The sequence below is a fragment of the Calypte anna genome, chromosome 4B, assembly GCF_003957555.1.
Source record: "Calypte anna isolate BGI_N300 chromosome 4B, bCalAnn1_v1.p, whole genome shotgun sequence".
Lineage (NCBI taxonomy): Eukaryota > Metazoa > Chordata > Aves > Apodiformes > Trochilidae > Calypte > Calypte anna.
Genome location: NC_044249.1, coordinates 66649 through 188544, shown reverse-complemented (window position 1 = coordinate 188544; position 121896 = coordinate 66649). Strand labels below are relative to the sequence as shown.

The following is a 121896-nucleotide window of genomic DNA, read 5'->3' as shown; positions in this document are numbered from 1 at the left end:
AGTTGTTTCTATGAACACAAACATTCCTGGGTTGATTGTAACCCTCTTCTCAACTGCACATTTTTTTAAGTGGAAGTGCCAAGGAAGCAACACTTTAAAACAGAGCAAGGATAATTACCTGGGCAGGTTTTTCTGTTGCTTAGGAGAAAGAGACTTGATGAAAGCAAACCAGTAAGCATGATGATTTAACTGTACAGGATAGCTGCTGAAATATTTAGTACAATAATGCCTTTTGTTTGGCCATGACCTTCTGAAAAGAAATTTGATGGGTCAAAGTGGATCACGATGCAGTGACTAAAAACCTGTTGCTAAGAGTGCTTTTGGAAGGTGCACACCAAGGCCTACTTCTCAGTCTGGAAAAATGGGCTGAAAATGGTTTGCAGTACTTTGTTCAACCACTACTGATAAAGAAGAAAGCTGTTCACCTGTTCTTTGCTATCTGGTGGCTGCTTGTGTGTGCTGAGGGAGCCCTGAGTTCTGTCAGTGTAGCTGAGCCATGCTTCTGTGTTGACTTCTACAGGCTCCCAGTTCCTGCCAGCAAATGCCGGTGTATTTGCAGCAAATGTAACAGAAATGCACATTCGCTGTTTCTTTTGGTCACTTTAGAGATGACAGAAATGTCAGCAAGAAGATTCCTTTCACTGGCATGTGCTCCATCTTCAGCTGAAGGAGATGCTGGCATAGGTGTGTTCTGCAATCACCTGCTCACCTCTTTCCTCTTCCACCTGCCCTTAGGTCACGCTGCTGCAAAAACCTGAGGGAAAAGCCAACCCACTGATGAAGACTGATGGTCACAATGGTGCCGGACCACAAGGCTGTGTGTGGGAGATGACATTTACTCTCGGAATCGAAAGCCATCCACCGGGTAAGCAGCATGCTCTTATGCCTCACGGTGGCACATCAGGACCCTGCCAGCACGGTGTCCTGCGCCGGAGCGTGTCGTTGGGGCGAGGCCTAAGCAGCCGGGGATGGTGGAAACCCGCAGGTCCTGTATTTCCTGTCACGACACTCAGACGACGCGATCTGACGCAGCGGCGCAGCTCCCGTCGAGGGCGCGAAGCCCCCGCGCGCGGCCGAACGGGCACTGCCTCTGCCCCGCCCCGTCCCGCCGCTGCCCGACTACGGCGAGGGCCTCGCCGGCGGCCTGGCTCCTCCCCTCTTCCTCTGGAGTCAGGAAAGTCCTGTAACCAGCCCCTCTTCCTGCCCCCTCCCCCGGTCTCTTTCTCTTTCCCGGTGCGATGGAAGTCTCCGGTAACCGTCCTCCCCGGTAGCAGGCAGCGACCCGAGTCGGTGCGAAATGCTGGGCATGTACGTGCCAGATAGGTTTGCCCTGAAGTCTTCAAAAGTTCAGGACGGGATGGGGCTATACACGGCCCGCAGAGTCAAAAAGGTGGGTGATGGGCGGGCGAAGGGCCTGTCCCGGCCCAGCAGGGAGCGGCTGCCACGTATGGCAGGAGAACAGGACGGCTCCTCTACCCCTCGCAGCCGACCGGGTTGCAGCGGTCAAACTTCACCTCAGCCTCGCTGGGCCAGCGCTGCCTCCGCTTCAGTCCGTCCCGGTTCCTCGGTTCCTGCTCCTCAGTGGTGGCACCGCCCGCCCCCCAGCCCCGATAGAAGGAGCCTCTTCGGGGCGCTGCCGCTGAGCGTGGTGGCGGGGGCTTCCTGGGCCGGGTCGCTGATTGCCCGGCGGGGGTCGATGGAGGGTTTTCTTTGTGGGGTTTGTTTGGTGTTTTTTTTGTTTTGTTTAAAAAAAGAAAAAAAAGAAAAAACAATCAAAACTTCACTTGTGTTTCTGGGACTTCTCTGGGGGCAGAGCTCCCCGGGACGGAACTGCCTCCTTCCTTACTGCCTGGCTGCAGAGCGAGGTGAGGCTCTGAGGTACGAGGTTCCTGCCTTGGAGGCAGAGGTTCCCTCCCGCCGGGCGCAGGCTCCTGTCGCTGCCGCACTCAGATTTCTGTGGGATGGAGGATTTATTTCATCTCTTCGGGGTGATAAAGCCTAGTCTGTGAAAGGGGTGATTAGTCTGAACTTCAGGTGTCTCATAACCCCAACAGCATCCCATGACACCTCGTAATTGTCTCTTGATGAAAGTCTCTTGATGATCTGAAATCCCAATTATAACTATCTGGGTGGCTAGTTTGAACAGATAAAAGCATCCCTAAAGTTGCTAACCGTGCATTGGTATTCACTTATACGTATTTTGTATGTTTTACTCTTACTTTCCACCTTCATCCTGGTTTTGGCTGAGTGTGTTCGAAGGGCTGCCTCGCTTTTTCAGTGGTTTAGACACCATGAGATAGAGGGTCTTTCTGTTTTACGGTGTCCCTGAGTGTTAATGAGGGATGGAAGGGGAACAGTTTTGTATCACTTGGCTTAAATCTTTTCCACCATGGTTCTGAACATTTGTTTGAAAACTCTGTGAGTTCACATAGCAGGGAAGGGTGTACACTGCTAGCATATATTAATCCCTGGACTCCAAAACAGAGTGAGCTCTGGAGTCAGCCTCATGGACATTGTCTTCCACGTGTCAATATGAATTCTAAATGTCAGTTTAGAGTTCTGGGTCTGAGCCTTCTTTCTTTGAGCTGTTGTCCGCTGAACCATTTGTGCTGCATTATTGGGAAAATGGAGCGTTTTCTTACCCAAGTTACTTCTGGTTACTCTTGGTCTCTACACTGTCAAAATGGATGCTGTTGGAGCTCTGCCTGCACATCTCTGCCAGTATGAGTGTGTCACGTGGGACACTCTAGTCCAACTGAAATGTTGAAAGTATGACATATATTGTGTGTGAAATGCAGAGGGTAAAGTTAAATGTGGTTGTATTAAGATCTATTTGTATAAGGAGCATCTGGTGATGGTGTTTGTTGCCCTTTGGCAGTGAATCCTCTGTGCTGCTAGTACAGACAATTGTGGTATGCAAAGCCCTGATGAGGAGTATGTGCTTCACAGGCAGACTTCACTCTGCCTGTGTAGGATGAGGAGCTCTTGAGTTCCTCTGTTGGCAGTGGTTGAAACGCTCACTCCTCAAAGTGATTGGAGACCTGAGCATTTTGTGTCACCCAAGCTGCTCAGCTGTGTAAGTAACACATAGCCAGACTGTGTATTATTCTTTTCCTTGTAAGGAAAAATCACAAGTGCTCTCAACATATTCTGTCCAGGAAGCACTGGTATACTTCATAGCTATGTTAAATGAATTAATTGGAGCTTTGGTATTGGGAGGAGTTGTTGAATATGACACTTGTGAAGTAGAATCATAGGTTCCTGCATAGCAAGTAACTGCATCATTTTCTCTCTGCTGCTATCACACAACTGCAGTTATCTCATCTGAAAGTAAAATATGTCTCAGATGCTCTTGTAATCAGAAATTTCAACACTAGCTTTTCAAGTGTGAAGTAATAATGAAGTAGCCTATGAAAATTCTGCCGTTAGCAAGGTTCTGGTGGTAGTACACTGTGCCTACTGTTGTCTGCCATCTGCTTCTGTGACTTCAGGCTGTACTTTTAAGTTTTTGTCTGTAATCCTAAAAGGTGTAAACTTGTTGCTTTGTTACCTTAAGAAAAGCTACAATTTTCTTGTATTTTCTTTCCTTCAACAGCTACAAGATCTTCCTACAAGACCAATATCATAAGGGACTTGGCATAATCATCAGCATAAGCTGAGAATGTTGATGATCTCACACCTATAAGCATATTGGTTTATTTTCACCTTCATTGCTAATGAAGGTAAAAGAAGGAAATTTTTCTTTGAGTGTTAAATCCCAGTATATGTAAAGCCAGTAGGAGAGGAACTTTGACCTTTGATTAACGAAGCTGTGAAACAGTGTTGCTATAGCACTGCCTGTATTTGTGAGTTAGTTACTGCTCAGGACTCCAGTTATCTGCTGTTGTCTTTTTCTTTTCTGCTTTGTTTTTTTCAAATGAAATCTTTGTTGTGCACATTTAAAGATAGTGGCACTTCATTCTGTTGCCTTGTTATGCAATGACAATTTTCTTTACCTTTGTTTATTATCTCCTCAGGTTTGATTTTAATAATCAGGACTTTCTTATTTGTTTGGTTGTTTTGAAGAGGAATGTTTTCTATTCCAGTTCTTCCTCTCTGCTCTACATGTAGACAATCTGTAAAATCTAAACAAGAGGGAAAACATGTAGCAGGGTATTTCTGGGATCATGATGCTTTTACTAACCAAAACAGGTTATTTTTAAAGAAACACAGTTGTTGCTTTTTGTTATATAGTTATAATTTGCAATGCTTAAAAGTGTATAGTGCTTTTTGGTCTGAATCCTGCCTAAAGGAACATAGCAGTCTGCATTCCAGTTTGTAGGGCTTGTCAGTGCAAATAAGGTTGGGAGGGGGATGTTAGGCCTCTGAAAACCAACACTGATACGCAAAACTTATAGGAGACCGGATCAATGGGTGCTTTCACAGCATGTGTTATGACTAGCAGGTGGCATATTTTGATTTTGTTTATGAAGTCTTGAATTAATTCATAGGCACATGCATACTCCCTGTGTTTTTAAAGGAATCATTCTGTATGATCAAAACCTCAGTTATTCAGTATTTTGATTTGTGACACTTCAGAAAGTAATGTTGCAAACAATCTTGCAAATAAATCTAATGTAAACTTTGTGCTTGCCAAATACTTGACATTTTGCTTGGATACCTGTTGCAAGATGCTTCCTGAAAATCTTGTAAGAAATAAGAAATGTAAAATTCAGCCTTATTTAAATGAAAGAAAAATGGTGTTTCCCAAAGAGGAAATAGGCATGCAGAGGAAAGGCATACAAGCTGTGAAAAGAATAGGAATGAGCATGAAGTTAAACTTTCAAGAATGTGCACCTTCTTGGCATATAGTAGGATGACAAAGGACCACTTTTCCATTTGAAACTAAAAAAAGATACCTCTGCTGGGGTTTAGTACTTAACTTGCTTTTTTTTCCCCTTCACTGATTCTTTTTCCTTTTATGATTATTCCTTAGGGTGAAAAATTCGGCCCCTTTGCAGGGGAGAAGCGAATGCCACAGGAACTGGATGAGGACACAGACTGCAGGCTTATGTGGGAAGTGAGTATCCTAGTATGACATAATCACACCTAGTAAAGCTGTTCTCATAATTAACTTTTTACTGTAACAAAAAAATTCTGCTTGTTTTGCTTTTTTAATTTTTTTTTTGGTCTTCCCTAGCTTAAAGATTATATAGGGAGATTTTGTAGTTATTCATGCTTTGGAAAACATGCTTTTTGGGCAGAGGGCGATTGACTTCAGGTCAAGGGAAACAAAATATAACATAATTGTGAAAAATTACTGAAAAATGTGAAAATAATAAAAGATATAAGTAATTTGAATATGGGAAGATGATTGTAAGTTACGGAGATACGGATTTTGGCTGATCAGCAGCTCCAAGCTTCTTCCACCTGTGACATAAAACATTTCCTGAGGTGTGATACTTGTGCTAGTGTTTGGCAATTGTATAAGTGAAGCTTTTAAACTTTAGAAATTTTGAAATGCAGTTTGTAATTGTGAGATATTTTTAGCAGAAGAAAAACCAGGTGCTGTGGGCAGAGGAAAGCATAATGAGTTTCAGGGCTCTTCTAAACTCTTCTATATGTATTAGGCAGCAGCAGTAGTTTAAAAGCTAGATTTTGTAGTTAGGTTCTTAACCCATCCTAGTTCCTGTTGTAGCTGTGTTTGCCTGTAGCAGAAATCTGAGTTCACTAGTTGAGAAGAATGCACTAACTGAAAAATACTTGAAGCAAGCAGTTTCATCATCTTTGTTCTCATCTGAAAAGAAACAACACAATATGCTTTATTACAAATTTTTGCTGTATATATAGTACGTGTTAATATGCCCTCTCTCACTTGCCTGTTCATGATGCTTCTGCAGGTTATTTTAAATAAAATATTTGAGCTATAACAATGTTATCAGAAAGGATGGTGGGTGTATTACAGCAATGAGACGCCTTCAAATTTGTTGGAAAGATGTAATTTTCCAGATGCCTCATTGCTGGTTGTTAAATAAGGTTTATCGGTTAAATTAATTTGGAGACTACTGGATGGAGACATGCAATCTGAAGGCAGATTGTAAAAAAAAAAAAGCTTTTTCAGAGAGGACAATAAGGCCAAGTAGTAGAGACTTTTTATAGGTCAAGTAAAAATGAACATGGATGGAATGTTTCTTTTCTTGGTATGTGAAGCCTGGGATCTGAGCTATAATTTTGTGCAATAGTTTTCTGTGAGGAAGGTTACCACATGCATTTCTAGCTGTCTGGAGTCATGGTCTGTGATGTGGTCTGTTTTGATCAAGCTATTCCTTTTTCTCTGAGACCAGTATTGTGAGCTGGCATCTCTGAGATATCCTATTGAAACAGAATTATACATGTTATGTTTTCTTTTGGTCTTTGGGAAAACATGGGAGAAAGAATTTATTTGGTCCAGTGATTTTGTTAAATAAAGTTCTGAGGGTTTGTGTTTAAATTAAATATAGCAACAAGCTACTAGTCAGCCTCTATCTTGCATGGTTTTATAGAAATCAAAGTTTTACATTTAATCAAGGAGCATCATTGATCTCGCTGTTATCTTTGTGAAAGCATTACATGCTGAAATGTTTTACAAATTATGTGAAAGGGAAAAAAAAATCCAGATCTGTAGTAATCATGTAGTTAGGAGTAATAATAGTAAGCCAAGAAAAAGTTGAAATGACACTGTGCTTTCTTTTTCTTCTTCCAACATAAGCCACCTCCCTGTTATCCTCCAACCCTCAAATAGTTATCTCTCAGACTGACTTGCATGTTCTGCTAGTTAAGTATGTAGCTAGTTGCTGTTGATGAATTGGGAGTTTTTTTCTGATTCCTAGTATCCCACTAACACATTGATTAAATATTGCTTCATTGGTCTGTACTTGGTACCGACTTGTACTTCATTGGTATACTTGGCACAGAAATTTTAAATTATATGTATTTGCTGGAAGAGCAAGTGCCTTAAGGCAAGATTGGAATAATCTTTAGGTATTAAAATTTGCAGCAGTTTTTGTTTCTGGAGGCTCAGATGTCCCTTTGCGAAGGCAGTATTTCTGTTAAGTTTGTTTTATCACCCCTAATTGAGAAAGTATTATTCATTTCACTCGTATTGGATTGTGGCTAGCATGTATTTTTGATGATGTATCTGGCATATTGTTAAAACTGGGTGGGCTTGGAAGACTTAGTTTTTCAAATACTCTTGATACATGAAGAAATGTCAGGGTTGGATGACAGATAACACACTGTGTAATGCTGAATGTTACATATTTCGGGTTTGGTTTCTGTCTCTCAAGGTTAAGTTTTCTTCAGTGCTATATTAAAACAGAAAAGAACAGAAACATGCTAGAAGCCAGTCTTCCAGTGGAAGCTGATGTTCGTGTTTATTTATATGGGGAAATGAAATGAACTCAGTTTATACCATTGAACACTCACTTTTGCAGAGACAATTGCTTTCAGTTAAATAACCCTGCCTGAAAATTATTGAAGGCAGCAGAAATCTGCCATTGGCTGCAGTCAGCTTCAGACCAGAGCTTGAATGTTAGGACTGAGAAATCAAGCACTTTAAGCTAGTGGTGGTGGTGGGGTTTGTTTTGTGGGGTTTGTTTTGGGTTTTTTTGCTTTGTTTTTTTTTTTTTTTTTTTTTTTTTTTTACCTTTTTCTGTCATATATTAGCTGTGGTTCTGGCATAGGAAGACTTTTCACATACAACTCATTACGTAGAATTATGTCTTGAGTTTCAAGATGAAATAATTTGATTTGAAGAATTTTATTTGTTCTCAAGATGAATGTATTATTAGAAATCTAGTCCTTAGCAACGTAGACTATTTTTTTCTGTATGAAATCTACCTTTCCAGTCATTACTTCTCAGACAGTATTTGTACTTAATTATTTTGCTTTGAATGTTCTTATATTAATCTTCGTTTGACTTTAAAAAAATGTTTGTTTTTCCCATTTCTTAGACAAATGGATCTGGATGCATTCTTACAGAAGTTGCATTTAAAATAACTTTTGCTGATCATAACAGTCAAACACTGATGCCCTCAGGTGCAAGTTTGTCATAGATTTTAAATTTCATTAAATTAATGCCCACTGCATTACATAGGTGTCCAAAGTTGTTTATTCATTTTCTAACCAGTTTGTTTATCTAGATAACTGTAATTAACTAACTCTTTTAAAGGTTTGGTAATCTTTATTCATGTGAAGTGTATGATTTTGTTTTATTTTCAATGATTTTTGGAATAGGCACCTTAATTATCTTCTCATCTTTGGTGATGAGAAGAATCTAATCCTGAATCTACTCCTCACCTATTCAGCTATGTGATTTATTTACCGTGTTAGAAAGTACTTCTTGATAGGCTGAAGTGCTACTATTGTCATCTGAGCTTTTTATAGAAGATGACACGTAATTTTCTTAAGGAGATGTGGGTATCTTTCCAGTGAAAATAAAGTTCATCCCTGGTTGTGAAAGGCCCAGAAAATGTTAGCAGATGTTGAGGAATGAGCTTTTTGAACCATTTGGTCTCTGACAAAGTCAAGTAACATCATGCAGTAGCAGGAGTTTTGGTTGAAAAGAAGTGCAACATGGCTGTCTGACTTTCAGTTCTCCTTAGTGAGTAAGCAAATCAACAGTTGTTACTGCAGGTTTCCTTTATAAATATTATTTTAATACTTTCTACAGCGGTGTTGAAATGTGAGTTTTGTACTCAGCAGTGAGCTCTGTGATGAAGGTCTGAAACTGAGGATGCAGAAGCATCTAGCTATTTTACACTAATAACAATAAAAATCATGTTTTCAGCTAATAAAAAAAAAATGCTATGCAGAAAAGAGTACTTTTCATGATTTTTTGACTGAACATGGATTCTTAGATTTATGAAGGTTTAGAAAATGGTTTCCGGAAAGCAGATGGTGTGTTTACAGCCTTCAGCAAAGGTAACCATCTGCTTATTTTCAGTGAAATTTTTTTTTCTACTTCTTTTCTTGCCAGGTGTGCATGGTAGACACTTGCAATTGTGCTCGTGAGCATTTTTAAGTAGCATACATGACAACTTTAGATGTATTTTGAAAATCTGGAAATCATTTCATTGCCACATAAAAGACTAGCAGATGGAGTAGTGCCTTTTGTGATGGGCATTACAAACAGCTTAAACCTTGTTTAGACCTGTGTAGGGTTTCATATGGTTATTCAGTGAATAAGGACACTTTTTTTTCCAAATACTTGTCTAGTGTCACGGCATTGGTTTATGTGGAATAATTCAATGATGTCCTGTAAAGCCTCCTGTGTTAAAACAGTAAAGGTCAGGGTTTTCATCTTACTGTGACGACATTTGACTGCATTAACTCAGTGACACCTTTTTGGTTATTCACAAGAACATAATTCTTAGATGACTCAATTTGAGGTGCTGGTGTCTGATGCATGGTTTGGCTATGCGTATACATTTTAGGTGTTTGATTGTAGTGAGTGACCAAATATTGAGGGTGTTGTAGTAAAATGGAAATAGATACCTTGCCATGCATGAATTCGAATCAGCCTTTGGCTCATGGCAGAGCCTGCTTATACAGAAGCATGAAACAAATTGTTACTTATTTTTTTTGCCTGGGAAATCAAAGGTGGCTGCAATCCTGGTCACAGCACTTACTTGTAGAAGAAATTCCAAGTTATCTCCATTGATTACAGAAACTATAAGAACATCTTGGTCTCAGTGGCTGAAAGGGCCTCAGTAGTAAATGGGTCCTAGACCAGAGTGGTCTACTGAACTACAGGAGACAGACTCAATTTTTGTGGATTTACTACTATATTTAGAAGAAATAGTGATAAGGTCCTGCTTTTAAACAAAAAAATGTAGTATGATATTATCTACTGGTGGCTAGGCTTTTGAAGTATCTTTCTAGCTCTTTCATTGATTCTTCATGTAGACCTATCATTTAGCCCTTCTAGATCTCTGTTAATCTATGAAGATGACTGATTCTTTATTATTTAGCAGTGATCTCATGACTTAGAAGCATTTTTAGTTTGTTTGTTATTAAAAAAATAATAAGAATTAATTTTGTACCTGAGTTCTGGTCCTCTTAAAATAATTTTAAATTTCTTTCTGCATTAACCAATGCAGCCTGAAGATCTAAAGGAACATGCCTCAAGATAACTGGATGATTTTGCTAAATGCATGTAATACCAACTGGATAGAAATTGGGAAAATAACAGTAAAACATGGAATTACTCATGTAGACAGATGAGAGGTTGAAAGGTCACAACTGCAAAATACAAATATGTTCACTAGCTTTATGGAATTGATACTACTTCATAAAATTATGTGGGAAACTCAGACCCATAACAATCTTTTGAGTGACCTGTAGTTATAAAATATTCTAACATTTCAGATGTGTTGGGGAAATGCAGTAATTTGCTTGCACATACATTAAGAAAATCTTCCTTAAACAATTTTCTACTTCAGTTTGTGATATACAAAAGTATTTTTCATTTCCTCTTCCCAAAAGACATCCTCATTTTCCCAATGATTTCCTGCCAGCGTAACTGTGGTAGACAGGTTATCCTGAAGCTCCCTGGAGTGGTTGGGTGAGTGGAAAGGAGTTTCTTGGGAGCAGACTGGTAGCTTTGTTGCAGAATGAATCCATTTAAGTTTTCTGAGACTTATATGGAGTAAGTGGTAAGGATATGTGTGGGGATATTTGTAAAAGAGGTTTCTTGGAGATAATGAAAGCCAAGAAACCTTATTCAGTATGGGGAGGCTTTTTTTTCATCATGTTTGAGAAATGTACATGCAGAGTTCTATTCTGTGGTCTAGAGATGGAAATTGCAGAATCTTTAATAAAATTTCTTGAGGAACAAATAAATAGCTTGACATCACATGCTGTGATAGCTTGAGCAGCTGCCAGTTTTGAGGGGAAATTACTGAGGCTACACAGTACATGTCTCAAGTCTAGTCCATGTTAAATACAATGTTTTGACTGTTCTTCATGAATTTCCTTTCTCACATCTGTGTATTTGATACAGCATTATTTCTTCATGAGGTGAGAAAAGCAGTAGAAAATATAATATCGCTTTAAGGGATTTAAGGTGTTCTTTTATCAAGAGCTTCCTTCTGTGTTACTTTTATTTGATATCTCTTTATGGATTGGCAGAGACTAAGAAAACACAACTGAGATGATTGTGTATCACTGAAGTGAATATAAATGCTTCTTACGTCATTTAAGGATCAAGCAAATGAAGAATGGACAGCTAGTGTAACATACGGTTTTTATAATAGAATCTTGATGGCTTCTCATTCCAACTCAAGATCTGATGGAAACCTGTATAGCCTACATGGTAGGCGTCTGTGACCTGTGCTTTGGTAGCTTGTCACAAAGTCACAAAGTATTAGCTTGTCTGTAATTGCTCAAAGATGCTAATCTGCAATATTAGCCATTTTCACTCAAAGAAAGGTTCTGATGAGTGGATTACCCATTTAGAATTTGGTATTTATTACAGTATAATCACTGAAGCACTTCTGATTGGTAGGTGGCTTTTCAGGAGGTGACCACACTATTACCATTTATTTCTTTGTACATTTGGAGCTTGCTTTTATGGTTTGATTGCTCTCCTTCTGCCCATGTTCCAAATTTGAGCAACAATTCCATCAAGAAGCAGGCATTACTTCCTGAGGTGATAGTCAAAAGAGTGACACAATGACTGAGGTTGGCAGAAATGTCTGCAGTGAGGTCCAACCTCCCTGCTCAAGTAGGGAAGAACCAGGACAGCTGTTGAGTATCTGCATCTTTGAGAACTGGTGATTGTGCAACCCCTTTTTTTGCCAGCAATGTTTTCATTTTTTTCAATGTAAGCTGGAATTTTGTCACAGTCATAGAAATTCTATGGATCTGTAATGATAGCCAGAAGTTCCTGATATAGAGATAACATATCTGGAGTGTGGAATTCTTTCTTTCAAGTGGCTTCATTTACTTGACAAAATCTGAATGTGTTTCCTCTCCTAAATAATTTACAGCCATAAGTAATATACTGACTATTTCAGAGGATACTCGTTGAATGCAAGATGTATTTACTGTGCACAAGCATACCTTGGTGTTTTACATGTTTGTTTGTGTTTGATAAAAAATTTTAATTATGACTTCTTTTTATATGTTTCAGGTTCGTGGGAGTAAAGGTGAAGTCCTTTATATCCTGGATGCAAGCAATCCACGCCATTCTAATTGGCTGCGTTTTGTCCATGAGGCTCCATCACAGGAACAGAAGAACCTGGCTGCTATCCAGGTAGATTTGGTGGATTCCTACAATTTGCTTCCAGTTACTGATTTATGAGTTCATTCTCCTCTTTGGTCTTTATCTCATGAAGAAAAATTGCAAGTTCTCAGAAAAGTAGCAAACTACTTTTCTTTTCCTACTTTTCTTCTTAGAAGGTAACTCTTCTGCTTATTATACCATAAATAAGATTGACAGGATGAAAGACAAAGTGGTTCTTCGTCAGCATCTGATACTCTTTGAAAGGTTTATATTAATCCACTGCAATGGGAACTGCACTTAGTTGCTCACATGAACTATTTCTCCTGGCTTAAAGTGAATAGTTTGCGTAATAAGTAAATTATCAATTCCAGAGTAGTTAACTTGCTATGTAACAGCCTTTTCATTGTGGAAATTAAAAACATAATTGGGCTTAATCAGGAGTCAGAATTTAGAGCTCAGGTATGGGCTTAGGTGTGTGGAAAGCAGAATCATGCATTCCTGTAATAGTTTGAAATGAAATACAAAAATGTGAGAGGTCATGAAAGCGAGCACAGTGCTTAAAATATTCTGGTAGAAATCAGCAAATTGATACATCTAATTATTTGAGAGGTTGATCAGGCAGTGCTTGAGGGAGGGTAAGTTAATGAAAACAGATCTTTTTCTAGTCTTGTCTGTGGATCTGAATTTATCCAACTTATTTTTATACTTTTATATTTGTCATTTCCAGCATTCTGTGGGAATGATTTCCACTCTTTTAACAACATGTGATGTTGAGACATGATTCTAATTTTTTTTACTTCTAGAAACTTCTTAATTCTACTTGTTTCCCTTGTCCTTCTGTAACAGTGAATAGTTACTTTATGCAAATTATCCTATGACGCCCTTCATTTTATAGAACCATATATTATATCATTTCCCTCTTATTTGACAGCTGTTTTCTCAAGATGAAGAGTCTTAGTCTATTTAATCTCATTTTTTTAATTCTTTAGCTTTGCAGAAGGCAACAAAGACGGTGATACTTTTCTAGTTACAGCTGTTGTCCTCTTGGAGATAATGATTTTTTATTATTTCAATATCTGAGTTTTTTTACAGTCAAATAATTTCCAATCCAACATTGCATTGGATGAATTAGCTGTTGAATTAATGGAGAATGACATTCGCTGCATTCAGCTTTTGCATTCAAAAGTATACTTTACAAAGTATTGTTTCAGGCTAAACGAGGCTATTTGTTGATGTAATCCAACCTTACAAAAAAACAGGAAAAGGCGTATCATTTACCATCAATTTTAAAAATTATTATTATGTATTTTCATCATACAATCACACTCATTAAGGTCGGAAAAGACCTCTAAGATCATCAAATCCAACTGTCAGCCCAACACCACCACTGAATTCAACTGTGTCCTCAAGTACAATGTCTAAATGTTTTTTTTTTTAAAGACCTCCAGGGATGCTGACTCCACCCCTTCCCTGGGCAGCCTGTTCCAGTGCCTGACTACTCTTTCAATAAGTAAACTTTTCTTAATATCCAATCTGAAACTCCCTTGGTGCAATATGAGTCCATTTCCTCTCATCCTATCACCAGTTACATTGGAGAAGAGACCAACTCCCACCCCACCACAGCCTCCTTCCAGGTAGCTGTAGAGAGCAATAAGGTCTCCCCCTCAGCCTTATCAGGCTGATAAGATGACTTTTTCCTAGGATTTGCCTGCAGATCCTTGAGAAAATAATTAAAAACCAGTGCATTTTAAAGCCAAACAGAAAAAAAAGTATTTTTCCTTACTGAGAAAACAAAGTTCATTCCTGATGAAATTAAACAGGAACAAACATTCTAAAACTACTAAGTAGAAAAAGGATACTAGTAAAGCCCTGGCATGTAGTTACGTGACAGATGCATTACTGCTGTTTTCCCTGCCCTTTCCCCTCTATTCTTACTCAGTGCGACTCAACACAAATAATTTCCATTTCTCTGTTGATAACCTGTCCTTAATGGCCTACTCGTCAGAGGGACTATTTTATTATTTGGATCTTGAGCAAATGCTGCCCAGTGAGATTGCTGCTTCTACTTTCTCTGCAGAGCTGGGATCAGCCTCCCTCCTCCTGCCCCAGTTGTGAGACTTTGTTTTCTGTTCTGCTGTTTATCTGCTCCTTCCACCTTCTGCCATCATCACAGTAGTTGAAGGCTGCTGTTAACAGTGTACTGTGTTAGGAAATCCAGCTGGTTATCTGCTAGCCTTCACTTGACTTGCATCTCCCACTCCCCAGAGCTCTAGTTCTACTGAGTGCCAGCCTGTGAGGTTCCATCACGTACTGCTGACTAAACAGGGCTTCAGTTTTGCTGCTGCTGTTGTTTCCTTGGACCTTGTTGCTGTTTCTGTTTTAGGTCTCTATGGACAGCTTCATGCTCTACCTTTCCTCAAGGACTGACCTCCAGGTTGTTATCCGTGATTCAGACCTCTAGCTCTCAGCATTGTGTCTACAATTGAATTTTGAGTAATGGATAAGAGAGCATTCACAGTTCATCTGTTTGGCAAAAACTCTTGTCAGTGCTGCCCGGATGACTGCTTTGTTATGTTTTTCCTGATGGCTTTGACAAGTCAGTGGTTAATTTACTATGACCACCCACCATGCAATTATTTCTATATGTTTTACATATGTCCTTGTCTCTCATTTATACCAAAATCTATCAAAAGGTTCATTGTCCTGCTTATAGTAGGAAAAAAATGCATCAAGAATGTTAGTCCTAGAAAAGCTTCTACAGAAAAACATTTGGAATATTTACAGGGAAAATCAGAATAAACGTGATCAGCATGTACAAAATTATGAAGAATATAGGGAAGGCAAAGTTATAAAAATAAACAAAAATGTACTAATTTTTCTCAGTTTTTTTTTTTTTTTTTTTTTTTTTAAAAACTACCATAAAGTATCAGCTGCCAAAGTAGCTTGTGCATTGTATGTGAGCAACCCTGAAGCTGTGTAGGTATTTATAAGTGCCTATTTGCAAATAACATGAACAAGTACTAGTGTTGAAAAAAGCTGAATATGTGCCTATTTCTTTGCAGGGTTTGATCTCACTTTAGCAGATTGAGATGCAAATCCCAAAACTCTGCTATTCCTTTAAGAAAAACAACAATACAGCACACAAATCCTCTAGTATTTTAGTCACACAATCTTTGTCTTTAATGTAAGTAAGTTTAGGGCCATTTGGTGCAGTAGAACTTTATTTTATGAAATCAGCAGGCAAAACATTAGTGGAATATGTCCACTAACAATACCCTTTAATTTTAATTGAGAGTTGTCTGTTTGCCACCAAGATGATAAAATGATGTTATGGATTATGGAGTTATGAATTACATCAATAAAGTTGTTTTAGCTTCTTTATCATTACTTGAAAGTTAATATGGCTATGAAAAAAGAAAGGTTTCATTGCTGGACAAGTAGCTAAATTAATTTAAAAATCCAGAAGAATTGGTAATACAGGATATGACAAAAAAAAAAAACAAAACCTAATCTTAAGGCAGCTGAATGATTACATGCTATATATATAACAAAGTAGAATATAAAAAAGAGGCAGGAGAGGAGAATTATAACACCTTGTTCTAAGCAATGATGCATATTGGAAAAGCCTCAAAGGTGAGTCAGCAGAATATTTCCAGAATACCACAGTACAGAGGTGTTTTATCTGTGGAGCCACAGTGGGAAAGAAGTGTTAGGCTCCCCAAGGGATGGAGCCAGCCCTTCCATAGTTGGGAGCTAATATTTTTTCAGAGCCCTTTATTTGTCTCTAGATTTTACTTTTTTTTTTTTTTTTTTTTTTTTCCCCCACATAATTACTCATTGCTTTGACTTACTGTTTGCAACAGGAAGGGGAAAATATTTTCTATCTAGCTGTGGAAGATATTGAAACAGACACAGAACTTTTGATTGGGTACTTAGACAGTGACATGGAAGAAGAAGAGGAGGAGGAGGAGGAAGTAACTGCTATCCAGGAAGATGAAGGGAGTGGCAACAAAAAAGAAGTACATCCAGTAGGTGAAAAAACTGCAGGTGAGCAATACGTAAGATAACTTGAGAGGATGTATGTAGGATAATTTGAGTGCTTAAATTAGTAATAAAGAAGACAGAGAGCACTGTGTAAGCTTGTGGAACCAAAAGGCTCCCCAGGTTTAGTCTGAGCTCTTGTATTATTTTTACATTTTTTAATTTTGATTTGAGTTGAGGTACTTTGCCTAGTAAGAAGCAGCCACTCCTGTGAATTACTGACTGAGTGGATGGACATGGATTTCATGAGAGGTTGCCATTAATTTTTCAGCTATAGATAGAGTTATTTCATCTGACACAGTCTTATGAAAGCAAAATATTTGCTAACAGGGCTAGGTTATACCTTAGTTAGACAGGAGGGAAATAAAGCCTTCCATAGAACAGTTCAGCCAATCCTAAGGAAAGATGGCTAAGAGAAGTTATGTGACCTGAGCTGTCTGGTGAATTCTCAGCATCTTTACCGAAGTAAGGACAATGTTGATGAGTAATTTCATCTAACAGCTGAAGTCATACCCAACTTCAGACTTCGCATCCATTTTCAATAATGCTGATGGTCATCCACTCAAGATAGGCTGTCCATAATACATTAAGAGACAATGTCTTCTGTGAATTTCATTAGGCCATTTTGCATCATGTATTTCTGGCAAAGGGTTTCTCTTATTGCAACCAAAATATTCCTTGGAAACCATTCCTTTGTTTTTTTTTTTTTTATTTGTTTCCGATCATGTAGATCTCCTCACCTGTAAACAGGACCATGTGTGCCCATACTGTGAATCCAGTTTTGCCAGCCAGGAGATTCTAGCAGAACATCTTCAGACTTTGCACCAAAAACCCAGTGAGGAGAAGGAATTTAAGTGTCGAAACTGTGGGAAGAAATTCCCTGTTAAGCAAGCTTTACAAAGACAGTGAGTAGAAACAAGACTGTTTTTTTCAGAGATCATTTAAATCAATTTAATTCAATCATTTACTTCTTTTGGCTTAGTTATTTGTACTCGTACCCTTTACTTTATTCTGTTATTATTTTTATTTCTTGTATTTCTTGGAGATTTCAATTTGAATTGGAAGTATGTTGCTACTTTTTGTGTTTTAAAATAATACACTGTAGACCAGATCAGAGCTGTTGTTTGGTGCTAAACTGTTGGTCTTCATCAGTGGACTATTAATAGTTAAGGAGATATAATTTTTAAGGTGTGGGTGCTGTTATACTACTAAAGTAAGATTTAGAAGAAAATAGTTGGTGTTCTAGATGGACCAAAAAGTGAAGAACAATGCTTCACATTTGCTTAATTAAATATTTGGATGACGGCAAAAAAAAACCCAAATAGATTAAAGAAGTGATTTAAGACCACATTTTTACTGTCCTTGCTAGTGTAATTTTTTTTGTCATGAAAGTCATATACCTTTCAATTATACTTTTGTACAAAAACATACAAAAACATGGTTTTGTCATGGTTTATAAACCTTCTTGCTTGCAATAAAAATTTACTTTTTAATGCATCTAATTAAAGATACTGCATTGGATGCTTATGCGATTATGGACAGTACATTTGATCTAACTGTCCTATGGGAAAGAAACAGACATATTTCATAGAATGCACTGATGACTAATTTTGTAATAAACTGAGTTTTCATCAAGTTATGTGAATCATGTGAACTTTCCTAGAATTGAAAACTCTACCTGAGGTCTGTGCTCTTTTTTGGAAAGAAGTAAAATTACATAGCAAATATTTTGTGGAGGCACTTAAATATTTTTCTTCAACTTAGAGTTGTTCCTTCTAAGCGGAAGCTGGATTTGTGCTATATATAACCAGTTAAGTAAATTTTTACATCATGCAAAGTAAGATTAATCTGTGATTGAGGATACAGGGGTATGATCCTGACTCTTGCTCTTCATGCATTTGAGTAGTCCCACTAAATTCCTAAAAATTTCACATATTAAATAGATTACTCACCTACCTAAAGATTTGTAGAGCTGAATACATGTTTTAGCTACTGCAAGCCTGTGTAAGGTGTAGTATGTTCCCTGCGTTTATTATTTATTTATTTACTCTTTTCTTTTACTTTTCCTTATTTCTTTAGTGTACTTCAGTGTACAGAGAATATCAGCCCAGGAGACTCTACAAGAAGTTTTCAGTGCTCTGTTTGCAATACTTCGTTCAGCTCAGAATTGAGGTTTTGTGTCTGAGTTACTGGACTGCTGTCATATCATTGCTGGCTTCCCTTTGCATGCTAGCTTTCAAGCTTGTTAGTTTATGTGAATCCTAAAAGTGAAAGGAGCCAAATGCTTTCATTCCTACTTGCTGTAAGTAATGCATGTGGTGGCCTTGGAGCTCTGCAGTACAGCATGTGTTAAGCTCAGAGTACTTTATGTGTGTCTGGTTTCTGTAGATACTGCTTTATGTCTTTGGTTTGTTTTTTTTGTTTGTTTGTTTGTTTGTTTCACTGGTCATTCCATGTAGTTATGAACAGCACAAAGAGGCATGCAGAAGGGATGCCAGATTCATATGCAAAGCAGATAGCTGCGGGAAGAGGTTCAAGAGTAAGGATGCCCTGAAAAAACATAAAGAAAATGTTCACAGTGGTAAGACAGAGTTTAATGTTTCTTTGGGGAAAAAAACCCTCTAACATGTTCCTAGCCTTAAATTTGCAAATCAGAGTAAATGTTGTCTTTAGTTTTCTTTTTAATGGATTCATTTGTGTAAAAAAAACAAATGAAGAAGTAGCTAATTGCAAGAGTAACTGTTTCTCCTCCCTCCGACAGAAATTACTGTATACCAGATGAATCATTAGTCTACTGCAGAAAATGTAATAGAGGATTCTGGGGAAATTTAAACTGGGTGAATAGTAGGTAAGGCAAAATATTTAAGTGCTGAGGAAAGTCAGCCACTGGCACAAACTGCTACAGGAAGTGGTGAGTTCCTGATCTTTTGATAATTTTAGAACACAATGGGATGTCTTTCTGGAAGACATGCTTCACAAATGATTAGGCTTGATGAAAGTATTGCATAAAACTTGTACTGCCTCTGTTATGCAGGAAGCCAAACAGGCAATCCACTAGTCCTGTTAGGACTAGAGTTTTTGTATCTGTACATTGTGAATCAATAGTTTTAAGTCAAACTTCACTCTGTTTTCATGAAAGTGCAAAATACTATGCCTGGGTCCAGAATGCAGATCTCTGTTCTGGCATTCTGCTCCCTCTGTATATCCCCTCTCAGTGTCAGTGGAAGTTTAGTGTATGTGGAGACAGAAGAATACCAGAGTGGAAAGAAAACATGCTTTAATTGGTGATGGCAGCACTGAGATGCTTTGTAAGATTTTCATTACAATAAAATTTTCTCTTCTGCCAAATTCATACCGTGTACAGAAACCCTTCAGTATTAATTCTTATAAAAATTATCTCCTTTTTTTTTCAGTAGCAGTAACCATTCTTTTAATTCATGACTATTGTCATGTTTAGGCTTAGCTTTGGTCATTTATGCAGTGGTGTACAAATTCCAGCGTTCTTTTGAATGATCACTCCAGTTATGATTGAGAGCAGATGCCTGGAGAATATTTTTGCTCTGTCTGCACAAGGAGCAGAGCTTTTATTTTACCACTAGGGACTCAGAATCAGAGACAGTGTTAGTGCAGGAAGGAAAATGGCCTATGACTAGAATTCCTTCTTGCCTTGTGTTACCTTGAGGCAAGGGAAAGTAGAAATGATTGTTATGGCTGTTGCCTGTTATGCAAATCTATTAACAAGTGTATTCTTGTATTTATGTATATATCAGTGTATATATAAATATTTGTCAGAAGTTTTATAACAGCAAATGCACATGGGAGGTTAAGTACCTTTTTATACTACAAATGTAAGTACTGAAGCAATCAATTGACACGGTATATTGTAAGAAGAATCAACATAATGGGAATCTTTTTAAAAACAGAAAGAATAGGAAATCTAGGATGCTGAGAGTCTGAAAATTTGATCTGGAAGGCATCTTATGATTAGATTTATGACCCGTATTTCCTCAATGCTTGACTAAGCAGTATTGCAGTCCTCTTTCATTCTGTGTCCATTCTTTTTACTGTTCAATGTGATATGAACATTTTTTTACATGCACTAGGAAATACCTAATACATGGGCATGCAATTATAAAGAATTAGGTTTGTGGAGGCTCTGTCGTATAATAAAGGAGCATTGTGGATTACTAAAATGAATTTCAAAAAGGTAAATAAAAGATAAACCAAATTAAATGCTCCTGTCATTTTTAAAAACAACTGTTAGATGGGAAGGAAGATGTATCTGGTAGCTGACCTACAGCTTGTTTTGTAATTTACATTTTAGATATTTGAATTAAGAATATTATGCTAATACATTTTCTTTCTTGTTCAGTTAAAGATCATTAATGATATCTTGCTTTTATGTAGAGGAATGCTTAATGCTTTCTGAAAAAAGGACATTGGGAAATGGTGCTTTTAACTTCACTTAGGGTTTGTTTTTTTTTGTCATTGCTGCACTAACTCCTGTGTTGACTTCTGTAAGGAATCAACTGTTCAGTTAGAAGGTTTTTTGTTGTGAATTGTTCTTTGTTGTGAATTATGCTCTTCATATTGGTTTGGTGATGTATGATAACATTTGTTTGAAGGTTATATTTCTTTACTATTCTAGTTTTCTTGATGTACATTCCAGCAGTAGGTGGTTTGTTGGACACCCACAGAGATCTCCTGATATGGAATACTTTGAAGAATATTTTTACAAATGTAAAAATCTTAGTCAAATGACCCGTGCAGTCACATACTCTTTCTTAGCCCTTCCTTTTTAAGATGGTGGTGATGTTTTGTTTCTATTTCAGGAAATTCTAGGAAGAAGCTGTTGTGTTCAGTGTGCAATAAGAAATGTTCCTCAACAGCAAATCTCCAAGAGCATCGAAAGGTCAGTAAGGTGAAGGGTAACCCACAGGAGGCTCTGACTTCACTAAGACATGAGACTGGTGCTTAGGTAACTTGAAAGCTGCTGTACTATAAACCTTTAGGTAGTCTCTTACATGGTTACAAAACCAATTTATTTTATTGCAGGCCTTAAGCTTTGTAATCCCAATTTGTTAAACTAAAAATTTTCCTGAAGTTTTAATGCATCTTTTCTCAAATACAAAGATGTTTCTGCTTGTATTGTATATGCATTCCAACTAAGTCAAAGTTGTCTGCTGTTCTTCAGCATTCTTAAACATTAAGCTAAATGTAAAGGTGTGTTATGTAGAGGTAGAATATATCCAGACTATAAAAGAGGCTCATGAGCCTTCAGTTTTTTGCACAAAATGCAATCAATTCTTAGTACTTCTTGACATACTGGTAAGGGTGTTACTTGTTATTTAGTTATGCCGTAGTAAAAAAATTTTCTTCCTCAAAAGCAGATTTTTAAGGTCTTTTTGTTTATGCATGTAATCTTTTATAACCAGAACAAGACAGGTTAACAGTTTGAAAAGCGTCTTTTGGAAATAAGGGGGTTCATACAGAAATAGAGATGGACTATGAATATGATATTCAGAATTCATTTTATCCAAAGGAAGTCCCTGCAAGATTAATTTGATAAATCACTAACCCAGGAGGTTCTTTTTTGACAAGAAGCTACATTGTACTGTTTATCAGATTAACTGTAAGTCTTAATAATGCCCTGGTTATCACATGTGCCCATTGAGGATGTAGATTATATCAATTAAAATATGTTGTTGCAAAGGGAATGGTGGGGCCTCTCCTTTTTAGTTTGTTTTTCTTCTTGCTTGTGTTACTATGCCCTGCGTTTCTTGTCTTATAGAGCTATAATTAATTATACCTCAGACCAAATGATGGTCTTCATTACTGCATGTAATTACTGTTTTACATATCAATGCACCTTATGGTGGCTCTGAATATGCAAAATATCATGTTAATATGTCCATTTTAAAAAAAAATGGTTGGTTTGTTTCAGTAGTTGTAATTGTGCAGATGCTATGACACATGCTAGCAAGCTTTCAAGCTGCATTGATGGTTGGCCAGTTGAGCACTCATTCATCTTAAGAATCACCATGAAGATTTTGTGCATAAAACTTCCTTATTTCCTCTTCTCAATTGGCTCCTCTTTTAAGACATCCAGAAAACAGGTATTTAGATTCACATACCTACGTCAGACAGTGAAGGAAATGGCAAGCAGGACACATGCCTTCTGTTTACCTGAATTATTCTGTTTTTGTAGAAGGTAGGGGGAAATCCATTACCAACATTGCCAAAAATATATATAAAAACAGTAAGAGAAGAATAGGTGAAACAGGGAGAAGAGATCCTTTCTTTTTCACCCATACTCTGTCAATGTCAAGAAATAAAAGTAAAGGTAAAATGTAACCCAAACAACAGATAGAGAAAATCTGACACAGAGAAAGAAGGTGCAGAGGGTGGATATATAAGGGAGATAAAGAGATCTGTTCATTCTCTGAAGACAGAGTAATTAAGATCTTTAGCTTTTGTGAGGTCTTTGATTTAAAATAATTTTTAGCTTTGTGTGTCTTATAGATTGTTTGTTTCTTCAATGTGTAAAATAATCCCCATCTTTTCTGAAATCATCTTCTGTCCCTTAGTCCTCCCTTTTTGTCTTCCAGAATGTTGCTTATACTATGCTAATTTTTGGTGGCACTGCTCATCTCATTCAATTCAATGAAATACAGGGCTGGAATAGACCTCAGGAGGTTTTCTAAGCCACTGTATTTTGTAGAGAGGAGTAAGCATGTATCTCAGTCATCTTAGATATATGCTGTCTCATCTCCTGAAAAGTTCCACTAAAGAAAATTCTGCTATCTCCATAGATACCTTTTGTATTTTGATTTTCAGCTTCAGTGCCATCAACTTTTTGTAATATGTTCTTCAGTCACTGTTGGTTTTTGTGTTGTTTTGTTTTTCTGATGTCCTACTTATATCTTCTTCACTGCAAATTGTGTTAATTGCTCTTTTCCCTATCTGAGAGAAGGCTAAGAAAAATTCACTACTGTCATCTTTATAACAAGTAGCAATTGCAAAGTTGTTATGAACTCCATTTGCAATTCCTAGGCTGTACAAGCACAGCTATCTCAACCTTGCTTCACCCATCTGTTTTTAAAAAAAATTTTTCTTTTAGTAAGCTCTTTTTCTTGTCGATTCTCTTTTTCACCTATGTGCTTCTTAAAGTCTGCTGTCTAAACAAAAAGAGCAGCATGTCTATTAATACATATCAGAGTGACAGAGCTTTCTGACAGCAGTATCAATTCCTATTTTGTATGGAAATAATGTTTTCTGTAGTGGTGCAATGTAAACTGTTGGTTATCATGTAGCATTTGTGCATTTAATTTCCCATGGCTAAATACTGAGTGTTTTCAAGCTTCATTCAGTGTATGGAAATAATTTTGGATTCTGATCTTGTCTTAGTGATTATAGGTCTATCTAGAATAGTCTCATCTACAATTTTGATTTTATTTTCAAAACTACTTACTATAATCCAGCTCGCCTTCTGCATGATTCCTACAAACCTTAAACAAGTTCTGATATTGATCCACTAATACTACTACCTTTTTAGTGGTGATCAGTGTGTTTTTATTTTACATTCTTTCTATTACCACCTGCTTTCTTTTGCCCTATCCTTCAGTTGTTAAATGACATCATTCTATCTGATATTTATAGTAGTCCATAATTTGGGCTGCTAAGTGATATGGTAGTATAAAAGTTATCTCTGAGCAAACACAATTCAGGAAATGCTGTCCAGGAGCTCCCAGAAGACTGGGTAATAAAATTAAGAAATTTATTGTAAAATCACCTTTTGGCAGATCTGTGATCTCTACTGCCACAGCAAATGAAACACCATCTGAACTATATTCTGATACCAAGTTTTGAGGTTTAAGTAAATGCAAAATTCAGTCATTCAGCAGCGATAATAGTGAGCAAGCAAGCGAATTGACTTCATTGATGCATGTTCTTGGTAAAGGGTTCCTTTTGTACCTTTGAATGTAGGTCTCATGTTTTTGATTTTAATTTCTCACAGGAACTTAAACTTGAAAGTAAGCATATGAATGTGAATAGCACAGGTTGCCAGGCCCCTCCACTGAGGCTGTTCTGTTCTTCAAGTGGAAAGAATGATTCAAACAAAATACCATTGTTGCTTATTTATTTTCCTAGATGATGCAGGGAGAATTGATTGTACTATACTTTCAGTATTTAGAGGAAGAGTGGGACAGAGTATGTATCTTCCTGGCTCTACAGCTATGGAATGAGTTTCTGACTCATGTTGTAGGCAGGTGTTTTCAATGGCAAAGCAGCTAATTCTCCTGTTAAGAAAGAAGATTAAGGGCACTTTTGAATGCAAGGGAGTAAAACTTGTTTTGACTTTGGAAAAGGTCATAAAACAAGTGCCTGAATGAATATAGGTTTGTGCTTCGCTGGTAAGAGTACTTTGTGTCATTGCCCTTCTGTATGTCTTAGTGGATTTCTTACATGAGTCTGTAATATTCCAAGAGGCATGGTATAGCTCAGTCTGCTGGAGAGAAAATGACAGAACCAAGAAGTATCCTACTAATCATTCGATATAAGAATGTTTTATTTTTTATGATAAAACCTTTATTCTTTCTTAACTTTTAGTGTAGAGCTGCACTCCCTGAAAAATTGTGATGAGGAGGGTCACCCTTAAACATAATCTGTGACTTCCTCTCTGCCTTTTTTTTCACCTGCCAGTTTCAGTCATCTGTGTTGCTTTTTATTCTGCCCCTTTTTGTTTGAGTGGGAGAAATCTTTATCTTTCGCAGTCTCTACAAAAGCCATAGAAAGGCAGAGAGAACCAAATTTTGAACACCACTTTAAAACTGACAGTAACATTTAACAATTTTATTTGGATGCAATATTGTCATCTCATTGTTCTCTCAAAGCTCTGCTTTCCATCAGACAGTTTCATTCAATTCTTAGAGTGATAGATAGAAATTCCAAATAGTTTTTGGAAAATCTGGTCATGAATTACTTGTATCTTCAAAGTTTTAGCTCAGTTTCACCCCCACAAAATCTGTTTTGAATCACCTTTTTAAAATTTTAAGGTAGACCTGTAAGTGAAGGAATGTATTCATCGGAGCAGATATCAATTCTTCCCCTGTACTCAGCGCTGGTTAGGCCACACCTCGAGTACTGTGTCCAGTTCTGGGCCCCTCAGTTTAAGAAGGATGTAGAGGTCCTGGAACAGGTCCAAAGGAGGGCAACCAGGCTGGTGAAGAGACTCGAGCACAGGCCCTATGAGATGAGGCTGAGAGAGCTGGGGCTGTTCAGCCTGAAGAAGAGGAGGCTCAGGGGAGACCTCATTGCTGTCTACAACTACCTGAAAGGAGGCTGTAGCGAGGTGGGAAGTGGACTCTTTTCACAGACGACCTTCAACAAGACAAGAGGACACAGTCTTAAGTTGTGCCAGGGGAGGTTTAGGTTAGATATTAGAAAGAATTTCTTCACGGAGAGGGTGATTAGGCTATGGAATGGACTGCCTGGTGAGGTGGTAGATTCTCCATCCCTGGAGACATTTAAAAAAAGACTGGATGTGGCACTCAGTGCCATGGTCTAGCAACTGCTCCGGTGGGTCAAGGGTTGGACTAGATGATCTCTGAGGTCCCTTCCAACCCGGCTAATTCTATGATTCTATGATTCAATGTTGCTCAGATGGTTGGTGTTTAATATAACACATAGGAAGTTGTTATCTGAAGGTGTAGTTTTTGAAATACCTATGAAATAATTTTATGTTCTCAATTTAATTTAACAGATGTCTATGGTGATAGTTGTTACTGCCCCCGACTGAGACTAGTTTTGTTATACAAATAAATCATTGCATGAACTATTGTCTGTGGTATTACAGCTTGTATACTCCTAGAGCATGTTACTTGACATGTATTCTTAAAATTAAAATCTGTTTGAATATCATTATTCATTTAAAAAATGCTATATTTTATTAATGCTATTGCCATGTAATTGCTCACTTTTCTAAAGAACTGATTAAAGCTATAGAATATATGCTTGATAGCTACCAATATTTAATGCATGTACACATAAATCCAACTGATTCTAAAGAATTGATTGAAGGATATCAGCTGTAGAATATAGGTTTGATAGCTGTAGCTTTTTAATGCACATGCACAGAAGTATCTGCTTTGACACAAATGTATTCAATGAGACTGTTTATTAAACAACACTCCTAAGTTGAAATCAGACATTTGTAAGCATTAAAGTCTAGGTTCTAGTATATTAAATGTTATGTTTAAAAATACCTTACAAGTTATTCCAAATAATTATGATGGAGGGGGAATTCAGATAGTTTGCAAAATTATGTAAACTTTAGTCTACAACCTAAGTAAAATTTTTAATCTTTTGGGAAGGGATGGAGTACTAGCTCATGTGTGCATGCCACAGAAATTAGTCTGAAATGTGTCTGAATAACAGAATATTTAGAAGGAATGATCTTGGCTTGAGTTTACTACCTGATTTTGTCTGAGGTTTTCATTAAGCATCACTTTGCAAAGTGTGCAAGTTTGCAGAGATTGTAGGAAATGGAACAGCCACTTTTTAGATTATTAGAACATTGTAATTTCTTCTAAAGTTCCTTTATGAGTTGCAGCATAAAAATATGGTGAGGCAGAATACTTAAACAGGAACTCTGGCTTTGTTTGTTTGAAGTGGAAGTCTTAGTTGATCTTCTTTACTATGCTGTCCTCAAATATTTTTCATTGAGTGTTGTATCAGAGTTTCACTATTTGTAATTTTTAGCTGCTAGATTCTCCTACAGAAGGTCTATAGAGTTCCCCAAAAAAACTTTATGAAAAGTGATCTCTGCCCTGAAGTTTTGCTGTCTGGGGCTGTGGTTCCAAAAAGATGAAATGCACTGTAACTAGGTTGAGGGTATGCTGCTGGTAATAAATGCAATACAGAGCTGAAGGTGAATGGTAATCTTGATAGGCAAAGAAATATGTATGTTTCATGGTTTATATGTACGATTTTGGGATACAATAAATAATACAGGGTTTTGTTTTGTTTTTTTCTTGAGTTTCACAAGTTGCAGCTCTCAACTGGCTCTTCAGTTCTTCTAGTATTTAATCCTTGATAATGCTATGTGCTGTGACAACAATCCTGCTGATGCTTTCTGCATTTGCAGTTTGAGACACTGCAGCCCCTCCACTATCTTGCCTCTGAAAGCTTTTAAGACAAACAATCCTGAAGAAGTTTGAAAGTACTTGTTTTTTAAAATTCTTACAGAAGCTATTAAGTAGTTCCTGTGTAATTTGTATTTACATCTTATTAACTAGACAGAAATGTTCTGCAAAGGTATTCTGCATCTGTATTTTTAAAGCTTTAGTAATATTGTGTCCTGGTTTCCCTGGGACATAATAACAGGCCAGCCATGAAGGCAATTTCCAGTCAGCTGGGAGCTTAAGTGAGGGCAGCTGCCCCAAGCTGACTACCAGGTGTATCCCAGACCATAAACCTCACCCTCATCATAAAGGAGAAAGGTATGCTGGGGATAGGGAGCTACTCTTGCTGGGGCTCCTTCCCCTCCTGCTCCCAGGGGCTGGCCCGAGTATAACCCTTTATACTTATGTTGGTGTTAGTATTAATTTTGCTATGTCATGAAATCTGTTTTCATTTCAACCCATGGATCTCCTCTCCTTTTCCTCATTCCCCTTCTTGGCTGGGGTCATCAGGAGAAGAGAGCACCTGATATAGTTTAGCTGTGAATAGAGGATTAATGTAGGTATAATGATATCTTAAATGGATCTGATAGTTTAAATTTCCATAACCTGTGTTTCTGGTGATAGTTTTTTGTCTGCAATTATGAATACTTATTTTTTTGAGAGATATTGTTCATAAAGGGACTAGCAAGGGGCAAATTACATAATATTTGTGAATATTAGTATAGCTACTGGCTAAGAAATAGTTACAATCTGTTAGAGAATTCCTACATATTTAAGATTTGTGATCTTGTTTGAGATGCATTTAATTATTAAATGCTCATTTTGCAGGTCCACGAGATATTTGAGTGTCAGGAATGTGACAAGAAATTTATTTCAGCTAACCAGCTAAAACGCCATATGATCACTCATTCAGGTAGTGTATAAAAATAATAAAAGCCTACATATATGTGTGTATATATTTGATGTGTATTGAATTTTCCCTGTGTCTGTTTCTTATAGAAAGCTTGATGAATTCTGTGCCGTCCTGAGCTGTTCAAACGCTTTTCACGTTCCAAAGAAACTGTCTAACTTATCCTTTCTAAGCCTTTCAAAAATCAAAGTGTAATGCTATAGTCACCTTCCTGTTGCTGCCTTGTAAAGCTATTTTTTCTTGCAGTCTGCAGTAGATGCTGTCTGGAATGAGGCAAAAGATTGCTACCTGGTTGATAGAGGAGGTGAAAAACTGGTGGTTGAAATTTCATGTTGAATAGGATGGGAGATGGGGTATGCTGTCAGACAGATCTGTGATAAAAAGACAAAGTCATTCATGTATGCATGTAAATAGTAGTTGACTGGTGTCCGTAGTTTCCCGTCAGAGCTACACAGCTCATGCTCCACACATTTCATAGACCACACTTTCATTGTGCCTGTCCTCGGCCAGAACAGGTTACTGTGAGCAAGGAGGAGCCTGTCCATAGGTCTGGCAGTGTGACACGAATTGGCTCTGCTAGGATTTCTGATCGCTGCAGTCCAGTGTTTGTCTTTCACCAGTGATTAGAAACATCACATCACAATGGAAACACAAATGTTCTATCAAATACGTTAGCATTTTAAAAATGCAGGTTTTTACAGTTGCCCAGGCTTATAACTGAACTATTTTCTCGGTATCAGTCTACACCAAAAGTTCATTTCTTGTAAAATAATCTGTATCTCAGAGGCTCCTGGCTTTCTTTTGACACTTTTGTATGAGTGTTACTGTAGTTAGGTTGCAGTCATCAGTTGAAGCATAAAGGCTTTTTGGATAGGACCTTTTGGTTTTGGAAGCTAATATGTATATTGTTAATTACGCTTTTAAAACATTTAAACTGTCATGCCCTCTTTCCCATTTGTAATCTGGAAACAGACTTTTCCTCTTTGAAGTAAGTCTCTTTTGATTTAAGCTAATTAATCACAATTTAGTTTTAGCAATGATTATTGCAAAGAATGTGCCAATTTCTTGAGATGCACCATGGCTCATCTTTTGTGAAGTGACTTAACTGTCTAACATAAAGGGCATTAGATGTCTTTCTAATTGGTTTAATCTTAATTGGGTTGACTTAATTGCAAAAATCTCTCTGAGGAGATGACTGTCTCTGCCTTTCATCTTCTCCCCCTGTATAAATAGGAGATTAAATGTCCCCCACTCATTTTCTGCAGAAAAACGCCCCTACACCTGCGAGGTTTGCAATAAGTCCTTCAAACGACTTGATCAAGTGACTGCACACAAAATAATACACAGTGAAGATAAACCTTATAAATGCAAGCTTTGTGGAAAGGGATTTGCTCACAGAAATGTTTACAAGAATCACAAGAAGGTAAAGCACTCTGCTGTTGTTGTTTACAGGTCTGCCAGCCTCACTTTTGCAGATTTTTTTTTTCTTTTAAGTGGTTCGTCATTAAGCTCTGGCATGCTTATAAACATGGGATTAAAGTATTGGAGAATGTATTTTTTTAGTGTTCTTTGTTATATCCAAAGTATCGAACTGCTAAATGAATTTGGGTAAAAAACAAAACCAAAAAAAAAATTAAACAAGCAAAAAGAACTCGGAGTTGCTTGGTTAAAAGAATCAAATAACCCCCCAAGCTGACTTTTCTGTTTGGTTTTTTTTTTTCTTTTTTTTTTTTTAGTGTTTTTTTAAGTATTAGGTTATCAAGTTAAAAATGTGACCAAAATGTCTCCAATTTTTAGGTTTTTTTAATGCCATATTTGAATAAAAGTACGTGTAATCTTTTTGCAGTCATTGTCTTATCAGCAGATGCTTTCAAGCTAAATTGGCTTTGCACTGAGGAGCATTCACACATAACAATATCAGAAGAAATTTTCCCTGAAAACTAGGCTCATGAAAGGATGCTCTGCTTCAGTTGGTTGAAGCTCAAGTCTACTACGCTTAAATTTGGTGATGCCTGCCATTATTCAACCTCTTCTCACTTGTGTCCTGTGATAGGGTGAAAGACAATGAATTCATGATAAAGCACAGGAAGTTCCACCTTAACATGAGGAAGAATTTCTTTAATGTAAGGGCTACAGTGCCCTGGAACAAGCTCCCCAAAAAGGTTGTGGAATCTCCTTCTCAGGAGAATTTCAAGACATGTCTAGGTGCATTTCTGAGTTACCTGCCCTGGATTTGGTCCTGCTATGGCAAGGGGCTTGGACTCAATCTTCAGAAGTCTCTTCCCAACCCTTGATGTTCTATGGTTCCATGATTTTTAACCTGGAGTTGCATTTTTAATTGCAAGGCTATATCCATGACAGCTATTTCAGTATTAAAAGACTGTAGAAAAAGGGAAAACAAATTATCTCTCTCTTTCTTTGCCCAGGTTTTGAACTCTCTTTCTTTAAATTTTCTTTTTTTTGGAGCTCTTTTTTCTTTACTGTTTAAAAAAACCCCTGTCCCTCTCTCTCCCCTTTCAATGAAACTGATATACCCATGCTTACAAGTCTTCTGCAGTTTGGCTCATCTAATATGCCATCTGGGAATTTGGCACAGGATCTTTGCATTATCTCCTGCTCTTTCTGCCATAAATCATATTAGAGTAATAATAATGACTCTCTCCAGATGAAATGGTGATGACTGTCTAAAACAGCATGCAGAAGCCTGCTGAAGGACAAGATTAGCTCTCATATATGCTGTGATTATATCTTATGTTTCAGACTTGATTAAGAAAATGGGGCAGAATCTCACATACTGGATTTATTTTAAGAAAACATGTATAAAATGCTACCTGAAAAGATACTTGGGTATCATAAATGAATACTTTTTACATGTGTTGTTTTGTTAATTTGTAGATGATGATTGGTAGGAAGTTTGGGCTGAAAATGGACTTGAAGATTAAGTAAGAGTGAGAAAACACTTTGACCCAATTCTGCATTTAAAGCAGGAGCACCATAAGCATAGGCAAGGATAAGAGGCTCTACGTAATAGGGAAATATTTAGACAAATTTAGTGAGTATTTAATTCTCCCATAATTTCTAAAACACGTTGGAAAACTTATTACCTGCACCTGTTTGCACATACTACTGGCTGTAAGTCAACCCTGTCCTCTGTAAGAAGCTGAGAGAAGCTTATTCCAGTGTTTACGTGAAGTTTACCCCAATGGTGTGAATATTCACGCATCCACATTTAGGGCTCTTAATTTCACTTACTAACTGAAGAGATGAGCATGAGAGGTAGGAGGCTGACACAGGTATCCTGAATTGATTTTTTTAGACATGTCTCCATTGAGACAACAGTGTAAAGAAGGAGGAGTAACAGATAAGGGAGAGGAGAATATGGGTGTGTACACACAAAACTAAGTGTAAGGTGTGAGTCAAGCGTGTCAAGGGAGTTTGGGATGCCAAAATACCCATGATTTTGGGAGAGCTGCAGTACAACTAGGGGAAGAAGATGATAGTTCTGCTTGTTCACAGGAATGTCAATCCAGTAACTAGCAATTTAAGCTTTCACTGTATATCATGCTTCTGTGTATTTCTTGAGTTCAGGTTTTTACTTATTCTTTAGGCATATATTGCTGTAAGACCTCCTGAGTTTCATTTTCTTTTGGAGGAAGAAATGTTTGTCTCTGATTAATTTCACAGTGCTTTTTTTTTTGAGTTCCAGGGTGCAGTTCCTGTGCTAATAGCAGGGACCTTAGAAACCTGCAGTAAGAATGATGGTAGTTAAAAACACTTAAATCCACAGCATTTAACAGAAAACATGCTTACATGTTTGATAACAACATGCTTGAAAAAGCTCTTTGGGTTTTACAGCAGAGGTAAACACTTTATAAGAAACAGGATACATATGCATTTTGTACCTTTGGATTTGTGTTTTGTGTTACACACTGAAACTTACTGCTGTTTCTGTGATTCCTTTGTGGGGATCATTTGATTTTGTGTTGGAAGTATTAGAATAAAAATGGCTCCCACAACACATGCTTTTAAACATCTTTCAGATGTGGGTGGATGTTGGGTCATTGAGTTCCTCACATTTCATGGGATTTCTCTGGGAGAGACAGCGGAGCTGCTAATTTGCTCTGTTCAGTGGTGCACTGTGATGTGAACATTTATTTAGCACTTGTTACACCCTTATCTACAGATTTGAGAGGGAGGAACTCTTGATCTTCTTCTGCTACCTTTCTGATAGGCTACTTACGTGTACAAGTACTACAGTGGTCTGTGTGGGTACATGTGCAAGCTTGCTTTGTCACTTTCTTGGAAATGTCAGTACTGGGAACTGTTATGCAACATGGAACTGGCTCATGTTATTTTGAAAAAGCTCACACTTTTCGACTAAGTCTGAGCTTAAGATCATCTGATGAATATGGTTCATTTTTTGGGGAGGGAAGGGAATGGTGTCTGAAGGTAAGAGGCAAAGGTAGTATTGGCCTATACTACAGATAAATGTAGTCACCTTTAATCCAGGTTAGATTGGATGAAGATGCATCTTCTGTGCCGTATAATGCAGATTCTTTCCATACAGGAGAAAGTGAAGTTTTTGTTTGTTCTTCTCTGTTGCTATGTACAAGAGGATGAGTTCAGAGAATAAAATATGAAGATATGACAGTGAGCAGAAATAGGTCAACAGACGTAGGATTTTAGAGGGTTTATGATTAATCCAGGGTTATTTGGTTCTGTGAAGCATAATAAATTGAAACAACTGTATTTCCCCAGTTTCTCTGTTGGAAATAAGTAGTTGGCTGGGTTTAAGCCTCCACAAATGGAAAACGTGCCATGAAATGTTCTGTGAGAGCCCATTCTCAGTTGCTTTGATTGTATCACTGTCCCCTGCTCTGACTGAATGAAAGCCATCTCTGATCTGGAACCTATTAGTAGGAGAAAAAAGGACAGTATTATGTGCCTGTTTAGGGGATACCTCTCCTCTTTAAGATTTGCATGGCTTTTTATAATAGATCTGGCTTGTTTCTGGACCATTCACAAAAGAGGCACATGATCTGTGTACCCTCACATGTGGGTATGCCTAGTTAGGTGTTTTTCTTTGTAGTGAAGTTAAGATGTGCAGATGAATAGTTGTATCTTGATAAAAAAATGAGAACTGTCAAGGAGATACTAAGAAGTAATTCTATACAAATCACTGTGCTTTTCAGAGCTATCACTCAAATGGTGAGTGTTCTAAAATGGCATTTTTTGTATAAACAACATGAATTTTGCGCTCGTGAAAGGTGCCAGATTGACAGCCCTAGAGACTGAACCCTTCTATTTATCCACAGAACAGGTACAGCACAGACAGCAGCACTGCGAGCTTCCCCACAGTGTCTCATCAATATGTCTCAACCCTGTTCTGGAGGAACCACCTATTGAGGTGAGAAGGTAGTTCAGTCTCTTCATGTCCTGTCAATCCTTGGCCTGATGGCTGAGCCTGCCAAGCGGGGTTTCAGCTAATGCAGACTGTGATGTAAAACTGTAGAAGCTGGACTGAAACATTCAGCCTGTTTTATGTAATCTGTGTGATATATTCCACACATCTGATCGTGTTCCAATTGCCTTTTTACCTTAAATGACAAAGGCTGAGGTCAAGGAATTGACTCTGAATCCAAAGCCTCTGTACACTGTTGCACATACTCTAATGTTTTGGTACTCTTGTGTAGGTATAGGTATGTAAGAGGACACTTATGTTAAAATCAACCCTCAGTCTACATCTAAATTGTTATGCTGGTTTGCTCCCCACAGTCACTTTTTTTTTCTCTATAGTTTAAGGGATAGCTATAAATATTGTGTGGTATTAGGAGGAGCAGGGAGAGATACTATAAATATGTGCTATTCTAGTATTTACCCTTAGTCTACAAAATATGCTCATTTACGCAATTCTGTGGATATTCTAAAACGCTGTCCATCCCCTTTTCCTTTTGGCACTGCAGCTTCTACTTAAGGTCCTTTGAGCTAATGGAATGTTTAGACACTGATGCTTTAAAAACTTGCTTTGCCTTTGCAAAAATACTAGGAAATTTGGAAGATAATAAATGGTATTAGATCATAAACTGTCTACAGTGGGACAGTACTTAATAACATTAGGAAATAGGGAAAGTGCTTTGAAATAGATAAAAGAAGAATGAAGCTGGATGTTTCCCAAGCTTCAGAAATCTGCTTCAGCAACTGGCAGTTTGAGAGTTTTATCCAAGCTTAGTCTTTTGTTTTGTTTATGACTTGAAGGCTGTTTCTCTGCCATGACAAATTTTTCAACAGTGAATAAAAATGGTAGTTTTGTTTATTTTTAAATTTAGTTTATTTTTAATACAACAAGTTGAAACAATTATATGTAAGGCTAGTCTCATGATTTGAGAAATATTATTTGTCAAATTTTAGATACTATCTTAAGATAATCAGAGCAGTTTTATATTCAGATGTAACTGAGATAAATGGATTTGTGTACATGTTTTTATTTTTAAAGCATTTATTTGTATTAATAAGTATTTAAGGCCAGTGTTACTACTAATGAAATAATGCAACTGAGCTTATCGATTTTTCCTGGTTTTTCTATATTTTTGTTTCTCTTTACATGCACACCTTGTGTAATGCTTCTGAGGATGGGCAAGGTACATTTTTTCAGTACCTGCTATGCTGACTTTCAGGATTCTGGATAATGACTGAATGATTGTTTTAAGTCTCCAACCCCTGATGATTCAAATTGCTATGGTATTCCCTCCTGAATCCAGTCTAGAAAATTAGCTATAATTACTGTAATGACAGCTAATTGATTTCCCTGAACCTTTCTTCTGACATGTTCTTTCATCTCCAGACCCATTCTGAAGAGAGACCGTTCCAGTGTGAGGAATGCAAAGCGTTGTTCCGAACCCCGTTCTCTCTACAAAGACATCTGTTAATCCATAACAGTAAGTGCTAAGTCAGAGAGGAAAATTAACATCCTCGGTTCCTGCATTTGACTGAGAAAACCACTGGCACCTTGCTCCAGTATGCAGCTTGCTACATTAAATACATATAAAGATTCCGCTCTAAGCCCAGAGAGTTAGTTTATCTTTTCAAATCACAGTAGAAGTGCAGCACTGGAAATTTTAGGAGTTATTGCGAACAAAACTTTCAGATAAAAAGGATAAATCCTTCTGAAAGTCAATAGATGTTGAGTCTTGTCTTTTACCACGATGAGATAATGTAAATTTATGGAAATGATACAAATATTTCTTGCTTCAAAAGACATGGCAATATGTTAAAATTTTCTCTGTTCTTGCATTTTTCCCTCAGTTTTTTTTCAGACATGGAGTTATTAAAAGACACAGAAAGAAGCAAATGACTACCTAAAAATAAATCCATGAAGCCTATAAGTTCCTAGAAGAAGAAACTTTTAAAAGAAATAGAATATTTTTTGTTTGAACCAGTAGAACATTGCATGTTACTTTAGTAAAAATAGTAATGACTTCACTTTTTCAGTAGTTTAGTCTCATGTTCCCAGCATGAAGACTAAAGTGATTTAACAGTTAGAAGCAGTATCAGTGTTAAACAACCATGTAACAGCATATTAAAGGCTGGGATGATTTTATTCTTTAATGAGCCATAGCAAAGTAAGTGCACCTCTACACATTAATCATTGCTACATTAGCAAAAGTAGTTTGTGTTTATATGAATCTATCATATCCATATGGATGAGAAGGCAGTGGATCAGACCTGTTCTGAAGAATAAGAAGTGGAGAATGGTCCTTAGATTATGGTGATATTTCTTGTGATGTAACAGGGAAGTTTTTTGACAAATGGGCACCTTCTCTCCACTTCAGACTGTGGATTTCTGAATGAACGCCATGTTGCAGAGGTTTAACTTGTAATTTTAATTGAGATGTTAACAAATAGAAGAGGGTAGTCTCTTCTGCATTCACAGTAGAGATAAAATGAAGGTTGATTACAGTGATTTCTCTGAAGAATCATGTGGGTTTTTTTGTTTTTCTCTTGGAAGATGTATGCAGATTTTCAGAATACAATGTCTCCTTCCCTCTCCCAGCTAAATTATTGAATTGTAAAACCATTAGCAACATTACTCTGGACTCTACCATAACTTTCAGCCACCATTACCAGAGTTCGAGTAGTAATATTGTTGTAACAGTTCATCTTTATCACGAGTTTGCCTCTATTGATGCAAATGAGATAGGTTACTCAAAGCAAGTATTTCTTATTTTGACATTGTGTTAAATTCAGGAAGCTGTCTCTTACCATTTAAGTTTTAAAAGATGAAGCCTATTTCATCTTTTGTTTGTTACTATAAAGAGAGTCTGTTACTGGAGATGCTGATAATATCTGTGCTTTGTTTCACTGGAAGCCATTTTCACTCGTTACCATTTCCCCTTTGGCTAGAGAGTTTCATCACATATTTCTCACTACATTGTTGTGATGATTACTTTCTACTTTCTTAGTTTTCCAATTACATTTTTACCTGATGTAATATTTCTTTTATTTCTGTTATCAGGACCCAGCTTAGCATTTGTCATTGTGGCTTTCATCTTTCTGAAACAATAAGCATTAGTGTATTTTCACAATAAATCTGGTATCTTTAAACTGTGTTTTTCTCTTTATAAGGTGAGAGAACCTTCAAGTGTGATCACTGTGATGCTACTTTCAAAAGAAAGGACACATTAAATGTCCATATTCAAGTTGTACATGATGGACATAAGAAATACAAGTGTGATCTCTGTGATAAAGCTTTTGTGACACCTTCAGTCCTGAAGAGTCATAAAAAAGTGAGTAGAATCTGTTCTATCCTTATTATTCCTTCTGTGTCCTTAGGTTTGTGACTAAACAAAGTCCGCAGATGCTTCTGCATTTCTGGTTTTTCAGTAGAAAGCTGTCATGGTGCTTAACATACTAAAATGCTTATTGCAATAGTGAGGCTGTTAGAGGCATGCAGATTTTGCAGAGGGTGTTTATGAATAAATCCAGTATAAGTACCCCACACATCAGGCATGTGGCAGCATGGGACTGTTTGCATTGCTCTAACGATGCTCCTTTCCACTGATCTCTGCTATGGAATTAGCACTAGTTTGGCCTGAGATAAGGTTTATATTAAGGAAAGAAATGTGAGGAAAATAATTGACTCAAAAACAAGTCACCTGAGGAAAATACACTCAGGTGTTGCCAGCAAATGCCCATTAGGAGAGTTTGTTCAAAAACATCATATATTATTTTATCATATAGTATGAGTGTAAAGTTTCAATAATAAAAATGACTGTAACTGAGTAACCTGGTACAATATTTTAAGCACACTACTATGGTGAGTACTGTGCATTACAACCCAAAATTATGTTTAAAACTGAGGAAAAATATGTAAAGGTCTTGCCAACCCTACTGTGTTGCAAGGACAAAGGTCAATTGGGCATTTTTAATAGTAAATATTTAGGAAATAGTAAGCTTAAGAATTAAAAAGCCAGTTTATTTTGCTATTAATAATGGGATTTGTTTAGAAATTCTAGAGGAAAATCGAAAGAACATCTATATCTAAGTCCTTGGAATAACTTCCTGATATTGAATAAACTATAATTGAGACAATAATGGTCAGTGTCAATAAAGTTAAAAAGCTATGCTGAAGCTCTCATTCTTGTCTTTCTCTGTAACCCATGGAGACTCACACAGGAGAAAAAGAGAAAATTTGCCCATATTGCGGACAGAAGTTTGCAAGCAATGGAACACTGAGAGTTCATATTCGAAGCCATACAGGTACATTGTTGTTTATTGTGATGAACAAAGAAGTCTTACTTTCACATTTCACTTTATACATAATTACAGAAAAGATTCTGGTATTACGGATTAAGAAGAAGATAAAATATCTGAAAAAGATGCTGTGTTGGGCCTACCTGTAAAATGTATTTCTATTTGTAGATAAACTACTTGTGGACCTATTTATAGTTACTTATATATTTAGTAAGACTATCAAGGTTGGTTTCTTTATGTCATCCCATTATGATTCCTGACCATTTCTTTGTGAAGTGAAACGTGAAAGAAGAAAAATAAAAGGAGAGAGGGGAGTTGCGACTAAGTTTGACTTGTGGTTTTAAAAAAATATCTATGTCAAAATGCCTTTTGTGAGATTTAGTGAGGAAGTGCCATAGTTAGGTTCTGGAGAGGTGGTTTTGGCAATAAAGTTCACCGCGTTGTGAAAATCCTTGACAACTTTTCAGGGATTTTTTTGAGTACTACGAAATTTTCAGTTTGTTAGACAAAGGAGACATAAGTGTATCTTATTTAGGGATGAATGTTTTTTTTCTGAACATTGCAGTGTTGAATACTTCGTGCTTTTAGTATCTCTTAAATTCTGTAATTTCAAATTAATTCAGAACTGTGCCCTTCAAAGCCCTCAGAGAATCACTTCATTCTGAGTTAGAAGTGAAACAATCGGACGCTGTCCATCTTTAAGAGTTGATTCATCTTTTTGAATAAGCCTTCGGCTGCGGTGAAGCTTTTGGTGCAAGTAAGCGGTATACCCTAAGTGTAAATATTGCTAAGACCTTTGTGTCGTAGTGATTACAGCTGACTAGGTTTGAGGTCTTTGTGCAGATGCTTGCCTTATCACATTTTCTATGCACATGTTCAGCTAGGTTTAGTTTTATTAGTTACTTTGTATTAAGAAGTTTTGCTTGGTGTTTACAAAATAAAGCCAGGCAGAGTTCTTTTGAAGAGAATTTCTCCCCTCTTTTATCTTAGAGTAAAACTTTGTAAATGAACCCTAACAGTACTTGGCCTTTTGCAGAAGGTTTTGGGTGAGTGAAGATGTCTGTATGTGCATGTATAGAGGGAAGGAGTTGATATTTGCATCTGAACCCAGCATATTGCTCTGTAATTCATCATCTGGATTTCCAGCCTTGGTATGACAGAGATAGCACTCTGTGGGTCAGCTGAAACACTATAGCACATTCTCCCTCTGCTTGGTTTATGACTTCTTAGGGTCAGAGGGAGCTAGGAATTCAGCAAAAGAATCCTCTGACTGTGATATAAATTCCTTGGCTTGTTCATAAATTGCAGAAGAAATTCTATGGTTTGCTTCTGGGCTTGAAAACTGGAGGACAGGAGGTTAATTACATCCCAAAAGTTTCAAGAAACTTTGCATTAACAGTGACTGGCTGTGGTTTGTGCAGGTTTGCAGTTGTCTTACAGATATTTAAATGTTCTAATTGCTGAATGTGTGTGTCTGTATTTGTATGAGCCTATGTATTATATATAAATATATACACAAATACATTTTATCGGTGATATTTTTACTGTTGCTTTCCTAATTACTTGTACCCTAATGCCCTCCACACTTGAGATGTAGAACATCAAGTTGTGAAACAATGAAAGTTGTTGTTCTGGTTGTTTATATTTGCTGATAAATTTTTTTTTTTTTAGTTAAGTGAATTGAGTGTCTTAAATGTACTTCTGGCCTCTGTGCACTTTGTTATATAGGGACTGGTGAAGGTCTGCTTGTGACCCTACAAGTCTTCCAGAAAATGCTTACACATGCAAATGTATGTTAAAGCATAGCATTGTTTTGCTTTTTACATCACATTTAGTCAAAGTCCTGATAAAAAGCCAAGTGTGATATCTATGAGTTTACATCTGTCCTAAATGTTTCCCGAAAAGATTATTGAATCATAGAATCATAAAATCAGCCAGGTTAGAAAGGATCTCTGAGATCCTCAAGTCCAGCCCTTCATCCACTACCACTGTGGTTCCCAGCCAATGGCACTGAGTGCCACATTCAGTCTCTTCTTAAAAACCTCCAGGGATGGAGAATCCACCACCTCCCTGGGCAGCCCATTCCAATGTTTGATTGCCCTCTCTGTAAAGGATTTCTTCCTAATATCTAACCTAAACCTCCCCTCACAGAACTTTCTATTCTACACTTCTTAGAAGCTGTGACTTAATGAGGAATTTTCATGTTATGTTGTCTGGTATGTGGAAAACATGGCTTTGTTTCATAAGTGTGAGTTGAGAAAGCTCTTTGTAAATTTACTTCCATATAAATGAATGAAAGGTGTTATCTAGAGACTACTTTAAAACACCAAAACTCATTCAAACTGTGGATTTCTATATACTTTGTGTCAACACAGGTAAGCTTACCATTTAAATTCCCATTTCCATAATTAAAGACTGTTTTTTTAAGATCATGAATACATTTCATCATAGTTAACCCCTGTACCTCCAGGTACTGATTGGCTTCCTGAGATGTCTTTCATCCTCTGCATTGAGCACCTGATGTTACAGTCCTAACTTGGCCGTTGTAGTCACATTTCTACAATTTGATTAACTAGGCATTTGAGTGTATTTAAAATCATAATTAAGGGTCAACTGTATAAAAATCTACATCCAAGTTTTGTGCTTTTGTATAAGAATTCCTGAGTAAACAAACAAAACTCAAGATTTAGAGTTACAAAAAAAATCTTTGGTTATTAACCAAATTCAATCATCTATGAACATAAGACTTGAAACCTAAGTTTTAAGTATTTGAAGCCGTAAAGTAGTTGAAGTACAGTATAACTTTTGTGTATTACCGTGTAAAGTGTGTCTCCAACATTTTAATACCTTGACAGGCAGATATTTATTCAGGAACTTAAGAAAGAACATACAGGCAGGATTCTTATTCTATCATATGTTCTGGTAAATTACTTTATAAGACATTTGTATTTTGTTACATAAAAAAAAAAAAGGGGGGGGGGAAGCTTGAAAAACAACTTGTCACATCACAATGAAGTAAGTGAAAAAATGTATCTTTATCTAGCCAATGAACATCTTGCAAATGTATCCAGATAGTTTGCTTCTATTAAATAACTTACAAATGATCTTTCTTTTATCTACCAAACCTAAAAAGGAGCTTGCAGAAGGCCTGAGGTAAGGATTCTGCATTTCTAAACCTTTCAGTTTATACATCATTGTCCTGTTTATCTCCAGACAACTGTTAAATCTTTAGAAGTACCTGTAAAGTTTCATGCTGCAGTCTTGTCTGCTTCCATGAATGAAAATGTGTTTTCATAAGGGATAGATTATTTGAATGCTAGTGACATCTTTAGATCAAGTGAACTACTGATTGATTAATACATATACTTTAACATACTGATTGACCACTGGGCTCGCTGAAGTCATAGATGTTAATGTTCCATTCATAGAGAAGCCTTATTGCTTAATTCCGCTGATAGATACAAAGAATGAAACTGTTTCATTCTTTAAAGTAAGTGCATCAGAGGGTTTTTGTGACTAAAATCTTCATAGTGCTGTAAAACTGATGAGAGTCTTTAAGTAATAATGGTAGTTATTTCATGCTTTGCTATACAGATTCAGATAGCTTCCTTATTATCTAGGGTCCAGTTACTAGTCTTTATAATGAGTTTAGTTACATCTAAAACTTCAATTGTTTTGTGATAATTTTTATGGACTAGACAGGACAAACGTTTTTATGATAGGAAATCTGAATTCTCTGAATTAACACAAAACTTTGTAGAAAACAAATCTTACCAGCTGTGAAAATACCGCTTCCATGACTCAAAAAATAAGACTTGGCTAAGTGCTTATAAGAAAGAGTATTAATACAAAAAACATCGTTTAAGAAATCCTTTACTTGCCTATTTTGAAAAGAATAGTATTCGAGTTTCTTATTAAATATGTGACCATTTTCAGTGGATGGGAAATAGATCTGGTTGATGTATATAAAACCATTTCCAATTCTCCCTCTGTCTGGAAAATATACAAGTATTGGAGCTTGGTTAGGAAGCATTCACAAATACAGTCTTAGTGTTGTTAATCATTGGTCAAAGAAAAGAAACCAGCGGAAATGTTAAATCTCTTGTCTTCAGAGTTTGCCAAGTTTGAATGTTGGTTTAAATAAAGAATACATAAGAAATGTCTCTTGGTGGCCCATACCTAAGTAGAGCTATCCCGCCCTTTATCTGGCAGGCTATGAGCATGGAATTACATGTACATTTGGTCTTTCTGAGCCATGAATATTTTATCTTTCAAAGAAGCTGTACCCTTTGAATGAAGCATGAGAAAGGTACCCCTGCGTGAGTACTTCTGAACTTTCTAAAGTATAAAATGTTGGGTGTTTAAGGGTTGAAAATTGGGTAGGCCAGATCAGATCACTGTTTTTTATTGTCTAGTCTGCATTAAAGCTAGGCCAGGTGTTTTAAAGAGAGCAGCTAGCTATTGCAGTTGGCCAGGCTTCGTGATTACTCTCCTGTTATTTTCCCTTCATAGAATCCTGGATTAAAATTATAATAATGCTTAAGAGACCTAGGATATTAAATGCTTTTGAAAAAGCTACTTGGTATCTAGAAAACTGCTACCTGAGAAGAGGTTTATTATTTTGAAGAAATGTTTCTCTTCTAAAGAGCCATTTGACATTCAGTAAAACAGCAAGGGGGTGACATTAACTTAATATTTTCTTAAAGTGTGAATATTTATCTTCAATCAGTAATTGGTTTTCTGGAATTTTCCTGAGTTCCTATTTACCTTAATTTTTAATTCCTAATGAAATTCCTTTCATGTGGAAGAAATGTAGTTTTTTTAATCTTGGGTTTCTTTGCCAGTGTGTGCATATTTGTGTAATGGAATAGCTGAGTTCTACATTTTACACAAACTTTTATTTCATGGGAGCACCATTTCATAGAGAGCAACAGCAGCTGAGGATAAATGTGTAAAGTTGTCAGGTACTATATATGAACAGATAATATTCTGAAGCATATGTCACAAATTAGAATTTTAACCTTTTGCTCATCATTACTTGCTGCTGAACTCTGTCATCACTTCAGATTATCTCTGACCGAAAAAGCCACTTTGCAATTCCCATCCTGGGCTGCCCTGTTTATCACCTGGTGTGGAGTGTTGCATGTGTGATCCAGATGGCCCTTGGACTTGAAATTCCTTCCCAGGTGGACTGCCTTCTTTCCACCGCAGTTGGGTAATGGTGGAGTCTCACTTCTTCCCCTCTTCTCTACTCCAGCCTTAAGTTTGGCCTTTAAAAAGGATACTTCACCATAACGCTTCTAAAAATTGACACTTTAAAATAATACACTCTTTGACACTTCAAAATAATACACTCTTTTTTTTTTGAAGAAATAATTTTCTAATCCTTATAATAAGTAGTTCACCATCTGAGAAGGAGCTATATTTAGAAGATGGTAAATGTTCTGTAGAAGATTCCAAAGGTCAACATTGTCATATTTATTAGTTATTTTTTTTAAAGAAAATAGAAGAAAACAATTCCTTTTCATTTACATACACATACACTGTACGTGATCTGATGTTCAGTGCAGTCTGTCTTCAGTCTTTTTCTAGTGGCTGTGTTGACCTAGACCAGTCGTGCTGAGTACTCCCAACTGATCAAGCAAAGACATACTAAAAAGTATAGAAACCCCATCTTGCTCTTGCTAATTTAGCTGCATAATTCAAATTCTTTTTTTTTAGTACAGCAATTTAGCTCCATAAAGAGCATATACAAATATACTCCATTTGTATATGGAGGCTGACATACATACCCGAGAACTGTATGCAACCGACTAAGCAAGCTGCATGGGACAGTAAATATGGCTCTAAATTTACAGTATGAAATAGAAGTAATGCCTGAATATGGTCTGAAAGAGCTCTGTGAGGCTGCTTCAAAAACTGAATGTAGTAATTTGTCATATCAATGCATACTTCTAGAATGTGTTTGGCTGTTTTCTCTGTACTCCTGTTTCTTTTTTTGGTTTTCTGGTCTCTTTTACAGTCTCTTTAGATTAGGACTGTTTCTGCATTGCATGTTTCATTTGTGTCATTTGATGGGAATGTGTTTGTCACTGATAAAGTACATATTTAGTTGATCTTACTTGAGGTCATTGCTTCAAAGTAATGACTAATGCTGGTGTTTATATCTGGTTGCTTCCTGATTTTGTGAATAACTTTTTTTTTTTTGTGGCTCAACTTACATCAGGGAATGCAAAATACCATTTGAAAAGAGCAACACATTATTAATTTTAATGATTGTGTCTCGAAGTCTGTATTAAATGCGTAGCTTTAGCCACTTCAAGAACTAATGTGTATTGGTTTTGTTTCTTAATTGGCTTGTTCCCAAGGGTGTCTGAGTTTTTGAAATCTGGGTGCGAAAAGCTCACAGTAAATACTGCGTTTTACTGTCTCACAGGGAACTGCCCATCCCGAGTTGAATGGGAATAGAAGAACCTGATGTTTAACTTTTTATGCTACACAAAGGTCCAGTAGATGTAATTTAGAGCTAGAGATGTCCACACTTTAGGAAAAGAAGATATCAGTTCTATCCTGACATGGTTTTGGATCAAAATCCCATATGGTTTTCAATCATGGAATTGGTTTTTGTAATCCTTGTATTAGGGTTAAATTTATTTTTATTATGTTAAAAGCTTTGGTTTTGTTCATAGAAAATCTGGAAGTAGAATGTCTAGACTATGAATTATAGTAAATCCACTGCACTTTATCCAAGGATTATTTATTTGAGGTTATTTGTACAGAAATGCCAATAATGTTTTGAGCAGTTTGTTCTTTGACAGCAGGGACATGACAGTCAGCTGTAACTTAAATGTAAACATCGCCTTTATTATGTCCCTCTTACTTGATTGTTTTGCTGTTTTAATGGTAGCAATTGTTCTTAGTCACTGTTGCATTCACAGCATTACTTCTGGGCATGTTGGCTGAACAGGCTGTCAAATTAAGATATGTTTAATAACACCTACTGGATTTTGATACAGTATTTAAAAAGAAAGCCTGGTGTCTTCATTGAAAGTGGGGATCATTGTGTCATTTGTGGCTTAGTGGCAGAGTTATGAACAATAACATAGAAGGTCGAGACTTTTTTCAGATATTTTCCAAATATGAAGTGTTAGGATTAAGGCTTAGAAGTATGCTTAGAAATTAAAATATTTTTCCCATCCAAGATTTTTCTTATAAATAAAATTTTTAAAATAACCAACAAACTCATTAATCATCCAACCTCAATTTGTGGAAGAATACCTTTGGAAATTTACTGTTGACAGAGATGAAAAGTAATTATTACAGTAATAAAACAGTGCACTGATTTACTTCAGTATGATACTTCTAGTATGGCTTTATCATTGCCTCCAAATAGAAAGGTATTTCTAGATTTTATATATTTGTAAATAAAAATATATTTCTATAAAAACTCAACTTGTAAATTATGTAATAATCTCCATCAACAGCCTTGCATAAGGTGCACCTTCTCTTAACACCATATCTCACTGGCATGCTGCTAGCAGTTAAACCAAGAATCTGTAGTTTGTCATAGAGGAAATAGCTTTCTTTCATTTTGATGCTTGCTAACTCCTTTTTTTGAGGGCGAGAGAAATAGCAATACTAGACTTGCAACACTGTTTCTTTCGCTTCTCTTAGTCATTTTAATCTGTAACAGATCCATATTCTTTGCTTGATTGCAAATGACTGTGAAAGCTCTAATAAACAATGTCACCTTCCCAGGAGCTTTTAACAGATTGAACTAGCTCTCCAGTTTTTCTTGGTAACAATTCTAAATTTTGTTGAATCACAAAACCCACTCATTTGTGTACACTAACAATACTTCTGTATCAAACATTGCACTTCAGCAAACCCTCATGTGTGGGAGGAATATACTTGGCATTCATGATTTCATTTTATTTCTTCTTTGTTGTCATTTTATGCTGTTTGTGTTTCACAGTATTAGAGAAAGGATCCACTGCTCCTGTTTGTCTTAAAGGATTTAAAGTGGGAGAGGCTGTGTAAAACTTCTCTTGGAGAACTCGTGCTTCCCCAGTAGTCTCATTAATGAATATCTTATTGGTATCTTTCTTGTGAGCAACTGACTGGTAGCATGAATCATGTTTGAATCCCGTTCTGAAGCAAGGAGGGAAGTTAATTTTGAGCAGAATAAGTAGGATTGTAATAATTTTGCCAAAATCTGTTCTCCATAAATTCAGACACCTATTCTGAATTAGTTTCCTAAATTCCTGATACAGAACAGATTCACTGATGGCAGGAAGTTTATGCCGTTCTTAAGTTAGGCCCTTTCCAGAGGGTGGTTCATGCTAACTTTCTTTTATCTATATCACTGGGATTCAGAACATTTGGTTAAAAATAGACATTATATTTTCCCATGGCTGATGTCAAATGAGGGGAATCTTACTCCTGTTCATAAATGAAATAATTTAAAAATACAAGTTATTTTTTATTTAAACCAGTTGTAAATACACATCTATTTCCTGCACAGTGGCACATACTAATCCTTGGACTGGTTACACAGAGACTGGGAAATTTATTGTGAGGAACTTGGCTGTTGCAAGTACAGATTTGTTTTAAGTGGCCCACATTTAATTTTGTAAAATCCTAAAACTCTTTGAGGTAGAAGTTACACATTTAAAAGACGTATGTGCACAGGAGAAAAAGTTGCTTATGTAAGTGTTAGGGCATTTATATATTTTGGGCATACGGATTACAAAGATTAGGCAAAAGAAAATAACAAAAAATAAGAGCGACAGTAAAATTACTTGAGGTCATCTTTAAAGTTGTTTTGCTGAGCATTATTAATAACATAAGTGCATGAGAAGTCATTTATATAATTTAGAAAAATAGGGTGTCACCAAGCACTAATGTTAAGGCAGAGCTCGCAATCTGTGTTATATAATGAACTCGATTTTTGGAACAATGAAGATTTTTGAAAATTTAAAGTAGGTAACAGCTGCTTGAAGCTGGTCTTTTTTTTCACGTGCCTCGTGTTGTTACAAAGTCATACTGTTGCCCTCTACTGGCATCTGCTGAAGGCTCTTTAGGTCTTCCCCATGTACCATGGTCTCCGTAGTCAATTTCTGAAGAATACTTGACCTATTTCAGGCAAACTCAAAACCATCCTTTAAAAACAAAAGCCTTTCTCATAAAAGACTCAGGAATGGGGGAGACAGGGAGGAGGTGTGCAATTCCTTCATGTCAATGCTCGTCTGCTTACAAACTGCTGAAAGCTTTAACTCCTACATTCAAAAGCAATAACATTTTAAAATGTCAGCTGAATTAATTATATATTTGAGTAGTGACAGCTGTTGAAGTGTTTGAATTTTAGAGGCATGGATTATAAAGACACTGAGGGTCATGAGAGAAAGTATATTTCAGACTGCTCAATGAAAACACAGATACAGCACAGTGATGGCTGTCATCATCGTAAAAAAAAAAAATAAAAAAAGCAAAATCACACAGTTGTGCTTTCTGAGAAATAGCAAAACATGAGAGGAAAATATTTTTATTTTAGAAATACTTTGGAACACACTGTTTTGCTGCTGTCAGTCACACAATTACCTAAACAGTAATTAAAGACAGAAAGTGACAGAATAGTCTATCTCCTAAATAGCGGATTTTTTTATCCCCTGAAATCGTATAATCTCAGTTGCCCTCAAACCTCTGCACAACCTGTGACTATGTGGAGATTTTATGTACAACAGTGGCTGTCAGCTGTGCTATATTAACAGTCTGTCCTTCTGAAGCTGTTTCCATTACATACTTTTTGTCATCCTTTGACATCTAGTTCCAAGAAAGCAAGCATCCATTATCTTCCCTCTGAGCAATCATGGGTAAACACTTCATCTGGAGAAAAGCTGAGAAGAGAGATGAGGCTTGCTTCCTCCAAATCAAGATGAATATCCCTGTTATTAGGGACACTGGAGCTTTATATGCTTGTCTCTCTGATCTCTGGCATATCATTAAAATATGTCTCTTTTTTAAAAAAACTGAGAAATGTAATTAATCTTACATATTTTCCAATATGATGGTTAATAAATGTTTGATGTTGGGACAATGTTAAATCTGTATGTATGAAAAAAGTTGTTCATGAGCAAGAACCCATGCATTGACTTAGTAGAATAGGCTTTGCTTTGCTTCTGTTTTCAAATAAAGGGTTGTTGCACCTTCAGCATTATGATTGTGTTGAAAAAATTCCATTTTGTTAATAGGGAAGTAGGGTCTGAATTTTTCAAACTGTTGTTTCTACACTAGAAAAAAAATGTGTATTTGTTTCTAAAGTGTTGTATGCAGAAGGAGGAGGCAAGAGACCCAGACTCCTGTGCATTGCCCAAAGAGTTAAATATTGAAATGCCCTTAGGGAATTATAAAGCTTTATCACTTCTTTCAAATTATGGAGGTACCTTAGAAACCCTTCACTCTTTGAATAGTTCAGTATCCCCGTTACACTAATGTGAGTTTGGGAAAATTAATGCTATATTACACCGGTTTAACGGAGCATTAAAATAAATACCTTTAAGATACGGGATGTTGCAAAGGGGATGCTTAGATCCACTTCAGTCATAAATTGCAGCACAAAAATTTCACAAGCTTTTGATTAACTAGCTTGTAACACAGTTCAGATACAGCATTGAAAGAGTAGATTTTGTATTTCATTGGTATTCTGACATCCAGAGGGCTCTAGTAATGACCAGATGTGAAACAGTAGAAATGTTTGGGAGCAGTTAATACGTAACCGTAAAAGTGACCATGCGTATGTCTCTAGAATGTGGCGGTTGATCTTTTTTTCTCGCCTTCCTTCCTAAGGCTCTCTATGTGTATTCATATATTGCTAGAACAAAATCAAGCAGCAAAGAGGAATATTTTGATTGAGTCTTGCATCCTGCTCCGTTGGACCTTTGTTTGTAATTTTCCTAATGCTTAGATCACTTTTTGTTTGAACTAAGTGTGAAGACAAGGTCAAAAAAAAAAACAAACCCAAACTAAAAGTACTTCAGTTTTAAAATAATGGTGCTGTAGGGCATTCCTGTACTGGTCATTCTAATGCTTTCCCTGTTTTCAGGTGAGCGTCCATACCAGTGTCCTTACTGTGACAAAGCTTTCAGCAAGAATGATGGATTGAAGATGCATATTCGCACCCACACAAGGGTAAGACCTACACAAGGTTTAAGTGCAGCTTAGTTTTTATGGTTCCTTGAGGATTGTCCATGAATCATGTGACAAAAAGCAAATAGTTACTGTTTTTGTAGAGATTAGGCTATACCAACCAAGATATTTTATGCTTACTGAAATAAGGGGAAAAGATTTAAGTAATTATCTGTTAAATTCTAATTATGACTCTCTCTCTGTGTTCCAATTTTTTCTGTGCAAAATGACTTTAACTTCTATTTAACTAAAGGCAAAATAAAAGGCAATTGCAGATGTCTCCAAGATTACTTCTGAACCTTGAGTCTCAGCACAAAGGTTCCCACTTTTCCTTAAAAAGCCTAGTTGTGTGTGTATATTTACTAGAGGACAAATGCTAGATTTTGGCCTCACTCAGCCTTTAAGGCCTTTGACACTGTCTCCCATAGTGTTCTCCCAGAGAAGCTAGCAGCTCATGGCATAGACAGGTGTATTCTGCTAGATTAAAACCTGGCTGGATGGCCAGGACCAGAGGGTTGGGGTGAATGAAGTTAAGTCCAGTTGGTGGCTGGTTACAACTGGTGTTCCCAAGGGCTCAGTTTTGGGATCAGTCTTGTTTGTTCTATATTCATGATCTGGATGAGGTGATTGAGTGCACCCTCAGTAAGTTTGTAGATGATACTAAGTTGGTTGGGAGAGTTCATCTGCCTGAGGATAGGAAGTCTCTGCAGTGGCACCTGCACAGACTGGATCAATGGGCCAAGGTCAAAAGTATGAGGCTCAGCCAGGCCAAGTGTTGGGTCCTACATTTCAGTCAAAACAACCTCAGGCAATGTTACAGATTTGGGGAAGAGGGGAGCCCCTGATGAGACTGCACTTCAAATACTGGGTTCAGTTTGGGGCCCTTAACTACAAGATGGACATTGAATTTCTGAAGCATGTCCAAAGAGCAACAAAGGTGTTGAAGGGTCTGGAACACAAGTTTTATGAGGAACAGCTGAGGGAACTGGAGTTGTTTAGTCTAAAGAGGAGGCTGAGGGGAAACCTTATTGTTCTCTATAGCTCCCTGAAAGGATGTTGTACTGAGGTGGGGGTTGGTCTCTTCTCCCATGCAACTGGTGATAGAATGAGAGGAAATAGACTCAAATGCACCAGGGAAAGTTCATATTGGGTATTAAAATAAATTTCTTTACTGAAAGAGTGGTCAGGCTCTGGAAAAGGCTGCCCAGGGAAGTGGTGGAGGTGGTCGAACAATGTGTGGATGTAGCACTTGAGGACCTGTTTTATTTGACTGGTGATGTTGGTCTTGATGATCTTGGAGGTCTTTTCCAGCCTTAATAATTCTATGATTCAGCCAGCAAAGCAATGAAAAGGTGTTTTCAAACAGACTGATGTGTATTCCCTTAGTAAAAGGAGGTCTCCAGGTGAAGTTAAGCTGGTCTAGTATTCCACATACTAAAGTACCTCTGCCTCCTCATCCACTGTGAGAAAAAAAAAGTTTGAAGTAAACTGTAGTTTTTACTAGTAACCCCATGGCAGCTCTTAGTGCTTACAGCCTTGAAGCTAAACCAAGGAAGTTCCTTATCTATTAGGAAAGAGAGGACGATTGTTAAGTTAGTAGTCTCTTTATGCAAATCTCTGCACAGAATAGCTTTCTAAATAAGTAAGGACAAGATCGAAGCTGTTTAGTTTTCTATCATTGTATGCAAGTCTTGAAGGCATTAACTGGAGGTCATAGATAGTTTTAGCTCATGTACCCCAAACTTCAGTTGTTTGTGCAGTGCTTCACGGTGGTTCACTGGTAGCAGGCTAGTCCCATATGCTTAGTTGTTTCTCCTTCTTTCCAGCTGTTTAATTACTGTAAGAAGTGCTATAAAATCTTTTCTTTTGTTACTGTACCCCACTGCTGTTTTTCATACAAGGGGAGAAATTTTGTTACCTTATGTTTGACATGCCTGTGAGTGGGAGGAGTGGTAAGCAAGATCAGCTCTGAAACAGTGCCAAGTTTAATTTTTTTCTGATTGTCTTACAATTTGAGTAAAAACAACCACCCCCTCAGCCTCTATCAAAATAAAAAAATCCCCCCCAAATAAGCTTTTAGATCCCATAGTGATGTATCTCTGTTGACTGTAGTGATTTGCACTTAATGATGATTTCTTCCCAAATATTTGCTTGTGAGTGAGGTTAGAGAACTTTACTTTTTTCTAAGCAATAAAGATTAAATTAACTGGTAACAGTTATTTAGCAGTGTTGCACATCCTGCAGTCTTAGAAAATGTAGTACCTGTGGAGGAAAGCTCTATATTTTTTTCTTGATAGTTGTATGTTTTTTTGATAATTGCATCAGTTCTGACTACTACACAGTTCAGATGAGAAATACTATGTTAACTATTAAAAAAAAAAGGTCATTTAAAATTAGAGATTTTTAGTTGCACCAAATGGAGAACTTAGTTGCTCTTCTGCTGAGTCTGCTTTGTAGTGATGTTTCTTCTTCTTAGCTATGCTCCAAAATATAATTATCACATTAGTAGAAAATTTGCTAAATTGTTTGGCTGCTTGATACTGCCTCTTCTGTGTCACTTCTTGCTTACATATATTCCCATACATCATCATATTTTGCTGCTTATGTGTAAGAAAAAAAAAGAAATATGAAATTTATAGGCTGGTATCAAAACAAATTGAGGTCATCAGGAGAGAGAGCTCCTGATATGTAGTTCAGCCCCAGGTACAGGCTAAACATAGGCAGGCTAATAGTCTAACTTAATCGCATATAGTAATAGTTGAATTTCCAGCTTTAAGCATTTCAGATCTTTAACCAAGAGCAATGTAAGCGGAACAGAAAATTCTGAGCTATTTAAGTCTTTTTTTTTTTTTTTTTTTTTTTTTTAAGTGAATGCACAGAGTCTCATGTGTGTGCACACACAGACCATGTGTGTGCTAAGGAGTAGTACAGTGCAGTAGTATGTCATGGTATATAAGGTGAGAGAGTTGGTGCTGAGGACTTGAATTTATCTTGTATATGTTTCAAGGATTTTACTGCAGGCTGTGTATAGTCTGGCCCTATGGAATGAATGCATAATAGCACTCCCTGAAATGCATTAAACTTCCTGCTTTAATTTTGTCCTAAAGCAATCTAGGTCATGCAGTCCAAAACATTTTGGAAGTGTGCACCAAAGCACAGCAGCAGGGGACATTTGGGAAGTGTGCTTCAAGAGCACACACCTGATATGAATGATACAAAATACACACCTGATAATTAAAGGAGGTGTATTCAAACTGCACTAGGTAGGAACTTTTCTAGTGAAGAGAGATTATACCTGCAAAGAAATAGCTTGAAACCTCTCAGCATGATACTAATTTACTTGTTCTGTGATCCTGGGCCATTTAAACAAGGACAAATGTAGAGATTAGGAAAAAAAATGTAATGTATTTGCCAATTTTTGTCACTTTTAAGAAAAAAAAAATCCAGGAAATTGTACTTCAGTAATTTGATGTGTTGACTTTTAAAAGATTGTAAGATTGTTACATAGTTCTTTTCTTACCCTGCCCTATATATAAATTTAATTTTGAAATTTATTCTTGCATGGAAAGTAATTATTCAAAGAATAAACAAAAAAGTCCAACTCCAGAAGTGTTTTTCCGTGTGTGTGTCAGCTTATGCCTGGTGATGTGGAAATAAACATAATCATAGCACCCTTGTAAATAAAGGGATAAAGGATCTATTCTGGTAAAATACCTTGGGGAAAAAAAAAAAAAAAGCCTGGTCTTTTTGCCAGAAAAATTGTGAAGTAGTTTAAAAGTTACAGTATGACACTCTCAAGGAAAATGTCATTTTAGTGATTAAATCTAGGTATATTTTACCAGTGGGATTAAATGCCAAACTTGATCCTGTGGATCAGGGAAGGCTGCTGGAAAAATCATTGTGGAAAGTTGATTAAGGTCTGGCAGCTGCAAAACTGAGTACAGCCTGGGTGGCCACAGGTGTCAGCTCGAACTCTGAAGTAAACAGAGAAGGTAAGCCAAAACCCCTACTGACAATGTCAAGAGAAGAAAATACCAACCACCTAAAATAAAATGTCTCTGGAGTACTGATTTGTTTCTGTGGAAGTAGATGTGTTTGGTTTATGGTTTGTTTTTTGGATAGTGTGTTTTTGTTTTGTCTTGTTTTTCCTTAAAAAGAAGAAATACAGCAGCCTAAGAAATATAAATGAAGAACTCACTGAAGTTCTTGATGAAATGAATTTACAAACCATATCAGCTTTGAGGAAATACATGCATACTTCTAGTCTTTACAGTGCAGTAAACTTGAGCTCTTTCCTAGGGCTTTATTCTCTACATAACATGTAGAGAAATTAATATATGTTACTGCAATGTAATTGCTAATGTTTGGAAATAACATCATTGATAGGTGCCCAGAGTTATGATCATGTCAAATTGATTATTTCACTACTTCTGAAAATGGTAGTTTTATTACAATTTGTTTCAGTTAAATACATGGCACTGATGGAAAACAGACTAGATGCCACTGCAAATTTTTTTCATCACTTGGCTTGAATATTTCTCATTTATACTTTGAAGGTATAACAGATGGAGGTAATTTTATAGCTTTTTAAAAAATGTGATTTCTGGTGATTGGAAGGCTGCTGGCTGTAATGCTCAACTTGTACATTTCTGAGGTAATATTTTAAAATTGGAGGAATTACAATGTGCTTTGCATGTGTAAGTGATATTTTAAGTGTGTCCAACTTTCCTATAATGTCATTGTTGGTACCTATTGAACTCTCGCAACTTTTAGACTTATTGCTGCTGTTTGTTGTGTGGGGTTTTTTTTGTTGTTGTTTTTTGGTTTTTGTTGTTGTTGTTGTTGTTGTTTTTTTGTTTTGTTCCATGTTTTAGAGCAGAAATGGTGATGCCAACCTAACAGTCTTTTCCATGTTACAAATGTTCCCTTTTCCAAATATTGTGCAAGAGAAATTTCATATAAGGGGGAAAAGGGGGAAGGAGAAAAGGAAAGAACAGAATATTTTGTTTTGAAGAACTTAGTCTTCAAGAGTGGTGTCTTACAACCAAAAAATTTGTCTTTTTCTCTGGAGGGAAACTTAGGCCCAAGTTTTGTTCTGGACAACACAACCAATTTCATTGAGAGTGACATTAATGTTAATGAAGGGCAGGTTAGCTTAATGGGGAGAGTGGGCTAGTGTGAATTAGAATTGTGTCTGCTGAAGTCACTGGAACACACATATCTAAGGTACCTAAAATTAGATCAAAGGCAGCTTTGGATGTGCTTCATGTACTACATATGTGAATTTGAATGCACATGCCAAGGAGATGGTTAGATACACCATTCTTAACATAGAGAATAATACAAATAGCCAAACATAACCTTGGGGAAAGTATTACAGCCCAGGTTTGTGACTTCATCTTCTCAGAGATCATAGTGACTCTCTCCAAAATGGAAAGCTGGAGTCCATTGATATGAAATCAATAAGATAATCATGAAGTTAACCCTTCAGTTACCTAAAGAACCTGATGATAAAAAGAGAGCAAGTACACCTGGTACAGTTTGCAGTAGTGAATGTTTTCATAAGGTTTTAAGATGTACACATCATACACTTTGCACTTTCTGTGGCTCAAGCTACACAGGGATGCTGTTTTCAGAGGACTCCTAGAAAATGTGGTTTAAGTTAACTGCAATGCAAAATCAATTAAGAGGGTGTTACAGAAACCTGCTTTTCATATGGCTTGCTTGTACCTTTCCTTAAAAATTACAGACCCTGTTCTGTGAACTCTTTAATTGGTCTTACAAGATTCCCTGTGACATGAAGTTTTTGGTCTAGATGATTTTATTTTAATATCAGCTCAGATCTTTTTTAGGTAATTTGTTATATTTTACTCTATATTGAAGATTTGTGGAAATTACAAGGTTCAAATAATGATTAAGAAACACAAAGATGGTAAATGTATAAGAAGAATCTTGAAAAAGAATCTTGAAAGCTCATTAGTGGCTTCCTTTTGGGCCAGTCAGTTTATAGGCAGCTGGGCACTGTGTACTCACCCTGTGTCTGTCGAATGTTTTTTCTTGCATCATACTGAAATGTACTTAGCTCAAGTTTTACTCATACCTGAAACTGAAATTGCTGGAGAGATGCTTTTTCCTGTGTACACTGTTTATGGTCTGGTTTTGGTGAGCTAGAGGATTCCTACCAGTAAAATTTGAGGTGTTTCTGTGTACGACACTGCCTTTTCTAGGAAATGTTATGAGAGGGTAGTACATCGCAGCTAAAGCAAAATGTATAACCAAGTCTTCATCCTAGCTGAAATCTCTGTACTTGCAAAGAGCTGCCCTAAAGACAGGGCAACACTGATAGAGTCCATTGTGTTACTTGTGTGACTAATGCCGAGTACCTGGCAGGATTTAGCAATATATGGAGACCTGATTTTCCACTACATAGTCTGAATAGGAATTAAATAACCAGATAAATTCTTCACTTTTTAGCTTCCACACCTAACCTTAGTTGTTCCTTCTCACTTATCCTTGGATCCCACATCATTTCTCAAGAGACCATGAATATCGCTGCATGTTATTTATTAATTCATGGAGTTAGCATTTTTATTGACTATTGATTTTCAGTCTTTGTTGTGAATTTAATGTTGTAAAAATTGTTTACATTGTTGCTTAAAATACCTATCTTTAGCACCTAAGCAATACAGAATTAGGAATCACAGAAAAAAGTAGCACGAGAGTGAAATCAACTGAATTGATTCAAAATAAACATGCCTCTAGAGCATAGAAATTTAAGTCAAGCAATGTGCAGATTAACTTTTACATTTCGTGAGTTTATTTAAATGTTGTTTTGCATAAAGTTCATTTGTAACTTCAGTGGAATAAAGCAGGAGTTATATGAAAGTTCCTATATACTAAGGAAAAACTTCGAAGAAGAAAATCTTTAAGTGGTTTTCCATACCTACCTGTAACTATTTATTTATTTGATGTCAGTGAGCTTGCAACTTTTAATATCGTGTGTTACAGTAGCTGCTAACCAATAGTTCTAATGAAAATACAGAAGGCTTGGTTGCCATCTGCACTTCTTTCGAGATTCTGCGATGAATATATGATTAACCTTCTGTCACCACTTTTCAAAATAAATTTTTTCTTTATCACAAGCTTTGTGCAAACTCACTTCCTCCCCTCACCTCATCCTTTGCTTGGAAATGTGCTAACAAAGTGGAGTTTTTTATGGGTGTCTTACTTGTCTTTATGCTTTGTGCTTTTGTGGAGGATAAAGGAAAGCGCGTTGGAATTTTATGTTCCTGTACCTTTCACGTTACAAAAACCAGACTCCCAAAATGGCTGGGTTTGAAAGGCTGGAACAGATAATTAATTCATAAGTGGGTGTTGAAGTGGAAACTGTCAGGCCACAGCTTTCCCAGCTTTCACTTAGTCATTTGAAAGTCATTTTGTGTTGTTTTCACTGACTGTAATCCCTTGGAGAGAATATAAAACTTGCACTATCCAGCATGGAATTCCACTTCTTTAATGACTCAGACTCTGTGTTGACTCACTTTCACTCACTATTGTCATTTCATACAGGAAAAACCGTACCAATGTTCTGAGTGTAACAAGGCCTTCAGTCAAAAGCGAGGCCTGGATGAGCACATGAGAACCCACACCGGAGAGAAGCCATTCCAGTGTGATGTGAGTGATCTCTTTGTCATCTTGACTTCAGTGCAGCAGCAGGACTTAATTGCAGTGATACTGTGCTGTGTCTGTTGGCTGCGTCCTAAAGTTACACTTCACATGGACTTTCATAACCTAGCTAATTAAAGACCATTCGGGGAATTGTATGTACTGTCTTCAGTTGCCAAGAGTTGAACACCTTTTATTTTATGGTTTTGGATCCCTTAGGAGTTATTTTCACCATACTAATGCCATTTGGATGTTACAAATTATAAATCCATCCTGCTTGGTTTCCTATTTAAATTGTATGGCACGTTAATAGTTGGACATAAGTTTATGCAAGAAAAGGTATTGAATTCAGTGCATGCAATCTGAATGCTTCTGATGATACTGAATGACACAGAAATTCAGAAATTTCTGTTGCTGTTTTGTAAATCTGGTCTGGTATTTTTAACATCTGCTAATAAGTTGAGGGTTTTTCTTTTGTTCAATGAAGAAACTGCAGATGCTGTGTATGCCTGTAGCACTGAAATGCAGTGTATCATATTGCAGTTCATAGATCATTGTCAAGTACCTTTCATTCAGCATACCCCATCCTGTACACAGCATATCTCCCAGCTTTTGGAAGGTAAGTGGGGAGGCAGACTGTGCAGCAAATGTTGGAAAAGATAATCTTTCAAAATAATCAAATGCCAGAATTCATGTTGTTACTCGAGAATTTAGGAGAAAGACATCAAAATAGGTGATGAAATTAGTATAGGTAGTTTGTGCTGTGATACTAATTCTTAATGAACTAGTCACAAGGGAACTGCCAGCTTTCAATTATATGGCTAGGTGGCTTAGTCTTAGCAGTTGTAAATTTGTTACTAAAATTAGATGCAAAATTAGAATAGCTAGTGGGCATGTGTCTTGTTAATTGATCTAACTTTTAGTAAACAATCTGGTGACATTTCATTCAGAATGCAATTTATTAATTTAAAAAAATCAGCTACAGTATTTTGCTGATGTCTGCGAGTCAGGAAATTTCTAGTCTTTTGAGACAAACTCATCCAGGCTCTAGACAGGATTTCTTTAATTACTTTAATTTCTTTAATTCCAAATCATTGTCAAAAACTTTTTCAGTTTTCAGATCCCTGCACTGTCTATAAGCTGCACATTTTATTATGTTTTCAAATTACTTTAATTGAAAATAGAAGCTGTGTGGGAACAAGATATGCTGCTTCAACTATTCCTTCTCTTTTCCTCATTAATTAGGTAGAACTTTATATTCCCAAATCATAATATTTCTAGAAACAACTATTATCTGAGTCTAGTCCTAGTTATTCTCTGAGAATTTTTAATGTACCTTCATTTACTTGAGATTTTTTTTTCCTATACTTTAAATTACTGTCACATTTCACCAAACTTATTCTTCAGCACTATTCTTTTACCAGCTGCACACTGCAGAGATTGCTGACTTTTCAGGGTTTGTACTTAAATAGCTTTTGCCTCTACTATTCATTCATACATTCTTCAGTTGCCCAAGTGCCTACCATGGTGTCTGCTGCTTAATGCACACCTGGTGAGTGTTGAAAATTTTGTTACTTTTTATATTCTAGTAGTTACTTCTTACTTCATCTAGACTCTCCTTCTACAGATATAGTGAATGTGAGAGCAGACCATTCCTTCACAGCTGTCTCACACATTGCATGTTACCAGATGTTTCAGGAAAAGCTACAGGAAAACTGGTAGTGGACAGTTGCAGAAAAATTTACCCATGGGAGACATTATTGTTGGCTCCTCAATACTAAAGATTGCTTTTTACTCATTAATTGGCAAAGTCTGCAAACCTAATGGCCAGACCTACTAAGAATCCTTCAAAGGCGAAAAACAAACTGTTTTTTCAATTATTAGCACTTTCATAAATGTAATCATACATGAAGCCATCCTGAAACAAAAAGTCTTCAGAGGAATTGAGGGGTTTGTTGTTTCCTACATGGAATTAGAAACAATAATAGAAAGTCCTCAGCTTCTTCTAAATAACCTATTAACTTTTGCTGTCTAGATATTCTTCATTTCTTATTACCATTATCACTTACTAACAGGGATAGAACTGTGCCATAGAGCTGAAAAAAGAAAACTGTTGGCTATTAAAACAAAAAAGTACTACTTTATGGGCTCAAGAACAGGCTTCGCTTCACTATGCACCCCTCCCCATCCAATATAAAATTACACGCAAATTTTTTTTAGGCTGTATTTTTGCTTTAAGTAGAATTTTCTTCAGAATCAGAAATAAAAGCCATGTCTTACCTTCCTCTCTCACTCTCCTCTCTCTCAGTTGTTTGCAACAGCCATTACAGTACAGGATTGGGCTACATGTAAAAGTGATCCTTGTACCCTGTTTGGTGAGGGTGCTATATTTTATTTGTGCAACTGTTCCTGTGTCTTACCATTCAGCAAAAGCATTTGCAAAACTTACTTGCAATGACTCAAAGCTCTTATGTGGGAAAGTGAAAATAACTGAAATATGGAAATAGAAAGTGTGGTTTTATCCTAGTATATTAGGTTTCTGTCCTCTCTAAGATCAACAGTCTTTTAGTGGAGGCTAACTAAAATTCAGTTGCCTCAGAGACAACATATTGTCCTGGTTTCTTTCCAGTACAGTATTTCTGTCCTGGTTTCTTTCCAGTGCAGTATTTCCCTCAATTCTCCCTTTAGTTGACCCTACACTTACTTTCAAATGTCAGTCTTTTCTATCCTCCTTACTCAATCAAAACTTTGATAATTTTGAAGAGATTGATTAGAGTTTCAAGTGCACATTATGAAGCATGGCTGTAAATCTAGAAAATGTCACTCTTTCTTAAAAAATTAAAATATGAAGCAAACTCTTAAACCTCCCCCCCCATTAACTTCTATGCATAAGCAGAGCATGAGATGTATGATCTTTTTAGTAATGATCCTCTGAATTCTGTGTTCTTTTGGAAGAAATTAGCAGAACATTCCAGAGACGAGCACATCATACTAGCTACATGAGCGTTGTAAATGATAAAATGTACTATAAGGCTGTGTTATAAACTGTTTACTTTCAAAATGAGGAGGCATGTTTGAGATACACAACATATAACTATCTTGTACGTGTGTATATCCTTGGCTGGTTTCTTGGCTTCCCAGAAATGTGTTGTGTTTACAAGTGTGTGATACTTTTAACAGATTGAGACTTGTGAGCACACATGACGGTAATGGTTAAATAAATGTTATGAGTTCACTTTGTATGCTCTGTGGAAGAGGAATGGCAAACAGTATCAAAACCTGACCAGTGGATGGTGTAAGTGACATTCACTGTTGCATAACAAAAGGGTGACTGTTGCTTCGATCTGAAACACATAATTGATTATACATTGAGAGGAAAAAGTTGGAGGGTTACAGTTGCTGCATAAAAGTCTTTGGTATTGCATCATGTCATAAATTCAAAAATGTTCCATTGCAACAGCACATGCGGTGGTCTTGTCTGGGGAAAAATTATTGTGGGGACAAAAATTGCCTCTGATTAGTGCCGATTTCATGATCATAGCATGATTTTGCCTTAATTGGCGTAAAATGCATACACTGCAGGTTAAGATTATCTACTTGGATAATCAGCATTTTCATTACTAGTTTGATACCAGTATGAATTTAAAACTTAATTATCCTAAAGAGGGATTGTGTTAGTTTCTGTTTCCTCTGTGTAGAAAACATTTATGAAACGAACCTGGGATGCTAAGATTGCAAGTTCATTCTTTTTCAGTTTTATGACTCTTGCCTGTTTTATTTGTCAGACAAGGAACATGCTTTCTATATTTTTTTTCCTGGAAAATTCATGCATACAGTGTGTACCTGGATGGAAGGTGAATGTGACAAAATAACTGCGTGATTTCAATTTACTTGTTGTCTTGCCTACAGATCTATCACTTTTCGTTCTAACTTCTCTTGACTGTACTTGTTCACAACCTTTCATTCTGACTTCAGTACCGAATTTTTTATAAGAAGTGATGGGTTTAGCATGGTGGAGTCTCTCATTCCTCTATCCATTTACTCAAATGGCAGAATGAACTGGACTGAGTGAAGGAAGGGAAGCAGCACACCAGATGATACAACAAAGGAACTGTGCATTCATTTGAGAGATGTCCTCTGTTTCTTAGCCAGGCAGAGGAATACTGGAACAATGAGGTCTATAATAATTATTAACCTTTCTTGCAGTCTTCCAGTCTTTGTATGCTCGTTCTTTTTTTTTTTTTTCTTGCTTCTTCCTCATTGTAACTAAGGAATTTGAACTCATTTTTAGGAAACCACAGATGTATTTTGGAGGTCAGGGAAGAGATACTTCATCTGAGGTCAAATTGACAGAGGCATGTGATGTTTTGTCGTTATGACAAAACAGCACAAGCTATTTGTGCTGCATCCTAGATAGAATAAAAGGTTTAAAAAAACCCAAACAACTCACAATGTAACTGGGGCACCTCAATGTATTGATACTTTGAAGACTCGTTCTCTCCCAATCCACTTCCCCAGTGCTTGCAGTTCCACTGTTAAAGTAAAACATGGAAAGATACCAGACAGTAATAGTAGTTACGATGCTCTGTGAAGGAGTTACTAATTCAAAGATCAGCTCATTCTTTAAGTGTTGCAGGTATGTGTGGCTGTGGCCTCAGCGATGTCACATAAAGAGCATTGTAACATATGTGCTTGAAAGCTGAAGACTTCTTTTGTTCTTGTCTTGTCTTCACTGCCTTAGGTTTGTGATCTGTCCTTCAGCCTGAAGAAAATGCTGATCCGACACAAGCTAACTCACAACCCCAATCGACCGATGGCAGAATGCCAGCTGTGCCACAAGAAGTTTACAAGAAATGACTACCTCAAAGTGCACATGGAAAACGTTCATGGGGAAACTGACAGCTAATTACGTCCTGTGTGAGAAGACAGAATCTTGTGTTCCAAAGTGCTCTATTTGTACACATACAAACTACAGACTTCTCACCTGACTAGTAAGCATAGTCAGGAGAAACAGTATTACTGTAGTGAAGTGTTGTTTTTTCCACTTTTTAAAATATGGTATTAGGATGAGAACCAAAGACAGACATTCACCTAAAGTAAAATGTAGCTTGAAAATAAAAAGTTGAAGATAAAAGAACTTTGGGAAAATCTTATCCTCATTAAAAACAAAATAAAACACAATCAAAAAACCAACCAAACCAAACAGACCCCCCACAAATACAAAACCCAAATAGCTTTAAGTTCACCTTCTTAATTAAATACTTAGAAACTTAGATATTGGTAGGATTACGTGGAAAACATTGCCATCTGGAACTGAACCCTTTGCTGTCTGCAACTGTATTTCTGTATCCATGCTACAAGACTCCATTAAAGTTCTTTAATTCTTAATCAATGCAGAATTTCTCATTCTGGTGATTGGCTGGTGATTACATCCAGGCATATTTTAGTCAGATTTCAATTCTGGATTTTTGTTGTAACATGGTGGTTTCTGGTTTAATTTTTGGCTTTCTCATTACTAGATGAAACTCATTAACTTGCAACAGGTTCTTGGGATGCCGAAACTGATGGGTACAGAAATGGTGGAAATCTGTTGCATTATGCACTTCTGTATGACCACTGAGGAGGAAGTATTGCTTCTGGCTACATGAATGAAGGTTGAAGTAAAAAACATTTAACAATTTGAGTACCTTAATTCATAGTTACCATTGCTATTGGCAAGGCAAGTGGAAATAATGACAGAGTGGCTTGAGCAGTTAATGTTGCCTAGTTAACATATATTTGATTTCCTGGTAAACAGCTGGTTTCCAGAATATTTCTTGTTGCTGAATCTGGTGCTCTGGATTTCTTCATTTCACATGAGTATCTATTTTACTTCTATTAAAGAGCACTGAGAAAATATTGCTTTACAACTAAGGTAACTATGAAATTGTTCAAGTTCTCAGACCGAGTTTTTTACTGCAGCAAAACTTTTTGAAAGGAGTTCCCAGAGGCCCTCTTGAACAACGGCTAGATAGCCAAGAAATTTTTATCTACACGGACAGTAAAACTAACTTCAAAGGGTGGTTGCATGTGAAATTCCTGAGTTATCAGCAGTTAATATTAAGACTGAACTGTAGTCAACTGTTTATATTAGTTTTGGACCTGTCAGTGTTTTTTTAAATTTAACCTGGATTGGGATGTCTTGCATCTAGTTTTCATGGGAAAAGAATCCAGCTTTTGTAAATGCAGCGGGGACTGCTATGCTGAAATGAACAGCATAATTCTTTATCTTACAGTAGACTCCTTACTCAAATCTGTTTATCATACGTTAGATTTTCTACTTGGAAGAGCAAAAAAGAAATAGCAATAGCAGTATTGCTAGTGATGGAAATAGCTAGAAATAGATGTTGATGTATTTAGTGGTTAACACTTCCATTTGGATCCCATTCTTCTGGCTGAATATCTGTATGTTATGTGTTGATTTTTTGAGACCTTACACTGGATCGCAATACTGATGTTTTCTGTAGCCATTACTTTTTTACAGAAAATAATCAGAAGACAGTTTGTGTTTACCTCAGAAGCTGAAGAAGGCCTGGTGCTAACAGGGGTAATTACAATTACAGGGTCTATATCAGATGGTCTTGTTTTTTTCTAGGAAACTTCCTATTTTGTTACGAGACTGTTTGTATTCAGGCCCTCTTCTTTTGGAAGCCTATAAGGCCTCCATTACAACAAACTCAGAAATTTGCAGGTGTCCTCATTTACAGGAAGTTGTACACTCAAGTTTACAGAGTCCCTTTCTTAACAAAACCAGGTCACTTGCTGCTAGCAATTCTAACATTTGTCAGGGACAAGCAGGAACTGTCACTGTTTTCAACATTACAGAAAACTTCTAAGTGATGCCCTCCCATTTATTTTGAAGGTCCTCAGCTCAAGTTACATATGACTTGCTCGTCTTGAATGATCAAAGTTTCTGCAGGCAAAAGGGTGATCTTCAGCTGTATCTGCAGAGTTGAAATTGGAATGCAGTGTCCCCTAACCTGATACGAATTGAAGAATAAACCATAGTAAAGAAACAGATATGTGGTCCAAACTGCAATGCAATTGTATGAACTACAGCAGTTACCCTGTTATAGATTCGTATGAAGAGGATCCTGGAGAAGACCTGTGTATGGAGAACCCAGTTTCATATCATGTTCTGTAATAGTGTGGAACCGGTGTCTTTGATGTTACACTGGTGTGTGACAGACAAGTGCAGTAGTACATATATGTGTTCTGTACTTTTTTCTTGTGTCATAGTCTGTATGGTGTTATTTTATACCCTCTATGGTCTTTTCATTAAATACAGAACTTATTTTCTTTTATTTTTAGTAGTTTTTCATATTATTTGTTTTGAGAGCAAAGTACATGGTTGATGTTTCATGAATTATAATTACTTGATAACACTTGACTGTTTTATTGCATTTGGTTTTCTTGTTGAGATGCATATGCTTAATTATTTCCATATTGTTTAGTTTCCCTGCAGATTTTGAAGTACTGCAATTATGAATACTTGTTTGTGACAGCCACCTATGTGTAAAAGCATATTAAGTCTTCATGCCCCTTTTGTTTCTTGAGACCTATGTAAAACCTGGAATTTTTGCAAGTTCCATGCAAATACTTTATTTATTTAAATCAAATATACTATATTTTTGACATGAAAAATATGGTAGAAATACGAATTATAAAGTAATTATAAATTATAAAGTAATTAAAAATTATAAATTATAAAGTCATTAAAATTATAAAGTAAAAACCACTTCCTTTTGCCTAACATTTTTGCTGCAAAGTTGTGTAACATGTTTTGAGAAATCTAGCTAGTTGTGGAAAGTCAGTACTTGAAAAAGAGAACATGTTTTTTCTGGTTTTAATTATTGCTGGATAAATTACAGTAATACATACTAGGATTAATCCTATGCATGTAACCAGTAAAGCAGATAACTAACTGAAGCTTTGATTTTGTTGTAGCTTCAACAAGACAGGATCAGTGTATGAATGAAAGACCTTCATGGCAAAGACAAGAGGCAGGTGCAGGAGGTTGAAGTCCAGCTCCAGGTGATGACTCTTTCCTGCAGGAATCTTCCCTGTGGGCTAAAGCAGCTGCAGATTTGCCTGAGCTCCTACAGAGCCAGCACCTGCCTTGGCAGCTGCAGGTGTTTCCACGGCAAGAACTGATCTGCTCTTTCCATCAGGTGCTTGAATTTCTCACAGTTGGAAGTAATGTGATTCAGATTACTGAATTCATGGTGCTGAGCTGTGTAATTGAGTTTTTGTGCAATGCAGATTTACAATTATGAGATTTCTATTTGGCCATAGCTTTCTTAAAAAAACCCCATAAGTCTTAATCATAAAACCAAAGAAACTAAGTCAACAAACCCTTCTCCTCTGAGTAAAAATTTCAGTTGGCAATCTCCCACTTCGTATTACTTTTGGAAAAGACAGATAACATTATTTTCAGGTGATACAATGAGAAATTGTAATCTTTTGGTTTAAAAGTAATTTTAAATTTATGTAGTGTATGTGTACATTGTGCTTTACTGTCTACTATGACAAATTGACAAGATTAATCACTAGTTAAAATGCTGTCTTTTTCCATAGTAAGTTATGCTGTGCAGAATAATGTAAAAAGATAGAGATAGTGCTAAAATAACATGTCACTGAAATTTTAGAAGGCTGTGATTTCTTTTTTTTCCCTACACTGGATAATTTTCCATGGATCATAGCATTCAATTTATTCTCTATATTTTTCCATTACAGTTAACCCCTTTTGGAGAGAATGTTGTCTTTGGTGTCAGGAACAGCTGCAAACTTGTTCCTTTCGATTTTCATAATGATAAAATGTGCAGCCAAAAGCAGATACAAATCATGAATATAACCTTCATTAGTTCAGGAATATTTATAGTTTTTTATTGTCTACATTTGTCAAGGATCTGATGCATCCTTTAGTTTACATTAATAAGTTCTAACTGGAAATGAGACAAAGCAGGAAGCAGGATAAGTTACCATGTGTGCTGGGGATTTTATATTGCTATATCTGAATGCAGAAACCTAGGGTACTCCAAGCAGCTTGTACATTCTGTGAGTTAATTTGTTTTATATATGTTTCTGGTCTGTGTTTTAAATTGCAACCTTTAATGCTTTGTTTTTGTGTCAATATCCAACAATACTATTATTATTCACATACCACTGACATGGTGTTTGAAGAATAAAGATTTACCATAGTCATCTAAAGCAGCAGTTTTAGAGATGGGGGAGTTCAGAGTGCTGTTGTCAGTTTCTGTTCATGTTATAATAGAATGTTTTCAGTTCGGCTACATCGATACTTGTTGCACAAAAGTACAGGGATTCCCTTTACAGTGAGATTTGAAGTCTGCCTATTTGGGTTTTTTAGGCCAATGTTAGTTAAGAGTATGCTAGCAGTTACAGCTGTAAAACTAGTTTTGAATGTTTGAATTCTGACAGCTTATTTTTGTCTTTAGTACATGCTGTGGCACATCAAGAAGATGAAGTAATTTACAGATGCCAAGTAACAGCCAAAAAATTATTTGATAAACAGTTTTCTTGACCTGGAGAAGTATCCATTGAACATTTCAACCTGGAACTGCCAGGTTACAATAATTTTATTTGTTAGCTATTGTTTGTTCGGCTGGTATTTTAAAATGTATTTTATTTTCTAAAGTGTATTTTATTTTCTGTCCCCATTCCCTTTTAAAGCATTTGCTGCTATGCTGTGTCACTTTCACTGCCCAGTTTGCCATGTTCAAATAGCATGTGTCTTTGAGTTTGCTAATCTCAGCTACCTCTCATGTTACAACCGGAGTGTGATCAACAGGAGTGTGGTTGCTCATGACATACAGATTGTCATCACCCCCTAGTGACGAAAGAAACCAGGGGAAATAATCACCTATGTCACAAGTGGAGGAGAGACAGTTGGTCCATTTTTCTCTGGGGATTCCAGCTGAGGTAGGCAAGAAGATACTCTTGGATATCCATCCCTGTATGTGTCCCAGGCCTGATCATCTCAGAACAATTGGGAGAGTAGGATGAAGGAACAAAAGTGTAAAGCTAGGTAGTGTTTCAGTTGTTGACAGAAATGTATGTGGTGTGGTGTGTTTTGATGCCTGCCTTGAAAGTGGTGGTAAGTGCTTTTTACCTTAAACAAGAACAAAACCCGTTTAATTTCAGTGTTTTTCAGAATAAGTGTCTGGGCAAGAAGTGTGTTATTGGGAAGTATGTTTTTTTTAAAGTATAACTTTTACTAAGTTACCTCTGATCTCTTAAAGTATCTCTCTTCTGCTTATGTAGTCACTTACACTTTTAGCCACATACTCTGACAGTGTAGTGAGTTCTGATGGGAAACCAGAATTTGAAGACTGTGATTTTAACGTGGCTACAAATAACCAGAAAATGCCCAGGGGGAAAAAAATATTAAAAAAAAATCAACAGTACTGTAGCTTTTTACTAATATGTCATGTTGATCATATGTATGATTAATTTCACAGTTATCTTAAACTACTATACTGTATCATTGATCATGTGTTCATGCTCTTTACCTATAAAATCCCTGAAATCATGAAAGCATCTCTCTGTTTAGACAGCAACTAATGTCAGGTAGATCTAGCAAATAGTAAAGTGAATAACTGGTTTACAGTTTTCTTGTTCCGTTTCTTGCATGATGAAGCAACCATTTTCTTTCCTGGACAAAAATTGAAGAGGGATAGTTTTAATTTCTCTTTTTCTTTGAGAAGGTCATTCAGTGAAAAGGAACCATTTGAGGTTTGTGGGTTGATAGGAGGTTTTGTTTGTTATTCTTTTACAGGGAAAAGACTGTACAACCTTAAATCCTCAAGTTCACTTCCAGTTTAACAGCTGTTCAAACAAAACTGGGAAGAAGTGGTACAACAGGTAGTGTTGCTGCTGGATTAGAGACCTTCACTCCATATTAAGACCTTGGTACTAATACTGTGGGAATTTTCTGTGTTATGCCTCAGGCTTTAAGGTATTTTTTAACAAATTTTTATATGCCAAAATCAAGATAGATCATAAATTCACTTTGATACTGAAGGAAATGTCATCTTCTTGTCTAAATGTTTTAAAGCATGGAGGTCTGTTTGTCTGGAGGATTCTGACCTTTTTAACATAGGTCATTTTTACTGTGATAAAATGCATAAGGAGTCTTCTATACATTATCTTCTGCATCTGTATGCAGTTTGTTCAGTTTCATAATAGATAGACTGGGGATTGAATCCGCTGAGATTGAATAATAAAAACCCTTTGGACATGGAGGAAAAAAAATGATGGTTACAGATCTCTTTTGCTTTGTTTTCTTTTTTTCTGTCAGTTTGAACTAAACTATTAAAAGTCATGAATAATAAAATAAGATTTAAAATACCTATTTAATCAAATTCAATCTAGAAAAATCAAGAGGAAAAAGAATTTTTAAATTGAAACAAGGCTAATCTTTATGGAAACACAAGATGCACATTTTTGTGTTTATTTCTTGGAGCTTGCAGTGTCTAAGCAGAGCTACTTAGTGCCTTCTGGTTTTAAGCACAGAGTTTAGTTCATGATGGTTAGATGTCATGGATGGCTTATGTAGAGGACGTTTCCTACTGTTTTGCTTTTACAGAAAGAAAAGGTTGTTGAGTTACTCCATTATTCTTGGCAAATTGTGCCAAGGCCTGAGCTTTCATATCTTTTCTTATTATTTGAGAAGCCTTGAGTCACTTTCTGTTAAATCTCTTAGAACAGTTCAGTTTTCTAAATTAACTCTGTGTGTCTAGAAATAAAATCCTGCAGCTGTTTTTGGTGACCTGGCCTAAGAATCTTTCTAAAATAAGTGCAGTGGAAAGTTTCTTACGCCTTGAAGGGTAGTTATCGGTAAGCCAAGCAGGTGAGATTATCCCTTCCTAAACTACCTCCTCACCTAGGTCCAAAATATTTGTTTGGGATGACAGGGCTAGGCTTAGCTCTTCAGTACAGGAAAAAGATTCAAGATCAGCAAGCCTTCTGTTGGAGCTATGAATGAGGCAAGCTTTAGTGACCTGTAAAACAAAGCTGCTGTAAATTCTTCTGACCACTCCTTTTACCCTGCAGGACGCAATGATTTCTTTCCCTTACTTTGATACTTTTCATCAGCTTAGTAAGATAAGTAGGGTTTGAATATGGCCTCGGACTTCAAATGAGGATTGTAGTGGGCAGAAAAGCTGTGAAATTAATGATTTTGAACTTCATTCTGAAAATCAATCTGTAGAAAGCATGCCTTCTGTGTTCACAAAACCAAACATTATTCATCTAGTCTCTGGAGAGATGATGAAGGGGCTGCCTGTTGAATATTACCTGTTCTCAGAGAGAAAAACTAGTATGATTAGTATGCAAGTTTGATGCTTCGTTTTTAAACTTAATTTAATTATTGGACAAGCAGAAGAAAAATTGAAAAAACAAATGGTTTTGCTTGATATAAATTACTGCATAGTAATTAGAATGGTTAATAACCATCAGACTGGTACCTTTCTGTGTTATATTTCGGTGATCTACTCTCGCACCTGAGCTTGCCTAACAAATTTTTTAAAAAATCACCTAGTATTACAGAGAGTCATCGTACTTAAATTTCAGTCCAATAACTACTGGTCAGATGATTGCTCACTAGGTATGGTGAGCAGAGTTCTATTTTTTGAGTCATATTAGTGTAAGGACTTTATTATATATTCATCTTTTAGGATTAGCTCATGATTCCATTTTTTTATAGAGGGCTTAGAGTAGAAAAGGGCTTTTTCCCATTCAACCATGTCCCATTAATTAATATTAAAGTGCCCTTACTAAGCAGAAATACAACTCTCAGCTAGTAAAACAACTAGTTTCCAGTTAAATGTTACAAGGCAAGATTTTTCCAGAAATGGAAAATTAATAGTTCTTGGAGTCATGAATAGTAAATTGTTGCTTCTGAGCATAGTACTGATCATTGTATTTATATTATTAGTAAGGAGAATATGTTTATTAAGCCTATGAAAGCTTATGTGTTTCTTAGCAGACTTCTTTGATAATTCCTGGTAACCTCCCTTGTGAATATAAAAGCCCAGTCAGTAGTCGATTCTGTAATTGCATGTCTCTTGTAATTTCTCTGTCTCCTAAATTAGAGTCAAGATGTGGGCTGCTGTTGTGTCTACAACGATGCTGTTCGGAGTTGTGGGGAAAGTAAAGAAGGATATACAAGTATTTTAATGTTTGGCCTGGACTGTCAATCAATTCTGCTAACTAAAGCGTAATCAAAGAAAGTGCTTTGCAATGTAGCTTTCATGATTCTGAGCTTAGAAGCCAACGCAACCAAAAAGCCAGGAGATGATCATATGTAAATATTTGCTGAGTGATCAGTGTGGAAGGGCAAGCATATTTGCCATGGCAATGCAATAGTTGCTCTTCACAGCATCTTCTGAAATAGATCTCGAGGCTCTAAGGAGAAGGATTCAAAAAACTGATGGGTTCTGGAGGCTAAACATGAAGATTTCAGATATTTAGTCTTTCCTTCTCTTCTTCCCAAGAGAGAAAAGTATATTTTAAAAGAACAAAAGTTGGATTCTCAACAGTCCAGTTTCTGTGTAGAAGCTCAGATGGCTATCAAGGCTAGAAAGGTAGCAACACTTGTTTAATTACTCTTTTTTAAAAGCACATCTATCTATACACATTAAGATGATCACATAGATGTTGAATGGTATTGTGATGATAAAGCCTTCACTGTAGTTAAAACCATAAGCTGTCCTGCTTTGTTGCTCTTCAGTATATGTATGGTTTTGTTCACTACCTACCTAGCACATCCGTGTGTGTGCAGTCAGTAAGACTCCAAGGAAACATTTAAATGCATATTGGACTTCCATGGAAGTCTACGGGGCTCATGTTTTTTGGAAAAAAAGAGGCATTTGAACACCATTCTCCATAGCAATAGTGAGGGTTTGAAGAACTGAAACTAAAGGCTGTTTGTCACATACTTTTTCTCACTAAGTGCCAATAAGCTTCATAAATGTCATGGGCATTTTTATAAAGCACTACTTATTCTGAATTAGTGATAAACACTTTTCCACATATTTTAGGTACTGACAACAAATTCCTTTATTCTGCCAGCATAACATTCTCGTTTTGATGAAGAAAGCTTAAAGTCTCTTGCTCTTTTTTGCATCTCAACTTTCACTTCTACTAAATCTTCCAGTCACTTCTCTTTACATCTATATTTTCAGCACATTTAGGTAATCTGTAGGGGTCTAAGTTGTTTTAGCTTGAGTCCATTGTGAGACATTAATATCTCTTTGACAACGTACATGGTGTGGAACGTTTCGGTCTATAGCACCAATAAAAACAGATGGAAAAGCAAAGCTGTGTATGACGTAAGGCACAGAAAAATGTGGATCTTGCCAATTAATCATGGCATACTGCTGACAAGTAAGTGACAGTAATGGATGCAGCCCTTTGAGAGACAATCTGGAACTACTGCAACCTGGGAAAGCTCATTCATTTATATTCCTTTGTGAAGTTAATGGTGAAAAACAGCCCTACTTAACTGCTGCCCAGTGTTGCTTTATACATTAACAGTGTCAGTGGCAAGCCAGGAAGTAAAAAGTTGAGAAGCTAGAGTACTATCATACTATGTCTTGTCTCTGCTCTTTTCTGCCAACTGCTGATGTGTTCTTTTCAGCATATTGGCTACCAAAGGGTGGATGCACATGCATCTAAAGTGCATCTGAAGGATTTGAATAACTAAATGTGTTCTGTTAGGTTTTATGTTTGACAGTCCAATTAACAACATGTTTTCATTATTTAGTTTCATACTCTTGAGCTGTAGTGTCAGGATTTGTAAGATGCCTAGCAAAAAAATAAGTGCATGCTGACTACATCAAACTTGTGCTCTCTACTCTCTTTTAGGTGAACTTGTCTGACTCAGAGTAAAGCCAGAAGGTCTTACGACTTTAAGAAAATGTCTGTTTCAACAGGCAGTATGCCAGACCAAGGCAGCATATATTCAAACCACTGTCTGCCGCTAAGGTCCTGTTTGCAGAGTATTCTTTTTTTTTGACAGTAGGGTGAATAAGCAAGGCTCAGTCAAGGGATACTAGAACAAAGATAGATTTCTGCTGAATATTCTCTCCAGTAGGCAGCGTTTGATTCAATCACATTAAGCAAAATTTCCTTCCGGTGCGACAATAGCCTGCCTTGGTTGTTACTGGAGTGAGGCCAAAATATTTCACTTCAGTGCAATAATATTTTTACAGCAAAAAACCTGCTGAATGGAGGCTGCTAGGACTATCGTATCTGCTGGCAGGGCCATCTCCTACCAAATAATGATATAGATCTGCTTCTATTTCCTGGTAATTTTTAGGCTGGGTAAGATAGTATTCAAATCCCTGTTACTCCTGAATAAACTTTTTCACTTCCTTTCCTACTTTCTGAGAAAGGGAAGAGGTAGCCAGACAGAGGTATTTTATACCTCAGGTACCACTGCATAATAGCACTGTGGTAAAGTGGGCAAGAAAGAAAAAGAGTGTTGAAGACCTCCAGTTCCTTGCTCTAGTTGCGTCATTGAACAGAAGGGCAGCTAGTCAGTTGGTAATGCCTGATAAAGGAACTGGCGTAATGTCAGGTCCCTTTTGGTCTACAGAAAAGAGGAAGCTTTCAGCAGTTTTCGTGTAAGATTCTGATGGCACTTTCTAAAGAAGTAATAATTTCTCCTGTTTTGTGGATGTGGGAACTGAAGCATGAGGTAGTTAATTGCCTTATTTGCTGATCATCTATAAACATGTATATCTTCCATTGACTAGAACAAGACCTGCAACAACTTATCACCAGCTAGGTGCATCTGATTTGTCTCAACTTCTGTAGTGATGTACCAACAAACAGAATGGAGGATGTGAGAAGGGGAAATGAGGAAATCTGCTAATGAATCAGGTATTTCCTTCACTAAAATATCTTACAATGATACTTCACTAAAATCTTTTGAATTTTCCTAGCTAAGCACTGCAGTTCTTCTGTGGCCAGAAAAGGATGGTATGAAGAGCCAGAGAGAACTGGAAATGCTGCACAGGGCTTAGAAATGTGGATGTAGTCGTCTGAGTGCAAAGTGCCTTGGAAGAAAGGCTGCTCCCACACTTTCAGAGGGTCTGCACCAATCTCCAGTCTCATTCTCCAGAGTCCCCCAAGACATCTGTGGATAAAACATATTTCATGCAGGTATAAATGAGCATGCATGAAAAGTTGCCTTTGCCAACCTGACTGTTTGCGTCCTTGTAACCAGGCTTGTGGCTATGCCTGAGAGCTACTCAAAACACACACAGCAGTATTTCTGGACACTTGACAAGACAGGAGATTTAACCCCTCCTGCTTTTCAAAGTGTCATAGTCTGAATGTGAGGAGAGCACTGGGTGGATTTTTATGCATGATTTTCTGTAAGGTAAAGTTAATATTAACACCATAAACATTTGTTCTCAAAACTTTGTTTTCAGTTTGCAATAGTGTTTGGGTATTTCATGAACGGTCAGCATTTTCCTGCCAGTTTGTAGCTGAAACTAAGTGTGACTCTATATAGTAGAGTGTGATTTTGGTTTTTTTTTTTTTCACCTTACCATGGTGATTCATTACTATGCTAGAAGATTTTTATTTGGGAAAATATATTCGCTGAGCGATTTGTGATCTTGAAGCATCATTGTAAATTGAAAATGTTACTCTACAAATTACAGTTGTATTTAATGTGTGCACTACCATCTTCTGCTTATTTTCATTTACAGTTTGGGATGCTATTTTGCATTGTCCTGTTTTGCACCTACCTGGTTAGTTATTCCTAACTAACAAGCTTACAATTTAGTTCAGTAGCTCAAAAACAGAAGAAAAGTATCAATTCTAATTTGTAGTTGATAAATGAGGAATGAAATGAATGGGGCTGGGCATGCTCTGAATTCTGTGACGAAGCTAGAATTTTTGAAAGTGTATTCTAAGCCAGAGTCTGCTAAAATGGACACTTTGACTGGGAAGAGCTTCAGCTATACTTTTTTTTCTTTCTTTCTTTTTCTTTTTTTTTCCTTTTTTTACAGAGTAGTTTGAATGTCACCTCTTCTTGTTTTGACATGAACAACTGATATTTCCTCTTTTGCTGGCAGACTTCATTAGCTACGTGGCATTTTTAATCACCAGGCACTCACCCAAAATAGCCTACACATTGTTGGAGTATCCTTACTGGTAGGAAGCGTAACCTGCCCTCTGATACTTGGCCACCAAAAGGAATGTAGTAAATTTTAATGTGATTGTATCTTAGCCAACATTTACATAAAAGAAAACAATGATCTTCTTGTTATGGAGATCATTAATGAAACATCAGCACTGGTCGGCAAGTGCTACCATGTTGTGATCCAGCTGAAAAAACAGCCTTGTGTAACATGAGTATATTGTACAACACAGGAAGTGGAAAAACAAACTAAATTTTCAAGGGCTGTTTATATTTTAACTAGATCCAAATGAAAAGTCTACAGTGAACAGCATTCTGAGTGGCTTAACTTATATATCCTCTGAAGGAGTGTCTTTGAGGCTGAATATATTCTTCACCTGTACAGTGCTGGTATTAGTGGTTGCGTTTTTCAGTGCATTAACATAATGCTGGAAACTGAATTTCAGATAAGTCATGTGGCAGTATTTCTGTTTACTATTTCTGGATCAGGGTATGAGAGTGCTCTGTGGTCGGGATTTGTAGGTGATCCAAAATTCATCTTACTCAGTCAAGCATGTAACTTTGAAATTAGCTTACCAGTTAGTGTTTTGAAAGATAAAAGCAGTAAGTTGCATGTTGTGACAGGCCAACTCATGTTCCAGTCAACCTGTGGAGAATTAATAATTTGCAGAACTTGCTTGATCTTTTTTGTCCAGCTAAAGTTTGATGTGTTTCAGTGCAAGTACATTCAAGACAAACCCATTTCCCCCTAACATTATTCTTCAGTTATATCTCCCTGTAGACAGGCAAAATTGAAAGATTCAGCAAAGTTTCAGGAGGAGGCATTCCATCAAGAAAATCTGCAGCTATTTCTGGTCAGATCTGCCATTTTCAAAAGTATTAAATTCCCATAAGACTTGAGTCTGTAAACAGAACCTGGATTTTGGCATTAATGTCTGCAGTGTTTGTTAACAGCTTTAAAAATCCTCGTCTGATATTTCTAAACTTCCAGATCAGATATTTCCATAGGATGAATTACAGCCTGGGGAGGTTTATCTTGTTACAAAATTTTTAATTGAAATTGCATCAAGACAAAGAAAGCATAAAACTTTAATGTAAAGACTGAAAAATCAGAGAACTACTGCAAAATGAAACTGTCAGCTCTTGTTGTGAGTTGTGTGTCAACTGAAATGAGTTCAGGAGACTAATGTTGACTTTTCATTAGCAGAAAATCGGTTTCTGTGACCCAACTCCCAACCGAAGGGACACAGACTTTGCCGCCAAAAAATAACCAAAAAAACCCGAAGCCAACAAAAAAAAGATTGCTCAGCATCAACCATCAGGTTGATTACTGGTTCAGATGTGAATTGTTAATGCATAGGACAACTACATTATGAATTGCATTTTATCTTTTGCTAGTGGGAGAGAAGGGCAAGGTTCTGTGCTGGCTTATTTTAGTAAATAGCATGGAGTTCTAAACTTGACATTTCTTATATACTGAACTGAACAGAATTACAAGGCACACACTTACTGTATTTTCTTTTAGTAGCCATTTGGTGAGTATCATCTTCAGTAGAGTTGTTCTGTAGTTTGGTTAGCCTTCCATGGCTGAGAGGCCAATGTCTGAGAAGACATTGCTTGGCACTGGGTATTTTCTGCCAGCAGGATCTAAGGGTAGATGATGAGAAATCACTTGACAATGGATGTAACAGTTGTATACCATGGGGCCTAAGTAACATTCTCAACCTCTTTTATCTGCTCAAATAAACTATGTAATAATAACTATGCATTAAGTGTTGTGGTTTATTTGATCAACAAAACTCTCCCATCTCTCCTGCCTCCCAAGCCACATTGGCTTTTCAACTCTGAGGACACCACACAATATATTTTTGCCTGGGCATTATTCTTTGGATTTGGGTTAACTTAAAATTTGGCTTTGTTTTTATAATTATTTTTTCCTTTTGTTTTATTCTCCCCATGCAAAAGAAATCTGCTTTTGATGCATATTATTACCCATATATTTCCAATATCATAGAATCATAGAATGGTAGGGGTTGGAAGGGACCTCAGAAGATGGAGTCCAACCCTCCTGGCAGAACCTAGGGTGGGTCACTCAGGAACACAGACAGGTCTTGAAAGTCTCTAGAGAAGGAGACTCTGGGCAGCCTATATGCAGGCTTGCATAGAGGCTACAATATGCAAACTGTATTTCAAATGGCACAGCACTGGCCTATTTCTAGCCCTAGTTAAACTTGTAGTTAAACTGTGTATTGTATTGTTTTTGTGAAATTCTTGGACTGACATGATACTTAGCAATCTAACACCACTTCCTACCCATCTTTCTCTGTATAAAACAACCTCTTTGAAACACAGTGAATACTTCCTGAAAGGGCTTGTTGTTTAAGGGAGAATATTCTATCCAGAGATTAGTTGAGATTAAACTCTGTGTGTTCCATTATTTTATTTGTATTCTGTATTTCAGTGAAATCCAGAGGTTCTTGACAGTTGTGTTAAGTGCTGTACACACATAATAAGAAAAGCTGTCTTCCCTGAAGTTGAAGAAAGGAGAAACAAAAGCTGGATGTGAAGAAAAATTGGAGAAAGCACAGCGTGTGCTTCGTGATGGTATCTTTTCTGTTTTTTTACCTGTATAAGTATACATGTGAAAGCAAGCTATCCTGTTCATGTTGCTTCATTTCTTCTTTCTCTCTTGATTTACACTTCTCTCTTCCTGACATGAAAGCTTCTGTCTATATTAAGTAAATGTGATTAAATGAATTAAAAGTTTCATAAACTCAAGTGGGAAACCAGATTTAACAAATGAGATACATGATTTCACCTTTCTAAAAATCTGACCCCATTCAGGCTAAAGGCCTTTTGTTGTTGTTGATGTAGCTGGGAAGATATCTGAATCAAGTATTTTTCAAGTATGTCAAGAAATAAAACCAAAGTTTTAAATTTTATTAATGTAAAAATTAAAATTTTAAATTTTATTCCTTCTTGCATGAGTCTGAGCAAGTCATAATCAAAAGTGTATGTGAAAGATCTTGTTTGAGAACTGTAAAATGCTGTATGCCTTATGTCCTCCAGTTCAGTAGGAATACTTAGTAACAACTATAATCTAGAACTCTGGATGATTTGCTGTGACTACTTTATTCTGTGATCTGTCAGAGCTGGGCTGTAGTAATTGAAGATGAAGTAGCCTGGCCACTGGAACTGCATGAGACAATATGGATGAATGTATTTCAATAGAGTATAATGGTTTGATCAAAGTTCTGTGTATTATCAAAAGTAATACCCAGTTGTAACTGGAGATTGTCTGCTGAAACATTTTTAACAGATACCAAGCTCTAGTTTATATTATTTTTGCAACAGGATGAACCTTCTGTTCAGCAGCCCATCCTTTAGTAGAAGTAAATTCAAAGAAAAGTAGAGCAAATGTCTCTAATCCTTTTGAATTAGTGGTGCAAGTTCATGAGGTCACTTGTAAAAGTGATGTAATATGCAGAAGGCCTCTAATAACTGAGCATATGTTGTATGTAAAGCAAGAAGCAAAGTAAACTGAAACACTGACATGTATTCTGTATCCACATCAAGGTTTGGACCACCGAAGACAATGTCTCTGTTTTTCTGGCTGTAGCATTGAACACAAATACATTGTATTCCAACAGTCAGAACCTGAACTTGTTAAATTGGTTCAGATGTGAGGACATCTAGTGTTAATGTCACAGTTGCACATAATCGGGAGTAATCTGCTTGCTTCTTTGTTTACCGCTGTGATTAAATTGATCACATTTGTAGGTCTGGTGATACATACTTAGTGAAATCCCACGTATTAAATACTATCCAAGATTTTTCATATTTTTTTCTGTTGAATGCACTAAGAGATTACATGCAGGAATTCCAATGCTTGTTGCAGTTGCATTAAAATTCACAAATTTATCCAGTGCTAGTTAATGCTACTACCGTTTTACTACAAATTAGCATGCAGTGAATTTATAATTTTTTTTCTTGAACCAAGCAGAATGCATACCTGTTGAGCCTAGTGTTCCATGACTTTCAACCTTTTACATTTGCTGCTTAGTTTTGTCTATAAACCTGCACTCAAAATTAGGACAAAAGTAACTGGACATAAACATAACAATATATATCTTAGGTTTTTCATTTATGTTCTTTTGTTAGGAAATTAGACATCAGTCTATATTGGCAATTTCCTAGTAAAAATACAAGGCAAAGAGGTTTGCTTTTTTTTCAGCATTGGACCTACGGATGTTTTTATTAGTAAAAAAAAGTTACTTTTTCAGGAACACTGTCTTTATCTGCTGCCTTGAAAGGGAAAGAGAAGTGATGCTGAATTTCAGATTTGCTCTGTCACATTTATCTTGTAAAAAGTTTCTGTATGTGATTGGAAGTTGCTGTGACAAATGTGGATGAAAGAGGGAGAGATAATTACTATGTTGCAGTAATGAAAAATGTAATTGCAGAGTCAGTGCCACTGGCTAAATAAGCCAAAAGAGAGCCAAAAAAATGTGCTAATGCTGCAGACTTGGGTTCTGGATGCCAGAATTTTGATTTATTTTTGATATACAATCTACACTTCACTGAGCTAGGCAGAATTTCTGGAGAAGGGTGCAAGGTCCTTGTCGGAGGATGTTGTTCCCAAGTGTCAGATTGGTCCTTTGCTTGTAAAAGTAAACAAGGCATGCTCTGGCACTTACATCTTTTTCCATTAGTAAAATATTACCGCTTACAGAAGAAGAAATATTATAAAAATTCCACATTTGACCATCTCTAATCCCACCTATAGCCTGTTGTATCTAACTGAAACCTGTAGCTGTTTGATGCAGAAGTTGTCTCTGGAGTTCCAGCTGAGGTTTAAATCTTTCTTGCTTTGTTGATAGCTCCATCTGTTAGCAGTGGTGGCAGTCTCTGGGAATCATTCCTTCATGCTCACAAGGCCTCTGCTTTGTAGTTAATACCTTTGAAGCAAGTACTAAAGCTCAGTTCAGCATGGAAACACACACCTTTTAAAAATGAACAGAAAATATAATACTCACCCAGTGTGAAAACTTTAAGAGCTGAAGTAAGAAAACCTAATATCTTAGAGCCATGCAGCTCATGGTTCCTGTGATGATTTCTGGGCATGGAACATATTTGGGATAGGATTGTTGTGACAGGTGTGAGTTGCAAGGCACCTTAGTCACTAACATTTGGGAAAAGAGATTCTTTTATTCTTTGACCCTAAGCTAGTTTACACACTTACATGGACTTCAGACCTACTGGTGCTGACAACAGATGGCTCAGACTATTCTCACAGGAGAGCTTGAAGTAAAAAAGGAGGTGGATAATTGCTTTCATGCAATTGGCCTCAAAGTCCAGAGTTATTACAGGCTGCAAAGTGATGCAAATAAAGTAGTTTACCACATTAGATGTGTAGCAATAATGAGATGAAACTGCATTGTCCTTTTCACAGAATCGATGAGTTCCTTAAATATTCCACTCTAAATCTTTTGCTTAGAAATTAATAAAAAGTCAGAGTCCTTAGGTATCTGGTAAAAACATTGATTTGGCTACTTAGCTGGGGTTGAACAATCCACATATATCTGAGAAAGACAGTTGTGTGCTTCATTTGTTTGTGTTTAAAAGCTTGTGCTTCCTCTCATTTGATTTTGTCATTTTGTTGAATCTATTTGAGAAAAAAATAAGAACTGTGTGCAGTTGGAAGCATTTTCAGATGGGTTCTCTATTATAAGTGGGAATATGTGGGATATTTGTGAGAAGGGATTTATGCCAATGTACAGAAATAGAGTATATCTATTGCTTGGAAGTACATTTAGCATAGGCTCCCATAATATATGGCTAGAATAGACCTGAAGGAGGGCAATGCACTCTGAAAGTGATGCTTCACCATCATCATCATCATGTATCATTACTGCTAGTGCCTCCCTCCAAATAAAATTTTCAAGGAGGCAAGAACTGTATTGTTACAGTACACTAAGGAATGCCTTGCCATCGCTCAAGCCACATGGCAAAACTGCTGGTGAAGTGATGGATTTTCTTTCTAATCTTACATATGTAGAACTGTGAAACACATACAAAGGGTATTACGGAACATGGCATCAAAAGAAAAGCCTGGTGTGTTGGCTTTACAAGCTTTCCTCGGGGGATTTTATAGAAACCATAGCTTCATATCTCATTCCACATGTCTAAATAAATATTAAGGACTAGCATTTTGCATAAGATATGCTGCAGTATAACAGCCAGATTACGAATTTATTTGCCCCTGGTGAAAGCATTTCATGGCTGTAGCCATCATGTCCAATCATTTGTTATAGACTTGACTTTTCTGAGTATTGCTTGTCCACCAGTATTTACACAGGAGCTCATTTGTGAGCTCATTTACACATTTTACATGTTTTAACATGTTTTACTGTTTTAATAGTTTTAGAGGTTGAAGTTGGTATGGTTTAACATGCACACATTAAAATGAGGACAAGACACAGAGATCAAAACTGGCTGTGAACCATTCCTGAGTTCACAACAGGGAGCTGGATTTGCAAGGGTTGTCATACTTCAGATTCCTGCCCCTTTTCTTTCCCCTTTAGCAATTTCCAGCATAAACACATGTTATTTCCCCTTGCTGAGGAAGACCTAAGCATTCCCTTTTTTTGAGAACATCCAAATTCCCTTAGGTAGACACCCAAGAATATGTTATTACAAAAAAAAAAAAAAAAAAAAAAAAAGAAAAAGGTACTAAGTTGGAGAGAAAAAAATAAGATAGCTGTAAGGGTAATCCTGCACTCATACACAGTTCCAGAGAACAAAGGCAAATATAAAATGTCGTCTGAGTGTAAAAACTAAGCCAGTAGGTAGGTATTTACACTCAATAGATATTTGTACACGTACACACTTGATAAACATTTGATTTACACCGCATAGATGCATACTACTAAAATATGGGTATTTTTCATCTTGTCTTGCAACAGATACTGCTCTATGGAGATGAAAAATGAGTATTATCTTTGATTAATCAGAAAGAATTCTTGGATATTTTTCTGCTCCCTCAAGAAAAAATGAAGCATTCTTCTTCCTGCCTTCAACATCCTGTGAAAGAAAAAGGTAACATTTCTAGGGTGTGTACGTTCACATTCTATTATGGAAAATGTTGGACTTCTTGTTCTATTCTGTAGGTACCTGTTGAGCCAGTAAATCCCAGAACCTCCCTTAAGTGTTTTCAGAAACTAACCTTCTGGCCTATCCTCCCACATTTCCCTCTTTAGGCCAAACAGCTGCAGGATGGGTCTTCAGGTAGGGAAGAGGAAGAGGAAGGACTGCCAGTTTCACAGCTGTGTGGATATCCTGTGCCCATGTGTGCAGAACATTTTGAACAGTGCAGCCAGGGTGTACCAGGGTTGGATCAAGATGGACTAAAAATAGCTCATGCCATTCCAGTGAGGCTTGCCAGCCTGGGCAAATATTTGATGTTTCCCTGAGTAGGGATCATAATGTGGCCTAATTTTCAAGGTCATCCAATCCCATCCAAGCATTTTGTAGGGGCAACATGAGCTAAAATGGCTTTTGTTGTGTTTTTTTCACCCTGTTATTTGTGCTTTCTACTTCTGGTCTAAGCAGCAGATAAAGGGATTAACAAGTTATGGAGAAACCTGCCATTAAGGGTTTTGGTATTCATCTGATATAAAGGCATCTTTTAATACAGCTGATTTATTTATAAACAAGGGAGTATTGACAGAGGTAAAAAGTGGAGAAAACTTGAAAATAGTAAGATGGCCAAAGGACTTATAAGGCTCTTCTACAGTCTTGTAATGCTGTTATGTTTGTTCAAAAGTCTTTACAACTCAAACCCTTCTAGAAGGAGAAAAATTAGATTTCCTGCCTGAGTAGTACCGAGAGATCAAATCTGGTTTGTTTCCTGTTTCTCTTAAAAAACCCAACTGGTGGATAAAATTTGTCAATTGCACTTTAGTTTATAATATTTACATAATAAACTCTTAAACAAAAGTTTTAATTAATCAGCTTCTGATGCATTCTTTTGGTGCTGTGTACCTTATCTTAAGAAAGGCTTAGTATATCAGCTTAAAAAGAAGAGTTGCTGTAACAGTAGCCCTGTAAGCAGTTCAGATTTGTAACTCCAGGCATATTCCCATTGGCCTGGTCATTCCTTGTTATGTTGTTCCTTGTCTGATGTGAAGAGCAAACTTTCTAAGAATGAAAGATTTGCCCCTGCGTTTGAGTCTTATCCAAACCAAAAGCACTGCAACTACTTGGTAATTAGCAGCAAACCTTAGAGTCTTTGACCGACACTTGGTGCTGGAGTTTTAATTCTTGGATGTGTACCTAGTTTCTCCACTGTGTAAGACACGTGTTGTGAAGGTGGTGTTATCGTTCTAGCAAGTTTTCATCTTGAAACAATGCAGTGGACACGGAGGTGTGACATAGCATCACAAAATGTGTGTCAAAGAGGAAGGATAAAAAGATTCAGCTACTGAATCTGATGTAGACGTGGTATGAAAGTGAAAAGTTGTTTTTTTTTTTTTCCCCCAAAGCTGAAAAGTGCAGGATTTTCTAAAAATACTCCTTTACTGGTGATTTGGTGAATCAGATGTGTAAAGCAGATAAATTAATGCTCAAAACATAACCAAGCAGAATTAATGGTTCAGCAGGCACAACAATTTGGGAAAGAGACTATTTTTCTGTGATTGCAGTATTCCTGAAATACAATAGGTGCAGTTATTTTCATATTTGGTAGTTATTAACATTTCTGAAGTGGTTGAAGCAACTGGCTTGGCTCTGGTGTAATGTACTCTTCAAAATGATAGTGTTTTTTAATTCTGTTGTTTGTTGGTGAATATTTGCATGTTTTCTTGGACTTGTTCCAGTAATTTACAAGGATATGCTTTGTAGATAGTGGAAAACCTCAGAAATTTCTTGGCTGGGTTTACCCAGTCAAACTGAAGTAAACCTTCAATTCAAAGATACGATAGATACATGCTATTCCTATTTTGAACACTGTACTTTCAACACATATGACCTTGCTTTTTGATGATTTGGCACAATGCCACAGCATAATTCAATGATGCACTGAAAATCCTGATTCTTTCATGTGGAAAATAATAAAAAGCGTATGGTATCAATTATACTTCAGTATTTCTCTGAGAATTCAAGCACCAGAAGTAAAAAACACTGTCTAAGACTTTGAATTTTCATTAACCGGAAACAGTTGGTATAAATTATTTTTACTGAAAGTGCTCTACTATACCTGGGTAGTAAAAGAAAAAATAACATTGGCATTTGATTGACTTTATAGGTGAAAAAATGTCATGCTCAGAGGGAGCATAAAATTCCAGGTCAGGCAGTGGGATCATTTTATTGAATACCTTATTTGTCACGGTGGAGCTAGGAAGAATGTGCTTCTTGTTACCTTAATTTCTACTGTGTCTCAGCTGAGCATGGATGTTGATTTGCGTGATCAAATATATTTAATAATGAATATAATGAGTAGCTACCATAAAGGTAGGAAGTAAAAACAGAAGCTTCTAGAACAACCAGTAAAGGATGGAGATTCTCCCTGGTTCTCTTTTTGTTATTGATGTATTTGTAAAAACATTTTTTGGTTGTCCCTTATGGCAGTGCTCAGATGGTGTTCCAGCTGGGTCTTTGTCTTCCTAATTTTTTCTCTACACAACCTATCTGGATCCCTTTACTCACCCCAAGCTGCCTGCTCCTTCTTGCAAAGGATGCAAACTCTCCTTCTTAAACTAAGTCCCAGCAAAAGCTCCCAGTTCAGCCAGGCCAGTTATGTCTTCCCTGCGGTTTTTTCTTGCAGTGCATGGGGACAACCCAGTCCTGCTAAGATTTCTTGTACATCATCCTTCTTGAACGATGTCCAGCCTTCCTGGATCCCTCTGTCCTTTAGGACTGTCTCCCAAGGCACTCTCTCAACCAATGTCCTGGTTGAGACAACCAGGCCAAAGTATGCCCACCAGAAGTCCATAGTGAAGGTTTTGCTAACAGAAGACAGTGAACAACAGTGAAGAAATGCTAACAGAACCCCACAGAGGTCCACCTGGAATTTTCAGGGATTTATTGTCTTTTTTTCATCAACCTTACCTGCTTTATTTTATTTATTTATTTATTTTTAATTTACTAGCAAATTTCTGACTTTCATAGGTATCAGTCACCAGGCAGAAGAAAAGCTTCAGTGTAATGTTGCTTCCTTTTTTTCCCATTGCTGTTTTCACAGTTTTGCAATTCTATTCTTGTTTCTGAACCTCAGCCATTTGTGTTCACTGATTTATTCAGCTCTTCTGTTAACCCATTCAGTGAGACTTATACCAAGTTTGAAGGCAAAGCTCTGTTCTCTGCTTCATGCAATTCCAGTTTTAGATTAAAGCCAGAAAGTTATAATTATTGTCTAATGAACCTACACTGTAAATCTACAGGCACATAAATTCCTAATGCTAGGTGGTGTTTAATTACACAAGCAAATCTACTGATTTAAATCATATTTCGTATGACTTAAATTTTATTAGATATATAATATATATATTATTATAGTCATATTAAGTCAGAAGTCATAGTCTATTTCTCCTGTGCAAAACTGAGAAACCTGGAAGTTAACTTGCTTTCCTATTTGTGTTTCTGGTTAACAAATATTTTACTGACTTGCTTGTTGTTTTACCATAATAATGTCAAATTATGTTTAAGCTTCTAGAGGGAGGGGCTGCATGGCCAGGCCCAGAGAGTTGCGAGGAATGGATTTAAATCCAGCTAGTGACAGGTCACCACTGGTATGGGGTTGGTCTTGCTCAGTATCTTCATCAATTATCTAGATGAGGGTTGCACGCTTCCTCAGCATGTTTTCAGACAGCACTAAACTGGGTGAGAGTGTTGAACTGCTTTGAAGTTAGGAAGGCTCTGCAGAGGGATCTGGACATTTTGAATTGTGCTGAGGCCAATTGTATGAGGTTTAACAAGGCAAGTACCAGGTCCTGCATTTCAATCACAACAATCCCAGGCAATGCTAAAGGCTTAGGGAAGAGTGGCTGGAAAGCTGCCTGGCCCAAAAGGACCTGGGGGTGTTGATCAGCACCCAGCTAAGTATGAGCCAGCAGTGTGCCCAGGTGGTCAAGAAGGCTAACAGCATCCTGGCTTGTATTGGGAATAATGTCACCAGCAGGAGAAGGGAAGTGATGGTGTCTCTGTACTCAGCACTGGTGAGGCTGCACCTTGAGTACTGTGTTTAGTTCTTGGCCCGTCACTAAAGGAAAGACCTTGAGCTGCTGGAGTGGAGTTTGAGAGAAGAGCAACCAAGCTGGTGAAGGGTCTGGAGAACAAGTCCTGTGAGGAGAGGCTGAGGGAATTGGGAATGTTTAGTTTGGAGAAGAGGAGGGTGAGAGGAGACCTTATTGGGCTCCTGGAAGGAGATTGAGGGGAGGTGGGTGCTGGCCTCTTCTCTTAAGGAAATAATGATAGGACTAGAGCAAATGCCCTGAAGTTGCACCAGGGGAGGTTTAGACTAGAACTGAGGAAGAATTTCTGCACCAAGTGAGTAGTTAGGCTTGGAACAGACTGCCTAGGGAAGTGGTGGAATCACCATCCTTGGAAGGGTTTAAAAACCTTTTTCCAACTGTGACAATTCCGTGGTTCTGTGATACTGTCCCTTATACATAAGGGTCAGTTGACCCTTATGCCTTACTGGGTCAACAGGAAGGGCTGTTGCCCTTAAGTGCTTTCACTTAGCTGGACAATCAACTAGATGTGAAGACCTTCTATCTTGACTCTTCTAAGACTTGAGTGACAATGGGCTGATAGAAAATAGCGAGTTTTCCCTTGGAAATATTTGGTATAAATAACACCTATTTTCTGCAAATAGTTTTAGCTTCAGTACTGATGACCCTGTAGGCAAATGCTTTCACCAACATAGTAACATTTAGTGATATTAAGAAAATCAAACATGTTTGGAAAACACTAGGATTTATTTTTGTGAAATAGCATCTGATAGTAAAACTTCCATATTTTTTCCAGGCTTCTTGCATTAGAGAGACTGATGACTGTTACTAGAAATATCCAACAGAGTATTCAGTTATGCTGGAAGGGGAGCGAAAACAACATGCCAGAAGCTATGCAAGGGAGATGATGCACATTTTTCTAATGTTATGAGATTGTAGATCTTGTGAAGATGATAGATTTATAACAGCACTCCCTACAGTAATTAAGAAAGTGTGTGTCTGATTTATGGATATGTAGTGGAAAGATAGGGCCATTTACTGATGATATCTCAGTAAATATAATCCCTGAATGAAAGCAGGGTATACAGCCAGTATTCCTCAAGATACCTTGCAGAACTCCACATTTTCTGCACTAGTCATGAAACAAAAGTTTGTTCTGAAAATTGAAAATTGTCTTTGCTTGGGTAGTCAGTCATTGTTTTTTCTTTTGTTGACAGTGATTTGAAGCCAGCTAAAATACATGGTGTATTCAGTGACAAGCACCCCTGATAAGGCATCAACATAATGTTTTGTAAATCTTGCCTTCTGAATAACAACAGAAATTAGATACTACTTTCTTACTCAAAGTAAGCATTGGCATGATACAGCAGTTCAGTTAAATGTATGCTTGTTGGTAGTTCATAAGTGCCATTGAAATAATTTTTTTTTTTAAGAAAAAATCTTTGGACAAATTATGATTTTATTAACTCGTGAGCAGAGAACAGTGGCAGGCTTATAAACTATTAACCTGAGGTCAAGGACAACTGTAAGCATACAGATCTTGAGGAGGAGTATGTCAAGGCAAGTTGTTTTTCAAAGTTTTCGAGAACCACATCTTGTAAGGTTTTCCCCTTCAATTACAACGTGATATTTAGGCTTCAGATGACTATGTGGACAGTGAAATACCTCAAGTCATTCAAATGTAGTATATTTTTTATATAATTCAGGTTGCTGTCTCTGATTACTTGTTTTGCGCTTGGTCCAGGAGCACACAGGGAAAGCAAAAAAAAAAAACCAAACAACTAAACTTTAAAAAATAACTTTTATCTTCCAAAGCAAGCATCTGTAGCTGTCAGATACAGATTATAATAGTAAAGCTGAATCTTGGAAAGCCAAGTAGGATAATCTAATTAGAGTTATACATGAAAAAGTAAATATGGCTTTGCAAGTTTATTTTCTTTTATGCTTTCCTGAAGAAAGAAAACATCAATAACTATCTCTTGGGTATGTCATGTGACAGTGTCAAGTTTTAAAGGATTTTTTAATGGTTATGCAGTGGAGTTACTTTTTGTTTCCACAAACTGGATAACATTTTATGACTGCTGTTACCTACATCTGCATTTATTTTCAATGAAGTGTTCTAATATTTTTAACAGAAGGAAATATACTGTGTGAAAAACTATGATTTAAATGTACTTCAAAGAAGCTAGAAACATGCTGTTTTATCCATATGTATGTGCCACTCATGTATATGATTGCATTTACCTCATGTATATGATGCATTTATTTGATGATCATAGTAATTTTCTGCCTTTACTATGAGTTGCTCTGAGTTTTTCTCCTCTCTTGCCAGGTGCATTCATCTACCAGGGTACAAAAAAATTAAAGTAAGTAGACTCTATAAAGTTAATATTTTTATGATTATGTACTTATGTAAGTAGAGTTCTGCATTGTTTCTTGAGGCTTCTAATCTCTTCCCCTGATCTCAATACTTCAGCTTTGTGCTCTCATAAAGACATTGCTGGCCTATCAGAAAGAGGAACAGATTTCTGCATCTGGTCATCTTCCTGGTAGCACACAAACCATGTTACCAGGTATTCAGGACCTGGGAATCTCAAACTTCTGTATTGAGTTTACAATTGAAGATGGACTTTTTATTTTTATTTTTATTTTTTAATATCACCTTTCCTTCTTTCACCATTAATGTATGGGTTTACAAAATGGCAGCACATTGTTGTGAAGTAAAGTTTGTATGCAGCCATGTCAAATGTGTGTTCACTCTGTATGTCAGTATGGCAGACTAAGAGCCTGTCTTCTCCAAACCTGAGTGATTCGGTTCTTTTCACAGTCATATGAATAAGGAAAGCCAGGAATTAGAAATGTTTTGCAGAAAGCAAACAAGTAGTTATAAGTAAGAAGTTTTTCTTACAGGATCCCAGCACAGCCATGCACACAAGAGTGAGGCCTCCTATATGACTAGGAACTGGGATATACACGCACCTGCATGCAGCACTGGGTGCGCAACAAGGATACCAAGAACTTGTAAGTACCCATTTTGCTGCTAGTCCCAAATTATGTGCAAACATGTTGCTGTCTGGTGGTATTCCTTTCACTTTCTCTGGGTAAGTTTCTTTTAACAATTGCAAGTGGCAAACCCCTTTTCTAAGCTTGCGAGCCTTTTCTTGTGTGTCCTGAGACATCAAAAGGAAATACTTGAGGCAGGGGAATGAAATGAAGAGAGACAAGAATATTGTGCATGTAGGATGAGGTCGTTCCATGTGGCTTCTATGAAAGAGACAGACAATACTGAGAGGGGTGGGACTTAAGGGATTGTCAGTGCTGTACAAAGGTGCACTTGTGGGAAAGAAGGAAAAGACACCGCTCATCGTATAGTCTCATCAAAACAAGTCCATTTAATTTCTTTATATATGAGTCAGAAGTATATTTGGATAGCTTGAGTGAAATTCTGTTTTTTAGCTGGAACAATACAACTAAGTCTTTCTGTACTATGAATTGGCACCATGGCTCTGAAATCAATAAAGCTTGATTGATTTACATCAGCTGTTGCATATACTTAGCTAGAAAAAAGTATACTGTAACGCACATTGTAGATATCCAGATCCAAAAGTTTTCAAGTTGGTTCTTTAGCTATCTTGTTGGGTGACAGAAATATCCTGAAAAGTATATTTAAAAAACGATACTCATGAATTAAAATTAATATAGCACTCCAGATGTTTCTGATTAAGCTTTTTGCTGTTCCATAGTTATCCTAAGGAATGGTTGGTTCATATATGTGTTCTAAACTTTATAATATTTAGTATAGCCCCTTTTTGAGGAAGGATTATTTATGCCTAATCTGTATAGACTAGAGAAACAGTAGGATATGTATAAATATGTGGTGCTTAAACTGAGGTTTTATGATGCATCTCACTATGGTTCTAATGCTATAAGAAGATGCAGATCACTAGAAATGAGGTTCACAGATTTATAGGCTTTACTGAACAGGACAAAGACATCACACCAAATTGATTGATTGGTGCATGTCCAAGCTCACACAAGGGCAGACCTTGAATTACCTGCCACAGCACCATTTGCCGGAACCGTGGAGGAACAGACTTGGAGGAAAGCATTTGTAAGAGGCATTTACCCCCCAGATCAAAAGTTGGAGGAAACTAGAAGCTTGTTGGCCTTGAACAAAATGTATGTAATTGGTCTAATCTTGGGAGGAAGAATTATTTTTGCTGTCATGTTTCTTCCTCAACTTGGCAAAGAACATTATGTTATGGTAAAAACTTGGACAGCTGTAGACCATAGAGTGTCTGTGGGCTGTTGCCTTCCTTTCATATGATTCATCTTTAATACCACAGCATTTTTTCTTCACAAGATAGCGGGGTTACAAATGTTTGGGGTTTTTTTTTAGATGTTAAAATGGTTCCAGATTGTCTGTCTTTTACCTTTTGAGCCAAAAAAGCTTCAGTTTGGGTGCATGGAGCCTGGCACATGCTACTTTTGTCTACGGTTGCCAGGATTTGGCATTTGTATTTGTCTGACTCTTTGCCTCTAGTTGTAGCTTTTCCTATTCATATATTTGCATGTGAAAAGTAGTCTGGGTCTTTTGCTGGTATTCTGCACCTTTTGCAGTTTCATAATGACCTAAAATGGTATAAAAAGAGGCTTCTTGGCATAACAGATCATCCAGAGCTGACCCACCAGTGACACATGAGGTCTTTGTGTAGTCATAGCTTCAGAGCATCTTTGTATCTCTGCCCCTGAGAGAAAGGGATGTGTCTTGTCACTGACATTGTCTTGTCATTGATGCTTTCTGGTGAAAGATTCCCAGGAGCAAGTGAAGTCAAGAGCAAGGTATGCTTGTGTGGAAAGAAATAGTGTGAAAAGTGTTGTGAAAGGATGGAAGCAGTGTGTTGGAAAAGGCTTTAGTTTAACATGCATAGTTTAAATTTGCACTTTTGTTCTCTTGTTATTCCCCCAAGTGAATTATTATTTTCCATTAAAACAAAAAGCTTCAAGTATAATGATCAGACATTGTGCTGGAGAACAGGACTCAGCCCTCCAGACTGGTTAGAACCTATTGCTCCTGCAGGAGTGCTGAAGGATATATGTCCATATCCCTTATTGATAAGCACGGGTCATCTGCTCCTTAGAATACAAAGCAGAGGTGAATATTGAAGAGATGGCATTGAAAAAAGCAATCCAAAGGTTGCTTCTGAGGACTTTGTAAAATGAAGGTTAATTCTACTGTTGAGCAAAAGCCCTTTTGGTGGGTTGCTTAAACTGCACTCTTTTGTCAGACAGTAGAACTGTTAGACAAGGGCAACTTAGGGAAGAATGAGAATTTTGAATAATCCACCATGCCAAGACTGTGCAGAGTTTCATGCAGGTGATTTACAGAGGTTCCCTTTGGAAAAGAAAAAGGAAAAAAGACTCATCTACCTAGAAGCTTGGAAAATAGCTCATTATTACTAGTCTTGCAAGAAAGAGGGGTTCAGAGTGGGTGTAGGGATTATTGATAAAATGGACTTTCAAAACTCAAGAAGTTTGGTGTGCATTTTGGGTGAAGTTTTGTCTCATTCTCTATTTATTTTGGCAAGTTTCTTATTAGTAGCAGGATTCTTGTCTCTAATGGCTTATATTAAGTATCCTATGTTCTTAGGCACCCAGAGTTCTCACTGGCTTTAATTCAGGCTTGTGTTACACTTGCTTCATGAACTAGGCTTCATTTTAGGCATCTATAGTTGTTCTAAGGCATTGTTAAGGGATAAGAATCTGCCCCAGTAAATGAATCTGCAGTGCTGGTGGTGTGAAGCACTGTATTTATCCAGCAATTTAGCACACTGGCAGAGTAAATCAAGGCTAAGTAGAAAAACATGCAGTTCTTTTAAGGTATATGTTCCACTAAGTACTGAGGTGATACGTTGCTTCTCTGTGCCCTCTTTTTATCTTGAATATTGCAACCATATCTATTGTTGCATTTAGAAACTGAGGGGCAGTAGGTGGGTTGGACACACATAACATTGGATCTGTATTTACAGATTTAAAGTCAGGGAAAAATAGTTCTTAAAATATGTTGGCTACAATAAATTCCACTCCCTACAAAATGCACTTAATTCTGTTCAAGAATGGCAGCATCACCCATGCTCATTGTTGAATGATAAATGGTATGGATGTAAACTCTTGATATGTACACCACCACAAAGTGACACAATGCACCTGCACCACTGTTAGATGAAAGCAGATAGGCTAAGAGCTAGAAGTGAAAATTTCATTTTTGAAAATCTGTGAGACAAAAGTAATAAAAATGTCATAATAATTTAAACCACATCCTACACTACAAATGACATATTTAAGATGGCAGTTTTTCAATCCTTATCTGTATAAAGTAATTCCAGACTGCAAAATGGTAAATGCAGTTCTATCTTAATTGTAAGTAGGTAAGAACTGCAACAATTCATTGAAAGTTATACCAATGTTGAAATGGGTACTTTTAGATTATATGCTATATTAGGGAAAGAAAAAACATGATTAGACTTATACTTTTACACCCAAGAGACATCTACAAATAAATATACACTCACAGAATGACATGACATTATTTGTTGCTGTGCAGAACTGCTGATGAAGGTAGCAATTTAGATAGTTCAGACCCAGATGTCTGAACTATCTAAACAAATACATGTGCTTCAAATACATTTACACCTTCTCTCTGAATTTCAGCTGCAGGCCCAAAAACGCAGACTCAAAACTGGTGCAAAATACAGGTCCAAATTATTCTGCAAATGGGACTACTGAGCTGAATGCAAATTTAAATAATAGCTGAGTCTGCATCCATCTTCTGTCCTTTTGTATGTCCACTTACTTTAGACTCTTATCTCCTCCCAGTAGGAAGAGATTAATACCAATGAATGCACTTTATTATTCTGTAGTTCAGTGGTTACTTCAAAAAGACAGTAATAAAGACCAAAGGATCCAGGCAATGATATGGTGGAAACAACTGTGTTAATTCCCCCACTGCCTTATTTTCTAACATGTAACCTGTGTTTGTTCCTGGAAGATAAGATCTGGGTTTAATTATATCTTTGGACAGTCTGTGAATAATAGATGTCAGGAAGGGGGGGGGAGCACTTCAGGGAGCAAAATATTAGGGTGAACTTCCCCTTTTATATTTGGACTAGCATAGGATTTAAGTTTCTCTGAACATTATCTGACTTTTCTTCCTCTCTCCTGAGAACCCATAAGTAATTGTTACACAGTATTAGTAAATAAAGTAAATAATATGGTCAGATGTTTCATCCACAGTCTTTCAGAGCATGTGGCTCTTTACTTGTGCTTATGTCTTATCTTTGAAAAGTTATGAAGAGAAATTTAAGACATGAGAGTTCGTGAACTCTCATGATACTTGTATCTCTATGAATAGTGGATTTCCCAAAATATCTGGGGGATAGTAAACTGCCTATTACTGCCTATAGGCTGTAGAACTGCCCCAGCCAGGGCAGGTACGTACAGAAATCTTCCCGTTTTCTCAGACCCACAAAAGATATCTGTGTTATGCCCAGAAATCTCTTCTGCTCTGCAGGACCACGCTTAGTCTGTCAGTCTGAATCCTGATTTGGGCTGCCAGGTCTTTAGCCCTTTCTTGTGTCAGAGGTTTGCCAGGAAAAAGTTGTAAATAGTTTCAGCCAGAGAACCGTGTGTTTTATGCAAATGAGAACAAATAGTTCTGGTGTTAGTCATCTCACTTGTCCTTTAACATAACAAATTTTTGAAGCTAGTTCAGAAATTTCCATCACATCAAAATGCAGTGCAGTGTTACACCTATGCATAAATAGGATTGCCTTAACTCAAGGTCTAGTGGTCATTAAGGGAAAAGTGCCCTTGCAGTACTTAACAGCAAGCCATGCTTTAAGCTGTGAGTCTTGCCTGGCTCTGCTACAGTCTCCCAGTCTACTACTTTTATTATCTTTATCAGTCTTCTATACAGATTTTGCTGTATTTTTGAGATGTTGTATTTTTGAGATACAAACCAAACACAATTTAAAAAGCAAAAGATGTTTTTTTCTGAAGATTGTAGAGATTTACATCTATATTGTTCTTGCCCTTTCAGAAGCTCAAAGCATCTGACTACCTTTAAATACCAATACTTCGTATGTCACCATACCTGTCATTTTCTCATTGTTAGGGTTTGTATGTTTGGCTAGTAACACATGTTCCTTTGCCTGATTAGCACCATGCTTTAATTTCATTTAATAAGTATATTTCAAAGTCAGAATGATCTTCATCAACCAGAATAATTTAACTTTGACATGTAGAATTAATTAACATATGAAGACTGTCAAATGAAATGTAAAAAATAATCAGTGGTTCTCATTAAGAGGTAATAACAGGATTTTTTTTCTGTTTACCAATTTTGTTTTCCTCCCAGCATCAATATTAAGAACTGTACATGTTGTCAACATTCATTTTAATACATTTGATCTCATCAGGCACCATGCAAATAAATAAAATCCTGAACCTTCTTTTGACAACCAATAATTAAGACTGCAAACTAAATACTGAAACAGATCTTTAAGAATAGGTAGCTAATTTAGGCATACATCAGGAGTTTGATGAAATATTTAACACTGGAAAGATGAGCCGAAGAAGTCTGTTAAAGTTTAATGGCTATCTCTGAGGACTGAGTCAATCCTGTTACAACTTCAGGAGATTTGAGACAAGTAAATAAAGGAGGTAGTGTTAAGAGGAAAAAAAAAGGAGGACCTGGAAAAATGAAATCATCAAAGAATTGACCACTTTTAGTTCTTATTCAGAATATCCAACTTTGGGAATCTAACTATCACTCTTGTGATAGTTACTTGTTCTCTGCTCATCGAAGGACTACAGTGTTGCTCAGCACATTGCCCATGTCCTTGTTTTCTTCCAAAGGTGAGCAAGGCAGTAGCCATTCATAAGGAGTATTGCTTCACGGAATTGCCTCAGCTAAGGAGTCAAAGTTTGGCCTATAACACTCTAATTTAATAGAAGTTAAATACCAGTCATAAGATAAAAGGATATGTAGGTTAAAACACAGATGCACGTTGAACTAGAAAAAACACTGGGGACTGGAAAATCATTTTGCAAGTACAAAATGTTGGTTATGTTTCAAATGAGGAAAATTCTTTCTTCTTAAATGTGCAGTGTCTACATGAAGGCAGCATTGCTTGTTTTTTAGATTTCCTTTATGTTGTTACATTTCCAAAATTGTGATGAACAAGAAGGACATAAACTGTTCAAGAAACATGAACTTTTTGGGGTCAGATATCATCCTGGTTGCCTACAAGTAAATCCAAGAAATGTCTCTCACCTTTTCCATCTCATTATTGGGCATTGAGCCCAGTGAAGTAATTTGACTTGGATTATGCAGCCAGACCTGAGCGTATGAAGAGATTTAATGACTGCGTGCTGTGGTCTTTTTTATTTTATTTTATGGATTTTAATCTGACATTCTGACATTATTCTATATAGTATTCTATGGTACCCATCAGACTTGGCAACAGTCAAGCTTGACAAACACTTTTTTTCTTGCCAGCTTATTCAGCCTACATTCACTCAGCCCACAACAGCATCCAACTCTGCTGGACGAAACCAAATAAGACTTCACCATACTGTTTCTTCTCCTCTCTCTTGCAAAAGACAATACCTTTCTTGAATCAGATTAGCAGAAGTTCTTGTGGTATTTGGCCAAGAGCTCTGTTAATATCTCTTGTGTTCAGAAGAGGCAGCCTGGTCCTGTTAACTGAGTTCTGAAGAGGAGCCAGGAAGAAAATAATTATTTCTTGTGGAGATAAAAGAATGTTTTGCTCTATGCTTATATGTTTTTATGAGCTTCAGCAAACTAAGCACAGGAAATGTAATTGCCATTATGCTGTGACGAAGAGAAGCAGCATATCCTAAGATCACAGAATGAAGGGCTACTAAATTCTAAAGAGGAAAAAATACCTCTCAGAATAAAATCCTCCAAAGGCATCCATGCAACACATGGCATCATTATCTGATACAAGCTGAAAAACTCATCATGCTCTTGAGGATAGCCTATAAAAGTTTGCAGGAAAGGTTCATTTCAAGGTGAGGTTGTTCTGAGTACACTGCCAGCAACAGGATAGAAACACCAGCAAAGAGGGATCAGGGGTAAAAGTAGAAGCAAGCCTGGAGGCTACCTGTACCTCTTCACACTTCAGCTATCTCATTGTACCTATAGAGGACCTTATGAAGGAAGGTAGCTAGTACCAGAATCTCACAGGTTAATGCCTGGCAATTTAGCTTGATCACTCATATGTACATTGTACACTCTTTGAGGTTGGAATGTTTTAAATTCTCTATGAAGGAAACCCAAATCATGTCTCTCTTCATCATTTGCAGTTTCTGAGAACTCAATGCATACCACTTTTACTGCTCAGCATTTTAGCAAAGTACCTAGTAGTTCATTTTCTGTGAGCGGACATCCTAGATTCCAGTACACTGAATGAGTTAATAGCATAGCAGAGACCCTGTCTGCATCTGGCTACTCCAGCCGTGTTGGCCGTGAACAGAGGAGCCAGTTAATGGTAAAAGAGAATGACAATAATTGTACCAGAATAAGAGCAGGACCATCTTATGGACCTACGCTATTGTTACAGCTCTAAAATTAGGGACATAGTCATAATAAAAACTGTACATTCTAACTTAATTCAAGTTCTTCTAGAAGCAGTGAAGATACTTTCACCCCAAAAACTGTACTGCCTGGACAGATCTCTGGGAGGTGCGTTTATCTGCATTGCCTGCTAGGCCATGACACATGTGGCTGGGAAGCTTTTTGTGCTGTGGCCAGAGAGCACTAGAACTCAGCTCTCCCTCTACTCTTCTCTTTCTCTCCCCTTCTCTGCTTTTCTCTCTGCCTCTCTTCTTTCCACCCAGCCTCAGTCACACTTGGGCATTTCCTTCAAATTATTATGCCAAATTTTCTGCTTCTTTCCTGTAAATTGTTCTGCTTGTAGATTATCAGAGCTCTAAATGGACACTTTTCTTCTTTTCTCCATTATTTGCTCTTTCATTTCCCATTAAATCCTTTTCTAATGACTCATCTTAAAAAAAAATAAAAAGAATTCCCCTATTGTCATACTGTGCAGCTTTTGCGTACAAGCTTCTGTGGCTACGTTTTGTCAGTATGTGTGTGTGTGTGTGTGATGTTTCCTTTTGCTTTGACTGATGTAGATTGCCTTTTGGAGTGAATGTCAGTGCAGTTTGTGCTTCCCAGGTTATAAGTAAAATTATCTCATGGAAAAAGCTCTGAAGATTTATATCCTATAAAAGCACACAAGTGTGAATTGATTTGAGTATTTTCAAACTATGTTTGCTCAAAATTAAACTCTTTATTTCCACAAATTTCAAGTTATTGTGAAGGAATATTGGTAGAGGAAAAAAATATTCTAGGAGTAAAGTTTTTTGCAGTGTTGTATATTCTGCTGCTCTTAACAAATGAATAAGGGACTTTGAAGTGTTCTGTTAAGCAAATATAGCATGAGAAATGGTGTCTTCTCTGGAAATGCTGAGATGTGTTTTTAATGCCAAGTGCACTGTTGTCAAACCTCTTCCTATCAGTTGTTGAAAACAACTTTCTCCATATTTGAGTAATGTTTTATATTCATTTATTTATCTAGGATGAGGAGTAGCAGGAACACAAGAGATTTTCCTGGGAATGCATCCAAGAAGTGCTGGTGGAGGCTTTCTGGCTAATCAGTTTGTCAAAAGGAGTATGTTTTCCAGCATGCAACATTATTCACTTTATTTTTTCATTAAATCTTTTAACATAAGTACTGCTAAAGCAAGCAGCTGTGATATGGAAATATTAATTTATGGCAGATCACATGAAAGTCCTGACTTTCATCCGTGCATCAACAAACTGAACTACAGGTCCTGCGCATTACTGGATGATAGCAGTAAAAAAGCAGCCACGCTGAGTGAAGGTGGCTGAACTTCATGCTCCCCCGAACACCACACACTTACTGCAGTCTTCCTTAGCTTTCTTTCTGTACGTATATGATAAGTGAGTGTTACTCAAAAAGGATTTGAAATCCCCAAGCATGTGTGTCCACTTCCACCATTTAAGTGGATTCAGGTGCTTGGCATCACTGTCTCCAGACAGATTTTCCTTAAATAATTGATAGCTGCAGTCCTGCTGTCTATGATTCTCTGGATGTACTCATGTTGCATTTATAGGGTTTTCTAACAATGTATGGCAAGGATGTTGCATTTTCTTTTGTTAACTTGACCTATTTTCACGTTCTCAGGTAACAAAATGTGCCAAATGAGCTTTTTTACACCTACTATGATACAATGAGAAATTCATATGTCAGCTGCAGCTGTCCTGAAGAATATTGTAACACTTGTAGTGGTGTGAGGCACTGGGATTTGATTGCCAAAAGACATAGAATAAAAAAAAAGGAGAGAGACATCTTAACTATTAACCTTTCAGATATATAACTGTGAAGAAATGTGTTGCATTTTAATTTGCCTTAAAGAATTTTCTTAAATTTTCTTAAAGAATAGTTATAATGCTCTTATGTGCTGTTTTACTCAAAATCTTGCTTCAGGCAAAAGACATGTCACATGAGTTGAACTAAGAGCTTAACCATTAATCTGGAAATATATTGTTATTCCAGTCAAACTTACGTAACTAATTCAAAAAAGCTTCATAAGTGGCATGGTAAAAATGTTATAGGAGCAAGTATTCCCATTCTCTACCTGTTTTCTGTGATGTTATGTTCACGGTCCCTATGGGTCCCTGGGGCATTGATTTTGGGCTTCCTCAAAAAGAAGGCGGTGTTTACAATGACACATCAGCATACTGAAGACAAAAGGGCTATTTGTTATGCACTGAGTGCTCATCTTTTCCTTGGGTCCTCTTCTTTATACTTTATAAACAGATATGAAATTCACTGTTTGTTTTGTCATAGACTCATAGTTTGTAAGACCCGAATTAGTTGACTTGCAGACATGAGGTGTGCAAACAAAGCAAAATGTTGCAGTGGATAGGCCATGTAAAACTTTAAAGAAGCCCTTGATGATAAAATTCTACACAATTAATAATGAGTATTTGTTGGCTTTTGCAATGTAATGACTAGCTTCTTGATAAAGTTTATTTTGTTTGAAAGCCAAAATGCTCCAGGACTTGCAAGTGGTATTACCCATTTTTATTATAGCTGCACTAAGTACTGTGTTTTGCTTTTCAGTTGTGATCACAGCTGAGGAACTAAAAGTGATCTTTTGTTTCACAGAAGAATAGCTACTCTGCATATTTGAGCTCCCTCTAGGAAAAAGGTAATTTCTGTCTCTTAACATTTTACTAATTTCATTGATGTTTACATTTTTCAAAATTGCTTTGGAAATTCTTTGCTCCACCTCTGAAATTTCAAGGGCAAAACAAGAAATAATTTAGAGAATGGAGGAACAGATATGTGAAAAGAATTTTTAAAGATTTTTTGCAGATAATGGGACAGGAGTATAATCTGCATGTATTTGAAAGATATGAATGCTTAAGTAAAGGGAGAAGACTTACATTATATCAGTGTTGGAAACAGTTGATTCCATTAGTTTTAGTCTTGAAGCATACTTTGGATCTACCCTTAGGGAGCTCTTGAAAAGAATTCTCAAGAGTCCATTGTTTTAAACAAAGTGTTTTGTTTTCCTGAAGACTAGAACATGTATGAGACAGTCTTGAGTGGTGCAGCCTGCTAGCACGCAGTAACAAGACAACCCGAGCAATGCTGTAGGCCATGGGTTCGAGACTCCTCAAAGCCTCACCCTGACGGTGATGAGCTCTAGTGGAGCAACAAAGGTAGTGCAGTGCTGAAAGAAGCAGTTAAAGCCAAGCATGCCAAGATTGTGAGCTCCAGTGTGAGCTGAATTTGTGACTCAGGCCTTACCATTTATTGGCCCCCTGGTCCTGCTCATGCGCAGTGAGGGCCCGCCCTAATCAGGTACAGGTGGGCTTAACACAAGCTCACGCCCACTACCTGGCAATTAGTGGCACCTGGTTGCCTCATTTCACTACAAGGTTTTGTAGGGTGTGGGTGTGTTTTTTGTTCTCCTTCCATATGCACTAAAATGTAAGTGCATATTGTAAAGAAAATATAGCTGCATAAGTAGGTAGAGTTGTTAGAGTGAAAACTCCTAGTAACTTTGGAAGCCAGTATCTTTATATGTTTTACACTATAGTTCATTATGTTAACACTTGGCCGCAATGCTGAGCATCTCCTAAAATGTCAGAATTATAGAAACATCTGGGCTAAATAGCTTCATGCTGATCCACTGAGAAAATTCACAAAGGATTCAATAGTTTTAAAGATATTTCATTTTCTATCTAGGATAGTGCATTGCATTATGGTTATATACCAATATATAAACACATTTTGTTTCCTTTTTATTTTAGTCTTTAAGTGCCTAGAGGGCACATCTGTGCTGCTTTGTTAAGACTTGCATCATGGCTGGGCTTTGCGTGGTTACAGTGTGGGAGAAAGAGCAAAAAGGTTCCTGTTCCCCATCAGAAGCCTGCCAAAAATTACAGACCTCTCTAGAGCCAGGAGTAATCCTTTAAAAGAAAGATGTTTCTGCTACATTTCTCTCCTGCAGGCCAGGAAAGCTGGCTGACCATGTGGGAAAGCACCAAATTACCGTGTTGCAGTACAGCCAAGGTGCTCTGGTTTGAAACCCCTTCGCTTCCCACACACTCTTTGTCCCTGGCAGGCCCTTCTGTTTGGACTCATTCACTACATCCTCAGATCCTGCAGCAGTGCTGTTCTGGGGACATACAAATCTAAGTGTATTTGTGGCCTACTGGTACAGTGAGGATAGCCTGTAGCAGCCACTGAAATTTCCTATTAGATCTCTTGTAGAGTGTGTACAACTCACACGGTCTGTAATGATGCAAGTGATCCCATCTGGTGGTAGAAGTGACTTTGGGTTTCCAAAGTTTCTCTGCCTTCCTCAAAAAGGTGCATGTTGTGCGTGACACTGCTAGATGACCTTTATAAAAAACTAATACCAAGCTGTTGTTTCCAGGTATGGCTTTGGCCTGTGTATTGCAGGTGAATGTCATGCATCTTGAATTGCAGGTGATCAATGCGAGGATCAGTCTGGCAGCAGAGAACTGCTGTCAAATTTTTATTATTGTGCAAGGCCTGTAGGCTTTTTCTTAAAGGGTTGAAGAACTGCTACACAGCCTTCCTTTTTTTCCCTGGAAGTATTAATGTTGCTGGATGAATCTCTTAAATGCTTCTTCCTGGCTCTGAAAGCTTGGCCTTCATTCTGTTGTTCAGGTTGAAATTCAAATGAGGCAAAAAGCTGGAGAAGAGACTTTTTTGTGTGACAGGACTGTTCTGTTGGCCTTTCCTTCCAAGGAAGCAGGTTTACTCAAGTTAACTGCTTGATCAGGATGAAATTTGTCATGGATTGGAGATCTACAGGGTAGAGGATACAGAGTCAGACTGGGATGAGGATAACATCTTTCTGTGTAGAAAAGAGAATGTCATTATCCTTGTGTTTCTATGTCTTATAAAGCAAACTCATCCATGTTTGTGTAGCATGAAACATATACTTTTTCAAGTCAGAACCTCCAATTTTACTCACATTTGAGAGTAAATTAAACTCTTTCTCATGATGGCTGCTTCCAAAAGGTCTGCTACAATTTTTCTATTCTGTGTCCTTAATTAACCTAAATGCCTGTTCTTTTTCCCTTCCAGTGAAAGGAATGATTTCCACTGGCTTCACTCTTGTTAAGCTTACAGGTAAAGTTCTTACACTAACGTAAAGCCAGTTAATGCAAAATGGAGCAACTTAGAGCAGTAAGAGGAAAGACTGACTGCCAATACCAGCTTGTCACCTGACACTGATCTGCTTGAGTAGGAATGTGAATTTTTACTGAAGTTTCCCTTCTCTCAAAGGTATGAATTTTGTGGGGTTTAAATAAAGACCTTTCCTTCCTTGAGGGAGACCCTTATATTTTGTGCTAACTTGCTCTCCACCGGGCCAAAGAAATGTAGATGAAAATGTACAAGGAGGATCCACTAGAAAACTGAAGTGATTCCCTGCATGTTGTTTCTCTTGGCTGTGGAAGCCTGTGCAATTTCTCTCTGTTTTGGGGTAAGTACCTGAAGTAGCAGGCTGCACCAGAGCTATTGCCAGTGTCTTGCTTTCCTGTTAGAACAATGATTTCCTTAACTGACTCTCAGCAGCCTCCTAAAAACCTGACTGGGTAGCCCAGTGGCAGTGTTGTCTGCATGGTGGAATCTTTCTTCTGTTAAGGGCCTTGTGACACAGCAAGCAATCTGCTCTCTATTTCTACTCTCTAGAGTCGGCTAAGTTTTAAAGTCCTGTTAACTTTTGCTTTACTATACTTCTATCAAAGGAAGAATCTGATTTTAGTCATAGATTAGTTCAAGGCAACCCATAGTGTGCTAATATATTTTATATGAATATAAATGCATTTTTAATTATCTATTTTATATAGAAGTTGATCTATTTTATATTTTAATTTATATATATATATTATCTATTGTATATGCCTATAAATCGGTTTTTTTAGGGATCACTGTCAAAACAAACAGTTGTCTGATGTGCATTGTTCATAAAGTTGTGTCATACACTTATGCAGATAATGGCTTCCTGGACCACTCCTATGCATTTAGAGTCAGAACAGTTCAACACTGTGAGAAGAATGCTGGCACATAGGACTTCAGGTCATTGTAAATTTCCCAGCCTTAAAAAAGCCATAAACAAACCTATAAAGCCTTTGTGATGAGGCCTCTGAGAGCGCTAGCTTCTCAGAGTGCAAAGGGACTTTCTGTGATGAGAACAAAGCACCTCTGTCTGAAGACTGAGCTTTCCTGATGACTAATGTGAAGCTGTAGACTCAACCCCAACAGGAACTGGTTTCTCTCCTCTCTGTTACAGCTACCAGGCGCAGTTTGTTGACTTTACCCTCTCCAAACCTTGTAATATATGTACTTAAAAGTAAAAGGAAAGGTATCCTACAAACTTCAAAAGATGAACACCACTTCATATGTCTTCCACCTCTGACTACAGACGGAAAGTGCCAACATGCAGCTATGGTTAGATTTAACACATTGTTGCCAAGTATTCAGGAAATATATTGAGGAGTGCTGTATGATTTTTGTATGCACTGGAACATAGATGTGGAAAGCATAAACGGAGTTTTGCTTCCTTTCCATGACTGTGGTTTGTAATGATTTAGAAGGGCTTAAAATGTTTTGGCAAAATGTGACATGTGGAAGAAAGAAATTATTTTATTTGTAGAAATTCTGTTTTCCTCTCCTTTTTTGAGGAGACAGGTCACCAAGAAAGTACATCTCCCAGTTCAGAAAGGGCAGGTTTTATTCCTTTCCTCTATTTTTTTTTCCAACCACCTCTTTTAATTCCGTCCAGCAAGAAGAAAATAATACAAAGTACTGCAATAATTTCATCTATTACAATCAAGGGAAATAAGTTTATTTTCTTTTCTTGGCAGCTTTAGCCATGAGACGGAATGTTTCTGGAATCTGCTTTCCTCTCCATTTTTAGTCAGCCTGATGATGCCTCTTGTGATGACTACTTATGGTCTTCCTTGACAACCCATTGCTTTTGTAGTTTCTGAAACACTGTGATGTAAGTACACATATTGTAGTCATCTTCCAAAGGTAAAAACCTCGGGTCTGTTACAGAGATAATCTCTTAATGACAATCTGTGGGGTATTCCACAGACTGGTTTAAAATGTTACCTGATTTTGATAGACACCAGGATTTTTTTAATGGCATTTCTTGTTATTACTTTCACTGTTAAAAGAATTAATAATGGCAAGTGTCTGCTGGCAGGATGATTCCTTGGGGTATTTGTTGAGGGTTTTTTATTTTTATCCTGTTTTGAAAAATAAGAGAAAAGTAAACGCCAAGGAAAAGACAGCACAGTGTATTTCTCTGAATTAAATACTAGCTAAGTAATGCAGCTGGACTTGTTCAGTTGGCATTCCAGATGTTTTGACTCTTAAGTCCCCAAATGTACTGGTAATTGGTGTGTTTTCTAGCATTCAGAAATATCCATGTATCAGCAAGAATGATTTCCATGTTGTTTCTGCTTTGCGTCACTTTAGATACACTTTTCTCAGCTGTTTGTAGTATTCAACCAGTCCCACATTTCAAAATGTGTAGTGCCAGGTATTGCATTCACACTGGTTAAGGAAATGTTTCATGAAATAAAAATGTATTCTCCAGGAAATTTATACTTATTTACTGTGTGTCCAAGGTGACAACATAATCAGCTAAAGACAGAAATTCTATGCTAAAAAATCAAAGGATGATATCCAACAGCTTTCACTTGTTCTTACAGCACTATCTCAGTTTTCTCTGGTGTTTTCAGATGGGGAAGGATAAATCATGCAAGTGATTTCATGCATTTCCTGCACTCACTTCTCAGCATGCAGCTATCTAAAATGCAGGTGGCAGGATCTTGTGCAATTGCGAGGGATCTGAACAGACACCTTGCTAAAGTACTTGGTAAAAAAAAAGTAGCTGATCAGTTCCATGAGTAGTCATTTGCAGTGTTTTGTTTATAGAGATCTTCAGTGTTTCTTGCAAGAAAAGCATACTACCGATGAAAGGTTGGTTTGGTTTTTCTTAAACAGGCAGGATCATTTAGTAGAGAAAAATCAGAAGACAAAGGTTCAGAGGGATTAAATCCAATAGCATTACAGATTGTGCCCCTTCTCTGCATGTAACAGAACAATTGAGTTTCCTTCAGGGAAAAGACATTTTTCATTTACAATGATTGTCAATCTGGTTATGTCACCTGAAGATAGATCTGTATCCTGAAAGTGAGAATTGACTGTTCAGTTGAGTGGGTTTAGTTCTGAGTGGATTCACTTCTCACGGTCTGGACACCTGAGACTAAAAGAGGTGGAACAGAAGCCAGTGAGTGTTCACACCAGGAGCTCATTTACTCGCTGCCCTTTTGCTTGGCATGCAAGTTTCCCACACCTCTGGGGTTTCTTATTCTGCAGGCAGGCATTGCTGTCTGGTTGGCAGCTAGCCACAGGCAGGTCCATATATGCCTCACTGGACCTCAGGAGGGCACCATGCAGGTCACCTTTGGGAATCAGTGGGGCCTGCTTAGGGCAGAGGGAGTGCTGTGAGTTTATTTCTTGGTGTCACCTGCTTCTGCTTTAGAAGAATGCATTTGCTTTATAGCAACAGTGAAAAGTCCTTACAGAAATTGGGAATGTCATTTGTTAGATATTGTTTGTGTTCACAGCATGAATTGTCTTTTAGGAGCCTGTGATTTAAACATGGAAGATAATCAATACTCCTTGCTTGGAGAAAAAAAAGGGGCACATCTTTTTCAACAGATGGGGGAAAAAAAGATAAATCAGCGTATCAGCTGAGAAAAGTAATCCTGCAGATCTGTCCTGTACACAAGGATCTCTGCAATTGAAAGGCCAAGTATTTAGTGATTTTTTTTCCCCTGGGACAGGAAGAAACAAGGGAAATACAGCCCTTTAGAGTTGTGTGCAGGCTGAAGAGAGTATGAGTTTAGGAGAAGGTGTTAGGTCACTCTAATACTTTTAGAAAATTTCTAGATGCTGATGACAGCAGAATGCCAGAAATATCGATTTCAAATTTCTTGTATTTCTTGGCTTCCATAGTTTATTTATTGTCATTGCCTCTGGTGCTTGTAGAAAGACTGTAAGAGTGTAGTACTGAGGGTAATGGTTCACTGGGGGGACTGATGAGCTCCTGGCAGGTCATCTGATGGCTGATGCCATGTTGCAGGAAACATAGATAAATCCTTCAAATTATCAGTTACTTTTCCCTTTCAGCACTTGCTGCTGCAGAGTTTCAAGATTTCTTTTGAATATGATTCCTCTTTGTGTCCTGTGGGACATGAGAAGCTGCTGTATAAAGCCAGTCTTCATGGGGATCCTCACTGGTATCCTACAATGTACAAGGTGCCATTGGAAAAATGGTTTTATAGAGTTATAGAAGAGGGTGATACATACAGGTGGCAACAAAGAAACATTAAAAAGAACCTGGTATAGGGAAGCTACAGAACCAACTGATACAATTTTTTCAGTAAAAATGAGTGTGGTCCATCAACTTTGATTATTCCAGCAAGCACTAGGGTTTGCTAATCACTTTTTTCCGTTCTTCTAAACTTAGAGAAAGGTTTTTGGAGATTTAAAATATACATCAAACCAAAACCATTGAAAACTTCAAAATTTTGCTGTTTGGTTTTCTCCTTCCTTTCAGTCATTTCTGTACAAATACGTTTTTTCCATCAGCTGAGGACATGGGCAGGTGATTTCGTATCCCTGAGCAAATAATCATTCTGGTGGGGCCCTAAACTGAGAGGCAGAGACCAAACATGCTTTGTTATGATTATGAAATGGGAGAAGGGGAGTCCTTCTCTGTGATGTTTTTCAGCAAGAGGTTAATTAAGATGGAGGCAAGAATAGCATTTGCCCCAGCCAGCAGCATGGAGAGGAGAGGTTGAGCCAAAGCTTTCTGCAAGCCAAAGTGGCTGCATGGTCAAATGAGCCTGGACCCTTGGCTTTTAAATCCCAACCTGTTTTGTGCCTAGGGCAGGACCCTCAGTGCTCTAGAACACTCACTTTAGTTAAATATACAGCTGTTAAGTGCTGGGCTAACAAGACAGAGAAAGCAGCAGATGGGAGCCACATCTGTCCACGGCACCCATGCCATGGCAAGAGCTGGGGCTGAGGAGGACCAGGAGGACAGGGGTGGGAGGGAGGAGCAGGGCTGTCTGGCCACGATGGGTGTTCCCCTTCTGCAGTGATCTGTGTTTCTTGGCAGTCCTGGAAAGAAAAAGGGTGACACCAGCCAGAGGAAGGGTTTCTGTTTTCAGTACATCAGCCAGCTTTCAGTCCCTGCTGCCAAAAATACAGATTTTATTAGTGCTACGAAAAGAAACTCTGTTCAGGAGTCTTTATTTTCAGTTCCAGTTTAATTCAAGTCAATACTGCAAAGCATATTCCTCTCTTTTCTACTCTAATGCCATTTCACAGCCTCGAGTGGAGTTGCCCTTGTGAGACAGAGTAGAGACAGGTTCTAGGTCTTTGGAGAGTTTAATTTCTTATATCAGATTTGATGCATAAGTGTGCAGATTACGTGGATGGGGGATATATGGGGAGTGGGGGGAGGGGAGAGGCCTGGAATATGCAGACTGGTTTCAATAAGAGCCAGTATGTAATTTCATCCCCTTCTCAAGAAGAAATGGCCTTTTCAAAATCTCCCCTATTTTTCCAGATTTAAAGTAAATAAGTAAATAACATATGAGACAAAAATTCCTTTTAATGGCTTGAAACAAAATATTTCCAAATGGATTAGGAAAAGTAAGGTTGGTTCTTAAGAATTTGCCTGTTGGTTCTTGTGGAAGAGGATAGCAATTGTATTTACCTATTCCTACATTTGCTGTATACTAAGTTGTTGTATTGGTACTTGACTAAAGAAATATTTAATTAATAAAACTATTTTACGTTAGCTCTACAAACTAATTTTGTTACTTTCTGTAATTATCTGAGCCCTATACACACTGGACAGTATCTCTTAATTTAGGATCTCAGTCAGCATGATTATTTAATTAGGAGTGGATATAATTCACACCACATTAGAATTCCCAGTGAAACCTGTTTTTGCTGTTTTTCAGTTGTTTAAAAGCTGGTTTTATTTCTTAACACCCCAAGACAAGCCAGGCTTTTTTTTTTTTCCTTTTTTTTTTCCTTTTTTCTTTTCATTTCAGATGTCAGTCATGAATAAGGGAGAAAGGCAATTTAAGGTTAAGCAGAGAAGTTTACAGACTACTTGGGGAAAAGCTGAATTTTAAGTGGCAAAAGATGCAGAGGAGCAGAACGTGTGAGCTGCATGTTTCTCAAGCTGCAGGTGGATGCTCATTTCTGTATATATGGCAGTATCTGAGGGGTTATCGGTGGTGAGCCTGGTCTATGAGGTGGGGATAGGAGATAATTCTTTATTAAATACCCCATCATCACAAAGGGCTAGGCTGCTAATCAGAAGTATAGTCATAAAACATGTCAAACTTTGCAGTCACTAGTTGTTGTGTCTTGGGAGGTGGTAAAAGCCAGATCTCCACATGACTGCCTACCTTTCTTGCTCTGGTATCTCTAAATTTTGTGGAAGATTCTTTGATATCCAAAAATAATGGATAAAGCTGTGACAGAGGATTTTCCTGGAGGAATTTCTACAAGAAAGTTACAAAGAAATGCTCACCTTGACATTACCTCATTTGCAATACTTACTTTTAAGATCCAGCTTGCTGAGATTGTGGTCCTGCTCACTTTAGTAAAATAACTCCATTATATTAAAAAGAAATTACAACTGCATAAATTAGAAGAAATTTGGATGCTGTGTCTTTCTTTCAAGAAATTGTGAATGCAGTTTGGGAACTGACAAATATTTGGTATATAACATGAAAACATATGGAGGAAAAATTTTATCTGTTATGGTTAAAATATTATAAATCACTTTGTTTTAACTTTAAATAGTGGTCTAGATAATGAGATACTTTATTTTGGTAAAAAACTATTAAAATCAGGCTATTAATGCCAGTCTTATAAAAAAATGTAGTAAAAACCTGACGTAAAGTGTTTTTTACTTTACAAAAGTTCCTAAGCAACTTTCTGGAAATTTAGGAAGACTTTGACTAAAATTCTGGTCTAATGACACCAAAAATGCTGGAAGATTAGCATCATGATGAATTATTCTTGTATTACACACAAAAAAATATTTGTTTAAAAATGCTAAAGTGGAAGGGATATAACAGTGAAGCAATTTATTAAATGTAAATGCAGGGTTATGAGTAGGCTCCAAGAAAACTCCTAGCTTCTTTCCAGAGATCACAGTGCAGAGCTGCTTTCTCACAAAGGTAACATAATGTCACTATCAGAGTTGCTGGGACTCTGGGATGCTTGCACATTAGAAACATTTTTCAAACAAATTTTCCTTTTTGATTAATCAACATGTAATTATGTAGAAGATTTTTCTTCTTTTCTTTCTACCCTCTTCCTACTCTCTTTTCTGTTTCCCCAAGATTTCAGGTAGGATTGTGCTGCCTCAAGTGAGTGATGGGAACATTTTCACCTTGTTAGAGTAGCAGTTAAACACAAAATCGTTACTTCAAAAAATAAATTACATAAATACTTCTTTAAAAATATCACTGCTATTCTTTCACAGGAGAAGATAATCCTTTCAATTGCTACAAATTGCTCTTCAGAGAATAATTCCTGAAAAACTTGCATATTGTGTTTGGTGGAAGGAGGAACCAGATAAAGTATCTTTCTTAAGGAAAAACTTAATTTACTCTGGAAGAAAACACCACAATATCATCAGAGAAATGCACAGTCAAATACCTGCAATTCTTTAGCTTAAAACAGATAGAGAAGTGGGTGGTTTTCGCATTGCTACTGATCTTTAAAAGACCAATGTGAGTGTTCACTTGATCTCTCCTGCACTGCTGTTGTCAATCAGCAGATCGCTGTTGCTTGGTTAAACACATTTGCTTGGTTTTCCTCTGCAGCTCCAGGCTGGAAAAAACAAAACGAAACAAACCTACCAGACTAAAAACCTCAATAAATAGCTTGGCAGAATTGATTTCACAAGAGGATCAGCTATGATACCTACCTGGTCCAGACGGAGTGTTTCCTCCAGGTGACTTTGTGTTATTGTGCAGGACATGGGTGGTACCTGCTGACTTGCACATACTCACTGACCACACTTGACTTACCCAACAGCCTAAGCTATGCAGTTAAACCACAACCTGTCTAGGGCGTTGTGGAGCTGGGTTTGGCAGGCAATACTTTGCATTTTCAGTACTTCATATAATTTAGAACTCTTTACAAATATACAGAGCCTTAAAATTAAAATACAGATTTAGTACCATCCCAAAATTAAAAGAGCAAAAAGGAATGAATTTGCTATCTGCCTTTAGTGGCCTATATTATTAGTCTCAAGTTGTTTTTTAAAATTTAAACGTATGTCTCATAATTGTATGTATTAATAGTCAGAAGCCCTGATTTTCCATGGGGGAAGGATCTAGTTATATGCATTATCTCCTTGCATTTCGTGCTGGTTTCAGAATTCTGAGACCTGTTCCCATCAGGTCCAACACAAACCTTTTCTTGGAAGACAACACAGCATTTTTTTCAATAAAAGTAGTTCACAGATTCATAACCTGGAGGCCTGTGTGTTTAGCTGATTGGGCTGATGAGGAACTGCTGGCCTCCAGTGAGTGAGGAGTAGTACACTGTGAAAATTGAAAAGAAAAAGAAAGGAAAAAATTTTTGAATATTTAAATTTGAGTTTTAATAAGTCTTCTTGCCACAGCAAAAATTTAAAATATAAGTACATATGAAAATGCACATATGCTTTTAATTGCTGTCGAAATACAAGCGGATTGAGGAAAAGGGGAATACCCCTTAAGTGCTCCTGCAATATCGGAAACGGGCAACACTGTATAATGGGAAAAATATTTAGCTGTTTGGGATGGTTTAATTGGAAGAAGACAATTCATTGGAGTGTCAGGATCTTTCTTAACAGTTTTTTTTTAACCAGCTTTAATATCTGTGCTGTTTCTGTTTATGGTAGCAATGCTTCTGTAATTTTACCTTTCCAGCTTTATCTGCAAATGGCTTGTGGTCTTGAAAAGATAAATGAAATACCCAGGAGCTGTAGAAATATCTTCAGGACACGATGCTCCCACAGGTGACACTGGCTTGAGAGCACCAAGCATAAATAGCACTTTGTTTATGATGTGACACCTTACTTTTTTGTTGTTGTCATTAGATTCTTATCCCATGAGGGGAGCAAACTTACTGCATGGAAAGGGATTCATTGTGATCTCCATAGATCTGAAACCTTGACGTGCTTTGCAGGATGATTAACTTAGTGCTTTGTCAATCTGTTCATCTGTTTCTCACTTGCCCTCTAGATTTAGCCTCTGCTGTGGTAACTTGCACACAGATGTTAAACATGCACATCTCTATTTTTTCTTGGAGGCCTTGAATATTGCATTTTGCTGTGTTGTATTTAAATAAGCTCTAGCTACTTTCCAGTGATATTCAATATATTTTCCCTGCAGGTACCTGTCAGTAGCAGCTCTGTCAGTCTTAAATTATTTTAACAGAATCGTTTTATTTGCAAGGCATATTTTGTGAAACCTGGTCAGTCCATGGAAAATACCTGTTGTTTTAGCTGCTCCAAGTGGAGAAGTGCAACATGTTTCTGAGTCAGCAAAGGGAAACCCAGCACGTTTCCCACCAGCCAGAGAGGTAGGCTGTGGAAAAAGACAGGCAGACCCCTTATGAGCTAATAACAGTAAACAGAAGATCAAAGTTGAACAGCTTGAAACAGAGGGCCAGGTGGACACCAGAAGGAAATGGTGAGCACTCACACAGTTGCTTTGGTTGAGGGGGGAGGATAACTTCAGATGAAACACATGTGTACAAGGAATGAATCAGCTAGCAAGATCGTGATAAGTTTTTCAGAAAGTAGCCAGATTATATTGCACAAATATATAATTCCTGGTATTCTAAAAGTCACAGCAGGGGTGGTTGCCTCAGTCTTGCCTTTGGGACTCCATGCTCTTCAGTGAGCTTAATGGTGTCAAGGAGACTGGGGGAGTGGAGGAATCTATTCCGTTTTTCCTAACCACTCTTCACACATCCAAAGACCACCACAAAGGGACTGCTTCTCTGGTGCTCGGAACATGCAGCCCTAATCCTTCAGCCTTTTCTAATAAGCTGCCTTCCCCAGACTCCTCCTCATCCTTGTTCCTGTTCTCCAGGTTTTTTCCGTTCTGTCCACATCCTCCTGGGGTGATGATACCCACAGCTGAGTGAGCTGCCTGCTTCCCACCACTGAGCCAAATTTGAGCATTTCACCATATGTTTTACAGATGATATTTCTGTTTATTTTTCCCAGAATGGTTTTCCACTTTTTCCCAGCAGCATGATATTGTTGACTCGCATCTATGATTTAATATGTTAGAGCTCAGTACTGAAATCGTTGAGGGCTTGGTTTGTATTTTTTTTTACTTTTCTTGATGCTTTAAGAAAAGGAAGGAAAAGAAATGCACTGGCAGATTTAGCTTACTTAATTTATCAATTTCCTTGATTCTAATGTTGAAAAGCCCCATTCACAGAAGTACCTGCCAAGGTCATGGATGTCACTTAAGAATGTAGCAGGCTTCCAGACTTGTGTGGCTCCTTCTTTTAATTGGGATCAATCAAGAGGATTGTACTTCGCTTCAGGTTGTCTGTCTCCACAGAATGATTTAAATTGTAATTGCTTTTATGGGGTCTGAAGTCAGATTTTTGAAAGTGAAGTTAAAAATCTAGTCCTAATTTCTGTTTGTTTCAGGCAAGCAAAAAGATTGCAGGCTCTTTTCTTCCTGTGTTGCAGCTGTCTGAGCTTATTTTAAGCCACAGTGTTATCTGTATGTGTCAAAGATTATTTCCTCCTGTCAACAAATCTACATTAATTGAAGGCTCAGTTTTGTTGTACATGCTTAAAACTGTGTTTTACCTTGTGGGTCTACACTGAAGCCATTATGTTGAGAGAAATATGAGCTAAGAAGTCCTGCAAACCCATAATTTTGTGTGCAGGTTGATGTGCTTGAAAAGCACAGAGACAAAAAAAAGGCAGTTCTTTCTCCATTTTTAGATGATTTGGAAACAGATGAGTACTTGACCTCTTGAGACTAACCATATGTTATTATGAAATAGCAACTTTGTAAGTTTGCCCATTTCTGATAACAATCTAAAAATATTTTGACATCACTATTTAAAGTTGGATCAAGCTAATCATTGTAGAAGCACCCTAAATGCTTGCCATGTTGATTGCCTTTTGGTGCATCCCTATGAATATTGCCGTGCTTTTATTAAAGTCAGACATTAGAAGCCATGTTCTGTATGCATATAGCTACCTGACAAAGTTTTCTGCCACTGAATGTACAAAATTCACAGGCTGCGTAAATCCCAGGGTATTTATCCCTGACTCTGTAATTTTCTTCTCAGGAAACCATTTAGTAGTGAGACTGTATCTTATGGATGCATCAATTGCTAAAAGAGAAAGAAAAAGAAAGTAAAAAATAGCTTTCAACAGCTCATTTTTAGCTTATGTTTTGTGTTTCAAATAAATTCATGGGTGTTGCAAAAGCTGTAGATTCTGCAAAGCAGAAGTATCTCTTGATTTAATCTGTGACATGATTTTGCTCATTCATTTGCTGCTTTCTGGGCTCAGCATGTCCCGGTGTTGTTTGAGAGAGATACTGAGTCAGCTGTCTCCCTTTCACATCAGCATTACTTTCACCATGCCTTTCCCTACAGACAGCAACTTCAGTATGATAAGGACAAGTTTTTGGCTCTGAGCATTCATTAAAAAAGAACCAATGAATATGTTAAAGGAGATCTCTGATCAATGTCCAGTTTGTCTCCTGCACAACACTCTTCTCAGTTTGCTACTTTTAATGCAGCAGAATCAGAAATTATCAGACTTTCAAACAATACCACACTGGCTGAGTACATAGTACAGAAACCAGAATGTTTGGAAATTGCATCATTATCTGTATCATACAGATGGAGTAGCCCATGAAAGGGAGCTTTGTGTCACAAACATGGCGGTGGAAATCAGAGTCAGCCCTTACTATCCATCCTGCATTTTGGGCAGTAGGTCAAGCAGCAGCACAAATGGCTCAGGGCTTCTTCATTTAGTTTTTGGGGTTCCTTCCTTTCCTTCCTTCCTTTCCTTCCTTTCTTTCCTTCCTTTCTTTCCTTTCCTTCCTTTCTTTCCTTTCCTTCCTTTCCTTCCTTTCCTTCCTTTCTTCCCTTTCCTTCCTTTCCTTCCTTTCCTTCCTTTCCTTGCTTTCCTTCCTTTCCTTCCTTTCCTTCCATATCTCCCTCCCTCCCCTTTCCTGCTTTTGCAGCTTATCCTTTCCTCTTTTCAACAGCCTACTCAAAGCTAATGTATTTCTGGTGGAACCAGATACTGTTTTATCCCAAGACTATTCTGTTTTTTGCCAAATCTTCTTCCTGCTTCAACCTGGTCAGGGGAAACAGTGGTCATAGCCAGAAAAATTGAGAACAGGAGGCTGTAATCTCACCAGCAAAAAGAAAAGTCTGTAGATAGCTCAGCCGCCATCAGACATGGAGATCAGATGGAGACCAAATACTGAGTGTTGCCAATTCATGCAGACTTTTTCTAGAATGGGTATTTCTAATTTAAGGGGAAAAAAGCCCTCCCAGTAAAGAAAAGGTTTGGTTTAGTTCTTATGACATTTAATGATGTACTGGCACATAGTAACTGCACTTTAAATATAGTCCGAAAAAATATGAGCTTAGTTTGGAAGCTGCTTTCAGCTAAATTATGGGGTTTTGATCCTGACCTAAACTGATCCCACATGTTCCTGGATTCTCCCAGTGTTTAAGTGCACAGTAAATCAACCATAGTTTTGGGGTTTTTTGCAAAGAATGAACAGAAGATATTGGGAATGATATGACTGGCATCTGTTCATCACATGGTTTAGAATTGTTTGATACTTTTTAGCTTTATGGCTTAAATAAAGTTTAAAACAGGTATACAGGATCAAAATGAGTTAGCTAGCATCATTTTACAGAACACAGTCTGGGGTTTACCAATGTATTCGCCTCAGAAATATTTGATGCCCCTACAGAGAAGAATGCTAGTACTGATCTTACAAGTATTAATATGTTCTGCTCACACGTATTTCATATTACTGACTACATGAAGGAATAGTGCTGTAGTAGCAAACAGTAAAGAAGAAAAAAATACTAAGCAACTTCCTTGGTAATGTTACGAAGTGCTTTAAAGCAACAGCTGTTGTAGCCTGGGATTATGCTGCTTTGGCTTTGAAAAATTTGCATGTTGAGTATTTCTCTCTTTTTCTCTTTTAAGGCCATCTCTTCCCTCTTGTTTGCTCCTCCTTGTTGTACCAACTTTAGTGGTGTTATAAGCAAGCATCTGTTCTGCAGTATCTTAGCCCCACCTCACGTATAAAGCTCTTTGCATTTCTGTTCATGGGAACATCTTTGTCATCTGATTCCTGCTCACCTATCTTCTGCTCTTTTTTATTCTTAAGATATTTTGTACTTTTAATCTTTGCAACCTATACCTGGTAATTCCTTCCTATTCTTTGACTGCTTTTTTTGACTTTGGTTTGGTTTTTAACTTGAGAGTTGGTACTTAAATTCTTTAACGGTAGTTCTAAAGTATGGCTAAACTCTATTCTTTAACTTGGCTTTCCTAATGAACTGACTTTCCCCTCTGAAACATTAGCCTTGCAGCATGATTTTTGTAAGCTGACTGCCCACACAAGTCTGTTGCCATGTGGGCTGTAGCATCAGCTTCTCTGAAGTCTTACTCAGTAATTACCAGGCAATAAAAGTTAACTGCATGATAAAACCACATGGAAGAATCATGACATTACTAGTCAACCAATCCTCTTCCTGTGTGCTGGATTTTTGGCGTGGGGAAAGGACTAACCAATGTCCCTTTTTTTTATTTCTCAATGAGATAATACCTTATTTTTTTTCTTTTTTCCTATTCCCTTTTTTTACTACTAAATAACTGAGATTTCAATCTTCCTCAGAGGTTGCAAGTATATCTGCAAAGAGTCCCTGGGATAATTGTGAAGTTTAAAAATAATACAGAAACTTATTAAAATGGATTGTGGGTCACTTGTCTGGGGGAGGGTGGAACAGGAACCAGGAAGCAACCAGGAAGGCTCCTGGAGTGTCACTTAATCAGTGTTCCTGCCCCAAAGCAGAATATTTACACTAATAGATGCTTGCCTAAACTCTCCTAAAATGCCTTCAATAACAACAACATTCAGTTTCATTAGGCAACTATTTGTCCTTAATGTTAAAAGATTCTCTTAATCTTAAGGATTGCAGGTTGTCATTTACATCACCTCTGGATGTAAATGGGTCCCAGACATAACCTGATTGGGACAGCACAAAAAGAATTCATCACCTTTCCTATTTGTTGCACTGATTTTCCAGGAGTGGAGAAGGAAAGAAACATCAATGTGAAAGTTACTTTCAGAATGATGTAGCTTTTTTCAATCCTTTTTGTCAGATCTATCTTTACAGTGCCAGTAGTGCCCACAGACACTTCAGAGTCTCCCTTTTGCAAGAGGGATCAGAGTCAAAGGTTTCCTGCACTGAAATCAGGATCTCAGACCTTCTGCAAAGCCTGCACTGACAAATGGCCATTCTGCTTTTAGTTAAAAACCAATGAGCTGTTACATAGAAATCCAGGCAAGGAAGCAGTGAAGGGAAAACACATGACAATCCCTTGATTAATAGCATCCCTAAATGACAATGGCTGTTTTATAGTTTTTAGAAGGATTGTAGTGTTTCTCATATATAAAAAAGGATAAGATGTGGTTGTAATTAATGGAGAGGCTCTTTGTTGAAGAAGAAAACCCAAGGATTTCTCAGGCTCCTTGGTTGTAAAACTAACTAAATACATCTAGGACTGCCTTGTATCACTCCATGCCATCTTTCTAAGATATTAGATAGCAGATTAGATATTAGCAGATACCTAATGAGTTGTGGCTACAGCATGTGTATCAGATGACTCAAATATTTACTTTAGGCCTCTGATTCTCTTTCTCCACACAAAGGAGAATAATTTAGTTTTAATATTTAGGGACTCATTTTACTGAGTCCCCTCTAGAGTCTTCAACAGCAAGGTATTTCTAAAACATTTAGTGATGAGAGCCCTTTCTTCATTAAGCCTTTTTTTTCTTTTTTTTTCTTTTTTTTTTCTTTGTAAGAAATTTGAGCGAAAGCCATATTTTCACTACTTTTGGTAGAGTCTGATGCATAAAACACAGCTGACCCTTTCAGCTACAAAACAGAGTGACATTTTCCCCCTTCTTTCCATTTTTTAGCAAGATTGGAGTTGTATCGTTGCTTCACTAGGGAATTTGTTAGTGTAGGACTGCATCTCCTTGATAGCAGGTGGAAACAAATCAAGCCAAGCTATGTTTTTAACTGTTAAAGAGATTCACCAATTTCATTGGCAGGGTAGGGTAAGACTATTTACAAATCCAGACCCCTAATGCTTACCTGGCACAACAGACTTTTCTGTAAGAGACCAGCAAGTGCAACTCCAGTGATTTGTTAAGATGTGGTTTAGTCTTGTGAGCTCAGCCCAGTGTACAACAGCTCTTTTTCTGTACTGACTTTGCCTTCTCCATCTCAAACCTTGCATATATTTACCTGGTGGTGATGACTGAAGCACAAGGCAGACAAATAAACTTAATTATTGTGTTGTGACTATGGAAGACCTTTTCAAAATGACCCACTGCAACCGCCAGCATTAAGTGGTCTTCATGCCTAAATGGTAGAACATGAAGGACCTGTGGGTAGTACATCTATTTGCTATTTAGCCTTGAAGAAATGTACTATGGTGGGAGTTTGGAAAGGTGAAATAATCAGGCTGTAGCTGTTCTTTGTGGACTAGATGGAGTGGTGCCAGATGATAGTATAGCCCTTTATCTTAACTAGCCCTAAACCCCTTATCATCTCCATTCTAAAAGCATTCCTTCCTCAGTCTTTGCTTTACTTGTTTGAAAACTGAATATTAACTTTGACAGTAACATCATATTGCCTGTGTTTGAGGTGACCTTGGTTCAGAAATTTCCTAATTGCTACATGTCCTTGGCTGTTTCCACTGTAAAGAGTAAATATTCAGGTAAGAACCAAATATTTAACTACTTCAAAGATAAATATCTTTTGGTTAGCTATTTTTCTACACATCTGGTTGTTTGGGAGGAGTGTAGTATGTGCTGTAAGAGTATCTGTTTCATAAAAATCATGGTTGTCACAATAAACATGATTAAATTGTTCTTCATTGCCAGACACTCTCTTAATTCTTTAGATGGTGGCAAGGATGAATTAGGCAGCAAGCTTCATCCTTCTGCAAAGCTGTGAATTTATACAGTGCCAACCTCAGTGTTACAGGCAGTTGACTGAGTCACACGTGAGTTGGGGTCAGAACAGTATTCCTCTTCCTAACAGTCTTATTTTTCCCTTAGCCTAGTCCTGTTTCTTTCAGTGATGCAAACAAGGACTACTTTTCCCATTATCAAATTTGCTTTAGTCTGTGGGCACTGAGTAATTCATGTAAATTGTGCAGTTTGCAGAAGACAGGTATTATTTGGCTCTACATTTCCCCAGAATGCATTGGTTAGTACTAATGTCCTCAAGCCTACCCTCTCACTGTCAGCCAAGCTCCTGTAGATTACTTTCACTTTTATTTTTAAATTGACTTTTGATAAAATTAAGTAGAAATTGTGTCAGTTGGGCTCTGTAAGGCGTGAATAATTAAATGAATGCATAAAACAGGTCTGGTTATCCTCCACGCTATGTCTGTTTGTTGACTCCCTGCTCTTACTTCTGATGGGCAGTGTTGATTCACTCTTGTCGAATTGTTGTTGGTTATTTTTTTTCAGTCATCATTCTTGTCTTTCAGATGCTGTTTATCTGTAGTCACATGTGCTTACCAATTAATTAGCAGAGTGACTAAGATGTGTAGTAGGTCTTCCTGTTTTTAAGGAGGGTGGGGCACTGCCAGGTTAAGTTGCATTCCTACCTCTGCTCTTTGCATATCTGTCAGGTAACAATTGTAGATTTCGGGCTGTATCTTACAAGTGACCATGTAATTCATTTGCTGATTTACACAGATGGTCAAAATGGGTGGGCAAAGTTTTAAAACACTGTGCTTGTCCCTTCCCTTTACAGTATTTTATAATAATAGTTTGAAAACTATACAAACTGTATGTTGAGTAATGTGGCTGTCATTAGCGGAGTTCTGAATGGCACAGTCCATTTATCTAAACTGACAAAAAAAAAAAAAAAAAAAAAAAAAAAAAAAAAAAAAAAGCCTGTGCTTTGAATTAATGTGTAAGAGTTTGGCCAGTGGTCTTCAAAGGGTAAAAAAGCTAAATTCCCTGCTTCAGGAAACAGCGCTTGCTGCTGCTTTGTGTAAGTGAGGCTTCAGTGCAGTATCTGATGTGTGTATAGATGCTTCCTGAAAATAGACATGGTGATGTAAAGTATTAAACACAGATCTTGTGTGACATGTCAAGCCCCATTTAGATGTAAAACTGAAATTGTCATTTGTCATAACCCAGAATGAGACATAATGCTCAGACAAGGAAAAGGGCATTGAAGAAAAGGATAGACGATATGGTTGTAATTCACAAATAAAACCCAAGGTTACGTAGATGCCCAAGGGACACTACAGATGGGTCTGGAGGCAATGCAGTTCAGAGGACTGCACACCCACTCTCCAACATATTCTTCCTATTCTGGATCTTCTGTCATAAATATACTAGAAAACCCCTTTCTAATATGGGAAGAGGACAACGGTCTGCCCTACTGTCTAAAAGTTTAGCAGATATGGGGGTATTCTGGGGTTTTATCAACCTTATGCAAAGCCTTAAACTAACTCATGTGACTGGTGGGCATGCAAGTTTCTGTAATTCATAACTGAATTAAAGGAAAATGGCTCTTAGTAAGAATCTCCTTGCTTTAAAGATATTTGTAATTCTCACAAGTTTCCTGAAAATCATCTGTTTAATACCTGTTTAAAACTAATGAGAAAATCCAGAACTGAAACAGGTAATGAGAGTCAATTAATTACTTCAACCTGTAAGGAAAGTAATTCCAGTCAGAATAATTTAAGCTGTCAGCCTATGGTCTACAGATGAAGGACTGAACTGTATGGTGCTATCTGCAGCTGGGAGCATAACAGTATAAACTACCTGAGCAGCCCTAATCCACCAGGGCTGACCACTTTTGAAGAAAATGGATATAGGTGGGCAAAGGCTGGAAATAGTGAGCCTAACTTGGCCTGACCAGACAATTTCCATTAAAGCCTTCTGCCTCTTGGTGAAGACCCTGGGCAAAAGTAGTTATAATATTCCATCCTTTTCTTCAAAGAAGTGACTCGTGCCTAGAATCCTGCAACTTTTCCCAAAAGGGAAAGACTGTGGATCCTGCTGTTGTTAAAGAACTGAGTTCAATGTTTTTCGTCCCTTCAGACCGACATTTTTAACTGAACAGCTACTCTGTCAGTTTTCTAGCTTGCAATTCCAAACCATTAAAACCAGCAAAGCCTGTCTCTGATTTACAAAGTTGTGCATGGATAAACAATTGTGTTTTCAGATAAGTGGATGAGTTGACCTTTAGGTCTTTTCAACATGCTTGAAATGGCTGATGTCAAACTAGTGTTCAAAAACTATCAAATGGCCTTGTAATTTACAGAGTAGCTGCTGAGCTGTTAGTGCAGTAAAGCCGAAGGCTGTTTTTGTCCTAGTTGCAAGGGTTTGGATGTTGGTGCTTTATGAAAGGAATGGGATGCTTTTAACCTAGGACACCAGCCTTATGCTGCCCACCTTCCAATCTGCTGGCCTGTCTCCCCTTCATAACCTTAGAAACAGCTCAGAAATTTCAACCAAATTTGAGGTGGGAGTTAATCTCAATAATTGCCTGAGGTATGTGAGCACTGCGTGCTGGATAGAGAGAAGAGATTCATGTTGGTGCCCACACTGACAGAAGCACCATCAGTTACCTGGTGGGTTTGACAGGAGCTGCTGGGCCAACCCATGCCTCCAGACTATCTGCTGCAGGTGTCTGCAGCTCAGGCTGCTGCAGGGAAGAGCAGGTGGCCAGGATTATTGTACTGAAAGGAGATAAAGGGGACAAAGGGCAAAAATAGATAGGAAATTAAGATCTTACGGAATGAGCCTTTATTATTGGAAGGGCAGAGCAGCCCCACAGGTTACTTTCTATTAGGGTACGATCTTTCTCACCAGTCCAGCATTCAGATTAGGTATCAGCTTAGCATAAGGGCCCTATCTCAGGGTTTTTTTGTTTTTTTTTCTCTGTTGCAGAAGACATTCTAAGTATGGTCTGGGATTCTAGGAGTTTCATTCATTTTTATGATATTCATTGAAAATTATATATATTTATATACGTGTGGGGCAAGGACATAACCAGTACTTGTGTACTGTTTGTGTGGAGAGTATATATTTTAATGTCCCTGTAAATAGTCTTAAGCTGATTTTGAAGATGGTCAGTTGTTAAAATTCCAGATAAATAACTTGTGGCATATCTCTACAGAGTGGACATAATTAAAAAAAAATAATATAAGGATCACAATGCATGGATGTTATTGACAAATCAGTGAATATAGAACAAAGTTGCAGCCAATTATCTTCAACTTTTGTGCTCAGTCATAAAAGCATTGGGACCAGCTCTTTTTAAATCTCCTAGATACTTTTGCCTGTTGCTTGGCAGCCTGTGAATTTGCCCTCTGAGCTGGAGTATATTGACTAATAGTATATTGACTAATGTTCTTGGTTTTAGAACAGAGCGTGATGCACAGATGTGGAAATAAGATGCTCTAAGAGACAGCAGACTCAGATGATGACTGAATTTCAACTTTCGGACTGCCTGGGTTTTTTGTTTATTTGTTTAGGGGAAGAGAGGAATACTGGAAAAAAATATGCATTAAAACAGTGAACAGTTGGCTGCAGCTCTCATCAGGAGACAAAATCATGCCTAAGGACTAAAACACACGGCAGGTTGCAAATTTGGACTTCGTGACACATTCCAGTGAGTAACATGAAAGACAGGAAATATCTTGCATGTGCTGCCTTTGGAGAACAAGAAATGATACAGAGGTCAAGCATGGCTTGTCTATATTTGCTGATAAATCTTTTCAACTGGGGCTTTTTCAGTTTTTTTGGGTTTTTTTGTTCCTCTTGTTTGTTTGTTTGTTTTCCTGAGGAGTGTGGTGTTGCCTGCAAAGCAGTGGGAGAATCAAATAGCCTTTCAGCCAGCTGCTCAACATTGGTCACTGCCTTCGGAGAACAATGAACCCATCAGTGCAGCTGAGTGGTGCTGTACATCACCCAGCACAGGCAGAGGTAAGCTATGAGTGACCTTGAGCACTCTGCCCACAGCATTTGGCCAAGATCAGTAATAACGTCAATCTGTTATGTCCACGCACAATCCAACAAGCTACTGGAGACAGGGATAACTCTGGAGTAGTGTTTAATAGCTTGCATTTGAAAACACATCTAAATTCAATCGAGTGAAATCACTACAATGTTAGGAACCCTTATTGCTGTTATACGACAGAGCCTCACATCTGTATTCCTTTGCACTCTTGTGGAAAAATAAGATAGCAGACTCAGGATACAGGGCATCGTTCTTTCAGGTGTCAAAATTTGGTAAGTCACTGTAGAAAAATTATGATCTTGGTATGGCAATGAATACAGTAAGATTGTGTCATTTTTTTTATAAATCCTAAAAAGCTGTAAAAAAATGGTAACTTTACAGTTGCTTTCC

General features: G+C 37.3%; 1 protein-coding gene across 2 annotated transcripts; it reads left to right on the top strand.

The window, feature by feature from the left end:
* Positions 1–1066: 1066 nt before the first annotated feature.
* Positions 1067–62355, top strand: PRDM5 (PR/SET domain 5). 2 transcript variants are annotated; one of them, XM_008503258.2, is made up of 16 exons: positions 1067–1390; positions 4976–5059; positions 12152–12274; positions 16108–16291; positions 17016–17190; positions 18365–18457; positions 18745–18866; positions 21118–21197; positions 28297–28381; positions 29644–29801; positions 35220–35313; positions 37001–37161; positions 38041–38134; positions 49230–49315; positions 56882–56986; positions 61719–62355. In XM_008503258.2, the coding sequence occupies exons 1-16, from the start codon at positions 1298–1300 to the stop codon at positions 61881–61883; spliced, it is 1902 nt and encodes a 633-aa protein (XP_008501480.1). In that variant the 5' UTR covers positions 1067–1297; the 3' UTR covers positions 61884–62355. The 2 variants fall into 2 exon arrangements, with proteins under 2 accessions (XP_008501480.1, XP_030306460.1); XM_030450600.1 differs by lacking the exon at positions 1067–1390 and adding an exon at positions 1834–1878.
* Positions 62356–121896: the final 59541 nt, after the last annotated feature.

What these genes read in the sequence shown, in the direction of transcription:
- PRDM5 (XM_008503258.2), top strand. Translation starts at nt 1,298, where the DNA reads ATGCTGGGCATGTACGTGCCAGATAGGTTTGCCCTGAAGTCTTCAAAA. An exon ending in CCATATGATCACTCATTCAG is followed by an intron (nt 28,382 to 29,643) that starts GTAGTGTATAAA and finishes CATTTTCTGCAG; the next exon opens with AAAAACGCCCCTACACCTGC. An exon ending in ATATTCGCACCCACACAAGG is followed by an intron (nt 49,316 to 56,881) that starts GTAAGACCTACA and finishes CATTTCATACAG; the next exon opens with GAAAAACCGTACCAATGTTC.